General features: G+C 38.6%; 1 long non-coding RNA gene and 1 other non-coding gene across 2 annotated transcripts; both read left to right on the plus strand.

Moving 5' to 3' along the window:
• The first annotated feature begins 37,278 nt into the window (after positions 1–37,278).
• TRNAL-AAG (transfer RNA leucine (anticodon AAG)) lies at positions 37,279–37,359 on the plus strand. The gene has a single exon. It is a non-coding gene; the product is annotated as a tRNA-Leu (tRNA).
• A 9,763-nt stretch (positions 37,360–47,122) lies between these two features.
• Positions 47,123–96,072, plus strand: LOC149257913 (uncharacterized). The gene is made up of 3 exons (XR_016256764.1): positions 47,123–47,554; positions 90,130–90,245; positions 95,516–96,072. It is a non-coding gene; the product is annotated as an uncharacterized LOC149257913 (long non-coding RNA).
• Positions 96,073–144,179: the final 48,107 nt, after the last annotated feature.

Here is a 144,179-nt window from a genome sequence, read left to right on the forward strand (position 1 = left end):
GTAGTTGAGGACTATCAAAGAAGAGAGGGATCAAATCGAAGGATTAGCGCAAGACAGAGGTTGGTCTTTCTATTCCTCTCTATCTATAATTCGTAAAGGAAAAACAAAAGTAGTTTTTCTCTGTTTGTTTCTAAGGCAGTTGTCACACCTTAGTGGGATAGAGCAGTTCTAAATAGACACTTTTCCCTGTAAAAAAATGGCGACTCCGCGGGGGAACTAATTAGTTTGTTTGTTTATCATTCTTTGTTGTTTGTTTCATAAACTTACAAGTAGCATTCGAACTGCATTTTCCATAACAAATGCAAAGTAGACAACTGCTACTTCAATCCATCTACTGGATCTGTTTATGATTTAAACAACTGATTCACAAACTATCTGATTGCCCTTGTGATAGCTCTTAGATCCTCCTTAGATCTACCCCTGATTGTTGCATTACTAATTGCTTTTTACTCAGCCAAAACCCAAGAATTGAACTGCAAACTGTGACCCGAAACCCAAACAGAATCTCGTTTCTGGCCCAGCGCAGGTACTGTTCAGAGATTCTGAATTTCAGCGCACTTCCCGAGTGGACAACCTGTGCTGCATTTCAGATTCTCTGTGTTACAGGTGCGCTGATCAGACTAGCTCTGTGTAGTTGTGGCTTCTGTGATTCATTCTTTCCAGTTCTATTCCTGAATCTTGCTGCCTGTGATCAGTATATGTCTGTTTGAAACCCCTTTTCCTTGCTGTTATTCTGCCTCCTTTGTACAAAAGAACTGTAGATGTTTTTTTGTGTTTGTTGAGTCATTTACAGTTCTCCTTTGCAAAAGTAGAATAGTCGTACTGTCGTCCTTTGATTTGAATCTGTCACAAGTGTCGATTTCGATCGTAGGAAAAAGTTTGATTGTTGTTGATGGTCGATTATCCTGTTACTATTGCTTTTGGTCTGAATTTGTAATTTTCTACTACCAAGAACAAGTATTCAATTCAAAATCGTAAGGTGTTGTAATCGTCTCCATTTTTTGATTTCGAAAAGAAGCTTGTTGATATTTGTCGCTTGAAAAGAAATTCAGATTTGTGCATCAACTTTCTTTTTAGCATCCATGTACTGAGAAAGTCGAAAAAAAATACATGCATGTGCATTTGCATATAGACAGTCTGATTGGCTTGATTTAGGAAAGTGCATTTAGAGTGTGCTCTTTGCTCTTTGTGAAAAGATTATGTCTTTCTTTTCCCTAGTAGCTAGGATTTTCATTGCATAAAAGAGATAAAAAGTTTGTTTATCATCTTTAGATTGCATTTTAGGAATTACATCTACATGTCGTGGTGAACACAAAAGGCAAACTTCATAAACAAGATCAACTTAAAATAAATTCAATGAATCTAACAACGCTTTGGAACTTAACGCACAACATTTAGAAGTCTAGGCTAGAGACGTATTCCGGCGTCGTAAAGCCTGGTAACTGTTGTTCTCACTGATGGTTGGGTGATTCCTCCACTTTGAGACGATAAGTGCCAGTACGGACTTGTGCTCCCATGTACCGTCGAGTATATTTTGGGAGACCCCAATAGGCTTAATCCTTTATCCATAGGAAGCCATGTCTACCGCCCTATCGATCGCAATGCACTGAACACAGCATTCAAGAAGATTGACTGTCGTACCGTAAAAAGTATTCTGCAGTTTTGCAATTGGTTTGGTACTCCCTCTACCTAGACTTCCAGAGCAGTCCCTTTCGTTCCTTTTGAGACTCCTTAACGGAAAAGGTCCATCTGAGCACTTGTCACTTCAAGCTCATTAAAAATCGAAGGAGACTAGAGTCATCTTTTGTTTTTTCTCGACTCTTAAAAATTGAAAAACAAGTTGTGTCAAAGCGTCTAAAATTTATTTTAAACGGAATATTCATTACCCTTTCCTATGTTGATCTTGGGTTGAGAAAATGGAATCCACCAACCAAGGGATTCCCCTTGGAGGAAATCCTAGTCCCTTCTCCTCTTGGGGAGATGTTGGTGCACCCCATATGGCCACATTGTCGCTTCCAGGACTGACAATTGGTTTACCTGTATGGTTCTTCTCAACCTCTGTCATTCAGAACACCACAATTCCTGAACAATCGAATCAACAATTAGATGAGTCCAGAGTTACCCACCAACATTCTACTTCCTCTAATTCTTCCTCTCCTCCTTCCTCTTCGCTTGATGGGGCTGGTAAAGCCAAAAGTCAAGTACCTAAGGAGAAGAAGGAAAAGAAGAAGAAAGAGAAGAAGAAGAAGGAGCCAAAAGCAAATGGGGGCAAACGAGTGTCGTCTAGCGAAAATCCACACACTGCACCAACCAGGCCTAGATCGCCATGTGTCATTTGCAAAGGAGACCACTATCACAGAGATTGTCCTTGCATCCCTCGGATCTTAAGGGACTGGTCTCCTCATTTGCACAACCAGTGTCGTCAACCTCTGATGATCATGTTGAAAACACACCGTCAAATAGTGAAAGTGAAGCCCCAGGACAAAAAGGAAAATATAGATTTCCTTGTAAACTGTGCGAAGGCGATCATGCCGTCCACCGTTGTCCCTTCTTAGATGAAGCTAAAAGAGTTTTGGATGATCATCTGGTTTCACCGTTACGACTTCCTCCTGGATATAAAAAACTCTTGCCGAGTCCGTCACTAGTTGAAAATCTGGCTGGCCCGCTCAGGTGGTCGGCCGAAGCATCTATCATTGAAGATAAACCATCTGAACCCATACCAGACGAAAGTCAAAAGGTCGAGGCGGCAGTTGACCCGGTCTTGCCTTCAGAGGTTCCATCTTCAGATGATAAAGTCACTGAAGAGAACAAGGATGACACCGTCCAAATTCTTTTCATAAGCACAGACTCCAATGAACATGGGGGCAATTTACCCGTTCCTTTACCGCAGGAAGGAAGTTCGTCAGGTCGTACACGGCCGTCTATTCGGTCCCACCTCCAAGCAACCTAGTTGTCTCCTTCGACTGGAATCAACTAGGCAGACCCTGTTTACCAGCTAGTGTACCATTCCAAATCATTGTTCAAATATATAGAATGGTTATGGCTGGTACCATCATAGATGAGGGGGCTTCTGTGAGTATCCTTTCCTCAACTGCTTGGAAAGTGCTTGGTTCGCCATCGCTTTTGCCTGAGATGAGAAATCTAACAGGCTTTGATAAAGGAACCAGTCGACCGTTAGGGATCCTTCCCGATGTGCCCATAACATTGAGAGGGAAAACTGTTCACATGAACGTAATGGTAGTTCAAGGACCCCTAGATTACAATCTACTCCTTGGACGAGACTATATTTATTGCATGGGAGCAATTGTCTCCTCACTCTTTAGAGTAACGTGTTTTCTGCACGAAGGAAGAGTGGTCAAGCTCGTGGACCAGCTTTCATTTCCCGGATCATACAGAGCAAATAGTCATATACCATCCCTGAATGGTCTTTTCACGTAAGAAATGTCTCAATCTCCAGTCCGTCCTCCCGATGAGCGCGAGTGATTCGGGGGGACATGACTGAAACCCAGGGGGCATGCACCCTGGTCTACTTCGGCAGGAAAACTTCGGGTATAGGGTAGGTTTCCGCGAGAGAATATGACCTCCGTACTCCTGTCCGTGATTGGAAGGGGGAGTTGGACTGGAACAAGATTCTCTTGTCAAAGTTATGTGAGTTGGCGAGCACCGACGCTCACCTTTTTTTATCTCGGTAGACATCGCCGGAGAAGTGTTTTGTTTGCGCTGTGAATAGAACAATCTTTGGGTAACCTGTAAGAGGTAGGCCTCTCTCGGTAAAACAAATGTTTTAACGGACTAAAGAAGGGGTAACCTTGAAACTTTGTTTTATACCTGGGGGCATGCAAACCTTTTGGAGTGCAAGCGAAGAGCGACTATTTATTTTTTAAATTTTTAGGACCTCTAACCCTTTAAACTCGTAGGATTAGTTGTCCCCTAACTTGCATAAAGAAAGGATGTGGGGCAAAACTCTAAAAATTGCCGTTTCATATGAGACATTCTTATCACACGACTGGATTAATCGAGCAGTTTTAGCACATAGTTCAAGCTCGTTAAAAAATAAACATAAGACATGAGCAAATGTTTCCCCCCCCGCGTTTAAGCTCGTTAAAAAATGAACTATTCCCCGGTAAATAACCATCGTGAATGTAGTACTTCAGCCGTTAAAGCCTTGGTCGTGTTTGCACTGTCACCTTCACTTTTTCATTGGCCGATCATTCACCTCCATTTGATTGTTTACCCATTTTGAGGAACAGCTGCAAAGAGTGATTTCACTAGCCATCCTTGTGACACTGTCGTGATTGGAAAATTCCAAACCTTACCTGGAATCAGCTGCTACCCGTTTTATCACTTGTTCCTCAAAAGACGAGTCTCCTTTAAGCTCTTTTCAACTGACTCGTAAAATATGAAAAGATTGCCGAGCCATTGGCCTCTCCAGCTCGTTAAAGGGACAAGGAGTGCTATCCCTCCTCTAGATTTTAATCTTTTTGGACCTGAGGGATTATTACACAAAAAGATCGAGCGCTTGTTTTTTCGGCTCGTTAAAAGTATCGAAAATTCATCCCTTCTGTATTGTTTTATACTTTTTCGGACTTAAGGGATTAGATGACGAAAAATGAATTTTGGAGTTACCTTTACGTTCCTTTTCAGACTCTCTAAAATTGAAAAGGAACGAGTTATCTTTGTCGTTAAACTCGTTAAGAAGATTAATAGCGACAAACTTGTCTATAGACGAGAACGAGTTTCATTATCGCTAGGCTTGTTAAAACATAGCGATGGGTTTTCCCGAAGGGCAAATTATAGAACAAGCATATGTTATCCTCCTCAAGCTTGACAAAAATAAAGAGGTACTGGTCAGCAATGACTGGGGAAAAAATTGGGAAGAAAACTTGAAGAAACTTTTTTGGTAGCAAGTCGCTCTTGAACATGACACTTCCACTCCGTGTCCGAGTCGGGTTGGGTTGTTTCATTCACCAGTCACATCACCATGGTCACGCCATACCATCCACATTTGGGGTTAATGCTACCAATCCATCACATCAGTGTCGCCGATATGTTCAAGAGAAGTCATTCAGTGAATTCACCTGTGTCTCACCCACTACCATACATTATACTCCATTCTTTCATGACCGCCACCCTGAACCTTATATCACCAGATCGTTTTCACCTCCATTAAAATCATTTGCTCCGTTCCGTGTCATTGATGTGGGATTCATTAAGGCCCTCCTGTGACGGATCACTTCTTGTCGACATCAGCTCATTATCCAAGTTGATCTAGGAACACCCCATTCAGTACTTTGAAGCTTGCATGCCTCAATGGCAAGTTTCTCACTTCCGGCGACAGGTTTACATCAATGGCCTTCGACCAAAATATTTTGCGTGGTGTTCGACGCCAAGTCCTTTATTCACACCACGTGAATTGTACTGCAGTACCTTGAGGGTCATTATCATTATCAGTGATTCCTCTCGCGCTTGTTAACAGTTTACATCATTGACTGGTAATCAAGCGATGTCTTTCCATGTTCGACTTCAGAACATTTCTCACATGGATCGACTTGTACTTCGAGTGAAGATCGGACGAGATTGAAGACCCCGGATCTAGTTTCATCCATCCGGGCTGCGATATATATTCAGGGAAATAAAGACATTAAATGTACATCATTGCCGCACAGATAATCATCCACTCAAAAGGATGATGGCTCTATCAGAATCATCAGTCTACACTCAGACGATTGTTTGTCCTATGTACATGAAAATGAATTTATAAAGTTGAGCATGGGAATGCCCGCCTCAGCTAGATCATGAAAATATTATGAAAATAATGTATTGTATTGTATCTTATTACAGGTCTCCTCCCAGCATTGAAAGAACTTCGGATCCTCATAATAAAGCATTTCACCCGACACCAAAAGGTTAACGGCCTCATACTTTAGGGGGCAACTGTTATAGACATTTTTGTGCCCTACAACCCCAAGCATGAAATGTCCATAAACCAAGGGCTCCTAAGTCCCTAAAAGTGTTGTTCTAACCCCTAAAGGAACAAGGTCAACATATTACAGCTTCTCCCAGAAGTTCTCCATGAGAAACTACTCAGAATTGGCCAAAACAAGATCATTGCAGCTGCTCCACTGGCTAAGTGTGTTGCATCTCACCTAAATACACTGTGAGGGTGCGTTGCATTTCAAAAGTCCCTTCTGTGGGGTGCGATGGGTGAGAAATGACAAATGGCAGTGTCATTCCGCGAGGTGGAGAGGCAATGGAAGCTTCCAGAATCTTCTCCTGTGACACTTGCCTCACTGAATTCGACCAAGGATGAGTAAGAGGCCCTCAGTCTCCAAGTGGAAGCAAGAACTGACAGAGAGAAGACACTAATCAAATCACAAGCTGACTCATCCCCCTTACAAATATCTATATATGGATCCCTCATCCCAGAGATCCAGGGGCTGGAATTTTTCATATTGTAAGGAATTGATGTTGGTTTCTAGAGACAAACATCAAATTGTTGCATGATCTAAGCTTTGTTTGAGGTGAAGAGGGGCTTCTTTGCTGGGAGGTTGATGCTGGGTCGGAACAACTGGTTGTAACTCCTCCTGGATCTTTTCTTGTTTATCAATAAATGCTATTTGAGTTTTCCTCCATGCTTTTGTATCATTGATGCTTGTTACATTTGTATGGTCAATTTACATCTGATCCTAGATTGTTTATGATTATAGATCCATGTCTTTGTATAGTGCTATGCTTCTGTGATCTTACATGTACTTCGTGAAGCTGGGCGTGCAAGGGAGCAGGTAGCTGAGGACTATCAAAGAAGAGAGGGATCGAATCGAAGGATTAGCGCAAGACAGAGGTTGGTCTTTCTGTTCCTCTCTATCTATAATTCATAAAGGAAAAACAAAAGTAGTTTTTCTCTGTTTGTTTCTAAGGCAGCTGTCACACCTTAGTGGGATAGAGCAGTTCTAAATAGAAACTTTTCCCTGTAACAACGGTTCCTCTGCGACGAATTTTTGAAAAATTGTAGAGAGGCCCAGGAGCACTGTAAGACCTTCCACTATGTTTGGTTGCTCTTATCCATCCTGTTGGTTGCATGAGAGCTATCAGAGCACAACCAAGTTCCCATGGTCGAGGGCAACCTACCTAAAGCCACGAGGTATGCCTCGCTATGGGAAACAAGATATGCGACGAGAAGTCACGAAATAAAGGTGTTTTGGGTGTTTGTAGAGGCGAGTATATGAACATGGATCGACTGTAGATTGCGCTTGTCCCTGATAGTACATAACAGTTTGTAAAGCGTGGCAGAATTCAAGGCGGATATGCATAACTTGTATATCAGTGCCCGTAAGGATCCTGCTCACACATGGGTAAAGCTCTCGTTCATCGCAATGGACGATGCAATCTTTGTGGTAATGGAGTCATGGCCTCCAGAGTGGTGCACCCCAGACTTGGCCGTAATGGAGAAGATTATCGAGCAACAGCGGAAGAAGGATGCCAAGCTATGCATTGTGCGTCTGGCTTAAAAAAGGCGCTAGGAACTGGATAAGTCCACACAGTTGAAGGCGACCGAGGTAGCAGCGGCAGCACAGACAAAAGAGACCACAACCGTCCGATCAGGGAGCTCGATGAAGGCTAGGAAATGTCCATGGAACTGGACATATAGGGGGAGGATAAGCCAGAGGAACGCACGGACCATGGCCCAACTCAACTCAAGAGGCCGCACATCCAGGAGAAATCAGCGTCGTGAAAAAGGATAAATGTATCAGAGACAATGGATGCCTTGGAGGAATTAATAATGGAGTAGACAACTATGTTGGGGGTACTCAGAGATTAGTTACAGGCATTACAAGTGCGAACCCCGAGAATGATTCCACCACATGGCGTGGCAGGGCCATCCGACATCGATTAGCTGGTGCGTGCCCACATGGCACACACAGTTGGATTACCAGAAGGCATAGTTCTAGCAGCAACCGAGGGCGACGGGGCCACGATGAAGGGCTGGGGGTTGAATTTTGTCATCCTTCCCAGGGAAACCCTATACCAGCTGCAGGATGGGGTAACCGCTGAGCTCTGTGCCAGGGAAGGTCGTGCCCTCCAGGTCATAATGGAGCAAACGGGAAATCTTGAGCAGATCTGTCTACAGTGCAAAGACCTGGTTGTACACACCCAAGGATTGGAACAGGCCATGGAGGAGGCATGTAGCAGCGTACTAGAACTGGCTATGCCAGCAAAACTCCCAGCAGCCGAAAAGATTCACCACATGGTGGCAGGATTCCATAGGGCCCAAGAGGAGGCCACAAAAGCTCAGTTGGAGATGAAATTGTAGATCACTGAGCTGCGACTGAAGGCGCAGTCCTCTACACCCCCGAAAGTCAGAGAGCAATGCCATTGCACCATTTAATCAAGGTTGGAAGTGATAGAGCATGTTGTATAGGACTGCACAGGATCGTTGGATCAATCCATCCTCATGCTCACTTCATTACAGGAAGATCCAACCATACAACAACTAGAGGCAGAAGCATGGCAGCTGCAGCAGGCATACGACAATATCAGAGGGACTGCACAGACGGTCGCCCTTACTCACCACCTTGCCAGGATGAAGGAGGCCCAGGCTTTAAGGAACAAGTGGATGTTGCACACTAGAAAGAAGCAATGCTTAAATTGTGCTTTCAACCTTGGCTCGAGGAAGCCTTCCTGGTCACTGCCACAATCGAGGAAAAGTTGGCACAGATGCATAATGCATCTGCGCTAAGGTAAGAAGGTTCCCCTGACAATGATTCATCAGAGAGTCGTGTGCAACTAATATAGCGGACAGCGAAAGAGTGCATTGCCAACGTAAGCGAAGCACAGAAGTTGCTGGATGGACTCTGCACAAAGATCAACGCACCAACCGAGTGACTCGGGACGAGTCACATTGATTGTGTTGGGGGCCTATTGGACAGTGAAGCCCCCATAACAAATTTTTGGGTCTTAAAGCCCGAGTTTTGGTCCATGTAATGTAAAGACCCTGCAAAATGCAGGCGCAGAGCATGAAGCTTAGGGTTGTTCGCCTTAAGATAATGTAAATTTAAGATATAGAGTGTGTCGACCTACCCATGGTCTGCGGAACATGGGATTGTATAAATAGAGTGAGGCTATAAGTGTAAAGAGTAGTTTTTTGGGAAGTCTTATGAAGTTCTTAGATGATGAAACAGCTCTGAGTCTGTAAGTCTGAGTCTTGGGTTATAGTAGAGGGTAGAGGCTCTGCAGCTGAGTGCGCAAAGGCCTAGTAGAGTCTGTAGCTGAGTGCGCGGACCCCTGCAGTTGTGTGCGCAAGAAGGAGTCAAGTCTGTATTGGATCAAGCTTTGAAGATATTAATAATAAAGATCAGTTGATTGTTATATTGTGCATCTGATTCATAGATCTGCAATTGAATGTTATGTGTTGATGATACTTGTTTCTTTATCTGCGCGCACTTATATGTATGTCTATGATTAAATATCATCTTAGTAATTAACGAACAAACCTTAACTAAGGAAGAACTGGGTAATTAACCTAGATCGCACTGTGGGTGAGGCTGCACGGTTCCACAAAACACCAGAAACTGTTGAGTACGCATAATCCAGTGAGTGCGAAGGCTGGATCAGGCACCAATCTCCCACATCAAGACATCCCTAGGGTGCGGAAACCTGGTTCCAGCACCCTCCCATACTACCTCGGGTGAGACCTCAATCCGCACTCCGCGGACTATTGCGAAAAGGGCCGATAGTACTGATATTTGCTTGGCTAAACTCACTATTGAACCTGGGTCAGGCCCAAGTAGCCAACAGGAGTATATCAGAAAGATGTTGAATTTAGATGCATTAGGGAATTTTTGAGGTTTAAAATGGGCCTCCTAAGGAAATTATAAAACAATAGTGGAAATAATAAAATAATATTAGATTACGTCATCAAATTTTAGAGGGAAAAAGGAAAAAAAACTATTTTTTCAACTCGTATTTTCAACTTATGTATCTATGTGTTTACTCAAATTTCGAGTAGAAACACTTTTTGGATGCAAAATTTGATTCCTCATCCAAGGAGTACCAATGTTTCATAATTTTGATGGACCATACTACATGAAAAACAAGAAATACATGAAAAACATGATTGTAATCACGTTTTTTCATGTGCTTCTTATTTTTCTTGTAGCAGAGTTCATTGAAAGTATGCAATATGGGTACTCCTTGGATGAGGAATCAAATTTTGCATCCAAAGAGTAATATTGCTCGAAATTTGAGTAAAACCTTAGCGAGATAAGTTGAAAATACAAGTTGAAAAAATAGTTTTATTATTTTATAATTTTTTAATCTTTTTACTTATTTACTTCAAAAATGGTGAATCATCCCCCATGGTTGACATCATCATCTTGAATCCTATTGGTTCTTATAAAGTTTATTTTGGTTGTACATTTTTCTTAGGAGGCCCATTTTAGACCTCAAAATTCCCCTAATGACATCCACTTTGTAATGGCTAGAAGAAGTCACAGTTTGTTGAAATATGGCAACAAGAATATTCCAATTTGATTTTTCATTGAATTAATTGTGAATTAAAATCAAATTTAGTCTTAACAGCGACTTGGAAATAATTAATTAATTTATTTTAAATTAATTAGTTGGAGAAATTCCAAGTAGAAGTCTTTCTGAAGTCATGCAAGAGTTATCCCTTATTTTAAGGAGATAAGATTGAGTTATATTTGAGTTGTAATTAGTTAACTCAGTTTACTGAGTCAAGTCCAATTAAATTAGTTTCAAATTGTTTGAGGGACAAATAGTGAGTTAACAGTCAGTTGATGCATTAATGCACGCAACTAGTGCTACTCCAGTTAACTAAAGATTCCCTCATCAGAAACTCATGCATGTCTATTCTGAGAAAGACCCGGTTGAGATAAATGTCAAGGACAATGTACTATCAGTTTCATGTGTTTTCTCATGGAGAAAACTCATGCATGTAGTCAAGGATTTATCCTTGAGGATTGTGCAGTTTTGATGGATTGATCATGCACTTGGTGAAATATTGATCATCCTGAAGTAACAGCACAAGGAAATAGGAGCTTGGAGGGTAGAGAGGAAGGCTGGAGAGAAGCCAAGATTGCCTGTGAGCATCTGTGAGGATTGTACTGAGAGCTAGCTAGCTGTGAGAGCTAAGGCTTTGTATAATTCCTATATATTTCCACCATGTATGATAATACAATAGTATGGGGTTTTTAGCTGAGGCTTTCCCCAAAGTATTTTCATGTGTATTATGCCATTGATTCTTCTTCTTCTGGTTATATTGTTCAGCTCAATCTTTAAGCTTTCACAAATTGATAATAGAAGTAGGTTATAGTATTCTGCTTTGATTTATATTGCATTGTCGGGTTAACCTACCATCATATTTTCTACATGGTATCGGAGCTATGAATAGTATACTGAGAAGATAATTCGAAGTTTGAATTTCAGGGTTGCAGGTGCAAATCGAAATCATATCATACTTCAAGGTTGGCCAATGGCGTTCTATGGCTTGAGGCTCGAGTATGCCTTGGAAGGTAGCTCGAATTACATAGCATGGAAAGATAAAATGGAGTTCGTATTAGAAGAAAATGGATTGAAGGAATTCATTGATCAAGAAATCCCAAAGCCAGCTTCAACTAATGCACAAGAGTTGGCTAAGTGGAAGAAGTGTGTGGCAGAGGCGAGACAGATCATCCTTGAGGGAGTTAAAGACCATATTGTCTCGAGTCTCCATGGGAAGGATACTCCATTTTCAATGACATTGAAGGACCTCTACCACAAGAGTAACAACCAGAGGAAATTAGTGCTCAAGGATAAGCTTCAAAGAATCAAGATGGAGAAGGGCAATACTATTTCCACATATCTGAGAAAGCTCACCACCTGCAGAAATGAGCTTGGAAATGTGGGAATAACTACTGCCGATGATGATATGGTGAGCCTCGCTCTCCTTGGACTTCCAAAGAGTTGGAATAGCTACCAAGACTCTGTGAATGGAAGGGAGAAACTGTCAGATTGGGAACGACTATGGTTAGATCTTATGCAGGAGGAGATCAGGAGGAGCACACGAGATGGTTCTTCATCCAAGAATGATGATGAAGAAAATCTAGCCTTAGCAAGTAAGGCAAGGAAAGGGAAGGGGAAGGCTTCCCATATCAAATCGAATTCTTCTCATGGAGGGAAGAAGGGTGACATGTCTAAAGTAAGATTCTTTAATTTTCACAAGATGGGACATTATGCGACTAATTTCCCATCGAAGAGAACCAAGAAGGGATCCTCGGAAGGATCGGAAGGTGAGGCATTAGCCTCTCAGTTCGAAATGGACTTTAACCTCATTACATGCATGGTGTCATCGATGATGGGTTGTGTCTGGTATCTTGACAATGGAGGCTCATTCCACATGACCAGTGATAAAAATTTATTCAGTGCCTTGGAGGAGAGAGACCTCAAGATGGGCATAGAGATGTGTAACGACGGAAGGTATAGTGTTTCAGGAGTGGGCACGGTTGCTTTTTAGAGGGAGAATGGAGCTCCTCTTACCTTGAAAAATGTGATGTATGTGCCTGGACTGAAGAAGAACTTGGTATCAGTCGCGATGTTGGAGGGAAAAGGCTACGATTTTGTCTTCAGTAAAGGAAAGGTATTCCTAAGACACATAGACACAGGTTATACCAAGAGGATAGGGATTCGGGTGAAGAATCTATATAAACTAGAGGTAGATGATTGTGCAGCATTGAGTATGAAAGCATAATTGGTGCAAAGCCAAGACATTGGCAAGTTGTGGAACAGGCGGTTAGGCCATTTGCATCATGAGGCTTTGAATATAATGCAACAGATATCTACACGACTTCCCAAAGGTAAACTTGAGCAAGTTGACACATGCAAAGGTTGTACCTTAGGAAATTACACCAAGTCTTCCTTTCATGATCGAGACAGTCGAGTAGATGCTATGTTAGAGTGAGTTCATACTGATTTGTGTGGACCATTCTCGATGACATCCACAATAAAGAAAAGTTATTATGTGATTTTCATTGATGACTTTCTCGTAAATGTTGGATTTATTTCATGTAGAAGAAGGACCAAACCTTCACAAAGTTTTGTGAGTTCAAAGCTTTGGCCTAGAAAGACTCAGGGAAGAATATCAAGGCCTTGAGAAGCAAAAAAGGTGGAGAATATGTCTCTAAAGAGTTTAAGGACTTTTGTGCAAGGGAAGGAATTAAATGAGAGTTGACGGCACCTCATAACCCACAGCAGAATGGGGTGGCCGAGAGGAAGAAGAGAACTATTGTAAGGGTAGCACGTGAAATGCTGCATGACCAAGGCCTACCACTTCACTTGTGGCCTGAGGCATGCAACATAGTGGTCTATTTACAGAATAGAATCCCACATCGCAAACTTGGGATGAAGACACCAAAGGAAGCTTTCTACGGTAAGAGACCAAATGTTGGTCACTTCAGGATCTTTGGCTCATTGGTATATTGCCATGTGACAAAGGATGTATGAAAGAAGCTTGAGCTGACAACAAAGTTGGGGATATTTTTAGGGTGCACTGATACACCTCACAACTATCGAGTGTACTTGCCTACCAGTTAGATGACAGTGGTTCGCAGAGATCTTAATTTTTATGAGCATAAGGCCATGCGAGTTTCCCTTGATAGGGAGCTCCATCTACAGGCTGTGGAGGAATTGTTGGTTCCTAAGGAGGAGGAGCCTCAGACTGATGTGGAGCAACCACATGTAGAGGTTCCAGGAATGGAGACATCCAGTCAAGCGGAGTCTTCTAGAGATGGATGAAAGCGCACAAGAGAAGCTGATAGATTGTTGGAGGATGCGAGAGGGAATGTGGGAGCACCATCTTCTCAGTGCAGATAGAGGAGGTCACTTGAGAGGTACACTAGATACATGGCCCTTGCTGGGGAATTTGTTGACACCGAGACATCTTCCTTTGATGAAGCAGTGCAGCAGCTAATTTGGGTTGATGCTATGGTGGAGGAGTATGACTCCATAGTTCGTAATAGTGTTTGGGACGTGTTTTTGAGACCGGAGAAAATTTCAGTTGTGAGTTCTCGTTGGCTTTACAAGGTAAAGAAAGTTGTTGATGGTAGTGTGGAGAAGCATAAGGTAAGATTTGTTGCCCATGGCTTTTCACAGGTCGAGGGGATTGACTAAGATACTCATCTATTAGATCTATGTTGGCACTATTAGCACAAATGGGTTGGAAGATCCATCAGATAGATGTGAAGACTGCATTCCTCAATGGTCAGATTGAGGAAGAGGTGTACATAGAGTAGCCGAAAGGTTTTGAGACCTTCAATTTTGAGTAGCATGTGCTCTGACTCAAGAGAGCATTGTATAGGCTGAAGCAAGCACCTTTTGCTTGGTACACCAGGATAGACAACTACTTCACCAGGTTGGGCTTCAAAAAGAGTGAAGCGGATGCAAACCTGTACCACATGGTGGTGAAAGGTAAGCTGTTGATCATCATACTTTATGTTGATGATCTCATATTGACTGGTGATGATCAGTTGATCGTGTCTTGCAAGGAGGACCTTGCAATATAATTCGAGATGAAAGACATGGGTCTCATGCATTACTTACTTGGCATGGAAGTGTGGCAGAAGGATGGCGAGTTGTTTGTGTCTCAGAGCAAGTATGCCAACGAGATACTCAGGAGAACATGGAGAGGTGCAAGCCCATGCATACTCCTCTAGCAGGTAACTGTAGGAAGGAGGTTTCTACTTCAAGATAAGTCGTAGAGGTTACTGTGTATAGGCAACTTGTGGGTTCACTAATGTACTTAGTGAACACATGACCAAATTTGTGCTATGCGGTGAACCAACAAAGTCAAGCGATGGTTCAGCCTACCAAGATGTTTTGGAAGGTGGCAAAGCATGTATTGAGATACCTCAGAGGCATATCTCAATATGGATTATGGTACAAATGGATGGAGGGAGTGAAGCTACAAGGCTTCACTTATGCAAATTGGGCAAGGAGTCCATCAGATCGGAAGAGCACATCAGGAGGGACTTTCAACCTTGGGTTAAAGGAAATTTCTTGGTACATCAGGAAACAGAGGTTGGTTGCACTCAGCTCGACAGAGGCAAAATACATGGCTACAAGTCAGGCAGCATGTGTGGCCATTTAGATGTGGAAAATCCTAGTTTGTTTATATGATCAGAGGATGGATCCAACTATGATTTATTGTGATAATAAGAGTTGTATCAAACTCTCTGAAAATCTAGTATTTCATGATAGGTCCAAGCACATCAACATCCGATATCATCATCTCAGAGACTGTGTAGCGAGGAGGATCATGTTGTTGTAGTATATTTCGACAGAGGAGCAAGATGCTTACATTTTGACAAAGGTATTGTCAAAGTGTAAATTCGAGTTCCATAGAGACAGGATCGGGGTGGCAAATAATCCCTTTCTTGTTGAGAGGGAGTGTTGAAATATGGCAACAAGAATATTCCAATTTAATTTGTCCTTGAATTAAATTATGAATTAAAATCGAATTAGACTTAACAACTACTTGGAAATAATTAATTAATTTAATTTAAATTAATTAGTTGGAGAAATTCAAGTTAGAAGTCTTTCGAAGTCATGCAAGAGTTATCCCTTAAATTGAGGAGATAAGATTGAGTTATATTTGAGTTGTAATTAGTTAACTCAGTTCGCTGAGTTAAGTCCAATTAAATTAGTTTCAAACTGTTTGAGGAACTAATAGTGAGTTAACATTTAATTGATGCATTAATGCACTCAACTAGTGCTACTCCAGTTAACTGAAGATTCCCTCATCGACAACTCATGCATGTCTATTCTGAGAAAGACCCGGTTGAGATAAATGTCAAGGACAGTGTACTATCAGTTGCATGTGTTTTCTCATGCAGAAAACTCATGCATGTAGTCAAGGATTTATCCTTGAGGATTGTGTAGTTTTTAAGGCTTGTTTTTCCACTTGGTAAAAGGTTAATCATCCTGAAGGAACAACGCAAGGAAATAGGAGCTTGGAGGGCAGAGAGGAAGGCTAGAGAGAAGCCAAGATTTCCTATGAGCGTCTGTGAGGATTTTACTGAGAGCTGACTAGATGTGAGAGCTAAGGCTTTGTATAATTCCTATGTATTTCCACAATATATGATAATAAAATAGTATGGGGGTTTTAGCTGAGGCTTTCCCAAATTATATTCATGTGTATTGTGCCATTGATTCTTCTTCTTCTGGTTATATTATTTAGCTTGATCTTTAATATTCCGCAAATTGATAGTAGAAGTAGGTTATAGTATTTTTGCTTTGATTTATATTGCATTATTAGGTTAACCTGCCATCAGATTTTCTACACAGTTTAGAATAAAGACATAGGTGGGCCCGTTTGTGTGCAACACAAGGACAACAGGTGAAGAGGAATATAGAATGCTTAAAGAAATGAAGTTCAATATAAGATTTACATGGTCTTATGACCCTTGTGGCATCATTTTAAATATCATAGTAGAAAACAAAAATATTCCTTACATTAATACTTCAAGACTAGAAATAGAGTAGTATGCCAGTCATCTGGAGTGGACAGAAAATACCTTACAGGAAGCTGAAGAACAACTAGTTTCTACTTCTAGTTTGCAAACTCCCATTCCTCAAGAAAAAGACAGAGGGAGGAAGGATCATCATCAACAACTAGGAGTGAAGCTAAAGAATTCAGGATCAACTACACGAAGAGAGAAAAGGTAACTCCTAGAGTAGAATTGGAAAAAGAAACTAAAGAGAAGACAACCATCATCATCACAGATTCATCACCTGCAACTGGCAAATTCACAACATCTCCTACTGGACTTTCATCTTCAAAATTTCACAAGGAAACTCAGCTAGAGTCACAAAATGTCCAAACAGAAAAAGAGAAGATAGTTTTTTACATGTACAGGGAGATAAATCTCAAAAATGAAATTCTAAAAAATAGCACTTATAACTAGTTCTGGAAGCAGACCTCTAGCTCACAGAGTAGGTTGTTGTCAGTCTTTGACATAGAGCATGGAAAAATGAAGGTGGCCTTTCTTGAGGCCTAGATTCCACAGCCAAAATCAACTTCAGACTACAAAAGCACTACTTTTGAATTCAGCACAAAGGACATACATCCCATTGATCAAATGGAGATGCACAAGAAAACTAGTGAAATGATATCCTCCACTTTGACTAACACTGCTATGTCACTTTCTAAATTGCAGGTTTCTTTTACAAATGTTCAGTCACAGTTAAAATTGGAGAAAGTGTCCTCCTTAGCCAAATATAACAGGATCAAGTCTTTGGTAGAATTGGTGATTAAGATAGGGTATGACCCTAAAGATGTCAATTCCACTGAGGAAATTATTAAAAGGAATAACCTTGACATTGAAACCTTAAGAAAGTAGTTCAAGCTTCCAGCCACATAGGATCCAATGACTAAAGATATTGAAGAAGGTGAAGCACAGAAAGAAGATATGATGAAATTGACCATAGAAAAAAAATATACAGATTAGGCAGATGGAGGCAGAGATAGAGAAAATGATAAAGGAGAAGGAAGATAGTCTGAAGATGGCCATTGTCCCCTTGGATGCCATACCTATTTCTCAGCTTCCATCAACAGGGGCAACTACTACAACAACTTCTTCCACTCAAACTATGAGTGTTGAACAAGTAAAAAAGTCACTAGAGAACATGTCACTCAAGTCAAAGGAGATTGAGACTTTGCAGGGCCAACTCAAAGCTCTAGAAGTGCAAAAGGCCAAAGTAGAAGCAACTCGAGTTACTGAAATGCAGAAATCCTAAAGACTGTTGGAGAAGTTGCAGCAAGTTGAGAGACACTTAATTTGGCCAGACCTTAGCCCAAGCCAAGGAAACCATTTGGATGAATATCCTGGACTCTATGAATGAAATTTGGCCTTCTATCCAAATCATATTTGAGTAGAAAGAGCCGATAAAAAAGACTATAGAAACTATTGTGCAGGGAAGAAAAAAGTTGGGAGAGATGCCCACAGAAGCCTCTAACATAATCAAGTTCTTAAACTCAAAGTCCAAGTATGAGCTGGAGGAAGTAGGGATCAGTGATAGAACTACCACCATTCTGGAAGTCAAGAAAGTCTTGACAAAGAGAAATCTCATTGATCAATTGGAAGAAATGTGTGAAACCTTGGAGCTACAAGTAAACAGGTTCACAAACAGAATTGAAGCATTGATCCAAAAGGGATTGCCCAATATTTATGTTATAAATGAAAAATTGATCACTTAGGAAGACTATGTCATGAAGATGAAAGCAATGGCTAAAAGAAGCATCAAGGTGAGTGGGATTAAAGGCAGTATGATAGCAAAGGCATTTTTGGAAACCATGGCAAATGATTTCTATGTACAGAATGAAGTAAAACACATTTCCCTGTCAAGCGAACCTTCACCAAGTACACAAAGGTAGATGAAATCTACAGCAGGGTAACAAAATTGTTAATACCAGATGCAAGTAGATGGGAAGAATTAGTCGATTTACTGGATTGAAGGAGAATTCAACAACAGTAAAACAATTGTCAGCGAAGCAGCCAACAAGATGGTCAATTCAGTATTGCATCACTGTTTCAGGTTGACTCAACAACTAAAACCATCAAAAAGGGCCACCTTTCCTTTCAGTTGCCTACGTGGCCTATTTGTTTGCCATAGTTAGATCATATTGTTTGTAATTAGGCTTATAATACGCTGTTGGTTTGAAAACGATTTTTGTAAAGTATTTTTGTAATTTTCATTAAAAATACTTCATTGTTTGAAGTATTAAGGTTGATTTCTGATTGTAATTTACTTATGCATATTGTATTTTCAAAGCACTGGAGCATCAATAATACAAGGACCTTTCACATGATTCATGTGGTGTACTAATGGTGATTTGTCTCTTCTGTCTATTGTTTAAACATTTCTTTTTCTTTCTTTGTTATTCTAAATTTCTGAATTAATCAAGAGAAACTGTGATAAATAGGATTTGTTACTGAGAGCACCCTATTTTGGTTGTTGATAATTTTAATGTTTTCCACTAAAGTGAGATCAAGGAATTATTAATTTCTCCTTGGTTTCCTCTGAATCTTACATTTCTGTTGTTCCACAATTCATTTAATTTCTGAAAAGATCCAGTTAGTGCAACCTAGCTTGCCCCGTGAGAACTCCTCTTCAAATTGATGCAAAAATCCAGTTTATCTTATAGACTCCATAGCCCAATGGAATTATAACATTCAAATCAACCAAACCTTTCAAACAAAACAAGCAATTACAATCATAACTAGCCTAAAATTCACATAAAAGCAAACTAAATTAAACAGAGAGATCCATCTCTGAAGATGGCAAGGCTAGATTCGAGCTTCCAAAGCAGTTTTGATGTTGTCCTATGTGTTTACTCCCTCAACCTCAAAAATAAATAATGACAACAAGTCAAATGAATGGATAGAAGCAACAGGAAACTTGTGATACCATATTTTAACACGACCTTCAAACTTAAATTGGGATATGTTATGGATAAATTCCACAGGGATGGTAAGATTAAGCTCTTTAGAAAAAAATCTTGGGATTATGATTTGTGGAAGAGCCATTTTGAATAAAAGATTCAAAACAGACTCAACGGGCAACTTGAAACAGATGTTCACAAAGAGTTAATTATCCCTTGCCATCAAACTTAAATTGGGATAGCCTATGGATAAATTCCATAGGGATTGTAAGATTAGGCTCTTTAGAAAAACATCTCGGGATTATGATTTGGGGAAGAGCCATTTTGAATAAGAGATTCAAAATAGACTCAATGGGCATAACCTTTCTTCTGGACCTCCTTCTAGCACCATTTTATTGACGGTGTTGGAAATTTGTTAATGTACGACATCTCCCTAATGTGAAGTCCCAATTAGACCTCACACCATTTGGAATAGGATCCCCATTCGGAGTATTGGCCTATTTACCGTGTATTCTTATAGATTTTCCTTGGCTCTAACTGTCAGCAGGAGAGAGGAATGTGTGTGCCTTCAAAAAGAAATTAAGTGTGCTTTGTGAGTGTTTGGTTGTAGGTGTGTCAAGGTTCTTCTAATGTGGATGAAAAAGGAGGTGAGCCTCTAAAACAGAGGTAATAGTACCACTCTAGTAGAAACACATGCAAACAAGATGAATATATCTAGCATCTAGAAGAATAGTCCACAAATATGCCACGATCATTATAACCAATACAAACAAGAGGTATTTTTCTAACATCCAACGGATTAGTCCACAAAGACGTGACAATCATAACAACCATTACAACACATTCTCAATATGATAAGCACTAAAATAACCGAAATAGCTCAACTACTTTAGTATAGGTGAAAGTAAACATGAATTACAAACATTCACAGAACAATATTACAAATATTCATAATCCATGCATGAAGAACGTGTTGGCCATCAATCTTCATATATTAAGTAAAATTTCCAGGACACATGTATACAATGAAACCCACTAGCCCTAATAGTGAAGGGTTGGAGCCACTACTTTCTCCCCAAAAGAACTAGCTTGTCTCTCTAATGCCTTGCGAGAAGAGCCAAGGTGAAAAGTCATTTTCTCATACAATGAGGGTGTATATATAACCAATGGGGTGATGCTTCACCTCACTTGTGACTCTTTGACTACTCTCATGATTGTTTGACTTGTGACTCTTCATATTCTAAGTGGGTCCATTGGACTTCCACTTTAAAATACATTTTGCAAAAATAATTACATGATCCACAATAATGATGTGTCCTATGACAACTCATGGCATGATATGACATGACACTGCTGGCATGGACTACATGTTGACATGGAAATGTCAAGCTTTTCTTGCTTCTCCTTGCTATGTGTCTACTTGGGAATACTTCTCTATCCACATCCATATGGCTTAGAGGTAAGAAGTCTTCAATGATATTTAGTCTTGAGTTGCAGTCGCAAACTAATGTCCCTTTTCTTTCTATTGATTGATCAACTTGTGTAATCAACTACAAATATGTCTTTTAGCATGTTTCCCTCATTCAAATCCTTATTCATCATCTTGTCATGGACTAATAGAGTACCTCCATCGGCAATTCACTCATGACAAGACAAAATCAATCTGATAAACCCTTAGTCTAAGATGATGCATGTTGATCCACTAACTGAGATAGAACTGGGTTGCAGGTTGAGGGAGAGGCTCAGTGACTACGTAATTGCATAGCTCAAACAGTCAGGGGTGAATCTTGAGCCTTAAGAATACGTAATTCGTAGTCTCAACTGGACTGGCTGGTAGATTACATATTTTTGGGACTCATTGAGCTGAGCTGAGGGGTTTGGTACTATTTCAACCAACTGCGGAGTTCTAGGAGGCAAAGTAGATCTACCAATTGCGTAATTGTGCAACTCATGATCTCAAGGGCTAAGTTTGAGCTCAGAGACTGTGCAATGCATAGTCCAAGCTTGACTAAGGAAGAAAAATTTGCAGTTTGGGAGCTCAGTGAGCCAGGCTGAGGGTTGAACACTGATTCAGCCTACTGCGCAGTTCTGGAAGGTAGAGGAGGTTTTGTGACTATAAAATTGCATAGCTTAGGAGCTTAAGGGCTAGGCATGAGCTCTAAGACTGCACAATGCGCAGTTAAGGCTAGGATGGATGGATGGATTGTGTAGTTTGGAGGCTAAGGTTTGGATTTGAGCACTGAAAATACGTAGTGCGCAGTCCTAGGGGGTAGAAACTACACATTGTACAATTTCAAGAGGTAGGATTGCAACTAGAAGGTTGATAATGTGCAATGCGCAGTTCAAGAGAGCCATATGAGGCTAAGTTGCTAGAAAGTTTCCTGAATTTACATAAGTTTGGGACCGATAAAGCTACTATGAACAGTGATACTACTTGACTTTTATCACACACTTAGAACACTTAACAACACAACAACATATATCATCCAGGACATATTAACAACACATTTCCCTCAGTGCAACAACTTTTGCGATGACTTACGACAAGTGCGACAGTAAAGATACATTTTGCGACGACTATGACAACACTTGTGTGACATTGCTTAAAACTTTAGGAATGAGTGCAAAAGATGTTTATATATTAGTATCAACTCATTTTCACAAAGATTGTATAAAATCCTGTAGATTCACAAACTCATGCAATGTACTAAAGCAAAGGACAACAATCTACTTCTACTTTCAACCAGCGGAAGCCAATAGATCAATGAAAAAAATATGAACAAGAAGAAGATAAATCAATGGCACATAACACAATATGTATATGGGGAAGCCACTGCTCAAAACCCTGCTATATGTATTTCATATATCAGAAAAATAAGTGAATATACAAAGCTTTTTCTCGCTAGAACAATTTTGCACAAGTATGCTCAACTCTCTTAGCTCACAAGCTAGCTCTTGGCCAACACTTAGCCAGTTATGTAGCTCTCCAAGCTCATAATCTCTTGTGTAATTCCTAGGATGAATAGCTTGTATTTAAAGGGAATTCATGCTTCCAAAACTACACAATCCAAACATTGGATCAATCTCTGATGCATGCATGATATTTACACTCTAATAAATAATACCACTGATAGTACACTATCCTTGCTCTCTAGTCTCAACTGGGTCTTTCTCTAAACTGACATGTATGAGTTTCTCATGAGGGAATCTTCAGTTAACTAGAGTAGCACTAGTGAATGCATTAGTCCACCAATTGACTGTTAGTCCTCTATTAGTTCCAAAAAAAAAATAGAACTAATTTAACTGAAATCAACTCAGTAAACTGAGTGATCTAATTTCCAACTCAATTTAAACTCATACTGGACCCCTAAAATTTAGGGAGAACATATACATTACTACAGAAAGACTTACAACTCGAAATTCCCAAGCTAATTAAGTTAATTAAACTTAATTAACTATTTACAAATTGCTATGAGAATAGAATTTGATTTTAATTTTTAGTTTAATTCAAGGACAAATCAAACTGGAATTTCTTGTTGCCATTTCTCAACACTCCTGCTCAACAAGAAAGGGATTATCATCTACCTCAATCCTGTCTCTGTGAAACTTGAATTTACATCTTGATAATGCCTTTGTCAAAATGTCAGCATCTTGCTCCTCCATGGGAATGTACTCTAACAACATAATCTACCTCAACACACAATATATGAGATGATGATATCAGATATCAATATGCTTGGATCGATCATGAAAAACTGGATTTTCAGAGAGTTTGATACAACTATGATTATCGCAGTAAATCACAGTTGGATCCATCTATCGAGCAAACAAACCAACCAGGATCTTCCTCATCTAAATGGCCTCACATGCTACCTGACTTGTAGCCATGTACTCTACCTTTGCCAAACTAAGTGCAACTGATCTTTGTTTCCTGTTGTACTAAGAAATTGTCGTTGACCCAATACTGAAGATACCTCCTAATGTGCTCTTCTTGTCAGATGGACTCCATACCCAATCTGCATCAGTGAAGTGTTGAAGCTTCACTCCCTCTGTTCATTCGTACCATAATCCATACTGAGAATTTCCCTTGAGGTATCTCAACACATGATTTGTCACCTTCCAATATAGCTTGGTAGGCCTAACCATCACTTGATTAAGTTGGCTAAATGCATAGTACATATTCAGTCATGTGTTCACCAAGTACATGAGTAAACCCACAAGTTGTATGTAAATAGTAGCTTCCATTACTTCCCCTAAAGTAACATCCTCCTTCCTCTAATTACTTGCTAAAGTAGTCTCCATGGGTTTGCTACTCTATAAGTATCTCCTAAGTATATCATTGGCATACTTTCCCTGAGACACAAACAACTCCCCATCTCCCTACCATACCTCCATGCCAAGAAAGTAATGCATGAGCCCCATGTCCTTCATCTCAAACTCTCTTGTAAGGTCCTCCTTGCAAGACTTGATCAGTTGATCATCACCTATCAGTATGAGATCATCAACATAAAGTACAATGATCAATAATTTACCTTCCACCACTATGTGGTACAAGTTTACATCTGCTTCATGATTCGTGAAGCCCAACCTGGTGAAGTAGCTATCTATCCCAGTGTACCAAGCACGGGGTGCTTGCTTCAGCCCATACAATGCTCTTTTGAGTCAGCACACATGCGACTCACGGTCAAAGGTTTCAAAACCTTCAAGCTGCTCTATGTACACCTCTCCCTTAATCATGCCAGTAAGGAAGGTTGTCTTTACATCCATTTGATGTATCTTCAAACCCATATGTGCTAATAGTGCCAATATAGATATGATTGATGAATACCTTGCAATAGGAGCAAAGATCTCATCATAGTCAATCCACTCTACCTGTGAAAATCCATGGGCCAGAAATCTAGCCTTATGCTTCTCCACACTACCATCTGCAACTTTCTTTACCTTGTAAAGCCGACAATATCTCACCACTGAACTATCCTCTGGTCTCAGGACCACATCCCAGACACTGTTACGAACTATGGAGTCATACTCCTCCACCATGGCATCAACCCAAACCAGCTGATGAAATGCTTCCTTAAAGGAAGATGGCTCTGTCACAACACATTCACCCATAAGAGCTATGTATCCAGTGTACCTCTCAGGTGGCCTACTCTACCTTTGCTGAGAAGTGGGTTCTCCCACATTCTCCCATGCATCATCCAACAATATGTAAGCCTCTCTAGTGTGATTTCTTCCCTCTCTGAAAGACTCTGCCTGAGTGGATGTCTCCACTCCTGGATCCTCTGTATGTGGATGCTCCACATCAATTTGAGGTTCCTCAACCTTAGGAGCTAAAATCTCATCATCCTTATGTAGCTCAAACTCCCTCTCAAGGGAAACTTGCATGGCCTTCTCCTCCTCGAATCTAACATCCCTATGAACCACTATCATCTTGTTGGTCGGAAAGTACACCCTATAGTTTTGAGGTGTATCATTGTACCCCACAAATATCCCCATCTCTGTTGTAGGCTCAATATTTTTCTATGCATCTTTGGTCACATGAAAATATATCGATGACCCAAAAATCTTGAAGTCGCCGACATCTAGCCTCTTACCAGAATAAGCCTCCTTTGGTTTCTTCATCTCAAGTATCTGACGTTGGCTACGGTTCTGAACATAAATTGTTGTGTTGCATGCCTTAACCCACAAGTGTAGTGGTAGGTCATGATCATGCAACATCACCCTTGCTGCCCCTACTATGCTTCTATTCTTCCTCTCAACAACCCCATTCTGTTGAGGTTTATGGGGTGTCTTCAACTCCCGTTTAATTCCTTCCGTTGCACAAAAGTTCTTACACTCAATTGATACATACTCACCACCATTATCACTCCGTAAAGATTTAACCTTCTTTCCCGACTCCTTCTCCACCAATGATTTAAACTCACAAAACTTTGTGAAAGTTTGATCCTTTTTCTTCATGAAAAATATCTAGCATTTATGAGAATAGTCACCAACAAATATAACTTAATACCTATGTTTGGATGTGGATGCCATCAAGAATGTTCCACACACATCTGAATGGACTCTCTCTAGAATATCCTCTACTCGTTTGTCTTTGTCACGAAAGGAAGACATGGTGTATTTTCTCAAAGTACACCCCTTGCATGCATCAACTTTCTCAAGCATACCTTTGGGAAGACAGGTAGAGATCTGCTGCAATATCTTTAAAGACCCATGATGCAAGTGGCCCAATCACATGTGCCACAACTTGCCAACGTGTCGGCTATGCACCCTTTCTACTTTTCTGCTCAAAGAATCGCACTCCTCTACCTCCAGCTTATAGAGATTCTTCACCCAAATCCTTATCTTCTTTACTTAACCCGTGGCTATGTGTCGAAGGAATGCCTTTCCTTTCAAGAAGATCACATCATATCCTCTATCCTCATTCATGGCAATGGATACCAAGTTTTTTTTTGCCTGGACACATACATAACATTATTCAAGGTGAGTGGAGCCCCATGCTCACTCTGAAAAGTAATCGTTCCCAATCCAGTAACACTATACTTCCCGTCATCACCCATATCAATATGCATATGGAGATCTTTCTCCTCTAGGTCACTGAATAACTCTGTGTCGCCAATCATGTGGAATGAAGCTCCAATGTCTAAGTACCATACACTTCCCATCATTTATGACACCATGCATACAATGAGGGAAAAAACCAATTCGAATTTAGAGGCCAAAGCCTCACTTACCACTCCTCTTGAGGACTTCTTCTTGGACTTCTTGAGTGGAAAATTTATAGCAAAATGGCCCAGCTCATGACAATGAAAGCACTTAACTTTCGTCATGTATTTCTTCTTATCTCCATGATAAGAATCTGATTTGGAATGGAAATTTTTACATTTCCCCTTCTTCACCTTAATCTCTAAGGCACAACTCTCTTCATTGTCAATATTTAATGAAGAGTCATCCTTGGTGTTCCTTCTGATCTCCTCCTGCATCAAATCCGACCACAGTCGTTCCCAATCCAACAGCTTCTCCTGACCATTGACAAAGTCTTGATAACTATGCCAACTCTTTGGGAGTCCCAGAAGAGCAAGACTCACCATATCATCCTCAGCAACTGTGATTCCAACACTTCCAAGTTCATCATGACATTGAGTGAACTTGGTCAAGTATTTTGGAATAGTCTCGCCTTTCTCCATTTTTTTTTCAAAGTTTGTCCTTCAATGCCAATTTCCTTTGGTCACTATTGTTCTGATACAAGTCTGTCACTACTTTCCACATAACATACGGAGTTTCCTTGCCATGGAGACTCGAGAAAATGTGGTCTAGAACTCCCTCAAGGATTATTCACCTCACCTTTGCCACACACTTCTTCCATTCAACCAAATTCTATGCATCTGATGCTATTGGCTTAGGAATTTCTTGATCAACAAATTCCTTCAAGCCATTATCCTCTAACACAACCTCCATATTGTCCCTCCAGGCTATAAAAATCGAGTTTCCTTCCAAGGCGTACTCAAGCCGCAAACCATAGAACGTCATCTGCCGATCCTGAAGTATGTATTCCAAATTCGAATTTCACCTATAACCGAAAAATTAAAACTTCAAAATCTCTTCTATTATATTTTTTTTTAGCTCTGATACCATTAGAAAATCCTGTAGATTCATAAGCTCATGCAATGTACTAAATCACAAGACAAGAATCTACTTCAACTTTCAACTAGTGGAAGCTAATAGATCAATGAAAACAATATGAACAAGAAGAAGATAAATCAATGGCACAAAACACAAGATGTATCTGGGGAAAGCCATTGCCCAAAACACTGCTATCTGTGTTGCATATATCAGAAATATGAGTGAAGATACAAAGCTTTTTCTCACTAAACAATTTCTCACAAGAATGCTCAAATCTCTCAGCTCACAAGCTAGCTCTTGGCCAACACTTAGCCAATTCTGCAGCTTTCCAAGCCCCTAATCTCTTGCATAATTCCTAGGATGAATAGCCCATATTTAAAAGGAATTCATGCTTCCAAAACTGCACAATCCAAACATAGGATCAATCTCTAATGCATGCATCCAGTAAATAATACCATTGATAGGACATTGTCCCTGCACTCTAGTCTCAACTGGGTCTTTCTCTGAAATGGCATGCATGAGTTTCTCATGAGGGAATCTTCAGTTAACTGGATTAGCACTAATGAATGCATTAGTGAACCAACTAGCTATTAGTCCTCTATTAGTTCCAAAAACAATTTATAACTAATTTAACTGAACTTAACTCAGTAAACTGAGTGATCTAATTTACAACTCAATTTAAGCTCATATTAGACCCCTAATATTTAGGGAGAACATATACATGACTACAGAAAGACTTCCAACTCAAAATTACTAAGCTAATTAAGTTAATTAAACTTAATTAACTATTTACAAGTTTCTATGAGAATAGAATTTGATTTTAATTCTTAGTTTAATTCAAGGAAAAATTAAACTGGAATTTCTTGTTCCATTTCTCAACAAAGATAACCCCTTAAAACCACAAAAACATGATTAAATACATCGTGCGACTCTTATCATGCGAAAGGATGACAATTTTCTTTTCTTGAAAAAGTGACTAGAACACTTAGAGAAGAAACATGGAATGAATTTCAATGTTTGCGACGACAATATACAAGAGCAAGGTAGGATCTGAAATTTAGTGCAGGCCAAATTTTGGAGGGTGTTGTAGTAGTGACAACATGAATGTAGATCATTTGAAACTCTATGAGCCTTCCATGTTATATTAGGAAGAGGAACAGGTCCTACCTTCTGTGGAGGATTTAGCACTAGATTCTTAGGTAGAGTTGACATAAGATACAATTTTACAGAAGAGGTCCAGAACTACAAGACATGGGAAACATGGCCTTTGGCATATTGGATTGAAGGGACAAGTTTCTGGAAAAGTTAAATGGTACACAAGAGAGAAGGTGGGGAAAATGTTTCCTCACCTCATTCATGTATAATATTTTGAGGACCAAAATACTACCAGAATGGGGAGGTGTGATCCAGATTGGATCATTGTATTACTTTTCATCCATCTTGATGCATTTGGAGTGGAAAAAGTGGAGGAATAAGCTCATGGGACCATTTTTATCAACGGGACCCAGTTTGGAAAAATGAGGTCTAAAACCTTCTGGGAGAATTTTAAGGCATCAAACGATGTTTTTTAGGGTAAAACTTAGTCGCTTAGTGCCACACCATTTGTTAAACACACATGGACAGCAAGAGAAATATGAAAGATAAATCATGAGAGTGTAATTTTTATTAACGAGATATACATTTATAGTACAATATGTGACCGTTGGGTTTCACATCCCAAGGTCTCTTGGACTCCTTTTGTCCATTCGGCTTCCACACTAACCCATTGAGGATTAGGTGTCCAACATTCCCCCCCTAATTCGAAGGGTTATGTATGAGTCCAAGAAGAGAGTTGTAATACAAAATGTGCAAAAATGCATGGCAGCACTAGGTTGAATGTGCTCTATGAAATGTTGGTATAAAGGGCGGTGGTTTAAGGATGATCACCAACATTGGAATGCTTAGTGTAGTTCCCGGACTCCTCCAAAACTGGCAAGAAGCTGAAGTCTTCTGCTAGAGGAAGTGCTCCTATTGTTTTGAAGAGGGAAACCTTCAACCAATAAAGGGAGGTCTCACCCCGCATAAAAGGGAGAACTTCAACCTGCAAAGGGAAGTCTCAAGCTGTGATGGTTTAAGGATGACCAAGAACTCTAGAATGCTTAATGCAATTCTTGGAACTCTTCCAAAACTAGAAAGAAGCTGGAGTCTTCTGCTAGAGGAAGTGTTCTCAATTTTGTTCCTGGAATTCTTCCAAAACTGGCAAGAAACTGAAGTCTTCTGCTAGAGGAAGTGTCCCAGATTGCCAACTGAAGGCATGCTCAGGGGCATCTTTGTTTCTGGCTACAACTCTGGATCTGGTATGGTAGGTTGTGGCTCAGGCTCGCTTGATGTGGCTTTGAAGCTTGTAGATGACCATCATTTCCCCCCCTGTCAGATACAAGGTGAGATGACGGAGAAAACTCAACTGCAAGACTGTTTAATACTCTGGAACATGTTCTGACATGTGATTGGAATATCTTCTTGGTTGTTGATGCCCATTGCCAAGAAGCGATCCATCCAAGATGAATCTTTGTTCTTGCAGGATGTTTGTTTCTGAAGCATCTGTGTGAAGAATGGCTAGTTTTATGACAATGCTTACATGGATGAAGATCAAAATAGTGATCTTTCAGATGGCCAACTCAGTCAAAGTGTTGGCATTTTACAATATGTTGTTGTTGTTGTTGTTGTTGTTGCTGTGGAAGAGGGGCAGAGTCTGGAATAGCTGAAGCTGAACTATCATGAGGAGCAGGTGAACTGTCATGAATGAATCTAGCACTCTAAAACTGAATGGGCTTTGAGTAGTCTGGAATATGAAAGGACAAGTCCTTGTCATATCCAAGACCGGTTTTGTGCTTGTTGTGGACAAGCTTTTCCCAAGGTCTGATGATGGGCTTGGGAAGTGCAGACTGAGTTTCTGCATCTGCATGTACAACTGCTGCTTTATTGGGTATTAAATCTGAACCAACTGTAACATTATTGTCTCACTGTTTATGGGAGTCTGTTTCAATCTTCTGAACAAAAACAGGTTCAGAATGATGACTCCACTGTTGTAATTCTTCCTGTTGTAGCTTTGTCTCAAGCTGCAAAAACTCAATATTCTCATGTGCATTTTGGAGACAAATTTTAATATTGGAAAGAGAGGTTTTGTTGATCTTAACCATCTCATCAACAGTGGAAAGTATTAAATTATTCAGTAGTTTCAATACATCATCTATTCTATCCATTTCAGACCAATATAATCAGAGAAGTGATGTTATCTTCAGCTACAAATTGGTCTATAAAATGATAAATAATTGCAACTATTAGATGAGTAGCAGGATACCAGACAGCACAGTACCAATTTCAATGTAGCAAATGACTCGCTGCTTTAATGTACTTGAATACAATTTAGATGCAGATCACCTATGGATATAATGAGTATTTCAGCCTCCAATTTGACTCCTTAATTAATTTGGCATAGGCAATATATTTGGAACACAAACTCGCCCTTGACACCTTGAGATTTCAGAGCACAATTAAATCTGGTGTAATTTCTCCACAAAGATCTCAGCCTTTGACAGTCAGATGGAGCCAAGAATAAACAATTTTTTGTTTGCTATGTTCAGCCCTTTTTCGTTGGTGTAAACACTAGCAAGAAACCCAACCTCTTCACTGTTGTAGCAGCTCCCACACACTGATGCTCTGTGTGACTCGGCCTTCCTAATGGAAGAAATATATATCTGAAAAAATATGCAGAGCACTTGAGAAAGCAGACTTGACTTCCACACTCATTGAAGTTTTATGTTCAATGCTTTAAACACTGTGTATATAATGCAAACTGTTTCACCGAATCATATATATATATATATATATATATATATATATATATATATATATAAAAGGAGAGCACCAAGAGTACTGCATTATGGAGAACACCGAATTATACAGGCACACGTTCAAGGAAGTTGAGGCATATCAATGTAATCTTCAACGCTCATGTGCAGAATAAGAACAAGGAACCAATCCTTTGTGAGAAGACTTGGTCACAAAAGCTAGAATAAATACAAAACGTTAACTCTTTCCTTTTGGGATGAAATCTTCATCCTTCACTGAAGTCAGCTGGAAGTTAGTTTCCTCTTGCAAGACAAATAATGCAAGTCTGAGTGACTTCCAATAGCTACATAATGACACCAACGCACGAGGTTTAACTTAACTTATTGCTTCAACACATAAATTCCATATCGGGAGTCATTTAAGAGTCTGCATAAATTCTAGGGATGCAGAGAATCAACCATCGACACTTAATAATGAGCATATAAAACTTCAGCGTAAATGTAATTTGGCACGGAAATATATATGACAGGACGCATGTGCGTTTGGTAACCAGAAAGGATGGGTGTGATTGGTAGCCGAAATAGGAAATGTTAAAGCAAAAATGGCAGATCTGTCACGCTGAGCTCTGATCCAACATAGATTTATAACATCAACACATTCTTCCAACACGGGTTTCAGGGATTTCCAAGCGCAATTCTGAAGATTTCTTTTGCAGCTTCACAATAGAGACCATAGGCTTAATTCCAATGCTCATATATGCCATCACTTCCTTTACAAACTTTCAAAGACTTTTCAACACATGAATTTTTGCGTTCATGGTTTATCAACACATTGAACAACATGTTTATGTGACAAAACGAATTACATAGTTGTAGCTTGGAGATAGAAAGAGACTGCGGCTTGGAGCACCATTCAACATGATGGTTGCATTTCCAGTTCTGCTCTCAGTGTTACCACACCACGCTGAGATATCTCGCTTGCTATGATTTCAAAATAAAACAATCCTAGATCTCAATGGCGGGACAGGAGGAGCGAATTCAATGAGAGAAAACCTGATGACCAGACAGCCAAGGAGTCCACGATCCCTTCCAAAACACATCTCCACGCTTCCACTGCGCCACGCTCAACACATCTCCACGCATGAACAGCACATCTCCACGCATGAAAAGGTCACCACATCTATTTTAATACATCGGTTTTTTTTTTTTTTTGAATGAGACAGCGTAGTATTCCAAAAGTGTAGTATTCTGGCACAACGTAGTGGATAGGTGTGATGTCGCTGGAGGATGGCAGTATATGGGCAGTAGCGCAAGGGCGCATGGTCAAAAGGGAGCACCGTTAGGTTACAACATACCAGTCAACACAATATTGAATATAATGAGCCATCGCTCTCAGTTTATCAGCACACCGAGCAACGTGGAATTGAGCACAGTTAGCAGAACTGCGTGCCTACTACAGTATTAATGGAGCAGAACTAATATATCAATGGAACGCATATATATACCAGAACTGTATATCAATGGAGCAGAACTGTATATCAATGGAACGCTGGCCATCAGTGTTTGCGTGGAGACTGAGACAGTGAGACAACGTTGTATGGTGTATTCAATAGCGTAAGAAACCTAGAACCTGGAGAACTAAGGTTTGAATGATAGACATAGCATGAATATACGGTTTCAGTCATGCGTGCCAAGGCTCAGGAAGATGAAGGGTTTCACCTATTTGGTAAGCGACTATTCGAGTGGACGAAGAATGAATATAGTTACCCAAACCTAGCCATCTTTTGGTGAGCGTTATGTAAAAACAAACTCAACGGAGCAAAGAATAATACCATGTCAGAGAATAATGGTAAATCGCAGATGGAGCAGGTCTGGCAATGGAGCACTGTTATACTAGTGTGGAGACAGCAGCAAAAGCTCGAGCGTTACTGAGATTATCAAGCAGAGGGAAGACCCTGATTACCAAGTAGAGGGAAGACCCAGATTACTGAAAAATGGCAGAAGGGAGTTACAATGACAGTTAGAAGCCAAAAATGGCATTGGAGAAATGACAGAGATTGCAGCTAGAGTTTAGCTGAGGGCAGAAATGACCTGCACATAAAGGCCATAAAACAAATGGCTCAAATTAATTATGCAGGGCAGGAATACGCCTGCTTTGATACCATGTTAAACACACATGGACAGCAAGAGAAATATGAAAGATAAATCATGAGAGTGCAATTTTTATTAACAAGAGATATACATTTATAGTACAATATGTGACCGTTGGGTTTCACATCCCAAGGTCTCTTGGACTCCTTTTGTCCATTTGGCTTCCACACTAACCCATTGAGGATTAGGTGTCCAACACCATTTCATGTTATTTGAAACACAAAGATATTTCCAATGAAGAAAGAAACACGTCAATTATAGTTAGTATGCAAAAGTTATGCCACTCAGAAGTTGACCTTCTTGTTTTCACTCCTATAGTTTGGGAGGATGCCACGTCAACCCCCATTATTCTTGGAAAAAGGTCTAGCCATGTGATTATGATGTAAAAGAATCTAGAAGAGTCTATATTGTAACTCTAGTTAAGAGTTGATGTAGTCAAAATTAACTACTAGTAGGTTATCGGGTTGTGTTATAATCGGGCCACTAGGAGGAAGAGGCATTTCATTCTTTCGAGAGCATTATGTTCAATATTTGAGAAAATATAGCCAAGAGAGATAGGAGGTAGAGCACACAGAGCGTATTTGTGAATTATAGCATCCCACAAACCACATGTGTTACTTCTTTGTACCTGCAACCGCATTTCTAGACAGAGAAAGAGAGAGAAGCGACCTCAACTTCTAGTTGAGTTTTCTTCCAAAAGGGTTTCCCAGAGAGCATATATTATCTCTTATGTGTGTGTGTGTGAAATTATTTTATCGTTCTCTACTTTCCTGTATAATTTCCATTTGCATGCATGCACTAATTACATTTAAATCTACATATCTAGAATTTTAAAATTGTAATAGTGTAGAATCTCAAATTTTTAGTATAATATTATTGGATCAGTTGTGACAAATTGTCCAATGGAATATCCATGACATTTTACTGATCTTTCCTCCCCACTAGTAACAATAATTAAGAAATATCATAGAAGAAAGAACTCTAGTCCTAAATCTTGTAGGCCAAACAATGGGCCATCTTCTAGTAATTAATAGAAATGCTCTATTATTGCATTTTTTTGTGCAAGCAATTTGTTAACATATACTATATCTCTCATGAAGCAATAGGTGTAAAATATATAAGACTTAGTGATGGAACTTCACCATGCCTACTCTCATTGAGAGGAGGTTGTTTTCTTAGTTTTGTTTTTCTAAATCTCTCAAGAAGTTAGCAAGACTCGTCATCAACACAACAAATTGTGATGTATTTTGGCTATATGTTTTCTCCTAATCTCACACATCAAGGGGCAACTGTTATTATGAGAAAATGGTAAACTCATTTTCATGCAATAGAAGACACTCAGAGTTAGTGAACAACATGTACAGGGGTTACATTTTCAGTTGGAAACATCATGAAGAGAAAAAATCAAAATCCTTCCTAAGGTTGCATTAAAAAATCAACCCCCACAGGTGCACTAAAGCTGGAAATTAACCACATCACAAATTTTCCTTCAATAGCCATGAGGGTCACAAAGAAGTCCAGTCAACACCTTAGGACGTGAATTTGCCTGAAAAACACTTCACCGCTTGACATAATGGGCTAATTCAGCTCCAACCCCCAAGAATCCTTAATGGCAAGAGGATGGTAGCTCTCATCTCATTTATGAGGCAAACAACTACATTGATGAGCCAAAGGAAGGAAGGAGTGTTAAAAAATTCTATAAATACAAGTTCATGGAGAGCCAAAAATAAGAAGAAGTTGTGCATTGTTATGTTGTCAAAATTGCTCCAAAGCAATCTAGCATACCATTGTGAGGAGAATTCCACCATTGTAGAGAGTTTTTTATGCTTCTTTGAGAGAGAAAGAGCTTGCAAAAGAGATTGAAAAGGGGAAATCATTATTGAGAGCTATTGAGCACCATTGTTCAAGCAACTCTCTTCAAGTGTCTTCGATACTTTTATTGTAATTCTTCCACTACCAGCAATAAATAAAGAGGATCCTTCCCTATTCCTTTGTTGATTTATTTTGCTTCACAAGCTTGTTTGTGTTATTTACTTTAGTTTTAGTTTAGTTTTGTTCATACATTTTTTTCATTATATTCAATGCTTTATTAGTCCATCTTCACTCACTAACATCTCTCATTTGTTTGTATGCTCCTTGTAGGAAGAAACCAGCCACAAGGAAGGTTTTTTTGGGAGTCATAGGCAAACAAACACACCATACAACGACAACCTAGAAATACCACTAAACATTCCCTATCCAAGTCCTTAAAGACATTTTTGCCTCTATATGACAAAAAAATCAACACCACTTTGGAGCTCAATTCTCCCTCTTAATTTGGTGTATATATAATTTTTACTATTAATTTCACTTTAAGAGTGTTATAAACCACAACACTGGACACTTTGATTATATTTCAAAACATGTATATATATATATTTATAAGAGAATAAATTTTTACATAATTTTGTTTGAGCTTTTTAGAAATAAATTGTGTAATAAAATTGAAATGTGGAGAAATCAATCTATTGTATTTCACACTTTAAACATGTAAAATATAAACCCTTCCTATTCATGGATAGTGTCTTAAATTTATTTACATCAATATCTACTTTTATCACTTTTAGGACTCATTCTTCTACCTTTAATGTAATGGGGACTATTACTATTTGGTAGGGGTCTCTATCTTTATCCCAAGTAGTATGATTCTAGTTCAGAACATGCTTTTCTTAACTTCTGGATTGACCAAGATTATTTGCAATAGGTTAAATCATGACAAATCCATGATAGACTCTTTATCCTTATTACATTTATCACAAGCGTGACTTGCACCTGACCTTTTTTGTGTCATTGGATCTTCCTCAACGAATCTTCTATGTGGAATTTTTGATATATAAATATGCATACAAACATTTTTCATCAAGAATAGATTATGACGCCAAGTCAATAAAGTATGACTATAAATTTCTATAAATTTATAGTATTCATAGCTAATGATAAAACTTTGACGATGTTTACTTATAAGAAGACCACCATATAATAGAGACTATAATTGGTGGCCAAGATTTGACCATATCCATTTACGAGAAAACCATCACATTACATAATCGAGTGGCAAAAAGTATAAAATTTTATGTTTTTCACTTTCAAAAAACACCATTGCATTACAAGGACATCATGTAACAAGATTTGTTGCATTAAGTGTAGTGAAGCGCTCTACAATTAGAGGATGTTGTCATGTAATGTTATGTGACAACAAAATAAAATAATTAAAATTAAATAACTACCTATGTACATATGTACATGATGACATCGAGAAAATTAAACTAGTGTAAATCCATTTTAATTTCAGATTTATCAGTATTGAGAGGGATCAATGTCTTAAGGTGTAATTTTTTCATAATTTAATATGAAAGAATGAATATGTGACATGTAATTAAATGAAATTTGATCTCTCGTAGTGCTTGATAAAGAGATGTTTAACATGGATCTACATTAGTAATAATAACCATTGAACAAGTTGACGGTATTATGACCTAACAAACTACAATTACTCTCGTTACCTATAAATATAGGCTAACTAAAATTTTAGTTGTTGCTTTTATTTTTTTGAGTGTGGAGATCCATAGATGACTTGCCTCATATGTGCCTTGTGATAGTATAAAAGAAAAGTCTAAATCTCTACAACTCAATAGGAGTAAAATGTCATATAATATTTCATGAAAAATACAAAATAAATTATAATAATTTAATATTTTAAATATTGTTAGGTACCTATTTACTTATTTGACAATATCTCATTATATTAAATTATAAATTACCTCATTATTTTGAATGCAATAATATATATAAACATTTAAAATATTAAATTAATATAAATCCACTTTAAATTAGAATTTATTAAATATTGAAAACATCACACTTTCAAAAATACATATTTCAATTATTTAATATAAAAAATAATAACTAACCTAAAATCTCACCCTTAAATAATTAATAAATCTAAATTAAAATAAATTTATAATGTTGAAGAAAAACCAAACACCGCACTTAAAGAACACGCTATAGTGGCTATCCTCCTCCATAAGTATAGACTAACTAAAATTTTAATTGTCGCTTTTGTAATTCGGAAGTGTGGAGATTGATGGATGGTTTGGCTTGTATGTGTCTAATGTGAACATGAAAAAAGTGCCAGGCCTTGTTATAATAAAACCCGCTGCGAGACAACCACACAAATTTAATCATGTAAAAATTTGGTTGTATGTTGAGATGGCCGAGTTGGTCTAAGGCGCCAGATTAAGGTTCTGGTCCGAAAGGGCGTGGGTTCAAATCCCACTCTCAACAAAGCTAGATTTTGCCTTTTTCCGGCAAATTCCCACTCTCGACAAAATACGTTGGGCCGGAAAGGGTGTGGGTTCAAATCCCACTCTCGACATACGTTGCGATTTTCCGGACAAAATACCTTGTGATTTTCCGATCCCAAAGGGCGTGGGTTCAAATCCCAAAATACGTTGTGATTTTCCGGTCCGAAAGGGCGTGGGTTCAAATCCCACTCTCGATCATGTTTTTACACTCGAGACAAATTATGTTGCGGATTTCCGCTTTGTTTTCGGGGATCGCGGGTTCAAATCCCACTCACAAAGAACGCTGGTCATTTTAAAATTATTTTCTCCCAGCCGATAGTTGAGACAGAACTTGTGAGGACGCGAGTTCAAGTCCCACTCATAAATACAATGCTGGTCATTTTTTCGATTATTTTCTTGCAGTGGATGGATGAGGCTGAACTTCTAACGGCGCGAGTTCATATCCCACTCTCAACATAGAAGGCTGGTCGCTTTTCAATTATTTTCTTGCAGCCGAAGGTAAGGCCAAAGTTTGCTTATAGGCTAAGAAGAAACAAATTCCATTCTGGGAATGAATCATGTTATCCTGGGGTGAGAGGAGACCTTTTCTGGGAATGAATCCTGTTAGTAGCAGAGAGCTTAGTTTCTAACGGCACAGGTTCAAATCCCACTCTCAATATAGAGCGCTGGTCATTTTTCAATTATTTTCTTGCGGTGGAAGGATGACGCTGAAGCTTGCTCATTGGCAAAAAAGAAAAAACTCCATGGTCATTATTCTCAGGAGAGAGGAGAGCTTTTTTAGGAATGAATCCTGTTAATAGTGGAGAGCTTTTCAGGGAATGAATCTTGTTAGTGGCGCACATGGTCCAGGAACAACCCTTCCCAGCGAACTTGCGATAAGCAGTCTTAAGTAATAACGCTGGAGCATTGTTGTATGGGGGCCTCCACCCTTAGGGCGAGATAGAATTTGAACTAAAACTGCTATTGAAAGTAAATTAGGAAAACTATTTAAAAGCAAACTATTGCAATTAACCAATGGAAATGAAGGGCGAAGTAAATGGGCAGCAAACTGTAATTAAAGGAATCTGAACAGCAAACTCTAATTAATGGAAATCAACAGCAAAGCCAAATTAATAGCAATCTTTACTCTAAGAATAAACCGGACAGCACACGGAAATGGAATAGCAGATTAAACCTGAATGTACAACAACCCAAATCAAGCACGCAACACACTTATCATTAAAAGGAATAGTAATCTGAGCTTTGATACAATATGCATGAATCACAGCTATAAAGTAACAGCAATTGTAACGGAACAACAATCCCGAATAAACAACAGTCACAATTTAAGAATACATCATACAGTTGTACCGATGTAGGAACATACAGCGCGGTTAATCTGTAATCGAATGACAATCTGTAAGGAACAACAATGTTATATCAACTATAAAAAGGAACAGCAATGTGATACAAAGTTAAAATGATAACATAGCATTCTTGTTGTTGATAACGATAGTATCCAATCAAGTATATATAACAGCGCTGATATGTAAAACAGTAAAGGGCGTCAGATTACTAAACAGATTAAATGAAAGAAATCAAACCACACATGAATCGTAAAGATATAATACAGCAGCAACTTACTCCACCAGAGGTTGGGCCCTTAGCCGCCAGCGGATGCTGCTGGGCTACTTCAGATAAAAAGAATGAACAACTCCTCCCAAATCAGGTATTAATCATTAAATGGTAAAATCATTACAACAGCAGCAGCTTTGAAACTTACAGCCTAAAACAATCCTTTCTTCCTCCTATCCTATCATGAATTCTTAATTCTAAATCTCTAATTCTAAATCCTCAATTCCATCATTTTTCCATCCCCAAATCATCCTTCCATTCCCCTCTGTGATCTTTGTTTTCATTTAAATAGAGAGAGATCAGAGAGAATTTACAATAAAGATAAGTACAACATGATTCCTATTACAAAATTGGATTGTTTCCAACCAATTGATCAACAAGAAGATATATTTCCATCCATCGTTCAACAAGAGCAAGACGAATTTGGCTTTGCAGCTGAGATTTGGAGGACGGCCGCAACAACAAATCTGAGAAAATCGTGCTCAAAGAACCCTGGGTTTCTCTCAATACAAGCCGAATTTGGGCAAGCCGTTCTTTAATAAAGTTAATTGGGTCCGTTCTGGACAAAACCCATGTTTCGGATTTTCCATATTCTGCTTCATTTTCTCAGAATCTCAACCGCAAAATTGTCACTTCTTATTCCAACGCATTTCTGAGTTGGCACTTTTAATGATCAAATCTTCAATCTGGAAATGATCTTGAAGGCTAAAAATGGTGAATAATGTTATAACCAATTTATTAAACTTTCATTGATAAAATCATGCATAAACATCAATTTATTAGAAATAAAGGAGAATAAATAATATTTTTCCATAAGAGCATAAATCATTGTAAAATAGAATTATATGATAAATTATGATAAATGACGTGATGAAGAATGGTAGAAATGGGTGGAATAAGCGTTCAAAAGTGACAATAATAATGGTATATTAACGACCCAACAAACACCTATTGGTATCTTTTTGATATTCCTTTATCTCTTCTAAACTACTGGTGAAATAGAGAACAAATGAAAGCAAACTAATCAAATCTACACTACTTGCAGTGAAATAATTCTAAAGACAATTCAACCATTAATCTATGAAATAAATCTAAGCATAAAAATACAAGAAGAGGAGCCTTTGCTGCTAGGGTTGGGCCCTAACCCAAGAGCTTCAACCCTCTGAGTTAACTCAGTGTTGGATCAAGGAAATGTTCATTCTCATTATCAAAACATAAAATTACATAGCAATGTCTTCCACAAGTCTTGAACTCGAAAATGACTAGTGTTTTTACAACAAAAATTCGAATCCTAATGAGGCTCTAGACCTCTTTATTTATACAACTGAAGTCTCCAACGACTTCCTTAAATCTAGGGAAGCTCGACTCCCAAACTCGAGATAAACTATCTCTTTGACTGTCACTTGCTTGGCTGCCTTTTGATCTCCATGAGTTGGCTGCTTGTACTTTGAGCTATTGTGATCGATGGAGGAATATTCGAATGAGGGAGGACTAAATGAGGAGGATCTAGCTCCTACAATCTATCCTCCTTGTCTCATTCGAGTTTCAGCCCTTAATTATCCAAAAATCCAGGATATTCTCTCACAAACCTGCATTCAATGCACATTAGTCCACTAGGCATAATATATCACTTTGGATTATCTCATTAAACAAAATATAATCAAAATATGTAATAAATTGTGAGAAGAGTTTATTTGACTAAGCTAGGAGGTGAATTAAGGTCCATATAGTTACCCAATGATGAGGCTCATAAAAATATCTGGAGGAATGGTTACCAAAATCTCCATGAAGATGGAATTCAACATGTGAAATGCTCCCCTCCAGTTTCTCCATACACCCAACAAGTCTCCTTCGTCCCGTTAGAGTGATGTTAAGCCATCCAAAGTAATTATTACATTCAACCACCCCTATAGGGGTTTGAAACTGAATGTTTAAAAATATAACTTTAATTTATTTAATTTGAAATGTTCAAGTGTGTTGAATCCATTTATATATTGAAAAATTAATTTCAAATAATAAAACAATTACTATCTCACTCAAAATTATGGCCAAAAGTTAAAAACCATTTAATCTATTAATTATGGCTACATATAACAAATATTTATTAAAACATTACAAACCAGTGATTTTACGGTTCCTTGATTATCTTCTCATCTTGTCATTATTGCAAGGAGAAACAACAAATGACAAAGCATAAGAAAAATTTTAAATAATAAGAACATCTAGCGACATATAAGAAATATTTATTCAAATATTGAACATCCTAACAATATATATATATATATATATATATATATATATATATATATATATATATATATTTAAATGCGAGGGCCTTGGTCACATGAAGTGCACATTGTTGCGCTATGTGCAACATTGTAGAGTAGTTTCATCGCATGACCACCCATAATCCGTTGGGCAATTTGTACAGTCAGTCAGATGCACACACCAAGGTTGATGCTCAGCAGCTAACTGTCCGATGAGAAAGAGCATGATGGCAATCCATACAATGGAGACCAAAACTAGCTTACTCATTTTCTTCGTCATTTCTGCAATTTGAAAAAAGAAAAGAAAAACAAATTAGTTAGTGGCCAAAGGCCGACACTTCTCAAGGGTTTAAGAAAGCATTTGTATAAAACCATCTACCAAGGGTTCAAGAAAGAATTTGTATAAAACCATCCACCAATGTAAAAATCAGTGGGTCAAACAAAAATGCATCACATGGTTTCAAAGTAAATGCTTAACAACCCTAGAGCAAAAAAATGAATGTTCAAAAATTTAGTGCCAAGTTTAACCCAAAAACCCCTTGATAAGAATAACTCATAGGTATGACCATTCTCAAATCTGACCAAACATGATAACATAGGATTTGAAGTCAAAAACAATTCTGAGATTCCATTAACAAAAACAAAAATATTCAGGGCAAAAGGAAATTTATTGTGATACCATGCAAAAGTATTGGTATTTCTCACAATGTTTAAAAGTACATAAAAGAACTCCCTTATATAGAAACTGGAAAACAAAAATCCCTATGTGAGCTTGCAACTCATTATAGGTATCTTATTGAGAAAGGAATCTTTGGAAAAGAATGACTCTAACACTAGATAGGCACATACAATAAAGACAAACATGGAAGAAAAAATATTTCACTAAATAAAAAGGCATCATGGCCCACTAGAAATATTCTAAGCATAATTCACTAAAAAAAATGTCATCATGACCCACTAGAAATATTGTAATCTTATATACTTTTATCAAAAAAAGTAAGAGAGACTAGGACAAATTTATGTGGATTACAAAGTCTCATAATCATTTCATACTCATAGGAATAATGAGAAAGCTTAATTGCAATTTTATCATTTTCATTTTCCTAAAAAGCATTTAAAAAAGATAAAATGGAATATTTTAAGAAATTTTGCACTAAAAAAATGATCCATATTGCTTATATTTTTATTTGTTAAGTCAATAATTTGTTATTTATTTATATATTTATTTGTTAAATGAATATGTCCTGATTTTTCTTTTAGATATTCACATATTCTCAGCATATTCTCCCCTTGTCCTACATCAACCTAACTTATTGAGAAAGGAAGCTTTGGAAAAGGCCAACTATAACACTAGATATTCACATACAACAAAGACAAACAATGAAGAAAAATAAATTCACTAAATAAAAAGGCATCATGGCCCACTAGAAATATTCTAAGCTTATATGCTTTTCTTAGCAAAAACAAAAGAGAGAAGGAAAAATTTATGTGGATTACAAATTCTCATAATCATTGCATACCCATAGGAATAATGAGCAAGCTTAATTGTAATTTTCTCTTTTTTGTTTTCCTAAAAAACATTTAAAAAAGATAAAATAAATTATTTTAAGAAATTTTGAACTAAAATAATGATCCATATTCCTTATTTTTATTTGTTAAGTAAATATTTATTTATTTATTTATTAAATTAATATTTCCTAATTTTTCATTTAATTCCAATCTTTATTTGATTGTTATACATAAAAGATGTTAGCATATTCTCCCCTTGTCCTACATCAACCTAACTTATTAAGAAAGGAACCCTTGGAAAATGTCAACTATAACACTAGATAGGCACATACAACAAAGACAAACAATGAAGAAAAAATAATTCACTAAATAAAAAGGAATCATGGCCCACTGGAAATATTCTCAAAAAAATCACTAAATAAAAAGGCATCATGGCTCACTAGAAATATTCTAAGCTTATATATTTTTCTTAGCAAAATCAAAAGAGACTAGGGAAAAATTATATGGATTACAAATTCTCATAATCATTGCATACTCATAGGAATAATGAGCAAGATTGTTGGGAACGGGTTCCCCCAAGAGCAGTTTTAGGGCTAAAAGCCCATGTTTTGGGACAATCATGTAATAAAATTGTAAAGTCTCTACATTTTGTGGTCGCGGAGCGCAAAGGTGTCAAAAGTCATAAAGGGTTGTCCACCCTCATTTTGTAAAGTGTCAAGTCGGCTGTAAAGATCTACCCATGGTCCGTGGACCATGGAATTGTATAAAAAGGAGGTAAGTAAGTAAGCTCCAGAAGGAGTAGTTAGGAGAAGAAGGAAGCATTGGAGTTTTGGTAGAGAATTCTAAGAGTTTCAGGTTTTAGCGTAGATAGAGGCTCTGCAGCTAAGTGTGCAGAGACCTAGGGTGGAAGTCCACATTTGAGGGCGTGGATCCCTGCAGCTGTGTGCGCACGGCAGATAGAGTCTGTATTAAACTGGAAGATATCATTAACTAGCATTTGCATCAGATGTTGCAAAGTAAACGCCGTAAGGCATAAATTGAAAAATGCAAATATATTTTTTAAATAAATGAGAAATTTATATTTAAAAATATTAATTAAAATAACATTTTAATTTTAATAACATTTTAAAGCTTAATACAATTTAAGCCATGAGATGAAAAAGATAAAACATGGACCGTTGACAGTACTTGGTAGGTCGGGGGTGGAAATTTAAGTTTAAATGCACAGCAATGTAAATAAAGCTTCCATAAACAATCCTTTTTTAACTGAATGGCTAAAGAGAATCGAGTTTTACTGGCAACTTCAGAATGGCTTTTCTATCCAACACATAGGAAGATCACAAAATCCGCTAGCTGACAACCTTTCAAAAAAAGGCTTGTTCAAAGATATAGGTAAATGGTACATGGAAATCTTCTGGGAAAACAATATCTATATCATGGGGGACCTTCTTCTTCCTGTGATATAGTTTTGTTTTGGCAGTTTCTGATTTTTTGCTTTTTGTCTTATTTCCCTATTGTTGATTTTGGACTGGCTGGCCACTGGACATTAATCAGTGTCCTCTGCGAAATGGAACTTGTTTCTCCTTCGCAGATGGTGATGATGTTATTCCATAATAGAATGAACCTGCTCCAAAATTTTGTTTTGTCCAAATTTCTGTTTTCACATTGTGTACATGCTATTACATAGCCTGAAGCTGCCTTATGACTTTGGCAATATACCGCTTGAACATTGTTCTATTTATGTATGTTTTCACTGTATTATGAATATAAATGTTGCTTTTTTATAGTAATTTATAATGCAATGATTTGTCATAAATAATGTATTTTTTTTGTATCATATAGTATTGTTAAGGCTGCTCTTTATTTGGTTGTTTCCGGCAATGGATGAAGTTATATACACTAAAAGTCATTATATATGACAGGTTAGTGCAGTGAACGTCTTGAGTTGCATTAATGTTGACATTACTTAGTCTATCTTAGATCATGGTCATGATTGTTATGTTGCTATGCATCATATCTTAGCATCATGAGCAATCATTTATTGGATGCGCAAATAACCTTTTTTTATTTCAATGCTATACACGGTTCATTTGTTACGAATTCTTTATTTTTTAAAGGAAAAAAACTGTTGTTTTATTTTGATGAAAAATGTGTTACTTTTGTTTGAGATGAAAATTGAGTTACATTTCGTGTATTTTGAGTACACTGACAACAGAAGCCTGTTTGGAAACTCTTTTTGAAATACACTACACTCAATGAATTGCAAGCACATTCAGGTCAATATCCAGAGCAGATGAGAAGTAAATTCTATCTGGTAATGAATTACTGCAGGTTAGTGTAGTGAACGTCACCAGTTGCATTAATGTTGACACTAGTTAGTATATCTTACATCATGGTCATGATTGTTATGTGGTTATGGTTATGCATCATATCCTATCATTTTAGGCATTCATTTATTGTTTTCATGTCTTAAAGTAATAACTTGTTTTTATATTGTAATGATATACGATCCATTTGTTATGGAATCATTTATTTTTTAATTCAACGTAAACTCATCTTTTATTTTCAAGGATAAAACTGCTGCTTTCTTTGAGATGAAAAAAATTGTTACTCTAGTATGAGACGAAAATTGAGTTACATTTCATGTGTCTTGAGCATATTGACAACAGAATACTGTTGATCTTTTTGAAATATAGGCTATATAGGATTTCCTATTTCATACTTTCTAGCGCCGACAACTTTGTTTCTATGATCACAATCATAAAAGGGGGAGATTGACAGCCATTACCATAATTGTCCTTTAATGGGACAAAAATGAGTGTTGGATGATAGCAGTCCTTCAACTATAGGCTGGAAGTATAAATAAACAGCAAACTGTTGCTGGCTAAACTTCGGTAGCTATCTTGGATTGATAATACCGAACTTTGAGGTTGGATTTTGTGATTTTCCATGACACTTAAAACAAGATTTCTGTGATTTTCGTTGCACCTGGAGCAGATTTCAGCATCTTACTGACTCACATCATTTCAGCATCTTACTGACTCACATCACACAGCGATTATGGTTTTTCTGTATCTCACATTGTTCATAGAGATTATGGTTCTTCTGTAGCACGCCTTTTTCAGAGATTATGGTTCTTTGGTAGAGCACATTTTTCACTGAAATTATGGTTTTTCTGTAGCTCACATTCTTCAGAGAAGTAGTCTTTTAGGAAGCTCATATATCACATAAATATTCCTTGGAACTCTGAACTCTTTTTCTCTAGGTAAGCCTCTACAAAGCTTAATTCGCATCACACAGACATTATGGCTTTTCTTTTGCTCGGTTTTTTTCATTGAGATTATGGTTCTTTTGTAGCTCACATTTTTCACAGAGATTATGGGCCTTTTGTAGCTCACATTTTTCATTGAAATTATGGTTTTCCTGTAGCTCACATTCTTCAGAGAAGTAGTCTTTTAGGAAGCTCATATATCACATAAATATACCTATGACCTCTGAACTCTTTTTCTCTAGATAAGCCTGTATAGAGCTTGGAATAGAACCTATGCCAAGTCAGGAGCAGAATTGTTACCTAGTGCGAGTTCAGTTTTTTAATAGTACGAAGAATAGCCCTACCATAGTTCCTTGGAACAGACTACTGGAACCTTGATTTAGTCTCCTTTTTTAGCAGATTACCTGTGACAAATGAATTGTGGGTTGGACAATTGATGTGATGACAGATTGTTGTTTTTGGGGAGACACTTCATTGGGATGCTTTGCTATGGCTTGTTAGTTAATGTTTATAGTGATTGTGAATGCCTTATTTAGGGTTTAGAAAGTTTTTGTTGAAGTCCTTGCTTGGTATAAAGTGGAAGGATTTGTTGTACCAGCCTTGGCAAAATTGAGAAGTTTGGAACATGCCAATCTGAAGCAATCCTGGAAAGCAATTTCAAGAACCAAAATTCTCATTGTTTTTTAAGTTTTTGATATGTGTTTGTACATTATAAACATTTTTATAATACAAAATAACCATGAAAATAATCAGATGCTACCATACCTTGAACCTTAATTTTTCCAATAGTTTTCTTTGGCTTAGGAGCAGTTGCTTCCAGGGCAGCATCTGCAGAATAATTTCTCAACAGTTCTTCCTCTGGTTGCAACAGTATTTGTTGTAGTCTATAAAAGTTGCACACATTTCAATTTACACAATTACTTAATAATATGCAGAGTATTACCTTCATTGTGAAAGAATTTGCATTTTCCGAACTACATGACAATTAAAAGAAATTAACAAACACAATTTTGTTAATAACCTACATCCTTGTAACAGAGAGGTTCAAATTGTGCTATGTGACTGAATATTTTTTCTTAATAGCCAGACATGGACAAAGATGGTTATGGCAAGAGCTAACTAGCCTGCCATAGGGCATCAAATGCCCGTATGGAGGCCCCCCTTACCATCCATGCCCATGCCCTTCCATCCACCATCCATCGTTTCTATGGGAGCTCGACTGCCCATCGCATCAAACGTTTTCCGGGAACGGGAGACCCACCACCTCTGCGCTGGCACCCGCTGTGCTGGCGCATTTTCAAACGAACGCTCGCGACAAAGAGCCATTTGCTCCATTCGCGCTCCCGTCGAAGCTCCTCTGCAACCCCTCTCGAGCATACACTGCATCCCGCTCACGGTGCTGGCTCACCTCGCAGGTCTGCTCACGGTGCTAAATCTCGGCGGGCTCATTCTTGCATGTATAGACAAGTGAAGATATTGCTGATCAGGCAAGGTCGCTCTTCCATTTTTAATAGGTAAATTATACTCTGCGTTGTTCAACAGAATCAATACTGTTGCTGTTCTCTTCATATATTCGATGTAGAATTCCAACCATAATAGGGGCATCACTAAATCTGGTTAAAATAAAATATGGATCTCTGCAGTGCATTAACCATATTTTAAAGAGAAATCTGAGTCCACTGTCCAACCTAAGTCTACTCTACCTCCTCGAGACCTGCAAGTGTAAACGCTCAGGGTTAGGAAGCCTCAACAACTCTTAAGGTCACCCTTCTGCTCTTTCCACCTCCCATGAGCTAAAGGAACAAGATAATTTCATTACTTTTGTACAACATTTAGCATACATGTATACATTCATCATCTGCTACATTTTCAAGTTTATACAAATTACTAACCCTGATGCCTTAAACAACCCACCATTGCTAATTAGTAATCAGACATAAAGAATACTTTAGCATTAAAAAGAACCTACAGAACAGTATAGCTTTTATAGGTTCCAATGCATCCAACAAAACGGAAAGTTGTTTCCATGAGTTGAGTAAAATTCGCATTTTTATTTGATTCGCTTTGGCATTACTTCTCCTGTACACTTTTTCCTACAATCCTTGGCTAGGATTGAAAATCCTCCATCTTCATATTAAAATCCTTGTCTAGATGTTTTTTGCTTTTTTCATGCAAGAAAATAGAACTTCATGATCAGAGTAATTGACTCTAATTTTCTGAAAGATACAACTTTAATCTTTTAGCTTATACGGACACAGTAACTTTGGCAAAATGTTGGAAATATGGAACCTATAATAAGCAAATTGAGTGAGTGTATATTAATTTGCTTGCATACATTTAATTTATCTTTGTCCTGCTTTAACTGGCCGAAACATGAGTGCTTATTCGGGCCGTTGCTATTATAAATCGGGCCATAAAATTTGGATAATTTGACGGTTGAGGAGTATTTGGAGAAAAGCGGATCCCTTGCCTCTCTGTGTCTAATATAACAGCGTTTGGCTGGAATTTACTGGTATAGCAAGTTTGATGAAACCTTTAAAAACATTGAAGTAAATTATGCAAATTTTGAGTGAATGTTTATTAATTGGCTTGCCACGCTTAAATATTTAAAGTGCAACTTGTGTCAAGCAAATGAGTGATTAATGATAAATCTCTGGGCTGACAGTTCTGGATAATTTGACAGTTTACCTAAAAATTGACAGGCGAATCCTTGTTCTCATAGAAAGTTTTCAATCTTTCATATGCTTATTTTTCCCTTTTACTTGAGCTACAACCAGATTTTCAATATTCAATACAGTAGTTGCATGGGCTTTTCACTTCTTAACCTTTCAGTTTCTACAACATCTTGTGGTGGTATAGGCTTGGGCCTAGTACTACTTGCAATGCTCCATGACCCATTTTCCTTGAGCAACATTTACAGCTTGTAGCTTCATAAGCTGAAAGCATCACCTCCAAAAAGCTGCAACAGACTTGTATGAGTTGGACATACTTCCCACCATAGATGCTCACTCATCCAAAAAAAAGATAAAAGGAGAAATTGATGTTAATGTTGCTAATGTTGCTACCACCACTGTAGTGGAAGCATGGTCAACATGAAGACATGAAATACAATGTAAAAATGAAGACATGAAAAACAAAAACATGAATACTGAAGGACAGAGTTTAAAAATTGAGAACACTAAACACACACTCTCATTTTTTATTAATTCAGAATCACAGATTTATACATTAAATAAATGTAACTCATTCCATCTTAGATCTCATTGATTGATCACACTGACTCCTCAAATCAAATTGACTGTTGAGACCTTATTACTTAGATCCAATAGAGATCTTATTCTGATTAACTAGATGAAAGAAATAAGAAAATTCTTACAAATTCCATGAAAAGTGGAGGTTATAAGCAGGAGATTCCAACATACTAGAGGGCATTTTAAAAAACACAATCAACTAAACTCACTTGGGTTTAGGGCTGTTGCAAGAGATGTTGGTTCAGCACCCTGGAGCAGAAGGATTACGATTTTTCATCCATCATATAAGAGCATTAGCTAGCAGAAGGAGCACTGATAAGTTGGAATGGCTAGAATTAAAAAATATGGAGACCATCCATAGCTTGGAATGGCTAGAATCAAAAGGAAGAAGAGAAAGTTGTGTTAACTATTTGTGGAGACATTAGAATCACTTCAACCAAAAATGTTTGTTGAAATCACAAATGCAATCCTGTCAAATAAGTATACCAGTTGATGATTCACACTGTGTGGCCATAGGAGGAAACATTTAGCACACATGATTTGACTTCCTGGATATTGCCTCTTGTTGATGGAGATATGGATAAGCATAGGAGTGTTCTCTCTATTTGGAACCCTCCAACCAATGCAATCCCTCTTTCAAGATGTCAGCAGTAGCTCTGGAAAGCACTAACAGTCAACTGCAATCAGAATCGCTGGATATAGCAATGTTTTTGAAAATGTAACAGGAAAAACCATTTTCTAGGGTTTCTTTAGTCAATCTTACTAAAAGGTGATATTTTGAAATCCTTAGAATCCTTGCTAGCATGACAAGGTTTGTCTTAAATGGTTCATTTCTTCTTGTCATGCTACATCCTCATTTTCATGAGCATGCATGCATTATTAACATGTGCGCGCGTTATTAACTCTTTATTCTAATAGAAAAATAAAGATGCTCTCTTTATGCCCAAAGTCTTATCACTGATATTTGATTTTGTGTTATTTTTCAAGGATGTGCATTCAAACTTGAGGTAGAATAAAAATAATCAATTTCAATCAGGATATTATATCATATTAAAGTATTCTAACATGATCTATTTTGTTGTTGTCACTATGCAATGTTATATTTTCCTTCAGCTCTCTTCTATTAAAGTGCTCTTGAAAGCAATCTTCCAAGATCAATTTATCCCACAAACGCTGAAGTGAGGTCTAATGTTCAAATTCTTTCCACACCGGTATTGATTAAGGGCATAGTAAAAATAAACGTAGGGAAGTTCCTTCATTACTTCTACCAAGGATGCAAAAGCTCGAAGTACCTTTCATGATAATATCTTTCAAGTTAAATCAAAGTCGATTTGTGGCCACTTCAATCATGGACATTTGTGCCACATTCCTGCATGTTTCCCATTGTTTCCAGGGCAGATTTGCATAAGATAGGGCACTGCAGTAAAAGTATGTGGCTGTGGGTTATGTTCAGAAGTTCGAGTGTTCTTTTGAGGAGATATGTCAAGATATGGGGCACTCCTTTGAAGCCCAAACACAGTGTCTACAACAAGAAATTGGGCATGCTTGTGATGGGAGTTATAACCAGCAGCAGGGATAACTTAACAGCAGAGGAAAGGTGCTAATTTGATGCTACTTTTGGGCCTGTCCACATTCATTTATGACAGCAGAGGAAGGCACAGTACTTGAGATGGTTATTTCAATTATTTTTGGATCTGTAGTCCTGCTGGTATAAATAGTTACAACCAGCGTTAGAGGTTCATGAGGGAGTTAACTTTACTAATTACATGAAGGGCACCCTCAATGAGGAGTTACATTAGGGTGACCTGCTGGAAAGTCATTATTTACTTGAGTTATGCCAGCTAGGAGGGCACACTCCTTGGCTGTTACTTTAGATCTGATAGCATTTAACTATGAGCAATATTTTAATTGAGTGACAAAGGAATTTCTCAACTAGTTGTAAAAGAGGAACTTAAATGCATACTTAATAAAGCTTATGATAATATAGTTTTGTGCCAGTGTCATAAAGGAGTTTCTGTGATGTGGGAAACAACTTCAATTGCTGTAGCTTGGAAAACAACTATTGCAAGTTTTATCACTGCTTAATGATCACCAGAAAGTCCCCCAAGGCATGCTTAGTATTTGTATTGAGGGAATTAAAATATAAAACTCTTTTAATAAGAAAGTTCGATTCACTGTTTGAGAAAGGCATGGAGAATTTGTTTTTGTGTATTTACATGGGTCTGGAATGTGCATGGCAATAATCTTGGATATTTGATGAGGAGCTCTACTGATCTGTGGGTGTTGTAGTTCTACACATTGTAAGGGGTGTTTTTTTGTGGCCTCATGAGATTCTTGAATGTTAGTTTAATGGTCATATCATGTTTTTATTATAAAGTATTGATGTTTTGTATTAATTTAATAGCTGATTGGTTATAAATTAATTGTTAAATGCTTGTAAAATATTTTTTTTTTTAATTGAATATATATAAACAATTACCCTACGTAACAGCAGAAGTACATTGTTCTTTGAAATTCCAGATAAGCTAGGCATTCCAACTCCATGTCTAAAATTCCCAGCTTACAAAAGACTGCTAACAAAGATTTCCAACAGTTCACACAAGTATAAATCCTGTAAAAGCTTCCTAGTATTAGTAAAACCTTGAAATAAATCAGAATAATAAAAGATGTTACAGCTGTCAGCTTCTTCCATTCCTTGGGTAGAGTGCACTGGTTCCAAATCTCCTATTTCCATGGCTTCAAAGAGCTGCCACACAGTGTCTTCTTCCCTGATTTCTCCAATCTCTGCAGAGTCCAAGTTTATGTGATTGGAAGCACCTGAAATATCATTCTGACTTTACTGTGTGCTTCTTAGGAAAGCACATTCCATTTCCAACTGCATCACCCTTTGATTCAAATGGGGTAGAATCCCCATAATAGTATCATTTTGTGAAGAAATTTGGTGATCATGAGTCTGTGACTTCACCGTAATTGTGCCAAGGGCATCCCTGTTGTCCTTGATTAACTGCTTGTGCACCTGAAAGTCTTGCTTTACCTCTTGATTATAAATATGCATGACAGTCTCAGAATTGATGTGCTCAGACAAAGGAGAATAGGCCTGAAAATGCAGAAAACCTGACCCAACTTATATGAGGGTTTTCCACTACAAATTTATGTCTCCCAATGCAGGATGGGATTCCACAGATAATGCCAAGGGCCAAAGAATGGAAAAATTCCTCTAGTAGTCCAATAAATTAGAAAGAAAACCGAAAATCCGGAGGAACTTGTAGTCAAAATGAGTCAGAGGTGAAATGTACAGAGGTAACCAGAACTCTGAATAGAGCTTCAGATGAAAAGGGCAGAATCCCACTTGAAACCAAAGCCTGGTTGCAGACGATGATCAAGCAGAGTTATTTTTGTTGGTGAAGAAGGGGAAGGTAGATTATTCACGTTAGGGGGTATGTGATGACAAGTATGCAAAAGGGTAGATGCTCTAAAGAAGAGATTAAGGATTTTGAAGATGGAAGAGCAATTATTGCCTGCCAACACTCTGATTGAAGCACTTGATGCTTTAGAAGAGCTCATAGAAGCAATATTGAAACAACGAACCCAAATGAGGTGTGAAGTTTTACTTTCTTGAGGAGATTTAAACCTAGATGTAGTAATAGATTGGGTTCAAGAAGCAATAATTTGACATTGAGGACATAGTTGAAGATTGACCCAGAAGAGTAAAGTTTGTTGAGAAGAAGATTAAGTCCCAGACAACGAGTTGAGGGAATTATTAGGCCTTGTTTAGGTGATTTTATAATTTAAAACAAAAGGATATGTTAGTGCAAGAGTATAGAGAGTAGTTAATGAAATTGCAAATTTTAGGGGAGGATAGGTAACCTATACTGATTAGGGCCTTAAGAGATGAACTTGAAAGGGAATATAAAGTATGAAATCTCTTGTGAATGGATGGGACCAAAATCTTGTGACTTGAATCTTGGGAAATGGAATTAAGTGATAACTCTTATCGACGAGAAGTGGGTTCCTTTATGGGACTTGGATGTTGCACAACTCACATGAATAGAAAGGATGTCAATAAGTTTAGAAGGGAAGTAATGGTTGAAAGGGTTTAGATTCCTTCTTTACCATATATTGACTGTCTCCTAATGGCAGAATTGGATCTCTCTAAATAAGATGGAAGGGACAATACACTTACTATGTGGCCATGGACGACCAAGGAAAATGTTGGATGACGAAATTTGGTGAAGCAGGAATACCTCTATAACTAAGTTGCATGATATGGGGAAATGGAAACCTGAATTTGAAACGTAAATGTGACCCCTAAAATTAGGAAACAGGGAAATTTTGAGAAGATATGACATGGGAGTGATGATGTTGGGAGAGCTTTGTTTAATTAAAAGAATTAAACACTTACATATGATAGAGCTTGGCATGATCTTGTGTTATGTGACTTGTCTTGAATGGGACAAGACAGGCTTACTTTTCTAAAATTTTCAGTAAAATGCATAGGTTCTGCAAACCGTTAAATTATGTTTTTGTAGACAGTATACACGGTACTTGCCACAATATTTGGAGTGTATATATCTTTGGATCGATTTTTAGGCCCTTTGCGCAGTGTAGCTACCCCAGCTGCTAAATATAAAACCTTGGGTATTGGAGGTTTTCATTAGAAAGATAATATAGCCGCTAAATAGACAGCTACAATGTCGGTGGCACCAGGATGGGTTGTAGCAAGGGCGAAGGCACATCGATTTCTTATCAGTGCAAATAAGGTTTTTCACAAACCTCTTCCTGTATGAAAATGTCTTTGTCATAAATAAAGAGCTAACCAGCCTGCCATTAAATAGACCTGCTAAATAGGAATCTCCAAGTAGCAGCATTTATTGACATAAGACCAGAATGAGTACCTTGAAAATTTTCTCGAAGCAAACTGGAATCCCTAGGACAAATATGATTGTCCCACAGCCCTGACAGGTAACAACTGCAAGTAGCTTTTTTGTATGATGGATATTAGAGTCAACCAAGATGCTGCTTGAGCAGGTATTCTCAATAGAGAGCCTGAAGAAAGCCTGAAATGCAGAATCGCACTAGTGGAAAGCCAAACAGTCTGCAACTACCTGGCAAACAACCCTATATTTAGATGAACATAAAATATTGGGAGAGAGGACAAAATTAAACAAATTAGAAGTAAGATACTAAGATATATTTAGTAAACAGTTCTAAATATGACTGGACTCCATTACTTTGTTCATGGGTCATTTTCTTGACCCAGATAAGTGGAAATTCTAAATCGGAATATTCACTAAGAATCAAAACTTTGATTGAAATTTATCTAGCACGGTTAGCTGAAAGGCATTTACAAACATTATATCAAGCGATTCTTTCAGTCTTTCATGAATACGAAGAAACAGGGAATAATAGACACCGACGCAGAGATATGATATCGCCCTAAACTGTGAGATATGGCGATTCTGTTGCCAACATTAATCTGGATAGAAAACCCTTTGTAATGTGAACTCAATCTGGAAGTCGTGGATGTTACATACCTACTTGAAAGTCACTGGATTTATTTTTTCTTTCAATACCAAACTCGGCCTATAAATCTACAGACAGACTCCAGCATCTAATCTGCATAGTAGAATCTTTGCAATCAACAACAAGCCCATTTGTTGTTTCCCAATTAATTTCAAAAATCAAAGGGCTAATGGGCACTGACGGTATAGATCTTGGACCTACCAGAATCACAACTGGATTGGCTTTGGTCAATAAACTGAAGGGTTCAATGATGGACGCTCTGTCCATCCATAAACAATGACTAAAATTGGAAGGAACAAAATGAGATTTTATGATATTTAAATGCAAATTAGAATACAACAAGAATTGTCATTACCTTAATTCATAACCTAGCTGCATCAATGCCTTTGGCTTATCTGTCTCGTTGTGCCTTCTTTCACGGTAATGGCTTATCTTGTCCTGCTGTGCCTTCTTTCACAGTAATCAGATCAATGTTGGATCCATCTTCAAATCCACAAAACAATGAAGTATCTTACAGTACAGTAATAATGAAATTGCATGACTCTTTCCACAGATGTTTTCTGTAATTCAGATAAACATGTTTTGCTTGGGAATTTAAAGGAATTTACAATGCTCCTTGAGACTTTTTCAAATATTTCTTGAAGGTAAATCCAATTGTTTTCTATAATGATGTCGAACGATAGTGGGGTTCGTATTTCCACAGTTGAAGCCACCAACAAGGCGCGCACCGTAGTGAATATTCCAATGTAGCTGCGGGATGCAGTGTATGCTCGAGAGGGGTTGCAGAGGAGCTTCGACGGGAGAGCGAATGGAGCAAATGGCTCTTTGGCACGAGTGTTCGTTTGAAAATGTGCCAGCACAGTGGGTGCCAGCTCGGAGGTGGTGGGTCCCTCGTTCCCGGAAAACGTTTGATGCGATGGGCAGTTGAGCTCCCGGAGAAACGATGGATGGCAGATGGAAAGGCATGGGCATGGATGGTAAAGGGGGCCTCCATACGGGCATTTAATGCCCTATGGCAGGCTGGTTAGCTCTTGCCGTCTAAAACCTCTACAAAGTTATAGAAGATAAGTCACACCTTGTGTCATTTCATTTGATGTGCTGTTGCGAAGTGATGTCGCCCCTGCTTTTATAAGGGTAGACACCTCTCGTATGTATTCTGCACTAGCTTGCACATAAGCAAGACCACACTGAGAATATGTGGCACGCAGAGGAGGATGGGGTCTAACACGAATTTTTCTCACTGCTTCCCATCCAGCCAAAACTGTGGACTGTAAATTTGAAGATCGGGAGCGTAGGGACTCCATATTTAGAAAGGATGACCTACAAGACTGAAAACTGCATCTGGATGGCATATCTGGCATGATCTTGACTTTACGCACTGCATCAAAAACAATGTATTGAAAGCTCAATTTAAACTTTCTGAATCATGAGGTGTTTTACATTCACTTGCTTTATTTCAAGTGCAATCAAACAACCATAGACTCCCAAACCTACCTAATGGAAAAAATTTGATGGAAATTATAACAGCACAATAGATCTCTATTCTCTACATCCGTTTGTTTCTTTTTCACTACCTCTCAATAAGAACGAGATATGTGCCATTTAGAAAATAAGGAATAAAAACAAATCAACTGTACTTATTATTGATGCATCCATATCAAGTCAATACAAAATAACCATGAAAAGAATCAGATGCTACTATACCTTGTAGCTCACATTTTTCACTAAAATTATGGTTTTCCTGTAGCTCACATTTTTCACTGAAATTATGGTTTTCCTGTAGCTCACATTCTTCAGAGAAGTAGTCTTTTAGGAAGCTCATATATCACATAAATATACCTCTGACCTCTGAACTCTTTTTCTCTAGATAAGCTTGTACAGAGCTTGGAACAGAGCCTCTGCCAAGTCAGGAGCAGATTTGTTACCTAGTGTGAGTTCAGTTTTTTAATAGTACAAAGAATAGTCCTACCATAGTTCCTTGGAACAGACTACTGGAACCTTGATTCAGTCTCCTTTTTGAGCAGATTACTTGTGACAGATGAATTGTGGGTTGGACAAGTGATGTGATGACATATTGTTGTTTTTTGGGGTGATACTTCATTGGGATGATTTTTTATGGCTTGTTAGTTAATGTTTATAGTGATTGTGAATGCCTTATTTAGGGTTTGGAAAGTTTTTGTTGAAGTCCTTGCTTGGTATAAAGTGGAAGGATTTGTTGTACCAGCCTTGGCAAAATTGAGAAGTTTGGAACATGCCAATCTGAAGCAATCCTGGAAAGCAATTTCAAGAACCATTCTCATTGTTTTTTAAGTTTTTGATATGTGTTTGTACATTATAAACATTTTTATAATACAAAATAACCATGAAAAGAATCAGATGCTACTATACCTTGAACCTTAATTTTTCCAATAGTTTTCTTTGGCTTAGGAGCAGTTCCTTCCAGGGCAGCATCTGCAGAACCATTTCTCAACAGTTCTTCCTCTAGTTGCAACAGTATTTGCTGTAGTCTATACAAGTTGCACACATTTCAATTTACACAATTACTTAATAATATGCAGAGTATTACCTTCATTGTGAAAGAATTTGCATTTTCCGAACTACATGACAATTAAAAGAAATCAACAAACACAATTTTGTTAATAACCTACATCCCTGTAACAGAGAGGTTCAAATTGTGCTATGTGACTGAATATTTTTTCTTAATAGCGAGACATGGACAAAGATGGTCTAAAACCTCTACAAAGTTATAGAAGATAAGTCACACCTTGTGTCATTTCATTTGATGTGCTGTTGCGAAGTGATGTCGCCCCTGCTTTTATAAGGGTAGACACCTCTCATATGTATTCTGCACTAGCTTGCACATAAGCAAGACCACGCTGAGAATATGTGGCACACAGAGGAGGATGGGGTCTAACACAAATTTTTCTCACTGCTTCCCATCGAGCCAAAACTGTGGACTGTAAATTTGAAGATCAGGAGCGTAGGGACTCCATGTTTAGAAAGGATGACCTACAAGACTGAAAACTTCATCTGGATGGCATATCTGGCATGATCTTGACTTTACGCACTGCATCAAAAACAATGCATTGAAAGCTCAGTTTAAACTTTCTGAATCATGAGGTGTTTTACATTCACTTGCTTTATTTCAAGTGCAATCAAACAACCATAGACTCCCAAACCTACCTAATGGAAAACATTTTATGGAAATTATAACATCACAATAGATCTCTATTCTCTACATCTATTTGTTTCTTTTTCACTGCCTTTCAAGAAGAACGAGATATGTGCCATTTAGAAAATAAGGAATAAAAACAAATCAACTGTACTTATTATTGATGCATCCATATCAAGTCAATACAAAATAACCATGAAAAGAATCAGATGCTACTATACCTTGTAGCTCACATTTTTCATTGAAATTATGGTTTTCCTGTAGCTCACATTTTTCACTGAAATTATGGTTTTCCTGTAGCTCACATTCTTCAGAGAAGTAGTCTTTTAGGAAGCTCATATATCACATAAATATACGTCTGACCTCTGAACTCTTTTTCTCTAGATAGCCTTGTACAAAGCTTGGAACAGAGCCTCTGCCAAGTCAGGAGCAGATTTTTTACCTAGTGTGAGTTCAGTTTTTTTATAGTACGAAGAATAGTCCTACCATAGTTCCTTGGAACAGACTACTGGAACCTTGATTCAGTCTCCTTTTTGAGCAGATTACTTGTGACAGATGAATTGTGGGTTGGACAATTGATGTGATGACAGATTGTTGTTTTTTGGGGAGACACTTCATTGGGATGCTTTGCTATGCCTTGTTAGTTAATGTTTATAGTGATTGTGAATGCCTTATTTAGGGTTTGGAAAGTTTTTGTTGAAGTCCTTGCTTGGTATAAAGTGGAAGGATTTGTTGTACCAGCCTTGGCAAAATTGAGAAGTTTGGAACATGCCAATCTGAAGCAATCCTGGAAAGCAATTTCAAGAACCAAAATTCTCATTGTTTTTTAAGTTTTTGATATGTGTTTGTACATTATAAACATTTTTATAATACAAAATAACCATGAAAAGAATCAGATGCTACTATACCTTGAACCTTAATTTTTCCAATAGTTTTCTTTGGCTTAGGAGCAGTTCCTTCCAGGGCAGCATCTGCAGAATCATTTCTTAACAGTTCTTCCTCTGGTTGCAACAGTATTTGTTGTAGTCTATACAAGTTGCACACATTTCAATTTACACAATTAATTAATAATATGCAGAGTATTACCTTCATTGTGAAAGAATTTGCATTTTCCAAACTACATGACAATTAAAAGAAATCAACAAACACAATTTTGTTAATAACCTACATCCCTGTAACAGAGAGGTTCAAATTGTGCTATATGACTGAATATTTTTTCTTAATAGCCAGACATGGACAAAGATGGTTTAAAACCTCTACAAAGTTATAGAAGATAAGTCACACCTTGTGTCATTTCATTTGATGTGCAGTTGCGAAGTGATGTTGCCCCTACTTTTATAAGGGTAGACACCTCTCGTATGTATTCTGCAATAGCTTGCACATAAGCAAGAGCACGCTGAGAATATGTGGCACACAGAGGAGGATGGGGTCTAACACAAATTTTTCTCACTGCTTCCCATCCAGCCAAAACTGTGGACTGTAAATTTGAAGATCGGGAGCGTAGAGACTCCATATTTAGAAAGGATGACCTACAAGACTGAAAACTGCATCTGGATGGCATATCTGGCATGATCTTGACTTTATGCACTGCATCAAAAACAATGTATTGAAAGCTCAGTTTAAACTTTCTGAATCATGAGGTGTTTTACATTCACTTGCTTTATTTCAAGTGCAATCAAACAACCATAGACTCCCAAACCTACCTAATGGATAAATTTTGATGGAAATTATAACAGCACAACAAATCTCTATTCTCTACATCTATTTGTTTCTTTTTCACCACCTTTCAAGAAGAACGAGATATGTGCCATTTAGAAAATAATGAATAAAAACAAATCAACTGTACTTATTATTGATACATCCATATCAAGTGAATACAAAATAACCATGAAAAGAACCAGATGCTACTATACCTTGAACCTTAATTTTTCCAATAGTTTTCTTTGGCTTAGGAGCAGTTCCTTCCAGGGCAGCATCTGCAAAATCATTTCTCAACTATTCTTCCTTTGGTTGCAAAAGTATTTGTTGTAGTCTATACAAGTTGCAGACATTTCAATTTACACAATTACTTAATAATATGCAAAGTATTACCTTGATTGTGAAAGAATTTGCATTTCCGAACTACATGACAATTAAAATAAATCAACAAAGACAATTTTGTTAATAACCTACCCAAAGGAATTACGCAAAACAATGCACTCATTATGAAGGAATTTAGGAGCTTCCATGCGACCACTGGTCCATGCCCGGAGACAAAGACGCACACAGGCCTCATAGGCAATGAGGGCTTGCCAGGCTCCCTGCCCACTACACTCAATAATTGCAAGCGCATTATTGTCAAAATGCATAGCAGATGAGAAATAAAATCTATCTGATAAATAATTATTGATCCACATTAACATGAAAAACAAATCTTAAGACATCTTGGGCACAGACCAACCACAATCATGACAGCTGGCTCATGCCCAGGAACAAAGGTGCACACATCCCCCATAGACAATTAGGGCTTGCCCACTACACTCAATAGGGGTGATTTTAGGGGCGAATGTTCGCCCTTTGGCGAAATTAAGGGGTTTTAAATTTTTAGTGGGCGATTATTTTGTATCATAGTACACTTTTACAAATCACCTCAAATAGCCCACCTTCTTTTAAGGGAGAGGGTAAAAAAGGTAAATTTAGCCCTTGAAATTAGGAGTTACAACCTTCCATTCGCCCATTTTCAAGAATAGGTTTTATTTAAGTGAATCCTATGGGCCAAAGGCTGAAATACCATATTTATAAAAGAGGTATGGTAAATTAATAAAAATATAAACAAATGAGAAGTATGGTAAATAAATTAAAAAAAGAAGTATATTTACTCCATAAGTCACCTTATATACATGCAAGGGTGTAAACAAATAAAAATATAAGTAAAGTGGAGGTATGGTAAATAAATAAAACGTTTTTTTATACTTACTCAAAAGGTATGGTAAATAAATAAAAATATAAATAAACTAGACGCATGGTAAATAAATAAAACCTCTTTTTATATTTAGTCCATAACCCTCGTTCTATTTATGAAGGCTCAAGAGGTTTTATTTAAGTGAATCCTATGGGCCAAATACCATATTTGTAAAAGAGGTATGGTAAATTAATAAAAATATAAATAAACTAGAGGTATGGTAAACAAATAAAACATTTTTTTTATATTTACTCCATAAGTCACCTTATATTTATGAACACTAAAAAAATGCGTTATATTTAGGTGAAACCTATGGGAAAAATACTATGGGACAAATACCATGGACTAGATTGTTATTAATACCACGCAAAAAACATTATTAACCATAATATTAGTATTAATAAAAATAAAAATGGCACATGGTATTGACCCATGGTATTCACCAAAATGGCACATGGTATTGACCCATGGTATTCACCTGGAATGTAGCCTATTTAAATGGGGGAATTAAACCAGCATAGATCCATCTTTACTCTGGATCTACTAACCCCCGAAAGGTATCAAATATCGGTAATTTTGATTTCAAAAGATATTTTAAAGAAATGCAATGATTTCATTTGTGTATTCAATAAACACAAGATTTTATAATTGAGTAAAATATTCGCCATGCCTGGTGAGAGATTCGCCAAAAAATTATATATACATATCATATTATTGATAAAATCGCCTTCCATTTTTCCTATATACCATGGAGATTCGCCCATTTATTATACATGTAAATTTAGGGGGGCTTCTTAAAATTTTCCCTCACTCAATGAATTGCAAGCACATTCAGGTCAAGATCCAGAGCAGATGAGAAGTACATTCTATCTGGTAATGAATTACTTATCCACATTAACATGAAAAATAAATCTTAAGGCATCCTGATTGTTTCTTTTTATATATCAACACACACAAGACCTTAGGTAGGAAGAAACAGTCAAACCTGAGGTGAAAAGTGGGTGGCTGGCTTGCTGAAGCTGTTGATTGCCGGCAAGAACCTGCTGCCTCTCTAACATTCACAGAAGCAGGCCTGTAAAAGCAAAATCAGAGCCAATCTCTCCAATGGGACTTGCAAACTTGTAATGAATCCAATCCCTGCAAAAGATATGGATATTTTAATAAAACTGTCTATGCCAACAGCTAGATCACTTCTTTTGAATGGAAAATGAAAGCCTTCAATGACAAATGCAGTCTTTTGGAGAATATCCTTCCTTTTCATGGGCTAGATTCGGCCTTTGAGATAAAACAAATCCCAAAAGATAAACCATCATTAGTTTGCACCTGATTTAATTTGCTTCATTTAAGCCCATCCATAAAAGATAAATAACCTTAGCATTAATCAATTCTCCTCCTTCAATGTTACTTTCTCAATGAACTCACAACTAATAACAACTGAACTACACAAAAATTAAAATTCGTAATCAGTGTAATGTCAACTGACAAAATACTGCAATTTATAACACAAAAATAAAAAATTGTAATCAGTGTATTGACAACTAACAAAATACTACAATTAATAACATGAAACATACAATAAATATTGATAGTTTAATAACACGGTCTATGCCAGCAGTTAGATCATTGATTTTGGTATTACACATCTCCCTCATACAGGGCTGTAGAACACCCCTCACTTATCTTAGTGCAATGACAAAGAAGATGCAACACTACATAGGAAGAAGAAGCACATACTACTATAGCCTTAGGTTTACGATGGATCAACCAATAATGCAAAAGCTCAGAATTTTTCAATACCAATTGGGTGGTGTCTCCTTACAAAGAAAACAGAGGTGTTGTACAAGCCCAACATTGTGGAAGATAAAAGGTAATGTGACCTATCTGATCGTAATTTGATAATAGATAAAGGACAAGACTAGAGCACTTTTGAAGCATCTAATATAAATGAAAATTTAAGTGCTAAAGGAACTTCAACAAAAATGAACTGCTAGCGAAGGAGACTAAAATTGCAATCAAGGGAAACATGAAGCATTGTGCGTAGAACAGGAAAATTTGATGGAACTAAAACATATTGAACATTGTTGGACCTGCCAAAATATCCTAGATAGAAGAGGATATAGCATGTAATTGTGTACATGTTAAATGGTCAGAAAATATATCTCTGGATATATCAATGCCTCTCTTTTGGCCAATTGGGCCAATTTATTCCCTGGGGAATAATGTTACTAATCAAAGGAAATAACTATAAACTAATCAATGAAAATAAACGTCTATCTACAACAAATTAATCATAAGCATCTACATTGGGTAGCATACCTCTTCCACTGATGGTCCTTCCTTGCGTCTCCTCTGCACATGATCTCCCATAGAAACCAAGATAAAAGAAATACAGTTTAAAGGTTCAAGGTTCAAGCCAACCTTTATCACATTCATCAATTGTAAAATAGATAACCTATTTCAAATAGTAATCTTTTGTGTCAAACCTCCAACAAAAAAGTAAAATAATGGCTGAAACAAATTGAGACTCAAGCTTACCAACCTCTACCAATTTTCAAAAATGGTATGCTATAAGAATCCTAATCTCTTGGAATTGAAAGAAACCCTCTTATGAATGGCCATTTTGAACTGCCTGGAACATTGCAAAAACCAAATTGGCATCCACAATATACAATTAAAGAAATTTACCTCTTTCAAAAGATTCTCAGCTAATTTTTTTAATTTTTTTCACGAGGAAGTTGCATTATGCATTTCCTGTTATGGGCATGTATAATCCACGAAGCAACAGAACAATGTAGAAAAATGAATCATACTAATAAACAATGCAACCTTACTTCAACCTGCCATAGCGTAGAGCTCAAGTCATTCAAGAAATAGACAGAACTCGTAAACTCAGAATATGGTTAGAATGAAATGACATGTTAGGCTTGCACTGAGGAACATGAGGAAATGGAGATTCTCCACTCAAAATATGCAGTACCTGCATCATTGTCGGTCTAGCTCCAGGATCGGGATGTGAACAGAGAAGTCCAACCAACGGCATTCTTCTCATTTCGTTCTCATCAAAATGAATTGACTGAACTCTAAAAGATTATCAATCACATTCAAGTATAGTCCTTGATGCTCATGGAGGAACTGGAAACCTGGCTCTGATCACAATCAGAGACAACCTCTTGAAGACTCAGAAGAAGGTTAGAATGAAATGACTTGTTAGGCTTGCCCCGAGGAACATGAGGAACTAGAGCTTCTCCACTCAAAATATGCAATACCTACATCATTTTCGGTCTAATAACATTCTTCTCATTTCGTTCTCATCAAAGTTTCCTATCAATATTAGTCTGAGGCCTCAAGAAGCTTCCCATCTCTATGCAAACCCCAAACCCAATCAACCAAATTGCTCTGTCCAGGTCGCATATCCACCTCAATAGCTCTTCTTCTGTAAGAAACTTACAAAACGACTGCCCCAAAGCTGAAGACATTCATTTTGTCTGAGGCCTTTCCCGTGAATAAATACTCAGGAGCAAGGTACCCCATTGTTCATATTGTTAAAGTTGGATCACGGCTCTTATTGTGCTCTATAAGCCGAGCAAGCCCAAAATCTCCTAACCTTGCATTACATTTTTAGTAACAGATAGAACCGACTTCCCAATAATATTGTAAATTTCTGATCACATATAGGAACGTGGGAAATATTTTTGTGATTACTGTTCTTGCAATCTTTAAAATTCCTCTGAAGACCAATGATCGCAAAACAAATGGGACAACGTTTCCTCAGCAGCATAATTTCCATTGCGTACAGGATTTATACCCACAAAATGGAATGTATACCATTATTTACATGTGAAATTGGAAGGGTAGTTAATCCTAAACAAAATTTACTTATAGGAAGAATATTTTGTTCCAGTCGAATCCTTTTCCTCCAAGCCGGAACAATCCTTTCACAGAACTTAGAAATTTTGGGCATCACAAAAATTTTTCAAGTAATAATTTGCTGCGAAAAAAATGCAAATATGGTCTTAGCTATGAATAATTTTCAGTTTCACTCAAGTATTAATGGAAAGAAGCACAATCCAGTAGGCAGAGTCTCTGTAGTTTTTGACATCATGTTCCGAAGCACATGTGAATAATATTTTCAGGATCAGACATATTAAAATATAATGTACTTTGCTTGTAGGTGGCATTCAAATCCTCTAATAAAATTATAAGTTCAAAAATTTGTGCATGAAATTGCGTAGCTAATTCCTGAGAAGTTAAAGGCATCCACTGCTGTTGGTGTGATACATACTCAAAATATACATGCATGCAGATAGGTTTTGTTTTTATTTTTGTTGTACTGTCCTATTAAAAATGCAACTGGATGTCATTACAAACCTTTTTCAAAAATTCAACCATTTTTTTCATACATAAAATCAAATTTTATTTGTCAAAATGGGAAATAGATATGTTAAAAAAAATTTCATAGCACACATATCCGAGAGTCAGTGATTATGGAGACTTTACATCTCTCTTTGGAATCATCAAATGAAGGTGGAATTAGCTTCCCTTAATAAGTCAATAGGTGAGACTGTATTGAATGGAGAATATCCATGCAGTAATATCATCAAGCTTTGAGAAACTGGCTTCTTAATGCAATTGGTGACCCAGTTTCTTGTAATACATGCACTTCTGTATTCCAAAGAAAGCAAGAAGAGATGACAAATTAGGGGAATGAAAAATGAACTAACTAAACTCTGAAATATTATCAATCACATTCAAGAATAGTCCTTGATGCTCGTAGAGGAACTGGAAACCTGGCTCTGATCACAATCAAAGACAAACTCCTGAAGACTCAGAAGAATGTTAGAATGAAATGGCATGCTAGGCTTGCGTCGAGGAACATGAGGAACTGGAGCTTCTCCAATCAAAATCTGCAATACATGCATCATTGTCGGTCTAGCTCCAGGAAGGGGATGTGAACATAGAATTCCAATCTCATCAAAATTTCCTTTCAATCTTAAGTCTGAGGCCTCAAGAAGCTTCCCATCTCTATGCAAACCCCAAACCCAATCAACCAAATTACTCTGTCCAGGTCGCGTGTCTGCCTCAATAGCTCTTCTTCCACAAGAAACTTCCAAAACAACTACCTCAAAGCTGAAGACGTTTGTTTTGTCTAAGTCCTTTCCCGAGAATAAATACTTAGGAGCAAGGTACCCCATTGTTCCTACTATTAAAGTTGCGTCAGGGTTCTTATTGTTCTCTATAAGACGAGCAAGCACAAAATATCCCAGCATTGAAAGTTCCATCTAACATTATATTACTGGACTTAACATCTCCGTGAACCACCTGTTTCTCCCATATTCCATGTAAATATGTCAATGCAGATGCAACCCCCATCACTATCTTGCATCTATTTTCCATGACAGCACCGGTCCTCCACCTTCTCGAAAAATGATCTTATCCAAGCTACTATTCGACATATAATCATAGACTAAAAGAATCTCTCCTTTCTCATGACACCATCCTTGCAGATGGAATAGGTTTCGATGACTAAGGCATCCTATAACTGAGAGCTCTGCAAGAAATTTGTATTTCCCTTTATTGTTGCAGGTAGATCTCTTCACTGCCACCAAAGCTCCACCATTAGACAGGATCCCTTTATAAATTGTCCCAAATGCACAATGACCCGCAACTCTAGCCATGTTGAATCCTTTGGTAGCGTCGTTGAGCTCTTTGTTGTGGAAAGGGTTTACCTCGCCCCCTGCTGCTTGCAATCGATGAGGGAAATCGAAACTGTTCCTGATGACGCGAAGTTGAAACTATTTGGGAGGAATGGAAGATCCCCTGTGAGCCTCAGTTGCCTGCGATCGAAGACGCGAAGTTGAAATCGTTCAGGAGTGATGGGTTAGGGTTTAACAATGGCTTTCCAAACTACCTTTGCATGATCGAACGTCTAAATGCCTTCCAATCGTCTAACATATAATCTAACGGCGCATGGTTATGATAGATGGACAAAAGTGGAGTTGATTTTAGAGGGGAACGCCTTACGGCGTAAAGATAAGTATTCTACAATTAGTGTGTAGTTTGTCTCTGTTAATGCATCTGATTATATTACATTTTGGGTTTATTTCGCAATGTTTATTTGATGCATGAACGTATGTGATTATATCTATTAATTGAAGGCAAGTAAAGTTGTTAGTTTACGTGACGGTAACTGTGATTGATTAGTAAGATAAGTAAAACACTTGAGATAACTTGGGAACCTATACCATACATTGTCATAGTTGTGCGAAAGTACCTGAACCAAGGGTTAGGGCTGCGTGAAGGCCAATTGTACACCTTCGCGAAGGTACTTAAGGGTGGAATAAAGGGTAGATTGATAGAACCCGAAGGCTTAGCGACTTGTGCGAAAGGAGGAGTAGGGGGTATAAACCGACATCATGACCATCTCAGGGTGCAGAAACTTGGTTCCAGCATCCCCCAATACTGCTTCGGGTGAGACTTTGGTTTGCGCTTTATGGGTTGATGCTAAAATGGCCATTAGTGTAGGGATTTGTTTGGCTGACTAACGTTGAACTTGGGTGAGGGCCCACAAAGCCAAAAAATGGTTCCGTTGTTGGGACCAGAATCTGCATGAGAGATGTATGGTGTCCTATCACTGGAATCCAACTAAGAAGTAGGTCGAAGACTGGTTGGATAGGAAGATCAGTGAATTCGCGACGCATGAGAATAGAAATCCACAACTGACAAAGGAACAGTGGCTAGATAGGTTCCTATATACAGAAATCCATGAGATCCTTTTTTGTTCCTTTCCAGTTGAGTTATACGAGTGGATCGCAAAGTTAGCGGATAGCCAAGGAAGGTGTAGGCTTGACGGCCCTATTGTTTGGACCCCGGAGTTAGTACAAAGACAGGAATCCTCTGAGGATAAGATCGCTTGCACTGTCGATCATCGGTTTGATCGTATCGTAGCGGGGTTTGTGACAGAATTCGTGGTCGATACTTCAATCAGTTAGAGGGAGGTGGAGCGGCTTCTTTTCAAACGTCTGCGAGGTAAGTATTTGAAGTATTTAAACACTTGGATTAAGATGCTATTGTGTGAAAAATGGGTTATGCAGCTACCTTGATGGTCGGAGCTATGCAAAGTGGAAATACTTACAGGAATGAAGGATGAAAGGGTCCTGAATATAGCCCACTAATTTCACCTCTTGTGAGTGACAAAGAGGGAGTAGCGTAGGCTTCTTCGCAAAGTGCAGTTCAGTTGATAAAACGAGGGCTCCCGCGACTACCACCTCCATCCACACCACCTCCCCCTTCACCACCATCACCACCTACGGCTTCGCCCACACCACCACCACCTCCACCCCAGTTCAACATGACGAATTCAATGAATCTGCCTTTGTTTAAGGGCTTGGGAAATGAGGACCGAGACTAGTTTTGGTTCATTGTAAAAGCTGTATGGGAAGCTTAGGGCATCACAGATGATCACATGAAGAAGGCAATGCTGGTTAGTGCTTTATAGGATCACGCGCTAACTTGGTACATCAGGTACTCTAATGATAACCCGAACGCTGGGGTGGCAGAGATCCAGACCGTGCTGAATAAAGAGTTCAGTTGGCCTAAAGCTGAGGGGCAGTCGATGTGGGGTTCAAGGAAATCATGATGAAACTAAGTGAGACACCTTGGGAATTGGATCAGAGATTGAAGTGTAAAATCTGCAAAGCTAATATGAACCTAATAGATGGACAACACCTCAAGTGGGTTTTGGCTTCGCTCCTGCCTCACCTAATGGTTTCACTATCACAACAGAAGGTTACGAATCAGGCAGAGACCTTGGAGATTGCAATAAGACTGCATGAAACACTAATGCAAGATATGAATCTCGGGGTTCAGTAGATCCATGCACAGTTGAAAAATATTTGCCTTGGAATGCAAATTTTGAAGCAGGACAGAACAGTTCGGCTGGAGCTGCGTGAACAAATATGGTGCCTGAAATGTAAATGTCAGGGGCATGACAAAGACCACTGCCTGGTCTTTGCGGACTATATTACAGGAGGATGACCGATGCCTTTGAGGCTGGAAGCCCAAGAAGGACCAAGAGAGGGGCCTACGTTGTGGTGCGCTATATGTCAGATAGTAAGGAAACATATGACTGATAACTGTCATTTGCTGCAGAAATTTGTACAAACACCGCAACAACTGTTCGGAAAATTCTGCAGGTTAGTAGGGCATGATGAGCGCAACTGCCGAAGTTATGAATTAATGATGGATAGATCACCCCCCTATAGAGTTCAGGATGAAACACGACCTCCTGATCAGAACGCTGGGATGGTACGAACGATCTTTAGGATACCACAAGATCCTTTGGATCTGATTCAACCTGATTGGACTACTCAGCTGAGCCACGCACTGGAGTGCTATAACGTGGTTGTTGAAGAAGAATACGAGGACCCATGAAATATTGATATCCCTGAAACCGAGGGTCACCGCGAGGTCGAGGGACCGCAGATAGAGAATCTGAATATAACCGCACCACTAAAAATGAAATAGGTAAATATTCGTATGGAGGCGGAGCCCAAATTCGCAAAGATTGGAGATTACTGGGATGGCACGATGGTAGATAAGGTCGCCGAATTACTCCGCAAATACCAGGATTTGTTCCCGACCAAGTTTACGAAGTTAACGGGGATAATAGGGGACCTTCGCATATCTGAAGTACAATGGGCCTATTGAACGACATGCAAAAAGTTGACTAGATAGACACCCTTTAGGATTGTATATGGTGTTGAAGCAGTGATGCCCATGGAATACATTTTGCCTAGTCTGCGCATAGTGAAACTCACGGGTATGACGGATCATGGAGCCCTGAAAGAGAGGCTCACGCAGCTTGCTGGGCTTGAGGAAGAAATATTTCTGGCTGGATTTCACCAACAAGTCCAAAAGTAGTGCAAAAAAGCATGGCATGATCGGCACATTATACTGTGCACCTTTAAGGTAAATGATCTGGTTTTGTTATATCACAGAAAGTTTGATAAATTTCTAGGGAAATTCAAAATGCACTGACTAGGGCCCTATGTTGACACCTAATCCTCTGCGGTTGGGTGAATCTGGAATGTGAACAGTCATCAGAAGATGAACTGAGCAGTCACATTCTTGTATATAACAATAGCTACCTAATGTAATAAATCGAATCATCTTTTCTGCCTAACGGAGTTACTACCTGGCCTGACATGGTATTAGAGCTAGCTCCTTGTTTTAGCTATTATGCTCCTTGTAACTCCTCTGTCCTGACCTTTGCCTGTGCCTCTACTTTATTCCCTTCTATTCTGAAATAATCTGCCTCTGCCACTGCGCTCTGTCCATAACGCTTGTCTCTGACCTGCATAGGCCTGACCGCATCTGAAATTGAACAGTCAAGGTTCGAATCTCCATTATGGCGCCCATTCACACCATTCCATTGAAACGTTGTTCAATTGGAACGCTATTGAATTGACTGTGTATGGTGGTATTGAACGCTGTCCCTCACATTGACGTTGACGCCCAATTCCAGCAGATACCTGAGGCGCTCCACATCAAGCCTCGAACACGTCCCCTGTCGGTACCTTATTCAATGGCAATGAAGGTTCCTCCTCGTGGGGTTTGTAATAGAGATTGTCCAAGTCGTTGTCATCCATAATCGCAGGACGTGGCCCCGTTGTTTGGGTACGCTGTCACGCTGTAGCACAGAATGTTGAGAAATTTCGGGCTGCCTGCGCTATATCTCTATTGGTAATGGTATCGAATGCCTGTTTCAAATAAATGTTGCCTGTCCTGTCATATTGTATGAACATTGTCATATATCGAATGATATCGAATGGTAGTGAAAGCATTGATGAGCCCAGGTCTCTTCCCTTGTTCGTGGTGCTTTCAAACAAATGTTGTTGTTTTCAAATAAGTGTTGCCGCTGTGGCTCAATGGTGTAGCACTGTACTGGCTTAAGGTTGGTGGAATGATGCTGTTGTTTTCAAATAAGTGCTGCCTGCGCGTTTTTTAAATTACTGCTGTGAAACTCTCATAAGTTTTGAACGCGGTTTTGAATGCTGCTGACATATATTTTGAATTTTTCAAATAAATATGCTTGCTGCCTGTTTCAAATAAGTTCGAATGGTATTTTTGACATGCCTGAATGTTATACGATCAAAAGGTGTGGTGAATGGTTTCAATACATTTTGAATAGTTTGAATTTCAAAAAAGTTTTGAGCGTTGGCCTCCATAACTTGGTTCACCCATAACTTGGTTTAATGCTTTGCTGAAGTTGACCGCTGTAAATTACAGTTCAAAGAATGCGCATGACCATGATATTTTAGGTGAAGTTTTATGAGGTTTATATAAGATTTATAAGGTGCAGTTTTATGAGGGTTATAGGATGGACTTATATGAGACTTATATGAGGTTTATGTAAGGTGAATTTATACAATGATGGATTTATAGGGGTCACATTGTGGATTTGAAATCTTTTGAGTTTCCCTTTTGAGTACAAATTCATTGTATATCAGAAGAAAGTTTTTTTTTATCAGCAGAAGTTTTTTATCAGCGAAAGTTTTTTTTATCAGCAGAAGTTTTTTTATCAGCAGAAGTTTTTTATCAGCAGAAGTTTTTAATCAGCAGAAGTTCTTTTTATCAGCAGAAGTATTTTTTACAGATGGTATCAGAGCAGAAAAATAATGATCCTCTTGCTCTTGCATCTGAAGTAAAGTCTATAATGCATGATATTAAATCCACTAAGGTTGAGCTGGATATCCCTCTTATTTCTTTTCTCAAGGCACTCTATCCTACCTACTCCAATTATCTTGAGTCTTTACAAGCAAATGGAAATCTTAAAGATATAACCTTTGACTCTCTTGTGAAAAAGTTTGTTGAAAGAGAGAAAGCCTTTGGAAAGAAGACAGCTCCAGAATCTTCTGAAGAGATTGTGTGCCTTGCTCATAACGAAAAGCATCCTGCTCAAGATTCTACAAGAGGAAGAGGTGGATGAAGAGGAAGAGGAAGATACTTCAGAGGCAGGGGGGGCAGACATTCTCAAGGAGAAAAGGCAGATCTGCATTGCATTCGCTGCAAACGAAATGGATCACATGATGCTTCTACATGCAAGCTACCATGGGACAAAATTGAGCAGAAAAGAAACCAGCAGAAAGGTAAACTGATGATACAGACAAAGGTAAAGCACCTGAATCTGCTCACTATATTGAGGCACAATGTAACATTGGAGTAAATGAAGATTTGTTTAATGCTTCACTTGCTTCTTCGAAAAATTATTGGTTGCTTGATTCAGGAGCAACCTGTCATATGACTCATAGAAAAGACTTTTTTGAAGATTTCACTGACAATGTTGATGTAGCAGTATACTTTGCAGATCAGTCAAAAATCAAGCCATCAGGGCTTGGCACAATCAGGCTTAAACTGCCTGGTCTTCCAGACTTTCTTCTGGATCATGTTCTATATCTCCCACAGCTCAAGAGAAACTTGTTGTCCTTGGTCCACATCCGCCAGTAAGGTCACTCCATTCGTATGTTTGATGGCAAACTTGAGGTAAGAAAGGCATCTGACCACTCACTTTTCATGAGGGGAATAGAAGAATAAAGACTTCTCAAACTGCAAGGAACCTCTGCTCATGCACAACATTTCTCATATATTACTCATCATGAAGAAGGTACACTTCCATCAATTTTATTATGGCATGCTAGATTTGGACATTTAAACTATGACAGTCTCCGCTTATTGAAGAAAAATGGTGTTGCTGGTTTGCCTACAATTCCTAGGAAACATAAGCAATGTGATGCTTGCATTCTAGGAAAGCATAGCAAACAGTCTTTTCATGATTCACATTCAAGAGCACATAGGAAGCTTGAACTCATTCATTCAGATTTATGTGGTCCAATGCCTGTTCCTTCTGCAAATGGAAATAAATATATCATGACATTTATTGATGATTACACCAGAATGTGTTGGGTTTATTTATTGAAGAACAAATCTGATGCTTTTCAAACATTCAAGAATTTTCATAAATGGATTGAAAATGATGCACAATCTCATATTGGGTCTATTCGCACTGATAATGGAAAAGAATATACATCAAATGAATTTGAACACTATCTTCGCCAACATGGGATCAAACATCAAACAACTGTGCCTTATAATCCCCAACAGAATGGTGTAGCTGAAAGAATGAATAGAACAATATTGAATATGGTACGGTCCATGCTTTTCTTCAAACATGTAAAGATAATGTTTTGGGCCAATGCTGTTCTATGTGCTGCATATATAAAGAATAGATGTCCATCTAATGCTATAAGAAACAAGACTCCTTATGAATTGTGGTATGGACATGTCCCTTCGGTAAAACATCTCAAGATCTTTGGTTCCACCTGTTATGCTTTGATACCAAAGGTACATAGAAACAAACTTGGTGCTAGAAGTCGTAAGTGTATCTTCCTGGGGTATTCAAACACCTCTAAAGCATACCGCCTCTATGATGAAGTAAATAAAAAGTTTGTTGTATCTAGAGATGTCATTTTTCTTGAATCATCCAAATCTGACAATGTTGTTGAGCGGCAACTTGATCGCTTGGACAGATTCGCAAAAACGAAATCATTTCAAGAATTTGATAATCAGATTCCACATCTTGAAGGGGGGATTCCTATACTAGATCAACATGTGGAATCTTCTTCTGAAGAACAATCTCCCCTGCATGAAACTCCAACAACGGATGATGCTTTAAGTGATGTAATTGATAGAATTGGGAGACTCAATCTTGATTCAGTCCCAACTCAATCAACAGAGTAGCCTGGACCATCTCAGAAAGGTCCCCCGAAGTGGCTGACAAAGACACTTAAAAGTGTTCATCCTGATGAAATTGGAAAAACAGGAACCAGAAACTCAAACCAACAAAATGGAGGTGATGTAGATGACTCTAATTCCCTGTTGATATGGATGTTACTTATGATTGTGAATTGAACTTGTCTATAGATTTTGAACCAACTTCCTTCAAAGAAGCTGCTTCTCATGATGAATGGAAAGAAGCGATGCAAAAGGAGTATGATGCCCTCATAAAGAACGACACTTGGAAGCTGGTTGATCCTCCATTTGGAACCAAACCAATTGGCTGCAAGTGGGTCTACAAGAGCAAATACAAAGCTGATGGCTCACTTGACAAGCACAAAGCTAGGCTTGTGGCAAAAGGTTTTGCACAGAAGGAAGGGGTCGATTATGAGGAAACTTTTTCCCCCACAGCAAAATGGGCCACCATCCGGACACTCTTTGCACTAGCAGCTCAGAACGGTTGGAAAGTCCATCAAATGGATGTAAAAACTGCATTCTTGAATGGAGATCTAAAAGAGAATGTTTTTATGTCCCAGCCTGAAGGATTTGCTGGGAAAGGACATGAACATAAAGTATGCAAACTTGTGAAGTCCTTGTATGGCCTCAAACGAGCACCGCGAGCCTGGTATGAAAAACTAACTGAGCATATTCTGAAACTCAACTTCAATCATTTTGATCTTGATGATGCAACTTTATTTGTCAAGAAAGTTGGCAAAACAGTTGTGTATCTTGTGGTATATGTAGATGATCTTTTAATGACAGGGAACAATGAAAGTTACATTGCATCCATAAAGAAGGAATTGGGGAAAAGTTTTGAAATGACTGATTTGGGCTATGTCCATTACTATCTTGGCATTGAAGTAACCCAACATCCAAAATCCATATTTCTTTCTCAAAAGAAATACATTGGAGATTTGTTAAACAGATTTGGCATGACAAAGTGCAATCCTCTTTCTACTCCAATCGAACAAAACTTAAAGCTCACATCTGTTGAAGGAAACGAATTTGAGGATGCAACAAAGTATAGACAACTTGTAGGAAGTCTCATCTACCTCACTACTACCAGACCAGACATTTCATTTACTATTGGAATCCTCTCCAGGTTCATGCAAAAGCCTTGTGAGGGACATTGGTCTGCTGCAAAAAGAGTTCTAAGGTACTTGAAGGGAACTCAAGACCTTGGAATCAAGTATACATAGGTGGACGACTTCAGCTTGATTGGATACTCTGATTCAAACTTCAATGGAGACAAAGAAATTGGGGTATCTACTTCAGGATATGCTATGAGTCTTGGATCAGGAGCTGTCTCTTGGAGATCACGCAAACAATCAGTTCCAGCAGATTCCACAACAGAAGCAGAATACGTGGCAGTAGCTGAAGCAACGAAAGAAATTGTGTGGCTCAGGAAAATTCTTGAAGATTTGCAGGTAAAACAAGTACAATCAACTCCACTCATGATTGATAACACCTATGCAATAAAGTTGGCCAAGAACCCAAAGTTCCATGATCGAACAAAGCATATCAATACTAAATATCATCTGATTCGACATCATGTTGAGGCCAAAATAATCCATCTCCGTCATTGTTCCACAAATGAGAAAATTGCAGACATCTTCACCAAAGCACTTGGAAAGGAAAAGCTTGAACGATTCAGAATGATGCTTGGACTCACCAACATCCCTTCAGATTAAGGGAGGGAATGTTGACACCTAATCCTCTGCGGTTGGGTGAATCTGGAATGTGAACAGTCATCAAAACATGAACTGAGCAGTCACATTCTTGTATATAACAATAGCTACCTAATGTAATCAATCGAATCATCTTTTCTGCCTAACGGAGTTACTACCTGGCCTAACAAAATTGAATGGAGATCCCTTCCCAGGCAAGGTGAATGGCAGCTGATTGAAGCCATAGCAACTAGTCAAAATTGAACGGAGATCCCTTCCCAGGCAAGGTGAATGGCAGCTGAGTGAATGGATAAATAAAAACATGAGCTGGATATGTCCCTTTTGATTCTCTTTTGTTGCTTTGACCATCCTCTTGTTGACCAGCAAATAATATTTTCATAATTTTTTCTTTTCTTCCTTTTATTTATTTATTTCTTTATTTATTGAAAACAACTAGTCTTCCTCCAAGAGGTTTTCATCCTAGCTACTTTCCCTAGGCGCCTCAAGAAAGGTTTTCAACTAGAGATCTTTTTATTTCTCTCTTGTTTATTTTTTACACCATCAGGTCACCTCAAGAGGTCTTCAACCCAACAGTGGGACTCAAGCGCCTCATGGAGGTTTTCACCCGAGTCTCCTTATTTTTCTCTTTTCTCTTTTCTTTTCTCTTTTCCCATTGACTTGATGAGGTAGGAGCTGAGACTTGCTCCACCACCATCATTGTTTTTCTAACACCATCAATGAAATATTGCTTTAATAATGGCCTCTTGTAAACCTTCAATCTGTGCCCATTAACAAGTAAAGGAATGACCTCTGCATCTATGGTTCTAATCTACACTGAACCATTATCGTCACATTTCTCTATGACATAAGGCCCTGACCATCTAGTCCTTAAATTTCCCTTAAAGTATTTATATCTGGAATCATATAACAAAGTCCAATCACCTTCTTGAGATTGCTTTTCCTTGATGTTCTTGACATGCCAGATCTTCCTCTAAATTTGAGTCACCTCTGTGTGTACAAGGGCCTGCATTTTGAACTCATCTAACCCATTCAACTGGAGAAATCTCTCTTTTTGTGCATTGCAGAGATCTAGATCTAGTTGGGTTGCCATCCTCAATGTATCATTCTCAAATTTAATGGAAATCAGGTTCTTCTTCCCATAGACCACCTCATAGGGTGTGAATCCAATGGTGGTCTTCCAGGTGGTATTGTAGGCCCAGGTGACCTCAACTAATCTATCTACCCAATCTTTTCTGCTGCTGCTAAACACTGTGGTCAGAATGTGCTCCAATGCTCTGTTGGTCACCTCCACTTTCCCATTAGCTTGTGGATGATAGTGAATGGAGTTTCTATGCTTGAGCTTGTGCTGGCGTAACAAGTCTTCAATCATGTTGGATGTAAACTGGCTACCTTGATCAATGACCAGTTCTATAGGGTACCCAAATTTGTAAAATACATTTTCCCTTAGGAACTCAACCACCTTCTCCTTTGTTGTTGCCTTGATTTCCTTGGTTTCATCCCACTTAATCACATATTCAGTGCCCACAATGATGTACTACTTTTTCTTAGAAGGAGGGTCAATAGGTCCAATGAAATCCATGCCCCACTTGTAAAATGGCTTGAAAGTCACTTGAGGTTGCATAGGCATTTCATCCCTTGGAGTAGGATTTACCATCCTTTGGCACCATTCACACTGACCATTATACCTTCTCACATCCTGATGAAGAGTGGGTCAATAATAACCAGCTTGTAATACCTTGAATTTTGTCCTCTTGGCTGCAAAGTGATCACCACAAGGCCCATCATGACAGGTTAGAAGGATGTCAAAGACTTCCTCCTCCCTGACACATCTTCTCAGAATTTCATCTGGGACTAGTTTGAAGAGGTTGCCCCCAATCCAAGTTAATGGGGTGATCTTCCTCACAATCTTGCTTTTCTCTTTGGAGGAGAAATTCGATGGTAATAGTGCAGGCACCAAAAAGTTTTCTATGTCAGCAAACCATATAGAGAGAATTGAAATGGCGAATAAGTGTTCATCTGGTAACTGATCATCAACCATTCCTTCCTCCCTTGCAAGAAAAGTTAATCTGGACAAAAAATATGCAACAACATTTTCCTTGCTAGGCTTATCAACAATAGTTAGATCAAACTGTTGTAATAAAAGTAACCATCTAATAATCTGGGCATTCACATCAGGTTTATTCATTAAATATTTAATTGCAGCATGGTCAGTATGTACAAATGTTTAATAACCTGTAATGTAATGCCTAAATTTGTTCAATGAATGCACAACAGCCAGGAGCTCCTTGTTGGTCACTGTGTAGTTTAGTTCGACTTTTGACAGATTCTTACTGACAAAGTAAATGGCATAAGGAAATTTTTCATCTACTTGGCCTAAAGCTTCTCCTATGGCTATGTGTGAGGCATAAGCATGTATATGAAAAGGAAGTGCTCAATTTGGCCCTCAGAGAAAAGGTGCAGTGGTCAACTTGTCCTTCAGGGTGTCCAGGGCCTCTTAACAGCTCTTTGACCATACAAACTCAGAGTTTTTGGCCAATAACCCAAATAAAGGAGAAGCCTACTTTCTAAAGTATTTTATAAAACTCCAATAGTATCCAGATAACCCTAGAAAACTTCTGGCATCTCTCTGCTTTTGCAGAGTTGGGACCCTTTGGATGATGGCTATTTTGTTTGGGTCCACCTGTAGTCCTTGCTGGGATATTGAATGACCTAGCATAGTCCCTGCAGTCATCAAGAACTCACATTTTTCGGGACTAAGGGACAGGTTCATTTTAATGCATTTCTTCACCACCTTACCTAAGTTGGACAGAGCCTCCTGGAAATTACACCCATAGGGTGTATAATCATCCATATAAATCTCTACTGCATCATGGACTAGCTCGAAAAAGATACTTAGGACTTCTCTCTGGAAAGTGGAAGGGGCATTGCATAGTCCAAAAGGAAGGACCCTATAGGCGAAAGTACCCCAAGGACAAGTGAAGGTGGTTTTATCCTTGTCTTCCGGGCTGATCTCGATTTGATTGTACCCACTAAATCCATCTAGGAAAGAGAAAAATGTTTTCCCTGCCAGGCCATCTAGCACTTGGTCAATGAAAGGTAGAGGGAAATGGTACTTCTTTGTGGCTTTGTTTAACTCTATGTAATCGACACAATTCCTCCACTTTCCATTTTTCTTTGGAACCAACACCAAAGGAGAGACCCACTCACTATCTCAGATAGGGTAAATGAATCCTGCATCTAGCAGCTTTTGCATTTCTTCTTTGACTATATCCTTGAGTGATGGATTCATTCTTCTTTGGGGTTGTCATACTGGTTTGCAACCTTCTTTGATACAAATGTGGTGAGTACACACCAAGGGGTGCACTCTCTTCATTTCTTTGTAACTCCAAGCAAAGTCATCCAGATGTTCCTTTAGCATGTTGCACAACTTTTCTTCTTGGTGAATAGAAACAGATGGGTTGATTTTCAAAGTTCTCTCGGGGCCAAATTATATGGTTTTGACATGGGTAGAGTTTGGATAATCTAAGCATAGATAATTCTGATGGCTTTTATGGGTTTCCTTCACTACTTCTTCTAAGGACAATGTGTTAGGAGTTGGACTTTGGAGTATGTGTTCAATCAAATCATCTTCATCCGGTTGTCCTCCTCCCATGGTTGTTTCTAAGGTATAGAGTTGGGTTGAATAAAGTTCATCTTCTTCCTCCTCTTCCAGTCATAAAGGTAATTCATGTCCTAGAGATGAATGAGCAGGAGGGAACAGGACTAATGGCTTGGACTTATGCCCATTTTTATAGCCATATTTCCAACCTTGTAGATAATGTAGGCATCGACAGTGGATAACTAGGGCCTCCCAAGCATGAGAGGGTAACCAATAAGATTGGGCTTAGGATAGAGAACTAGGAAATATGCAGGGTACTCCCAAGAGTTAATGGAGACCATCAAATCCTCTACAATCCCCTCAGGGTCACTGTGGAGCGGTCTGCAAGTTGCAGGACTATTGTGGTTTTTCTCAATGAGCCCTGGAGGTTGAGCTTAAGCATGGTGTCCTTGGTCATCACATTATGGCAGCCCCAAGATCAATCAAAGTGTGTGGGACAATGGTGCCATTGATGTGCACATCTACTACTTGGCTTCCAAGGTCCAAATATTTTAGAAAAATTACCTACCCCAACATTAAGTCGGATAGTTGTCCAATGACATTAATGGTAGGGGAATCTTTTTTCTGCCTCCATGGATGTTTGAAGCACTTCTCCTTAATCAAATTTTTGTAGATAGGTACATATTTTATGGCTTGGAGAAGTGGAAATTTGACACATATTTTTCAATTCTCACAGAAGTTCAGTCTCTTTCGGGGTAGGTTGGATTGGTTGGGTTAATATCTCAGCAAAGGGTGGTGGATTTACTTTAGGCATGCTTTCCTATCTTTCTTCCCCAACCTCCCTAGGTGGAGGTAGAGGTTGGTTGTCTGGGAGTACTCTCCCAGATCTCAGGTTGATGTCCTGAATCTCCACAGCATAAGCAGGATAGGATGTCTCTCCATTGTATACTTACTGTGCCTGTTTATTGTTCGAGTTTGGATTTGGCTGGGCAGGCATCTATGGTTTTTTAGGCGGAGCAATGCGTAAAAAATGTGGCTGAGAAGGTGGTGAAGGAAATAAAGCTGGAGCATTGTTGTATGGGGGCCTCCACCCTTAGGGCGGTGCATTCCATTGAGGGTTTGGCGGAGCATATGGTTGAAATGATTGGCTTATCGGCTGGGAATGATACTGAGGTGCAAAGAACAAAGGAGGAGTTGTAGACAAGGAAGGATGAGCAGGGGACCCCCAAGAGGGAATAGATGTGGTCTAATTGGGGTTGTAATATGCATGGGATGACCCTTGCATTCCCTACTGGTATGGTCGAGGCCCATGAGATCTCGTTTGATTTATGTAGCAGAGTTGTTTAGTCACCCCTTGAGCTCCCTGATATACAACTTTTAGTCTAGGTAGAGAAGGGCACTTGTCTATGGAGTTGTTTTCTTCAGAGACTTAGCAGACTTCAATCAGGTTTAATGGGCATTCATTCCTAGGGTCCCTCCTTGTGAATCTAAGATAGAAAACGGATAAGGTTCTCTCTACTTCCTCCTATTTTCTCTTAATGTTCATAGTGTCCACATGTAGGGCAAGGGTTTGCAACATCTCACTCTTGAAACATTCCAGCATTTTTCCAATTTCCGCATTCATGGATGGACTGGAAGAGGATGGATTAACCATGGGTTGACTACCCCTACCCCTTTTCCTACCTGCCCTAGAATGGTTTCTAAATACAGTCTTGATATCCTCATAGGGTAACTGGTAGATGTCCCCTCCTGCTAGCAAGTTTAGGGTATCCAGAAGATCTTCCCTCACCCCTCTAAGAAGGACTAGCTTCAGTGACTCCCGGCCCTTTTGTAGCTAAGCTAGAATCTTTCTTCATAATCCTCTAGGGATTCATCATGCCCTAAGGTCATCCTAAAAATTTCCTCTTTAGTGTCTTTAGACCAACAATAGTCTCGATACTTGTTTTTGAAGGCTTGTTGCATCTGAGCCGAAGTTGTGATGCTATCCCTAGGTAAACCCATGAAGTAGCACAAAGTTGCATCCTTGAGAGTGGATGGGAATAGTTTCAATTTCTTCTCATCATTGGTGTAATCATAGGTTCTACATATGACAATAAACTCAAAAAAGAAATTGTCTGGATATTCTGAGGTCAGGCCATGGAAATGAGGAAGGGCAGAGGGGATTATATTCTTAATCCTGGTATCCCCATTAGTTTCTCTGATGGGGAAGGCACCCTCAACACTTTCTCTATTTCATCTATCATTTCCATTCTCGTCGATTGGGTCAGTAGGAATGGGTTCTTCTTCTTCTTCTCCCCCTTTAGGCTCTTCAAATATCTCTGGTTTCTCACCTAAGGTTTCCTCCAATTCACAACCACCGAAGAAGAGGGAAGGTTGGCTATTTGAAGCGGTGGGGGTATTTCCAAAAACTTTCCCTAAGTTATCCCTATTCCTATGAGGCATGAAAGAAGTGTTTATGTTTTGTTTTGTGTTTTTTCTTCATGATTTGAAAATAATTTGCAGAATTAAAATTGCAGACTGAATAGAAACTAACTCACTGAATGAAAACTAACTGCTTGAATGAAATCGTACTTATAGAATGGAAAGGAAATCAAAGAATGCATAATGGAAAAGAAAGCAAACTAAATTACTTTTGCAAAAATGAAACTAATAGCATAATATCAAAGAAAAGAAATGGAAGAAAGAAAGAAGTAAGCACTTATTACTCAGACACCTCCCTGACAACGGTGCCAAAAAGTGATGAGCATGAGTATTGCAGCAAGAATGTTGCAACTCCTGGGGCTACCAACTTTCCTTTATCAACCCAAGGTTCGTACAAACTTGGAGGTGACAATGATGTATACACAAGTAAAATTGGTGGGTCTTCTCTTTGTCATTGCTTAGCTGGCGATAGACCACTAGGGTTTTTTAAGCCAGACTTCTATGGATTCAAAAGAATCTTGATACCTAATGAGGGAAGGAGACATCTAGTCTATGAGAAAGCTTGTCTACTGTAGTAAGGAAAAAGACTGAAATCAAATGCTAAAAACACACCATTTTCTAACTAACTCCTAAGAGGCTATGCTTCAGAAGAATGCTAAGTTAACATGTATTCCATCCTACTATCCTAAGCATGCAAATTCAAAACATCAAACATTCTACTGCTGTGCATGTAAATGACTAAAATAATTTTGTTTTTCTTTTTGTATTTTTTATGTGAAAGTGTGAAAGCTGATCTCTTTTGGTGATGTGGTAGGTGGCTTAGTGATGATGGTGAATGGTTAGAAGGTTGGGGAGACCAGTAGGCGACCTTTTCTAGATTCCTAGAGGATTTTACCTCAATTCGGCCTCAACACAGGCCACTACAGGAAAACCTACAGAATGTCCTAAAAAACCTACAGGATGTCCTGAAAACCTACATGATCCCCTGTATTTCTAAAGGATACAACCGAGAGCAAAAGGATGGGTGTTGAAGGTGATGGAAGGCTTAGGGAAGGTGGTTGGTGGATGGAATGAGGCAAGGGAGTGCCTAGGACCACTTCAGAACTCAAAACCAAGGTTGGGAGATGGTTGGATTTGCTCAACAAGCTCGAAGAAGTTTCCTTGTGAAATGATGAAATTCGTGAGGGTTTTAGTTAAAGAAAATGAATATCATGGGTGGATGAATTTGTAATAAGGTTGTTGTCTATGAAATCTCTCTGTACTTCTGAAACACATGCACTGCATCAAACATTGACATTTACCCAAAAGTCATGTAAAGAAGAAGAATTTCAATGATTTAAAAAAAAAAAATCATGAGCTAGCTATCTACTTCATGCAGGAGGAAGACTTGCAGAATAAGATGGAATCCTTGATGAGATCTAATGTAAGACCAAAGATGTAAGAAATGATGACTAAATCCTACTCTTGCAAATTGATAAAATGTTGGCCTAAGTACAGAAAACCCTAAATTCCATGAGAAACTAGAATTCTGTCTTTTTGGGGCTGCATAGGAGTTCTTTCCTCAAACCATGATCCCTGAAGGAAGGAGTGAGGCCAAAAACACTGTCGAGCGATAAAAAGGTGTCTATTTAACTCCTAATTACCTTCACATTAATTATCAACTCAGGGACGACTTTTTATTTCAAGAGTGTACTCAGTCTGAGGCAGCTATTTACTCAAGAGTAATGTTTTGCAGTATAGTGCTTAAAATCCAAAAGTAAATGAATGCTTGAAAAAGAAATCTAACAATAACATAAACTCAAATGCTCTGAAATCCAACTATTCACTCAGCAAACATCAATTGAGGATACAGTAGCAATAACTCATTCCTCTAGAGATTGATGCAATTGAAATCAAACTAGAACAAGACAATCAATCTGGGAGCGAGGAAGCAATAACCAATGTTCTCTACAGTTGACAGTTCTGCTTTAAAGCAATTAAAAGGAGATAGAATTTGAACTAAAACTGTTATTGAAAGTAAATTAGGAAAACTATTTAAAAGCAAACTATTGCAATTAACCAATGGAAATGAAGGGCGAAGTAAATGGGCAGCAAACTGTAATTAAAGGAATCTGAACACCAAACTCTAATTAATGGAAATCAACAGCAAAGCCAAATTAATAGCAATATTTACTCTAAGAATAAACCGGACAGCACACGGAAATGGAATAGCAGATTAAACTTGAATGTACAACAACCCAAATCAAGCACGCAACACACTTATCATTAAAAGGAATAGTAATCTGAGCTTTGATACAATATGCATGAATCACAGCTATAAAGTAACAGCAATTGTAACGGAACAACAATCTCGAATAAACAACAGTCACAATTTCAGAATACATCATACAGTTGTACCGATGTAGGAACATGCAGCGCGGTTAATCTGTAATCGAATGAAAATCTGTAAGGAACAACAATGTTATATCAACTATAAAAAGGAACAGCAATGTGATACAAAGTTAAAATGATAACATAGCATTCCTGTTGTTGATAACGATAGTATCCAATCAAGTATATATAACAGCGCTGATATGTAAAACAGTAAAGGGCGTCAGATTACTAAACAGATTAAATGAAAGAAATCAAACCACACATGAATCGTAAAGATATAATACAGCAGTAGCGTACTCCACCAGAGGTTGGGCCCTTAGCCGCCAGCGGATGCTGCTGGGCTACTTCAGATGAAAAGAATGAACAACTCCTCCCAAATCAGGTATTAATCATTAAATGGTAAAATCATTACAACAGCAACAGCTTTGAGACTTACAGCCTAAAACAATCCTTTCTTCCTCCTATCCTATCATGAATTCTTAATTCTAAATCTCTAATTCTAAATCCTCAATTCCATCATTTTTCCATCCCCAAATCATCCTTCCATTCCCCTCTGTGATCTTTGTTTTCATTTAAATAGAGAGAGATCAGAGAGAAGTTACAATAAAGATAAGTACAACATGATTCCTACTACAAAATTGGATTGTTTCCAACCAATTGATCAACAAGAAGATATATTTCCATCCATCTTTCAACAAGAGCAAGACGAATTTGGCTTTGCAGCTGAGATTTGGAGGACGGCCGCAACAACAAATCTGAGAAAATCGTGCTCAAAGAACCCTGCGTTTCTCTCAGTACAAGCCGAATTTGGGCAAGTCGTTCTTTGTTAAAGTTAATTGGGTCCGTTCTGGATAAAACCCATGTTTCGGATTTTCCATATTCTGCTTCATTTTCTCAGAATCTCAACCGCAAAACTGTCACTTCTTATTCCAGCGCATTTCTGAGTTGGCACTTTTAATGATCAAATCTTCAATCTGGAAATTATCTTGAAGGCTAAAAATGGTGAATAATGTTATAACCAATTTATTAAACTTTCATTGATAAAATCATGCATAAACATCAATTTATTAGAAATAAAGGAGAATAAATAATATTTTTGCATAAGAGCATAAATCATTGTAAAATAGAATTATATGATAAATTATGATAAATGACGTGATGAAGAATGGTAGAAATGGGTGGAATAAGCGTTCAAAAGTGACAATAATAATGGTATATTAACGACCCAACAAACACCTATTGGTATCTTTTTGATATTCCTTTATCTCTTCTAAACTACTGGTGAAATAGAGAACAAATGAAAGCAAACTAATCAAATCTACACTACTTGCAGTGAAATAATTCTAAAGACAATTCAACCATTAATCTATGAAATAAATCTAAGCATAAAAATACAAGAAGAGGAGCCTTTGCTGCTAGGGTTGGGCCCTAACCCAAGAGCTTCAACCCTCTGAGTTAACTCAGTGTTGGATCAAGGAAATGCTCATTCTCATTATGAAAACATAAAATTACATAGCAATGTCTTCCACAAGTCTTGAACTCGAAAATGACTAGTGTTTTTACAACAAAAATTCGAATCCTAATGAGGCTCTAGGCCTCTTTATTTATACAACTGAAGTCTCCAACGACTTCCTTAAATCTAGGGAGGCTCGACTCCCAAACTCGAGATAAACTAGCTCTTTGACTGTCACTTGCTTGGCTGCCTTTTGATCTCCATGAGTTGGCTGCTTGTACTTTGAGCTATTGTGATCGATGGAGGAATATTCGAATGAGGGAGGACTAAATGAGGAGGATCTAGCTCCTACAATCTATCCTCCTTGTCTCATTCGAGTTTCAGCCCTTAATTATCCAAAAATCCAGGATATTCTCTCACAAACCTGCATTCAATGCACATTAGTCCACTAGGCATAATATATCACTTTGGATTATCTCATTAAACAAAATATGTAATAAATTGTGAGAAGAGTTTATTTGACTAAGCTAGGAGGTGAATTAAGGTCCATATAGTTACCCAATGATGAGGCTCATAAAAATATCTGGAGGAATGGTTACCAAAATCTCCATGAAGATGGAATTCAACATGTGAAATGCTCCCCTCCAGTTTCTCCATACACCCAACAAGTCTCCTTCGTCCCGTTAGAGTGATGTTAAGCCATCCAACGTAATTATTACATTCAACCACCCCTATAGGGGTTTGAAACTGAATGTTTAAAAATATAACTTTAATTTATTTAATTTGAAATGTTCAAGTGTGTTTAATCCATTTATATATTGAAAAATTAATTTCAAATAATAAAACAATTACTATCTCACTCAAAATTATGGCCAAAAGTTAAAAACCATTTAATCTATTAATTATGGCTACATATAACAAATATTTATTAAAACATTACAAACTAGTGATTTTACGGTTCCTTGATTATCTTGTCATCTTGTCATTATTGCAAGGAGAAACAAAAAATGACAAAGCATAAGAAAAATTTTAAATAATAAGAACATCTAGCGACATATAAGAAATATTTATTCAAATATTGAAAATCCTAACAATATATATATATATATATATATATATATATATATATATATATATATATATTTAAATGCGAGGGCCTTGGTCACATGAAGTGCACATTGTTGCTCTATGTGCAGCATTGTAGAGTAGTTTCATCGCATGACCACCCATAATCCGTTGGGCAATTTGTACAGTCAGTCAGATGCACACACCAAGGTTGATGCTCAGCAGCTAACTGTCCGATGAGAAAGAGCATGATGGCAATCCATACAATGGAGACCAAAACTAGCTGACTCATTTTCTTCGTCATTTCTGCAATTTGAAAAAAGAAAAGAAAAACAAATTAGTTAGTGGCCAAAGGCCGACACTTCTCAAGGGTTTAAGAAAGCATTTGTATAAAACCATCTACCAAGGGTTCAAGAAAGAATTTGTATAAAACCATCCACCAATGTAAAAATCAGTGGGTCAAACAAAAATGCATCACATGGTTTCAAAGTAAATGCTTAACAACCCTAGAGCAAAAAAATGAATGTTCAAAAATTTAGTGCCAAGTTTAACCCAAAAACCCCTTGATAAGAATAACTCATAGGTATGACCATTCTCAAATCTGACCAAACATGATAACATAGGATTTGAAGTCAGAAACAATTCTGAGATTCCATTAACAAAAACAAAAATATTTAGGGCAAAAGGAATTTTATTGTGATACCATGCAAAAGTATTGGTATTTCTCACAATGTTTAAAAGTACATAAAAGAACTCCCTTATATAGAAACTGGAAAACAAAAATCCCTATGTGAGCTTGCAACTCATTATAGGTATCTTATTGAGAAAGGAATCTATGGAAAAGAATGACTCTAACACTAGATAGGCACATACAATAAAGACAAACATGGAAGAAAAAATATTTCACTAAATAAAAAGGCATCATGGCCCACTAGAAATATTCTAAGCATAATTCACTAAATAAAATGTCATCATGACCCACTAGAAATATTCTAATCTTATATACTTTTATCAAAAAAGTAAGAGAGACTAGGACAAATTTATGTGGATTACAAAGTCTCATAATCATTTCATACTCATAGGAATAATGAGAAAGCTTAATTGCAATTTTATCATTTTCATTTTCCTAAAAAGCATTTAAAAAAGATTAAATGGAATATTTTAAGAAATTTTGCACTAAAAAAATGATCCATATTGCTTATATTTTTATTTGTTGAGTCAATAATTTGTTATTTATTTATATATTTATTTGTTAAATGAATATGTCCTGATTTTTCTTTTAGATATTCACATATTCTCCCCTTGTCCTACATCATCCTAACTTATTGAGAAAGGAAGCTTTGGAAAAGGCCAACTATAACACTAGATATTCACATACAACAAAGACAAACAATGAAGAAAAATAAATTCACTAAATAAAAAGGCATCATGGCCCACTAGAAATATTCTAAGCTTATATGCTTTTCTTAGCAAAAACAAAAGAGACAAGGAAAAATTTATGTGGATTACAAATTCTCATAATCATTGCATACCCATAGGAATAATGAGCAAGCTTAATTGTGATTTTCTCTTTTTTGTTTTCCTAAAAAACATTTAAAAAAGATAAAATAAATTATTTTAAGAAATTTTGAACTAAAATAATGATCCATATTCCTTATATTTTTATTTGTTAAGTAAATAATTATTTATTTATTTGTTAAATTAATATTTCCTAATTTTTCATTTAATTCCAATCTTTATTTGATTGTTATACATAAAAGATGTTAGCATATTCTCCCCTTGTCCTACATCAACCTAACTTATTAAGAAAGGAACCCTTGGAAAATGTCAACTATAACACTAGATAGGCACATACAACAAAGACAAACAATGAAGAAAAAATAATTCACTAAATAAAAAGGAATCATGGCCCACTGGAAATATTCTCAAAAAAATCACTAAATAAAAAGGCATCATGGCCCACTAGAAATATTCTAAGCTTATATATTTTTCTTAGCAAAATCAAAAGAGACTAGGGAAAAATTATATGGATTACAAATTCTCATAATCATTGCATACTCATAGGAATAATGAGCAAGATTGTTGGGAACGGGTTCCCCCAAGAGCAGTTTTAGGGCTAAAAGCCCATGTTTTGGGACAATCATGTAATAAAATTGTAAAGTCTCTACATTTTGTGGTCGCGGAGCGCAAAGGTGTCAAAAGTCATAAAGGGTTGTCCACCCTCATTTTGTAAAGTGTCAAGTCGGCTATAAAGATCTACCCATGGTCCGTGGACCATGGAATTGTATAAAAAGGAGGTAAGTAAGTAAGCTCCAGAAGGAGTAGTTAGGAGAAGAAGGAAGCATTGGAGTTTTGGTAGAGAATTCTAAGAGTTTCAGGTTTTAGCATAGATAGAGGCTCTGCAGCTAAGTGTGCAGAGACCTAGGGTGGAAGTCCACATTTGAGGGTGTGGATCCCTGCAGCTGTGTGCGCACGACAGATAGAGTCTGTATTAAACTGGAAGATATCATTAACTAGCATTTGCATCAGATGTTGCAAAGTAAACGCCGTAAGGCATAAATTGAAAAATGCAAATATTTTATTTTTTAAATAAATGAGAAATTTATATTTAAAAATATTAATTAAAATAACATTTTAATTTTAATAACATTTTAAAGCTAAATACAATTTAAGCCATGAGATGAAAAAGATAAAACATGGACCGTTGACAGTACTTGGTAGGTCAGGGGTGGAAATTTAAGTTTAAATGCACAGCAATGTAAGTAAAGCTTCCATAAACAATCCTTTTTTAACTGAATGGCTAAAGAGAATCGCGTTTTACTGGCAACTTCAGAATGGCTTTTCTATCCAACACATAGGAAGATCACAAAATCCGCTAGCTGACAACCTTTCAAAAAAAGGATTGTTCAAAGATATAGGTATATGGTACATGGAAATCTTCTGGGAAAACAATATCTATATCATGGGGGACCTTCTTCTTCCTGTGATATAGTTTTGTTTTGGCAATTTTTGATTTTTTGCTTTTTGTCTTATTTCCCTATTGTTGATTTTGGACTGGCTGGCCACCGGACATTAATCAGTGTCCTCTGCGAAATGGAACTTGTTTCTCCTTCACAGATGGTGATGATGTTATTCCATAATAGAATGAACCTGCTCCAAAATTTTGTTTTTTCCAAATTCCTGTTTTCACATTGTGTACATGCTATTACATAGCCTGAAGCTGCCTTATGACTTTGGCAATATACCACTTGAACATTGTTCTATTTATGTATGTTTTCACTGTATTATGAATATAAATGTTGCTTTTTTATAGTAATTTATAATGCAATGATTTGTCATAAATAATGTATATTTTTTGTATCATATAGTATTGTTAAGGCTACTCTTTATTTGGTTGTTTCCGGCAATGGATGAAGTTATATACACTAAAAGTCATTATATATGACAGGTTAGTGCAGTGAACGTCTTGAGTTGCATTAATGTTGACATTACTTAGTCTATCTTAGATCATGGTCATGATTTTTATGTTGCTATGCATCATATCTTAGCATCATGAGCAATCATTTATTGGATGCGCAAATAACCTTTTTTTATTTCAATGCTATACACGGTTCATTTGTTACGAATTCTTTATTTTTTAAAGGAAAAAAACTGTTGTTTTATTTTGAGGAAAAATGTGTTACTTTTGTTTGAGATGAAAATTGAGTTACATTTCGTGTATTTTGAGTACACTGACAACAGAAGACTGTTTGGAAACTCTTTTTGAAATACAGACTATATAGGTTTCTTATTATCATGATCCCACTACACTCAATGAATTGCAAGCACATTCAGGTCAATATCCAGAGCAGATGAGAAGTACATTCTATCTGGTAATGAATTACTGCAGGTTAGTGTAGTGAACGTCACCAGTTGCATTAATGTTGACACTAGTTAGTATATCTTACATCATGGTCATGATTGTTATGTGGTTATGGTTATGCATCATATCCTATCATTTTAGGCATTCATTTATTGTTTTCATGTCTTAAAGTAATAACTTGTTTTTATATTGTAATGATATACGATCCATTTGTTATGGAATCATTTATTTTTTAATTCAACGTAAACTCATCTTTTATTTTCAAGGATAAAACTGTTGCTTTCTTTGAGATGAAAAAAATTGTTACTCTAGTATGAGACAAAAATTGAGTTACATTTCATGTGTCTTGAGCATATTGACAACAGAATACTGTTGATCTTTTTGAAATATAGGCTATATAGGATTTCCTATTTCATACTTTCTAGCACCGACAACTTTGTTTCTATGATCACAATCATAAAAGGGGGAGATTGACAGCCATTACCATAATTGTCCTTTAATGGGACAAAAATGAGTGTTGGATGACAGCAGTCCTTCAACTATAGGCTGGAAGTATAAATAAACAGCAAACTGTTGCTGGCTAAACTTCGGTAGCTATCTTGGGATTGATAATACAGAACTTTGAGCTTGGATTTTGTGATTTTCCATGACACTTAAAACAAGATTTCTGTGATTTTCGTTGCACCTGGAGCAGATTTCAGCATCTTACTAACTCACATCACACAGCGATTATGGTTTTTCTGTAGCTCACATTGTTCATAGAGATTATGGTTCTTCTGTAGCACGCCTTTTTCAGAGATTATGGTTCTTTGGTAGCGCACATTTTTCACTGAAATTATGGTTTTTCTGTAGCTCACATTCTTCAGAGAAGTAGTCTTTTAGGAAGCTCATATATCACATAAATATACCTTGGACCTCTGAACTCTTTTTCTCTAGGTAAGCCTCTACAAAGCTTAATTCGCATCACACAGACATTATGGCTTTTCTTTTGCTCGGTTTTTTTCATTGAGATTATGGTTCTTTTGTAGTTCACATTTTTCATAGAGATTATGGGCCTAGCTCACATTTTTCATTGAAATTATGGTTTTCCTGTAGCTCACATTCTTCAGAGAAGTAGTCTTTTAGGAAGCTCATATATCACATAAATATACCTATGACCTCTGAACTCTTTTTCTCTAGATAACCTGTACAGAGCTTGGAATAGAACCTATGCCAAGTCAGGAGCAGAATTGTTACCTAGTGCGAGTTCAGTTTTTTTATAGTACGAAGAATAGCCCTACCATAGTTCCTTGGAACAAACTACTGGAACCTTGATTCAGTCTCTTTTTTAGCAGATTACCTGTGACAAATGAATTGTGGGTTGGACAATTGATGTGATGACAGATTGTTGTTTTTGGGGAGACACTTCATTGGGATGCTTTGCTATGGCTTGTTAGTTAATGTTTATAGTGATTGTGAATGCCTTATTTAGGGTTTAGAAAGTTTTTGTTGAAGTCCTTGCTTGGTATAAAGTGGAAGGATTTGTTGTACCAGCCTTGGCAAAATTGAGAAGTTTGGAACATGCCAATCTGAAGCAATCCTGGAAAGCAATTTCAAGAACCAAAATTCTCATTTTTTTTTAAGTTTTTGATATGTGTTTGTACATTATAAACATTTTTATAATACAAAATAACCATGAAAATAATCAGATGCTACCATACCTTGAACCTTAATTTTTCCAATAGTTTTCTTTGGCTTAGGAGCAGTTGCTTCTAGGGCAGCATCTGCAGAATCATTTCTCAACAGTTCTTCCTCTGGTTGCAACAGTATTTGCTGTAGTCTATAAAAGTTGCACACATTTCAATTTACACAATTACTTAATAATATGCAGAGTATTATCTTCATTGTGAAAGAATTTGCATTTTCCGAACTACATGACAATTAAAAGAAATCAACAAACACAATTTTGTTAATAACCTACATCCTTGTAACAGAGAGGTTCAAATTGTGCTATGTGACTGAATATTTTTTCTTAATAGCTAGACATGGACAAAGATGGTTATGGTAAGAGCTAACTAGCCTGCCATAGGGCGTCAAATGCCCGTATGGAGGCCCCCCTTACCATCCATGCCCATGCCCTTCCATCCGCCATCCATCGTTTCTATGGGAGCTTGACTGCCCATCGCATCAAACGTTTTCCGGGAACGGGAGACCCACCACCTCTGAGCTGGCACCCGCTGTGCTGGCGCATTTTCAAACGAACGCTCGCGCCAAAGAGCCATTTGCTCCATTCGCGCTCCTGTCGAAGCTCCTCTGCAACCCCTCTTGAGCATACACTGCATCCCGCTCACGGTGCTGGCTCACCTCGCAGGTCTGCTCACGGTGCTGAATCTCGGCGGGCTCATTCTTGCATCTATAGACAAGTGAAGATATTGCTGATCAGGCAAGGTCACTCTTCCATTTTTAATAGGTAAATTATACTCTGCGCTGTTCAACATAATCAATACTGTTGTTGTTCTCTTCATATATTCGATGTAGAATTCCAACCATAATAGGGGCATCACTAAATCTGGTTAAAATAAAATATGGATCTCTACAGTGCATTAACCATATTTTAAAGAGAAATCTGAGTCCATTGTCCAACCTAAGTCTACTCAACCTCCTCGGGACCTGCAAGTGTAAACGCTCAGGGTTAGGAAGCCTCAACAACTCTTAAGGTCACCCTTCTGCTCTTTCCACCTCCCATGAGCTAAAGGAACAGGATAATTTCCTTACTTTTGTACAACATTTAGCATACATGTATACATTCATCATCTGCTACATTTTCAAGTTTATACAAATTACTAACCCTGATGCCTTAAACAACCCACCATTGCTAATTAGTAATCAGACATAAAGAATACTTTAGCATTAAAAAGAACCTACAGAACAGTATAGCTTTTATAGGTTCCAATGCATCCAGCAAAACGGAAAGTTGTTTCCATGAGTTGAGTAAAATTCGCATTTTTATTTGATTCGCTTTGGCATTACTTCTCCTGTACACTTTTTCCTACAATCCTTGGCTAGGATTGAAAATCCTCCATCTTCATATTAAAATCCTTGTCTAGATGTTTTTTGCTTTTATCATACAAGAAAATAGAACTTCATGATCAGAGTAATTGACTCTAATTTTCTGAAAGATACAACTTTAATCTTTTAGCTTATACGGACACAGTAACTTTGGCAAAATGTTGGAAATATGGAACCTATAATAAGCAAATTGAGTGTGTATATTAATTTGCTTGCATACATTTAATTTATCTTTGTCCTGCTTTAACTGGCCGAAACATGAGTGCTTATTCAGGCCGTTGCTATTATAAATCGGGCCAGAAAATTTGGATAATTTGATGGTTGAGGAGTATTTGGAGAAAAGCGGATCCCTTTCCTCTCTGTGTCTAATATAACAGCGTTTGGCTGGAATTTACTGGTATAGCAAGTTTGATGAAACCTTTAAAAACATTGAAGTAAATTATGCAAATTTTGAGTGAATGTTTATTAATTGGCTTGCCACGCTTAAATATTTAAAGTGCAACTTGTGTCAAGCAAATGAGTGATTAATGATAAATCTCTGGGCTGACAGTTCTGGATAATTTGACAGTTTACCTAAAAATTGACAAGCGAATCCTTGTTCTCATAGAAAGTTTTCAATCTTTCATATGCTTATTTTTCCCTTTTACTTGAGCTACAACCAAATTTTCAATATTCAATACAGTAGTTGCATGGGCTTTTCACTTCTTAACCTTTCAGTTTCTACAACATCTTGTGGTGGTATAGGCTTGGGCCTAGTACTACTTGCAATGCTCCATGACCCATTTTCCTTGAGCAACATTTACAACTTGTAGCTTCATAAGCTGAAAGCATCACCTCCAAAAAGCTGCAACAGACTTGTATGAGTTGGACATACTTCCCACCATAGATGCTCACTCATCCAAAAAAAAGATAAAAGGAGAAATTGATTTTAATGTTGCTAATGTTGCTACCACCATTGTAGTGGAAGCATGGTCAACATATGCACTGATACAATGTAAAAATGAAGACATGAAAAACAAAAACATGAATACTGAAGGACATAGTTTAAAAATTGAGAACAGTAAACACACACTCTCATTTTTTATTAATTCAGAATCACAGATTTATACATTAAATAAATGTAACTCATTCCATCTTAGATCTCATTGATTGATCACACTGACTCCTCAAATAAAATTGACTGTTGAGACCTTATTACTTAGATCCAATAGAGATCTTATTCTGATTAACTAGATGAAAGAAATAAGAAAATTCTTACAAATTCCATGTGAAAAGTGGAGGTTATAAGCAGGAGATTCCAACATACTAGAGGGCATTTTAAAAAACACAATCAACTAAACTCACTTGGGTTTAGGGCTGTTGCAAGAGATGTTGGTTCAGCACCCTGGAGCAGAAGGATTACGATTTTTCATCCATCATATACGAGCATTAGCTAGCAGAAGGAGCACTGATAAGTTGGAATGGCTAGAATTAAAAAATATGGAGACCATCCATAGCTTGGAATGGATAGAATCAAAAGGAAGAAGAGAAAGTTGTGTTAACTATTTGTGGAGACATTAGAATCACTTCAACCAAAAATGTTTGTTGAAATCACAAATGCAATCCTGTCAAATAAGTATACCAGTTGATGATTCACACTGTGTGGCCATAGGAGGAAACATTTAGCACACATGATTTGACTTCCTGGATATTGCCTCTTGTTGATGGAGATCTGGATAAGCATAGGAGTGTTCTCTCTATTTGGAACCCTCCAACCAATGCAATCCCTCTTTCAAGATGTCAGCAGTAGCTCTGGAAAACACTAACAGTCAACTGCAATCAGAATCGCTGGATATAGCAATGTTTTTGAAAATGTAACAGGAAAAACCATTTTCTAGGGTTTCTTTAGTCAATCTTACTAAAAGGTGATATTTTGAAATCCTTAGAATCCTTGCTAGCATGACAAGGTTTGTCTTAAATGGTTCATTTCTTCTTGTCATGCTACATCCTCATTTTCATGAGCATGCATGCATTATTAACATGTGCGTGCATTATTAACTCTTTATGCTAATAGAAAAATAAAGATGCTCTCTTTATGCCCAAAGTCTTATCACTGATATTTGATTTTGTGTTATTTTTCAAGGATGTGCATTCAAACTTGAGGTAGAATAAAAATAATCAATTTCAATCAGGATATTTTATCATATTAAAGTATTCTAACATGAATCTATTTTGTTGTTGTCACTATGCATTGTTATATTTTCCTTCAGCTCTCTTCTATTAAAGTGCTCTTGAAAGCAATCTTCCAAGATCAATTTATCCCACAAACGCTGAAGTGAGGTCTAATGTTCAACTTCTTTCCACACCGGTATTGATTAAGGGCATAGTAAAAATAAACGTAGGGAAGTTCCTTCATTACTTCTACCAAGGATGCAAAAGCTCGAAGTACCTTTCATGATAATATCTTTCAAGTTAAATCAAAGTCGATTTGTGGCCACTTCAATCATGGACATTTGTGCCACATTCCTGCATGTTTCCCATTGTTTCCAGGGCAGATTTGCATAAGATAGGGCACTGCAGTAAAAGTATGTGGCTGTGGGTTATGTTCAGAAGTTCGAGTGTTCTTTTGAGGAGATATATCAAGATATGGGGCACTCCTTTGAAGCCCAAACACAGTGTCTACAACAAGAAATTGGGCATGCTTGTGATGGGAGTTATAACCAGCAGCAGGGATAACTTAACAGCAGAGGAAAGGTGCTGATTTGATGCTACTTTTGGGCCTGTCCACATTCATTTATGACAGCAGAGGAAGGCACAGTACTTGAGATGGTTATTTCAATTATTTTTGGATCTGCAGTCCTGCTGGTATAAATAGTTACAACCAGCGTTAGAGGTTCATGAGGGAGTTAACTTTACTAATTACATGAAGGGCACCCTCAATGAGGAGTTACATTAGGGTGACCTGCTGGAAAGTCATTATTTACTTGAGTTATGCCAGCTAGGAGGGCACACTCCTTGGCTGTTACTTTAGATCTGATAGCATTTAACTATGAGCAATATTTTAATTGAGTGACAAAGGCATTTCTCAACTAGTTGTAAAAGAGGAACTTAAATGCATACTTAATAAAGCTTATGATAATATAGTTTTGTGCCAGTGTCATAAAGGAGTTTCTGTGATGTGGGAAACAACTTCAATTGATGTAGCTTGGAAAACAAATATTGCAAGTTTTATCACTGCTTAATGATCACCAGAAAGTCCCCCAAGGCATGCTTAGTATTTGTATTGAGGGAATTAAAATAAAAACTCTTTTAATAAGAAAGTTCGATTCACTGTTTGAGAAAGGCATGGAGAATTTGTTTTTGTGTATTTACATGGGTCTGGAATGTGCATGGCAATAATCTTGGATATTTGATTAGGAGCTCTACTGATCTGTGGGTGTTGTAGTTCTACACATTGTAAGGGGTGTTTTTTTGTGGCCTCATGAGATTCTTGAATGTTAGTTTAATGGTCATATCATGTTTTTATTATAAAGTATCGATGTTTTGTATTAATTTAATAGTTGATTGGTTATAAATTAATTGTTAAATGATTGTAAAATAATTTTTTTTTAATTGAATATATATAAACAATTACCCTACGTAACAGCAGAAGTACATTGTTCTTTGAAATTCCAGATAAGCTAGGCATTCCAACTCCATGTCTAAAATTCCCAGCTTACAAAAGACTGCTAACAAAGATTTCCAACAGTTCACACAAGTATAAATCCTGTAAAAGCTTCCTAGTATTAGTAAAACCTTGAAATAAATCAGAATAATAAAAGATGTTACAGCTGTCAGCTTCTTCCATTCCTTGGGTAGAGTGCACTGGTTCCAAATCTCCTATTTCCATGGCTTCAAAGAGCTGCCACACAGTGTCTTCTTCCCTGATTTCTCCAATCTCTGCAGAGTCCAAGTTTATGTGATTGGAAGCACCTGAAATATCATTCTGACTTTACTGTGTGCTTCTTAGGAAAGCACATTCCATTTCCAACTGCATCACCCTTTGATTCAAATGGGGCAGAATCCCCATAATAGTATCATTTTGTGAGGAAATTTGGTGATCATGAGTCTGTGACTTCACCGTAATTGTGCCAAGGGCATCCCTGTTGTCCTTGATTAACTGCTTGTGCCCCTGAAAGTCTTGCTTTACCTCTTGATTATAAATATACATGACAGTCTCAGAATTGATGTGCTCAGACAAAGGAGAATAGGCCTGAAAATGCAAAAAACCTGACCCAACTTATATGAGGGTTTGCCACTACAAATTTATGTCTCCCAATGCAGGATGGGATTCCACAGATAATGCCAAGGGCCAAAGAATGGAAAAATTCCTCTAGTAGTCCAATAAATTAGAAAGAAAACCCGAAAATCCGGAGGAACTTGTAGTCAAAATGAGTCAGAGGTGAAATGTACAGAGGTAACCAGAACTCTGAATAGAGCTTCAGATGAAAAGGGCAGAATCCCACTTGAAACCAAAGCCTGGTTGCAGACGATGATCAAGCAGAGTTATTTTTGTTGGTGAAGAAGGGGAAGGTAGATTATTCACGTTAGGGGGTATGTGATGACAAGTATGCAAAAGGGTAGAGGCTATAAAGAAGAGATTAAGGATTTTGAAGATGGAAGAGCAATTATTGCCTGCCAACACTCTGATTGAAGCACTTGATGCTTTAGAAGAGCTCATAGAAGCAATATTGAAACAATGAACCCAAATGAGGTGTGAAGTTTTACTTTCTTGAGGAGATTTAAAACCTAGATGTAGTAATAGATTGGGTTCAAGAAGCAATAATTTGACATTGAGGACATAGTTGAAGATTGACCCAGAAGAGTAAAGTTTGTTGAGAAGAAGATTAAGTCCCAGACAACGAGTTGAGGGAATTATTAGGCCTTGTTTAGGTGATTTTATAATTTAAAACAAAAGGATATGTTAGTGCAAGAGTATAGAGAGTAGTTAATGAAATTGCAAATTTTAGGGGAGGATAGGTAACCTATACTGATTAGGGCCTTAAGAGATGAACTTGAAAGGGAATATAAAGTATGAAATCTCTTGTGAATGGATGGGACCAAAATCTTGTGACTTGAATCTTGGGAAATGGAATTAAGTGATAACTCTTATCGACGAGAAGTGGGTTCCTTTATGGGACTTGGATGTTGCACAACTCACATGAATAGAAAGGATGTCAATAAGTTTAGAAGGGAAGTAATGGTTGAAAGGGTTTAGATTCCTTCTTCACCATATATGGACTGTCTCCTAATGGCAGAATTGGATCTCTCTAAATAAGATGGAAGGGACAATACACCTACTATGTGGCCATGGACGACCAAGGAAAATGTTGGATGACGAAATTTGGTGAAGCAGGAATACCTCTATAACTAAGTTGCATGATATGGGGAAATGGAAACCTGAATTTGAAATGTAAATGTGATGGAAATGTGACCCCTAAAATTAGGAAACAGGGAAATTTTGAGAAGATATGACATGGGAGTGATGATGCTGGGAGAGCTTTGTTTAATTAAAAGAATTAAACACTTACATATGATAGAGCTTGGCATGATCTTGTGTTATGTGACTTGTCTTGAATGGGACAAGACAGGCTTACTTTTCTAAAATTTTCAGTAAAATGCATAGGTTCTGCAAACCGTTAAATTTAAAAATTGAAATGTTTTTGTAGACAGTATACACGGTACTTGCCACAATATTTGGAGTGTATATATCTTTGGATCGATTTTCAGGCCCTTTGCGCAGTGCAGCTACCCCAGCTGCTAAATATAAAACCTTGGGCATTGGAGGTTTTCATTAGAAAGATAATATAGCCGCTAAATAGACAGCTACAACGTCGGTGGCACCAGGATGGGTTGTAGCAAGGGCGAAGGCACATCGATTTCTTATCAGTGCAAATAAGGTTTTTCACAAACCTCTTCCTGTATGAAAATGTCTTTGTCATAAATAAAGAGCTAACCAGCCTGCCATTAAATAGACCTGCTAAATAGGAATCTCCAAGTAGCAGCATTTATTGACATAAGACCAGAATGAGTACCTTGAAAATTTTCTCGAAGCAAACTGGAATCCCTAGGACAAATATGATTGTCCCATAGCCCTGACAGGTAACAACTGCAAGTAGCTTTTTTTTATGATGGATATTAGAGTCAACCAAGATGCTGCTTGAGCAGGTATTCTCAATAGAGAGCCTGAAGAAAGCCTGAAATGCAGAATCGCACTAGTGGAAAGCCAAACAGTCTGCAACTACCTGGCAAACAACCCTATATTTAGATGAACATAAAATATTGGGAGAGAGGACAAAATTAAACAAATTAGAAGTAAGATACTAAGAAATATTTAGTAAATAGTTCTAAATAGGACTGGACTCCATTACTTTGGCCATTGGTCATTTTCTTGACCCAGATAAGTGGAAATTCTAAATCGGAATATTCACTAAGAATCAAAACTTTGATTGAAATTTATCTAGCACGGTTAGCTGAAAGGCATTTACAAACATTATATCAAGCGATTCTTTCAGTCTTTCATGAATACGAAGAAACAGGGAATAATAGACACCGACGCAGAGATATGATATCGCCCTAAACTGTGAGATATGGCGATTCTGTTGCCAACATTAATCTGGATAGAAAACCCTTTGTAATGTGAACTCAATCTGGAAGTCGTGGATGTTACATACCTACTTGAAAGTCACTGGGTTTATTTTTTCTTTCAATACCAAACTCGGCCTATAAATCTACAGACAGACTCCAGCATCTAATTTGCATAGTAGAATCTTTGCAATCAACAACAAGCCCATTTTTTGTTTCCCAATTAATTTCAAACATCAAAGGGCTAATGGGCACTGACAGTATAAATCTTGGACCTACCAGAATCACAACTGGATTGGCTTTGGTCAATAAACTGATGGGTTCAATGATGGACGCTCTGTCCATCCATAAACAATGACTAAAATTGGAAGGAACAAAATGAGATTTTATGATATTGAAATGCAAATTAGAATACAACAAGAATTGTCAGTACCTTAATTCATAACCTAGCTGCATCAATGCCTTTGGCTTATCTGTCTCGTTGTGCCTTCTTTCACGGTAATGGCTTATCTTGTCCTGCTGTGCCTTCTTTCAAAGTAATCAGATCAATGCTGGATCCATCTTCAAATCCACAAAACAATGAAGTATCTTACAGTACAGTAATAATGAAATTGCATGACTCTTTCCACAGATGTTTTCTGTAATTCAGATAAACATGTTTTGCTTGGGAATTTAAAGGAATTTACAATGCTCCTTGAGACTTTTTCAAATATTTCTTGAAGGTAAATCCAATTGTTTTCTATAATGATGTCGAACGATAGTGGGGTTCGTATTTCCACAGTTGAAGCCACCAACAAGGCGCGCACCGTAGTGAATATTCCAATGTAGCTGCGGGATGCAGTGTATGCTCGAGAGGGGTTGCAGAGGAGCTTCGACGGGAGAGCGAATGGAGCAAATGGCTCTTTGGCGCGAGTGTTCGTTTGAAAATGTGCCAGCACAGTGGGTGCCAGCTCGGGGGTGGTGGGTCCCTCGTTCCCGGAAAACGTTTGATGCGATGGGCAGTTGAGCTCTCGGAGAAACGACGGATGGCGGATGGAAAGGCATGGGCATGGATGGTAAAGGGGGCCTCCATACGGGCATTTAATGCCCTATGGCAGGCTGGTTAGCTCTTGTCGTCTAAAACCTCTACAAAGTTATAGAAGATAAGTCACACCTTGTATCATTTCATGTGATGTGCTGTTGCGAAGTGATGTCGCCCCTGCTTTTATAAGGGTAGACACCTCTCGTATGTATTCTGCACTAGCTTGCACATAAGCAAGACCATGCTGAGAATATGTGGCACGCAGAGGAGGATGGGGTCTAACACGAATTTTTCTCACTGCTTCCCATCCAGCCAAAACTGTGGACTGTAAATTTGAAGATCGGGAGCGTAGGGACTCCATATTTAGAAAGGATGACCTACAAGACGTAAAACTGCATCTGGATGGCATATCTGGCATGATCTTGACTTTACGCACTGCATCAAAAACAATGTATTGAAAGCTCAATTTAAACTTTCTGAATCATGAGGTGTTTTACATTCACTTGCTTTATTTCAAGTGCAATCAAACAACCATAGACTCCCAAACCTACCTAATGGAAAAAATTTGATGGAAATTATAACAGCACAATAGATCTCTATTCTCTACATCCGTTTGTTTCTTTTTCACTACCTCTCAAGAAGAACGAGATATGTGCCATTTAGAAAACAAGGAATAAAAACAAATCAACTGTACTTATTATTGATGCATCCATATCAAGTCAATACAAAATAACCATGAAAAGAATCAGATACTACTATACCTTGTAGCTCACATTTTTCACTAAAATTATGGTTTTCCTGTAGCTCACATTTTTCACTGAAATTATGGTTTTCCTGTAGCTCACATTCTTCAAAGAAGTAGTCTTTTAGGAAGCTCATATATCACATAAATATACCTCTGACCTCTGAACTCTTTTTCTCTAGATAAGCTTGTACAGAGCTTGGAACAGAGCCTCTGCCAAGTGAGGAGCAGATTTGTTACCTAGTGTGAGTTCAGTTTTTTAATAGTACAAAGAATAGTCCTACCATAGTTCCTTGGAACAGACTACTGGAACCTTGATTCAGTCTCCTTTTTGAGCAGATTACTTGTGACAGATGAATTGTGGGTTGGACAAGTGATGTGATGACATATTTTTGGTTTTTGGGGAGATACTTCATTGGGATGCTTTGCTATGGCTTGTTAGTTAATGTTTATAGTGATTGTGAATGCCTTATTTAGGGTTTGGAAAGTTTTTGTTGAAGTCCTTTCTTGGTATAAAGTGGAAGGATTTGTTGTACCAGCCTTGGCAAAATTGAGAAGTTTGGAACATGCCAATCTGAAGCAATCCTGGAAAGCAATTTCAAGAACCATTCTCATTGTTTTTTAAGTTTTTGATATGTGTTTGTACATTATAAACATTTTTATAATACAAAATAACCATGAAAAGAATCAGATGCTACTATACCTTGAACCTTAATTTTTCCAATAGTTTTCTTTGGCTTAGGAGCAGTTCCTTCCAGGGCAGCATCTGCAGAATCATTTCTTAACAGTTCTTCCTCTGGTTGCAACAGTATTTGCTGTAGTCTATACAAGTTGCACACATTTCAATTTACACAATTACTTAATAATATGCAGAGTATTACCTTCATTGTGAAAGAATTTGCATTTTCCAAACTACATGACAATTAAAAGAAATCAACAAACACAATTTTGTTAATAACCTACATCCCTGTAACAGAGAGGTTCAAATTGTGTTATGTGACTGAATATTTTTTCTTAATAGCCAGACATGGACAAAGATGGTTTAAAACCTCTACAAAGTTATAGAAGATAAGTCACACCTTGTGTCATTTCATTTGATGTGCAGTTGCGAAGTGATGTCGCCCCTACTTTTATAAGGGTAGACACCTCTCGTATGTATTCTGCAATAGCTTGCACATAAGCAAGAGCACGCTGAGAATATGTGGCACGCAGAGGAGGATGGGGTCTAACACAAATTTTTCTCACTGCTTCCCATCCAGCCAAAACTGTGGACTGTAAATTTGAAGATCGGGAGCGTAGAGACTCCATATTTAGAAAGGATGACCTACAAGACTGAAAACTGCATCTGGATGGCATATCTGGCATGATCTTGACTTTATGCACTGCATCAAAAACAATGTATTGAAAGCTCAGTTTAAACTTTCTGAATCATGAGGTGTTTTACATTCACTTGCTTTATTTCAAGTGCAATCAAACAACCATAGACTCCCAAACCTATCTAATGGATAAATTTTGATGGAAATTATAACAACACAACAGATCTCTATTCTCTACATCTATTTGTTTCTTTTTCGCTACCTTTCAAGAAGAACGAGATATGTGCCATTTAGAAAATAATGAATAAAAACAAATCAACTGTACTTATTATTGATGCATCCATATCAAGTGAATACAAAATAACCATGAAAAGAACCAGATGCTACTATACCTTGAACCTTAATTTTTCCAATAGTTTTCTTTGGCTTAGGAGCAGTTCCTTCCAGGGCAGCATCTGCAAAATCATTTCTCAACTGTTCTTCCTTTGGTTGCAAAAGTATTTGCTGTAGTCTATACAAGTTGCAGACATTTCAATTTACACAATTACTTAATAATATGCAAAGTATTACCTTGATTGTGAAAGAATTTACATTTCCGAACTACATGACAATTAAAATAAATCAACAAAGGCTTAAGGTCGTGGAGGCGGCGTAGTGGTAAAGTCGGCCTCGTCATGACGGACCGGTCTTGTGTTCAATCCCGAGCAAGGTCGTAGCTCGTCGTGCGAGTAGTTAGTCTAAACCGGGCCAAGCCCACTACCTTTTACATAAAGGTCGTGGAGGCGGCGTAGTGGTAAAGTCGGCCTCGTCATGACGGACCGGTCTTGTGTTCAATCCCGAGCAAGGTCGTAGCTCGTCGTGCGAGTAGTTAGTCTAAACCGGGCCAAGCCCACTACCTTTTAAGGTCGTGGAGGCGGCGTAGTGGTAAAGTCGGCCTCGTCATGACGGACCGGTCTTGTGTTCAATCCCGAGCAAGGTCGTAGCTCGTCGTGCGAGTAGTTAGTCTAAACCGGGCCAAGCCCACTACCTTTTGCCCACGGGTTTTGGATTGACGGTGAATGGGTGCGCTGTTAAGGCACTCCTTGCGATAGGTCACCGGTTCAAATCCCCGTGGGTACTTAGGTTAGTCTTAAACTAGAAAAAAAAAAAAATAAATCAACAAAGACAATTTTGTTATTAACCTACCCAAAGGCATTACGCAAAACAATGCACTCATTATGAAGGAATTTAGGAGCTTCCATGCGACCACTGGCCCATGCCCAGAGACAAAGATGCACACAGGCCTCATAGGAAATGAGGGCTTGCCAGGCTCCCTGCCCACTACACTCAATAATTGCAAGTGCATTATTGTCAAAATGCATAGCAGATGAGAAATAAAATCTATCTGATAAATAATTATTGATCCACATTAACATGAAAAACAAATCTTAAGACATCCTGGGCATGGACCAACCACAATCATGAGAGCTGGCTCATGCCCAGAAACAAAGGTGCACAAATCCCCCGTAGACAATTAGGGCTTGCCCACTACACTCAATGAATTGCAAGCACATTCAGGTCAAGATCCAGAGCAGATGAGAAGTACATTCTATCTGGTAATGAATTACTTATCCACATTAACATGAAAAATAAATCTTAAGGCATCCTGATTGTTTCTTTTTATATATCAACACACACAAGACCTTAGGTAGGAAGAAACAGTCAAACCTGAGGTGAAAAGTGGGTGGCTGGCTTGCTGAAGCTGTTGATTGCCGGCAAGAACCTGCTGCCTCTCTAACATTCACAAAAGCAGGCCTGTAAAAGCAAAATCAGAGCCAATCTCTCCAATGGGACTTGCAAACTTGTAATGAATCCAATCCCTGCAAAAGATATGGATATTTTAATAAAACTGTCTATGCCAGCAGCTAGATCACTTCTTTTGAATGGAAAATGAAAGCCTTCAATGACAAATGCAGTCTTTCAGAGAATATCCTTCCTTTTCATGGGCTAGATTCGGCCTTTGAGATAAAACAAACCCCAAAAGATAAACCATCATTAGTTTGCACCTGATTTAATTTGCTTCATTTAATCCCATCCATAAAAGATAAATAACCTTAGCATTAATCAATTCTCCTCCTTCAATGTTACTTTCTCAATGAACTCACAACTAATAACAACTGAACTACACAAAAATTAAAACTCGTAATCAGTGTAATGTCAAATGACAAAATAGTGCAATTTATAACACAAAAATAAAAAATTGTAATCAATGTATTGACAACTAACAAAATACTACAATTAATAACATGAAACATACAATAAATATTCATAGTTTAATAACACGGTCTATGCCAGCAGTTAGATCATTGATTTTGGTATTACACATCTCCCTCATACAGGGCTGTAGAACACCCCTCACTTATCTTAGTGCAATGACAAAGAAGATGCAACACTACATAGGAAGAAGAAGCACATACTACTATAGCCTTAGGTTTACGATGCATCAACCAATAATGCAAAAGGTCAGAATTTTTCAATACCAATTGGGTGGTGTCTCCTTACAAAGAAAACAGAGGTGTTGTACAAGCCCAACATTGTGGAAGATAAAAGGTAATGTGACCTATCTGATCGTAATATGATAATAGATAAAGGACAAGACTAGAGCACTTTTGAAGCATATAATATAAATGAAAATTTAAGTGCTGGAGGAACTTCAACAAAAATGAACTGCTAGCGAAGGAGACTAAAATTGCAATCAAGGGAAACATGAAGCATTGTGCGTAGAACAGGAAAATTTGATGGAACTAAAACATATTGAACACTGTTGGACCTGCCAAAATATCCTAGATAGAAGAGGATATAGCATGTAGTTGTGTACATGTTAAATGGTCAAAAAATATATCTCTGGATATATCAATGCCTCTCTTTTGGGCAATTGGGCCAATTTATTCCCTGGGGAATAATGTTACTAATCAAAGGAAATAACTATAAACTAATCAATGAAAATAAATGTCTATCTACAACAAATTAATCATAAGCATATACATTGGGTAGCATACCTCTTCCACTGATGGTCCTTCCTTGTGTCTCCTCTGCACATGATCTCCCATAGAAACCAAGATAAAAGAAATAAAGTTTAAAGGTTCAAGGTTCAAGCCAACCTTTATCACATTCATCAATTGTAAAATAGATAACCTATTTCAAATAGTAATCTTTTGTGTCAAACCTCCAACAAAAATTTAAAATAATGGGTGAAACAATTTGAGACTCAAGCTTACCAACCTCTACCAATTTTCAAAAATGGTATGCTATAAGAATCCTAATCTCTTGGAATTGAAAGAAACCCTCTTATGAATGGCCATTTTGAACTGTCTGGAACATTGCAAAAACCAAATTGGCATCCACAATATACAATTAAAGAAATCTACCTCTTTCAAAAGATTCTCAGCTAATTTTTTTTAATTTTTTTCACGAGGAAGTTGCATTATGAATTTCCTATTATGGGCATGTATAATCCACGAAGCAACAAAACAATGTAGAAAAATGAATCATACTAATAAATAATGCAACCTTACTTCAAACTGCCATAGCATAGAGCTCAAGTCATTCAAGAAATAGACAGAACTCGTAAACTCAGAATATGGTTAGAATGAAATGACATGTTAGGCTTGCACCGAGGAACATGAGGAAATGGACTTTTCTCCCCTTGTTGACTTGCTGATGTAGTGAGGGGAGTTTCTTGTTGTCTATCCCTCTTCCTGGTTCTCTCTTCATTCAACGGGGTTTGGAGCACCGAGGTATCCACTACTGTTTCTTGCCTTGGAGGTACACTCTCTTGAGCCTGTTGCTCTGTAGATACAGGGACCTCAGCCATTTCTTCTTGCTGTTTGGTCTGCTCTTTCTGTTGTTCTGCTGTTGGGAGCGGCTGATCCTGCTCCATTTCTTTCCCTTTATCTGTGCTGGCTGCCTGAGGAGTAGTTTGAGCTGCTTGCTGAGGAGCTGTAGAAGATGAGGCAGCTGCTCCAAGTTGAGTATGAGAAAGAGAAAAAACCTGCCCACAATATTCCAGGTCAGCTTCCTTCTCAAGATTCTTGGCTTCTTTTAATGCTATTTCTTCTTTAGTACTTGCCTCTTCTAGAGTGCCCTCTTTCCATCTTAACAGATTTGCATATTTTTCAATATGAGGCAACCTGACATGATCATAGCTAGCCAACTTATATTTGACCCTTCTAAGACTAATGAAATGATTGGGATCATAAGGTATCCAGAGGAAACTGGTTTGCAACTCGAGGCACTTTAGGATCTTGTCTGCTTCTTGCCATGCCTCTTCTCTTTTATTATAAATAAATGGGCCTAGCTGGTTCCTGATTTTGAGTTGTACCTTCTTATTTTTGCTATGGAAATGGACCATGTTTTCATTTCCAAATTGTCTGAAATACTCTAAAGCAAAAAGTCTCATAGGGACATATCTTGGTAGCCTATATGGAGCCAACTCACAGCCATATATTCTGATTACTGTATTGTGTTGGTAAAAGTACCAATCCCCAATTCTATAGGCCTTTGAGAGCTGGAGGATTCTCTGCATCTCATCTGTCAATCTTGGAGGAGGGGCACTCAACAGCAAGGACATGGCTGGATGTATAAAAAGGTCTATGAATTCACAGTAGTTGTATGGTGAATAAGATGTGTGATGAAATATTGAATACCAAAATACCACAGATCTTGGGTTTCCCTGAGCATCAAACTTTTTGAGAGTAATAGGGAAGCTATCAGGCTGGTAAAACGGGAACAAGTGATAGATGTAGGAAGTGTATCTAAATATCCTTTCCCTCTCTAAATTCATCAATTGCTCATGAATTTTATTGGCAATGTATGCAACATAATCATAGTGAATAGAAGGAGGCTTTCCAGGGGAGAAGATGGACAACATTGCCAGAATGGTTTCATCAGCATCCTCGGTTGACCTGTAACCCAGGACATAACTGATCATATCCACAAGCACCCTGCCCAACTCATTGAAATATACATTTCCTATAGGAGGGGTCCTCACAGTTTGAGAGTCTGATTCAATGAATAACTGATTAATCTTTATGATTTGGGCACTGGACAGCTTGCCTCCTTGGTCTATTAAGTGCATCACGGACAGAGGAGTCAATGGCTTTGTAGTGTGAAAGTGCAGCATTTGATTTATAGCCCCAGGGGTGACATGGAACAAAACTGAACCTGAGGGATTGAGGACCGCTCTTTGACATGGATCATAGTTGGCACTGCATCTATGAATCAAATCTGGGAGGACATTGACTTGAGGAAGATTGAAAATGGGCAAATTGGAGTCCCAAATCCCTAGAATATCAGCTCCACTGAGATGTTTGGCTTTCAGCTCATTGAGTACATGAATATGATACTTGCTGTACATTGGGATTACTTCTGCCATCTGGTAGTCTCTGTCAGCCAGGGCCTGCCATTCTAGCTCTCTTTGTGGGGCATTTAAAGGTGCAATGTTCAATGCCACTGGAGTTTCCATGGTTTTTGTGTGTTTTAAGCAGAATTTTAGCGAATTGCGGGCAAATGCAACGCTTGCGCAGTAGGTTGATATAAACTTGGAGGATTTGCAGTGACAACAGGGTAACTGAGGTACAACTGGGCACAATTGGCTGATATGAGGGCCATTGACTTAGTTGCAGGGCAATGCAGCTTAAATTCTTGGTGAAATTGGCAGTTTTAGGGTGTTTTAACAGTGCAGAACGGAATAGACCAGGCGCAGGAAGAATGTAGTAAATACCTGGTCACAGCGCAATGGCGGAGGCTTGGTTTGAGTTGACTTGTAGGCGGCCACGGCTCTGGAGTGAGTTTCAGCAGGTTGGTGGCGAAATGGTCGTGAAAATGCATGCAGGGAGCACAGTGGTCTTTTGTCGAAAAGTGCGAAAAAAACGTGATTTTTGGCCAAATATGGATATTTTGGGCTTTGGCGCGTTTTTTGGATGACGTTAGCATGATGTCATCGGGTGGGGTCGGGTATGGAAAGGTGACGTGGCAGTCCGTGAGTGGTCCATGTGGATGGGGGACGTGGCGGATAGCTCAGGGCGATGGCGAATGGAGCGGTGATGCGACACTAAGGTGGCAGTGACGTAGGCGTGACATGGTGGGTGGTAAACAAAGGCGGTAAGCGGTAATATCAGACCGCTTGTTGTACGGGAACGGTTTTGGTAGGCGGCCTCCTGATACAATTTGGGAACGACGCGTGGCCGAGCCCTGACGTCATGCTCTGACATTTTTCAGGAGCTATCGTCCGGGCATCGGAGGGGGTCTGAAATCAATGTGAGCCGTCGGATGGGAGGGCCCAGATCCGACGGACGATGGGATGGAAAATTGCCAACACGATACGGCGGGACCCGGCGCATTATTTTAATAATTTCCTTTTGTTTTTTGTGAAATGCGCATTGTAACAAGAACTTTGAATAAGCGGCAAAAGTGGGTTTAGCGATGGTTTATAAGCCAAATGGAGTTAGGGCTGTAAATCAAGCGGATCTTAATTTAATCCCGAGGCATAATGTAGGAGCTATTATGCCTTTAGCGCTTTGATTTCTTTGCACTTCAATCCTTTAGGACTATAAGGCTATATTGCCTAGGGGAAGGGGGAATATATACTTTGGGGCTTTTTATATACAATAGTAATATGATGATAGGGAAAAGGGGAATTAGGGAGTTAAGTATAAATAGAGTTAGTAGTTAGTATTGGATGGGAGATATGGAAGGGAGGATGCAAAGACTAAGTTTTTTAGGAAACAAACTTAGTTTAGGGGAGTAGATCAAAATGAAAAGATTTTCACACAAGGAATGTGCCTCTTTATGAAACAAGAATCAACAAAAGAGTTTGACTTCTGCAATGAACAAAGGTGGTATTGGGATGTTAGCAAGGAGTTTGATGGGGGATGATTGGGAAGTTAGACATGCTTCACTTTGTTGCTACAAAACTGCTGAATAGGAAGATCTGCACTGGCCACCATGTGTTTCCTTTGCTTAGGCCAGTGATATGAAAGAAATCATGCTTATGCAACCCCATCTACCTACCCATTCTATCGCCTAGCATTTTTTGTTACTTCAAGGAGGGTGCACTTAGACTTGCAAACCCTCATGTGCCCTTTTCTTTTCCTTTGGCATTTTCTTTTGATTTTCTATCTAAGGCTAGCCTTATTACTTCCAAGGCCCCGGATTAAGTAGTTGGGAACCTTCATTCTCTACCTAACTACTTATCTGCCAAGATTGAACAGTTTGGACAGATTTCTTTCTCTAGTCTACAACAAAAATTGAAATATGGAATGACCCAACTTAGACTGTTGGATCACCCATTCAGAAGTAGGACAGCATCAAACAACTGCAGATAGGTGTTTTCCACACAAATATGAGATCTTTGCACCATCAAAGTAGAACATATTGGCACTTCCCCTATCAATCATGAAAAATGAAACCTATTGGTATAGGTAGCTAATAGTAAACAGAACGAATTAGAGATCTAAAAGATGAAAAACTTAAAATTCAAAACACTGAAAATAAGGTTGATGAATCAAAAACCAAAGAACTTTTATGTTTGAGAAACCATAATCAAAGTCTGCTCAATCAAACTAAGAAACTTAAGGAGGATAAGAAAGCATTAAAAGATAAGTTGGAACAAGTCACTCAAGTAGAAGTATCAAAATCTCCAGTCGCAACCGTTCAAATTGAAAATAAGGGAACGAATACTGATCCCGTGAATATGATAGCTCAAGAAGACAAGTCAGTTGAAGAAACGACACATGTAGATGTTGCAGTTCAGATAATAGACATCCCAAGTGAATGTTCCATAACCAATTCAACAACATCTTTGCCAGAAGAAAATCTAAAAACTTTATATCTACATTCGAATCATGAGAGTAGACAACTCAACCATGCTACGTATCGGGACCATTTAGACTAGAAACAACAAATTGATGTTTCAGAGAATAATGACGTAAAATCAATCCAGTCTTATGCTAACAAGTCGTTACAAAATTCCAGTGATCAGAGTACTATACAGAAGATTAATCTGGGATGGTCTGATCCCTTCTCAGTGCGACAATTTTGTTTGTCACTAAGAAGATCATATCAACTTGTATCAACGAGGATGACTATTCCGAGAGAAAAAGACGTTCAAAGCTGAAAAAGAGATCAAGCCTTTTTCATCAAAAAGCTTTGAGGACAAAACTTTTTGAGGAAGAAGGCAATGTAACGAATAAAATATATAAATAATACAAATATAATGTAAAAGATAATAATCATAAATAATAGTTAATTAAGCTAGTAATTAGGTTGAAGAGGCATGTCTTATAGGACATGACTCTTCATGAAGAGACACTGCTTGGGATATAAGCAAGCCTCTCGTTCTCATTTGTAAATCATCGTTCATTATCATTCTTATTCATTTATTTAATATATAATATTTGTATCCTTATGGATATCTTTATATTCCAAGTCTTTTGGAGTAATTAATTTGTAGAAGGAAATTTGTTCGCTTCAGCAGCAAGGGCCATCCATGCAGCAGCAAGGCCAGATGTTGTCGCAGCAGGGACAGCTGCAACAACCGCAGGGGAAACACTCACAACAGTTGCAGCAAACCATGCAGCTACAAATTTTGTATGCATTGCAATCCTCCTAGCCTATGCCTTTACATCCGCAAGGTCAACCCTTGCAGCAACAAGGTCAACACGGGCAACAACAACCCTTATACTCATATCAACAGGGTCAACCCTTGTAAGGGAAAGGCCAGGGTCAAGTCCTGCAGCAGTAGGTGCAAAATCTTTATGTCCAAGGGCAACAGGTTCAACCTCCTTTTGTCCAAGGACACCAAGTCAAAAATCCTTATGTCCAAGGACAGCGAGTGCAGAATCCTTACGACCAAGGGCAGCAGGTCCAAAACCCTTTCGTCCAAGGGCAACAGGTCCAAAACCCTTATGCTCAGAGACATCACGTGAAAAATCCATATGTCCAAGGTCAACAGGCTTAACAACCTTTTAACTAGTATGTTGTTTATCAACAGCCTCTGGCTGGGCAGTTCTAAGGTTTTCAAGGTCAGAATCCTCCCTACGGGAAAGGTAACCTATAGTGGGAGAAAAATCAAATTCCTTATGGACAAAATCCTCCACTTTGGGTACAATATCCTTACCAGCAGGGAGGAGCCCCGCTAGTTGGGACCCCTTATCGACCTCAAATGCCTTTCAATACCCAATTGTCGTTCTTGGCTACGAAGGAGCTATCAGATGTGTCTAGACTCACGAATGACCTGATTCTTCATTCGTCATACTGGCCTCCAATTCCGTCCAAGATTCTGAGTGATTTTCCAAAGTTTGAAGGAAAAACGAAGAGGATCCTCAATCCCATGTGATGACATATCAACTCTGGTGCTCCTCGAATTCCTACGTTGATGATTCCATTCATCTTCATATTTTCCAACGAACTCTTACAATTGCTACCGCCAAATGGTATATCGAGCTACCTCAAAATACCTATCATGACTTTAACACTCTCGCCATGGCCTTTCTCACACATTTCTAGTTGTTGGTTCGCTATGAAACTGGAACCCATCTGTTAACATCACTCAAGCAAGACACTTCAACTCACATCTCTGATCACATCCATGAATGGAGATGGAGGTGTCGTATGATTAAGTTTGAAATTGTTGACCAGTTGTTGACCAAGTGGTTCACCAAATCATTCGTCAACAAAATTTCTGAGGACATTGCTATGGGTGGATGCATCACTAAGGAACAAGCCATCACGCATGCCCAGTATCTAGACCTTGTCTATTCACAGTCCAACACATTTATGATGTGTTACTCGATGCACCTGGACCATCATCTGATCTGATGACATCTAAGTCTCCGGCTAACCCTCCTGTTTATGGAGTAATTGGTTCAGTGACTCAGACCCCTGCAAAATCTTCTTCCAAACAAAAGTCGATCTCCAACACTGCTCCCAATGATTCCTCTCGTAATCCATCTAGCCCTGGTAAAACCTTGAAGGTTCACGTTGTCCAATCTACCGCAGTGGAGAAATCCTATAAAGGTAAGAAGAAAGGCAAAGGAAAGGGTGACGTCGATGCCCCAAAATAGGGTCCTCCTAAGTCGTTGGTTGGTGATGCTTCCCAACGAAAACCAAAGTATCCATGCCTCATCTGTGAGGAGGATAACTATACTAAGGATTGTCCCAGACGGTCCAAAGTTAGTCGTTTTCTCAAAGGGACCCCAGTTGTCTTGAAAGATCCCTTTTTGTCCCAGCAGACTCAAATGGTAGACCAGCCTCAATCATCTTCTTCCTCGAGTTCGCAAGTGTTCATGATGATTACCCCGATCAACGTGGCTACTAGGTCAAAATATTATCACACTCCTACCCCGTCGGCAAGGAAAGAGAAAGAAGGTACCCCTTCTTCCTCTACCCCATCTAGTTCTGGTCCTCTCCATATAGAGCAACCTAATCATGATTCTGCCATTCGACCACCTTCTCGAGGTGTGCTTCAAAAGTCATCATACAATCCTAACGCTCGAGCCACTCTACATTATAACATTGTTGAAGATTTGGCTCAAGCTCCATCGGCTATGTTTGCTCTAGAGGTCCTTAAAATTTGTCCTTCTCAGCGGAAATCGTTACTATCGGCTATTGGGGGTATTGATCTAGCTAACTCTAATCTCATCTCTTTTGACCTAGAAAACCATGTTTTGTGTTTACCTCATCAAATTTCCTTTCTCATTCAGGTAATCATAAATGAGAAAACCATTCATAGGACCGTCATCGATGAAGGTGCTTCCACCTGCATCATGTCTTTCGCTTGTTGGAAGGCAATTGGTTCTCCTACTCTGAACCAAACCCTTAACACTCTAGAAGCTTTCGACGGGCATGATTCATGACCATTCATTGTCCTTCCCAACCTTTCCATTTCTTTGGAGGGCAAGACGATACACATTGAAGTAGAGATCATTGATGCTAATCTTAACTACAATCTTCTACTCGGACGGAGCTGGACCCATGCCATGCATGATGTAGACTCCTCCCTTTTCCGTGTGATTCGTTTACCCCATCAAGGGAAGATAGTCACGGTCAACCAAATATCCTTCTTTGCCTCTTCTTCCTCGGATGGAAATGTTCCATGTGTCAAGCAAAATGGTGCTCCTTATGAGAGTTTGGGGGCAGGACTCTCTAAAGATTCTGCCTTGTTGGGCATCTTTCCACTCCCACCTCCTCATGTTGCCTCTGTCAACATGATTTCGGTCAATTCTGATCTGTGGTTCATTCCTTTGCTAGATCTTTTTGATACATGGGGTGAGGTTATGTCATTAATTCCCACCGAAATTGATTACGTGGAAATTGTTCTATCTTCACCTTCGGTATCCTCTGATCATCCTATTTCGAGAAAATCTCTCGATGTGTATTCTCAATCCCCGTGGCTTGGTTCTTCGAAATCTCCCGATCCCTTAGCCGAGACTTTTCTTTTTGATGAGAGTATCATGGAAGTAATGTCTCTGGAGGAAGTACCTTGGAACAACACTCATCATCGTTCCTCGTTCTTGCTTGGCCCAACGGTCATGTCTACTTGTCTCGAGGAGTTCTCTTCTCAGTTCCCATCCCTACCACTTCAAACGCCGATCATGACTCATGAAGTTTGGTCGGAAGGGAACATGGGTAACATTACCCAAACGATGCCAATTTATATTTCTGTCAAACTTGGTGTCGTTGAAAATGTCCATATTGGGGTAACTTGTTCTCCATAAGAGATCAAGATCTATACTCATCTATTCCAAGAGTTCCAGGATGTTTTTGTGTGGTCATATGAAGAAATTCCCAGCATCGACCCAAGTATAGTCGTGCACGAGATCCCAACTTATCCTCATGAAAATCCTGTTCGCCAACGGCTTCGTCCCGTGCACCCTAGAAAAGCGGCCGCCATTAAGGGTGAAGTTGAAAAACTTTTGAAAGTTGGATTTATTTATCTGATCCCTCTTACAGATTGGGTGTCAAATATTGTACTGATGACAAAGAAACAAGGCACTATTTTCATTTGCGTAGATTACCGTGATCTCAATCGTGCCTGTCCTAAGGATAATTACCCCACTCCCTTCATTAACTAGATCATTGATGAATGTGATGGGATTGAATTATTTTCCTTTATGGACGGTTTTTATGGCTACAACCAGATAAACATTGCGCCGGCTGATCAAGATAAGATAGCCTTTATTTGTCTGTGGGGGACCTTTGTGTATAAAAATCTCCCTTTTGGCCTTAAAAATGTTGGGGCCACATTTCAGAGAGCAATGTCTTATGCATTCCACAACATTCGAAACATCATTCAACCTTACTTGGATGATCTCCCCGCTCATTCTCGTAAATGCCATGATCACCCTGATCATCTCCGGCAAATTTTTCTTCGTTGTAGACACTACAACATTTGGTTGAATCCACATAAATGTGTCTTCTACATCGAATCCAGACGACTCCTTGGATTTATCGTTTCGAAGGAAGGCATTCGCCTTGATCCTCTTAAAGTCAAGGCCATAGTTAATTTACCCCCTCCATCTTCATTGCATCAACTGCAGAGTCTGTAGGGAAAAGGAAACTCCCTCCATAATTTCGTACCAAACTACGTTGAGCTAGCTTTAGGGTTCACCTGGTTGCTCAAGCAAGGAACCCCGTTTGTTTGGGATGAGGTTGCTGAAAATTCTTTCGATGACCTAAAGACTATCCTCATAAATGCTCCTTTGCTGCATCCCCTGAACTATCATCGTGATTACTTCCTTTATCTAGCTGCAGCCTCTAGTACCATCGCTATGGTGCTGGTACAAGACAACGATAAAGGAAATGAATATGTTATTTACTACTTCAGTCACAATCTCCTCAACACCGAAACATGTTATGCTCATGTCAAGGAGTTGGATTTGGCCACCGTGCAGGTTGTTCAGTGCTTTCGGCATTACATTCTACTCTTCACTACTAATGTGATTTCAGAATGCAACCCCATGACCTACATCCTGACTCGTCAGTTGCTGGGGGGAAAGTATTTGAAGTGGATTTTTATCCTCCAAGAATTTGATTTGGTGTTTACTACTGCCAAATTTAAGAAATCACTTGTCTTCGTTGAGTTGATTTGCTCCCTTCCCTCTGATTCTCTCCCTGGTGGTGCCAACGAGTAGCTCCTAGACAAGACTCTTTTCTTAATTATCACTCTCGACCCCTGGTATGGTGATATCATCGTATATCTCCAGACATCCACCTTCCAATTTGTGTTGACCAAGGATGATTTCTGACGCATTCGGCATCAATCTCAACCTTACCATATCATTGGAGATGCTTTATACCGCATCAGTGTCGATTCAATTCTTCGCTGATGTTTCACTCTCGAGGAGGCTGAGAGAGTCTTGAATGACTTCCATTCTGGCGCATGTGGCGGTCACCTATCTGGATAGGCTACTGCTCAAAAAATCCTTCACGTTGGTTATTTTTGGCCCTCTATCTTCAAAGATTTCATCCTTTCTGTCCACAAGTGCCATGAGTGCCAAATTTATCAGCGTAAGATGCGCGCCCCACCCACTCACCTACACCCCATTATTACCATCGGTCCTTTTTCCAAATGGGGCATCGACTATATGACCTATAACCCTCGTTCGGCTGAGGGGCATGGGTATATTATCGTTGTTGTGGACTATTTCACCAAATGGGCCGAAGCAATGCCTGCATACTTTACGGATGGTAAAACGACCGCTCAATTTCTATTCAATCAAGTTATTTCTAGGTTTGGAGTGCCTCAAGCCATTGTTACTGACCATGGCTCCCATTTTCGAGATTACATGATGGTTGAGCTAACTTCTACGCTGGGCTTGAACCACGATGGCTCAACCTCCTACTACCCTCAGGCCAATGGCCAAGTTGAAGCTGTGAACAAAGTTTTGGTTACGATGCTTTAGTGCATCATTGGGATGCACAAGTCAAATTGGCATCTCATTCTCTTTTCAGCTCTGTGGGCTTACCAGACCTCGACCAAGGATGCAACTAGATTCACACTGTTCCGGCTAGTCTATGGTTTGGAAGCGACTTTACCGATTGAGTGCGAAATTCCATCCCTCAAGCTGGTTGTCGAACTTCTCCTGAGATCTCACCTCAAGAAGAGTGTCTCTTGTACCTTTAACAACTTGATGAGACTTTCTGTCTTACTGCTTTGGTCATTGAAGCACAAAAAAATGGGTCAAGTCCCATTTTGATCAGTATGTCTCCCCTCGATCTTTTTCGGAGGGCGATTTGGTTCTTCTGTATGATCAGGCTAATGATAAGCTAGGGGCAGGCAAGTTCTAACCCATATGGCATGGGCCCTACATTGTTAAACGTGTGTCACAGAAAGGGGCCTATGAGCTTATTGACTATGAGGTCAATCCCTTAGACAAGCCCCGGAATGGGCTTTATGTCAAAAATTACTATGCTTAGGTCATCCTGCATGGTTACTTTTGTACAATAGTGAGTTATTCATTTTTTGTACAATGTAGTTTGGTGTGTTATTTTGCAAGCAGCTTTCCTGCTTATTATGTTGTTGCCTACTTTGCAGATGTCGGTATCTCCTCACATCGGTTTTGTTGATGGTGCTTTCCGTAGTACCCACAATCTCTCATCTACAGCATGGGCCATTTATGACCCCCATGGTGAGTTGAGTGATCTTCAAGGTATATGTCTAGGTAGAACAACCAATAACATCGTTGAGTATAGCACAGTTATTGAATTGTTGTCAGAAACCATTGCTCTTGGCATCTGGTAATTGGTTGTCAACCTGGATTCACAACTTGTCATCCTTCAACTCAACGGGCAATATTCCATCAAAAACCCTCAAATATTGAGAATGTATCTATGTATTTTTCGACTAGACAGAAATTTTGATTACATTACATATCATCATATTCCTAGACACATGAATACATTAACAGATGCATTAGCTAATTATGTGTTGGATAGACATTTATGAAACATGTAAAAACTCAAAAAAATAATGTGTGTTCAAAATAGATTGGTGGCTCACAGGCCTTATACATCTGTGACTCCCAAGCCTAAAAAATGTGGAATGCTAGACCTATGCACTAAACAACATGATGCTCATGATAGCATGTAACTGCTCAAACTACGCGAGACATCAGCCAGGGGATCCGATCTAACACCCCCACCATATGCCTTTGGTACTGGCATGGGACATCACCCATCCGGGCATACTCTGGGATCCCATGGGTCAAACCCTAGAGATTTCGCAAAATCTCCTCCTCGTTGTTGCTTCCCTCCTGATAAGGAGCGACCTCGAATTGCCAAGCAACGTGCCTGGGGATCGGGGACATCTCGGCAGGGCATTCTGGTCCAACATCTGTATTCATAAAATCAAAATTTCTTGAACACATATATCTCAAAAAAGACAAAAAACATAAAAAATTAAAATTGTTTGTTTTTTACCTCCATCATCATAATCCTTCCCCTCTAGGAGTGGCATATCCGAATCTCTGCGGAAGTCGGTACCGCTATAAGGCCAATCCTCCACTATGATCAGATGTCATCGTACCCATGAGGAAAAGGCGGGCTTATAGGACATCCGTTGGCCCTGGGTAATCCTAGGAATCAAATCAGTCCAACGGACCATCCGTGGGTGTCGTGGCATCGGCGATTCCACCTCAGCCAGCTAGTAGTGGAGCAGTGGAACCCGCTCTAGGAAGAAGGTCACTAGCACAAGCCCGTAGCAAAATTGCTTCAGGTTTCCTGCCTTAGCTTTTGATAGTTGGCGCTTCATGTTGACTTTCATAGCTTCCACCCAATTGAAGATAGTGGGTGCCGTGTAGTCGATAGCATACTAAAACTTCCACTTGTTGGTCTCATGCGGCGCTTGGAACCTAGCCACTCTACTGATGGTCAACGGTAACACTCTCAACACAAGGTCCTGAACAGTCATAATCTCGATCTTGTCACTTTTTGATTTGAGTGCTTCTGGGAAATGTTCTACAAGTAGCATGGTCACACTTGCCCCAATCGGCCTTGACCCATATAGATTGATTGGCTCCCCTCTCTAGGACAATCCTGTGATGAAATAAATGTCTGAAGTTTCCAACTCCAGCTCTTGGTCACCAATGATGAAAATTTCCCAATTCACGTCCCAGCCACTTATCAGATACTGCAGCAATTTGGGTTGAGCCCATAAACCTGGTGTAAGAAATAATTTGAGCACACAGTTCCTCAAAGCATCCAAGTAATTTGGGTCAGCCATTTCTTGAGTGTCAAAATCCTGATGCTCACGTTCCTTCCAATCCACCATTTTTCACGATTTTTTCCTTACAAAAACCATACAATCAAGTCAATAATCATCTTTGGCCAGAGAAATTTGGATTCAAACGATCAAATTGAGCAAAAATATGAAATATTTTTTGTTAACAGCGTCGATGCGACTGCTTTAAAAATAGTAGCGCTGATGGTGAAGTTGACAGTTTTAGCAACCCCCGGTCAGCGCAATTCCGTGTCCGAAAATCACGCTGACCGAGGGCAAATTTGTTTTTTCCAAAACCTCCTCATCAAATCCAAAAAATGGATAAAAACAAGTGAAATAAGTATGAAAATGGAGCTTAAGGTCTTGGATCTTACCTATAACTGACGGCTTGAAGAATGACCTCCCAGACCTCCCGCAATCTGCTCTAAAAAAATTAGGACACAAATGGTAAAAATCTCTTCACACAAAGGTAAAATGGTAAATGGTAAAAAATAATTACTTTTGCCTCATTTTATCCATTTTTTCATGAAATATTAGGGTTTTTGAGTATTTTTTACCTATTTTTCCTCAAAACTGGATAATCCATTTACCATTTTATGCATCGACATGTGACGGATTATCGATGATGGTACTGGAGTCGCGTTTCAGCTCTTTTCTCAACACATAAAACTCAAATGGAAAGATCGTCGAGTATTTTTCCCTTTTTGACTCGTAAAAGAGAATAAAGTGGGGGGTCTACTTTCAAGCTCTTTTCCGACTCTTTAAAAATGAAAATATTGCTGAGCTCTTGTCGTTTTGAACTCATTAAAGGCTACAAAACGTCGTTCACCCAATATACATTTACCCCTTTTTCGGGCTGGGATGCACCATTTACGAGAAAGGTACTCCTTGACTGAAATGGTCATCGTTTTCTACCTTTTCGAGCTTGAGAGATACAAATATATGAAAAGGGACCATGTGGAGTTTTCTTTTCCATGTCTTTTTCAAACTCTCTAAAAATGAAAAAGATACTGAGTTACACCTTTGTCGGACTCGATAAAACATTAAATGATATTGGATTCGTCGCCATGATGATCGTGAGCTTCTCCTTCCTAGGGCTCATTAAATTTACTAGGTCAGATTCGTCCAAAGGATGAACTTACAGTGCAAGCACATGTTATCCCCTTCAAGCTTGAGATAAAAAATAATTAGGGTACCTACCAGAAATGGTGGGGGAAAATTGGAAATTCTATCAATCGTGTCGGCAACTCGCTCTTGAACATGACACTTTCTGCTTTGTGTCAGGTTGGGATATCTTCCTTTTCATCATTGACCTTCCTGGGTTGGTCCATTCATTTTTTCCTTCCATTTGATCTCTGCCACGTCATCATGACCACCGATCCTATGGATCCAAAAGCTTCCAAACTCTGGAATCGTGTCGCTGATATGTTCAAGAGTCAATCCCTCTACAGTTACACTTACTCCTGATTCTTTGTATCATTTGAAATCATTTGCAGCCCTTTTGATCATGTTGATGATATGGGATACATCATGGCCCTCCTTCGACACGATCGCTTCCTGTCGACTTCAGCTCATTATCCGGAAAGTTGACCAAGAGACTCCCTTCCAGTACCTTAGAGCTTGCATGCCCTAATGGCAAGTTCTTCACACTCGACGACAAGCTCACATCATTGGCTTGCGATCAGGTGATTTCACGGGTGTTCGACATCAGTTCCTTTATTCACATTCCGTGAACTGTGCTTGCAGTACCTTAAGAGCCATTTTCATTATTGGTGGTTTCTCTCACGCTTGTTAACGATTCATGTCATTGACTGGTAATTAAGTGACTTCTTAGCATGTTTGACTTCAACACATTCATTCACATGTTAGGATTTGTACTTTGATCGGGTCATTTGAAGCGCAAGACCCTGGGGTCAGATTACACAATTCTAAGTTGTGAGGCGATGTGACATGATCATGTTGATATACATGTCTCTTTTGGATGGATGGCTGTGACCATACCATGAGTTGTTATATGTGATCCTTCTCAGTATTAGATGGTTATGACCATACCTTAGTTTCATTATGATCCTTTCTACTGGATGGTTGTGCCCATGCCTTCGATCCATTTACATGATCATTCTCTGGATGAATGCATCCATACCATGATTCATGTATCATTATTTAGAGTTTTTAGTGATGTATATGTATCTATGCTTGCTTGCAAGTTTTTCGATGGCAAACTCTGGTTCCCCGCTTCCACTTGTAAGGCATTTCACCCCTCACTCTAGTTCGGCCTTCACGCTTTAGGGGGCATCTATTACACATCATTTTGTCATTGTCCTTGTACTCCCCATCTACAATATTGGAGGACCTCTACAGTGTACCCAATATGCTTTCCCATCATGAAGAAACTCCCAATATGTCCCTCTTCATGAGCAGAATAATTCCCCTTTGCATAATTTCCCAAGAATCTTCCTTTTATCCCAGTTTACAAGATCGGCGCTATTGACCAGTTTCCTCCTCGTGCTGATTTGTAGGGATTAAAACTAGCCCTTTCACCGTACGAAGTGACTAAGCCATTTTCCAGTTGCACAAATCCTCTTTTGGAAGGTTTTTTAAATAAGGAGTTGAAGCTTCCATGTCTAGAAGCTTTGTAACAGAATTCTAGTAGATGGTTGGGCCGGATAGAGCCGAGGAAGTCAGTTTGGGCTCCTTTCCCCTATTAGGATGGAACAAACTTAAGAGATAGTACCTTCTCCCATGATGAGAGGAACCATCTCCCATCCATCCAAGCTATATAAACCTCTCTTTTTCCCAAGAAAAAGCTAGTTGGAGTTTTGGAGCAAGTTTGAATAATCAACAAGTCATCTATAGCTTGTAGCATTCTAGTGTATGTTTGATGGAGAATAGTGTGATTTTGGTTTGGTTTGAGACTAGAGGGAAGGTGACCTTAAAAATTTCATTGTTAAGGCTATCCATGAAGTGCTAGCAGAAGTGTGGGAACCCGGATACATTAGAGGAGACCAGCAATGTCAAGGCACCGGTTGTAATATCTTTTGTAGAATTTTCTCCACAAATCAGCTAGCTCAGTGATATCATGTAGAAATTTCACCTGCAGATCAAATTGATATATGCAATGTACTAAAGCATAATACTAGATCTACATCTACCATAAAATTTGTGGAAGCTTAATTGAACATGAGCAACATCAAGCATGAACACATATAACTGATAAAACCCCAACATTGTATTATCAATCAAGTGGAAAACCTCAACAACATACAAAAAGAATTAGCTTAAAATCTATCATGCTCTCTCTGTACTCTGATGATGTAGATCATAGACTCCCTAGGTCTCAATATATAGGCCACAAGTCCTCCAATCCCCTATTTCATTGCGCAATTTTTATTGGGGTCCAATTACAAAACATATGTGAATTGGCCCCAAATCATACCTACTGTCAACCTCAGGGCCAACTACGCAATCCTTGAGGAAACTAGTTCCTTCTGCATGCAAGGAATACTCACTAGAAATATCCTAGCATCTGATAGTACATTGTCCCTCATCTAATCTCAACTGGGTCTCTGTCTGAACTGCCATGCATCAGTTATCCATGAGAAAATACTCAGTTATCTGAAAATAATAGTTGTCACATGCATGCAAGCATCAACAAACTATATCTCATTATTTTAACCACTTGTTAAAATAATCTAACTAGACTTGACTAAGTTAAACTAAGTCAACTGATTCTCTCATTATAGAAATCATACTTAATTCCTCAATCAGTGGAGAGAATCAAGGATAAATTCCTCAATCAGTGGGACAACTAATTGCATGTTCTCACAAAGACTTCAAGTTTAATTTTACATAACTAATTAACTCATGGAGATTAATTAATTAATATTTTAAACTGCTGGTAAGACCAAATTCGATTTTACTTCCTATAGTTAAACCAGGGACTGCTAAAAATAGGAAGGGACCTAGAAATGCTATTTTTAGAAGATTCTATTTTTAGCAGTTTCACCTCTCACCCAAGGTGGCCAAAATGCTCATTAGCCAAACTGCTATTTTTGGAAGTGTTATTTTTAGTAGTTCTATTTTTAGCACTTTCTAAATTTATCATTTACTATAGCACACTTTTCAACACTCCCTCTCAACAAGAAAGGCTTCCTCTTGAACCCAATCCTGTAACTCTGGAATGTTCTGCATGTAACACATCTACCAAGTGTGGTTGCTCCAGCAACACTCGGAACAAAAAAACTCTCAGCTGACCACTCTATTGGGCTAAAAACTACTCTGATGTTGAAGCTCTACCTGCTGCTGACAAGTGCTCCCTCTCTGACCTTTTCGCTATTGCAACATCTCCATGCATCTCGCACCATTGCACCCTTCTCTGTGCTACCCTGCACCGTGCAACACACTTGTGCCTCTTGCATTGCTGCAACCTGCATGCTCTACACTGTCCTGGGATTCCCTGCACTATAGCTCTCTATGCGGCTCCATCCTCATTTGTCTCTACCCAATCAGTCAGTTCCTACTACTCCACATTGGGGCTCCCATAGCAAGGTCTCATCCAAGAGGTTGGGTACCTCAAGGTTCCTGGCCCTCCTCCTTGGGACAATCACTCCACATCACCCCACCTCCTACCTAGAGGTATGGCTGCATGTGATCCCTTAGCCCACTTGGCTCGAAGTTTCCCCCTACTGGAGGTCTCTGCATGAGTAGATGTCTCTACTCGATCTCCACTCAGCTTCCCCTGTTGTGGCTGCTCCACAACCTCTTGAAGCTACTGCATCAATCGTGGCCCCTCCACAATTGTCTGAGACTTCTTCTGGCATTGCATGTTGAGAGGTAATTTACTCTCCCTTGTTGGTCGCTCTAATTGTTTTCACAATTCGAGCTCCACATAAATTGTCAACCCGAGAAGGTCTTTTTATTCCAAAGGTAATAGCGCACTGGATATGCTCAATTTCAAAAGCAGCTCAATGTTGTAGTAAAAGAAAGACACACATTCATCAATCTATCAATTCACATTCTACTTAATTAAAGCCGAAGTCAATTAAATTACAGCAGAAACGATTCCTCTGTTACAGCAAAAGGGAAATCAATTTATAAGGAAGGAAATCATTCAACCATAGCAGGAACAGGACCCTATTCCTTGGTAGGAACTTCAACACCTGCTGCCTGGCACTAATCACACTGTAAAAGAAGTAACCTCAAGAGGTCAAGACCCTATTCCCAGGAACAGGAACCTTCAGCACTTGGCCTCTTGTTTCTAATCACACTGCAGGTAAGAGAAAGCAATCAATGGGAGCAAGACCCTATCCCTCTGTGCAAGGATCTTCAGCACATGCTCTCATCATCCACTCGTGCATTCAATACATGTAGCGCTAAGAAACAGAGTATCGCAAACCATGTAACTAGTGTTCAGCAACAGAATTAAAGAAAATGCAAATACATAAGAAATAAACAACTACAGGAACAAAGGGGTGAATCTTGTGAGGAAGGCGGGCCCTTTCCTTCTCACAAGATTACCCGGGAGAAAGAATTAAACTGGAACGCTCAAAACAAGTCTTTATTCATCTGTCAAGAAACTGATACATTACAAAAAGGAGACTAGCTCCTGTCTCACACAATGCTGTTCTATGAATTACAGTTCGATCCCCTCTAATGATGATGTCTCCTCTTTTTAAAGAGGAGACATCATTTACAATTTTACACAAAAGCGAAGATCTCGATTCTGTTCGAAACAAAACTATTCTGTTCTTTCTTAAAAAGAGATACTGTTACAACTGAGACAACAGAAATGCTATCTTCAAGATAATCCAGGTAACCGTATCTTCGGGCTGCTGCTATTATCCACAAAAAGTTCTTCCAGAATCGCAAATTACGCATAACGGGATTTGCGTGCTTGACGGCTGTTTCAGCAACTGAGTTAGCTGTTTCAGCATCGGGACCAGCTGTTTCAGCAACGGGACCAGCTGTTTCAGCAACGGAGTCGGCTGTTTCAGCAACGAAGTCAGCTGTTTCAGCAACGGCCGCTCGTTCACAACAAGACATATAACTTATCTGCGATCTTTGACTTGTGTTAGCAACAATGCACTTCAATAATTGATAAAATATAAGAGTATTATGGAATTAAATGTAAGACAGATTAACCATATAATAAAGAAGAGGTTTCTATATACCTTGGGATAAAGTGAATGATAAAGACATTGAGGTTCATGGTTTTAAGAGTAAAGTGATGTCAAAATATATAGCAAAAATGGTACATAGTGGAGTCCTAACATCCCCTCCAGCTAAAAATGTTGCATGTCCTCAGGCAACCTCTTCATCCGAATCAGAGTCTGAGTACTGGGACTGGCAATGCAAATTACTCAAGCAGTAGCTGGAGAAGGTGGCGTCTGTAGGAGCTCGGAATCCGCTGTTGGTCTGCAACTGTCGCCATGCCGAGGCTTCCTCTCTGTTAGTCAACTGATAATGACTTTGATATTTTTCTGAAGGCAGCCATAAGATTGGAAAACGGAAATGATACCCAATCCAGTTGACTCCACAATGTTGAATGCAATCAATATACTTAGGGACCCTGGATAATGCAGCTTGAAGATTGAGAGGGTTAAAAGGATGATAATCCTGTCTTTCCTTGCATGACTGCTGCCGAAAGATATCATTGGCCTCCAATGCAGCAGGACCCTTCAATCTAATGTGCTCTTGACACTTAAAAAGGATTGAAGCCTGTAATTGCTCTATGTGCTCGTTCATTCCCGGCTTCTGCAAGAATTCATAATACTGTGCTATAAACATGGCTGGGCTTACAGGCTCTGGTCTAATCCACAGGAGTTTATTCTCCTCGTTATGACTGCTTGCATTGAACGCAGTCTGCCAAGTGAGCTGATTAGACAAAAATGAAGCAAATGCCCTAATTTGTATATCGCCTGCAATTGGAATAAGATTAACTCTCCTTTCTTCAGGAATGGCCTCATTATGAAGGTAGAGTTCGCACAGCAGATGCTGGTCACTTTCAGGGGCCTCCTTAAAGGTCTCAACAAATTTCTCTGAAGTCAGTAATTCATGTGGTTTGCCATGTGCTATTGATTTTATTTGAAAATAAACTAGTCGTTCAGTGAGAAAGAGAGAGTAATTTACAGAGGGTTTACGTGTAACCATCAACTTTCGCACCAATGAAAACATCAAGGCTATCCGTTCCTTAGACTGTCTGGCTTCCTTCTTATATTCCCTATGCTCTTGCAGTATTTGTTCCCAGCTATCCCAGTTAGTATATACATAGCTCTGCCATTGCAACTTATGCTGTTGTAATACTATATTCTGTTCTTCAGCATGTTTCTTTTTCCATCTGTTCAGTTGTTCCAATGGGTCCCATGGCCGAGTCTGTGTCTGTTTAACAGAAGTAGTGGGTTGGGCCACTATTTCCTCTGTCTGTATGGCTGCCTCAGAGGTAATGCGTGGGGCATTGTTTCTTCTGTTGGGATAGCTGCATCAGTAGTAGTGTGCAGGGGCAGTGCTTCTTCTGTCGGGATGGCTACATCAGTAGTGTGCTGAGGCAGTGTCTCTTCTGCCGGAATAGCTGCATCAGTAGTCATTTGCTCTGGCAATGTTTCTTCTGTCGGAATATCTGAATCAATAGTCATGTGTTCTGGCAATGTTTCTTCTGTCGGAATATCTGAATCAATAGTAGTGTGCTCTGGCAGTGTTTCTTCTGCCGGAATATCTGAATCAATAGTAGTGTGCTCTGGCAGTGTTTCTTCTGCCGGAATAGCTGCATCAGTCCACAAGGGATGAGATATCTCTGGTTTGATTTCTTCTTCTTCTTGCACCATAGGGGGTCCCACTGGTTCTTGTGGAGCAGTAGGGCATTCCTCTTGTATTCCCTCTGTCATGATTGTTTCAGGGAGTGGAATTTCAACTACTTTATAGCCTGCATTCTGATAAATGGTGCCACACTCCTTGCACATATATTCCATACATGGCTCCCTGTTTTGCATTGAGGCTACATGTGCTAATGTATGGAGATTGAGTTCTTTTTCAAAGGCTTCTTGTGCCATGGCTAATTCAGCTCTGTAAGCTTCTAATTCAGACTTCAGGAACTCATTTTCCTGCAGTAGAGATGTCATAGTGTGTGGACCTTGTATGCTGATTATTTCTGTTGGAATATTTTGTTGATGCACGGTGGTAGCTGATTGTTGCACCACAATGGGTGGTTCCTGTGTTTCATCCACCGTGCCAGGAATGGATTCCTGTTCTCCAGTGACTAGATCCGATACCATACTGGGTAGTCCTTGTGTTTCATCAGGAATGAATTCTTGTTCCACAGCAACTAGTTCTGATACCATAGTAGGTAGTCCTTGTGTTTCATCCATCGGGCCAGACATGGACTCTTGTGCCTCAGTGACTAGTTCTGTTACCGCAGTGGGTGGTTCTTGTGTTTCATCCACTGGGTTAGGAATGGATTCCTGTGTCTCAATCTCCAGCTCCGGTACCACAGTGGGTGGTTCTTGTGTTTCATCCACCGGGTTAGGAATGAATTCCTGTGTCTTAATATCCAGTTCTGGTACCACAGTGGGTGGTTCTTGTGTTTCATCCACCGGGTTAGGAATGAATTCCTGTGTCTCAATCTCCAGTTCTGGTATTTCAGTCACTGGGCATTTCCCATTATCATCCTGCTTGTTGTATTCTTGTGCCTCAGTGACTGGTTCTTGTGGAACAGTCACTGGGCCTTTCTCACTGTCAGACAACTTGGTAGATTCCTCTGCCTCAGTGACTGGTTCTTGTGGAGCAGTCACTGGGCATTCCCCACTGTCAGTCAACTTGGTAGATTCCTCTGCCTCAGTGACTGGTTCTTGTGGAGCAGTCACTGGGCATTTCCCACTGTTATCCTGCTTGGTGTATTCTTGTGCCTCAGTGGCTGGTTCTTGTGTTTCAGTCACTGGGCAAGTGACTGGTTCTTGTGGAGCAGTCACTTCTTGACCCATAAACAATGTCAGATTATCCCGAGGCACTGGTTTTTGTGTGACCATGCCCTCGGACGAGCCAGGTTGGGAGGTTTGTGATGGGGATAAGGGTTTTAATAGAATAGTCGCAGGGTTAGGGGAAATGGAAGTGGATTTTATCTCAACAGTCTTTGTCCTCTTCCTTTTTGATAGGAAGGCAGTAAAATCACTGCCTTTCCTCTTTTTCGAAAGGGAGGGCTTTTTCTTGGGGACAGGGTTTTCCGGGGGGGTAAGAATTTGGGATGTAGACCTTGTCCGTGGTCTGGAGCTTGTGACTGCTGGGGTTTTCCTCTTTTTCTTAACAGGTGAAGAAGGGGGTGTTAGAGAGTCGTCACTAGGGACAGGAATAGTAGAGGGTGTTAGCTCTGCTAACCGAGGCGAGCTCGGGGTTGGGTTGACTGGGGAATGCGGGGTTTCCTCCTGAGGAATTTCGGGAATATCATGAGGACTTCCAGACGGTTGGGACGTTTGGTCCTGCTGAGAAATTTCGGCCGGCTGGGGAATTTCGGGTGTTTGTAGGGGAATTTCGGCCGGCTGGGGAACTTCAGGTGGGGCTTGCAGAGGGACTTCAGGTAGGGCCTGCAGAGGGACTTCAGGTAGGGCCTGCAGAGGGGGATTTTGCTGAGCAAAACCCCTCTGTATTAGCAGCTGGCATAAGCGGTGATGGGTAAGGGATGACATTGGGGATTTGGCTCGTTTACAATAATACGACATGTTTTTAATACAACCAAGCAGATAATAAGGGATATTGATGAGCCTTCCATTCCTCAAATGATTCAGCAAAACAAAGTCATGATTGTACACTACCTGATAACGCCCCTCACATGTTAGGTAGTGTTTGACGAATTCTGCTACTGATGGCCATGGTTGAGGAAGTGAGTGCAGACTGACCCCGCGGCCTCTGGGTTCCACTTGCTCGTCCGGGCGCAGGAATTCTTGCTGCGCGTTAAGAACGACCTGCTTCCTGCTAAACCAGCGAATGCCCTCGGCTGGCAACCCTGATACCTGAACTATGTCATCCTCTGTCACTGAAATGCGAACCCCTCGGACCACTGAGAAATTGTCTTCAAGGTTTTGTGCAAACTCTAATACTTCTTCTGCGTTAAATTCTCCCAACCTCTCAAAATATGCTGTCCACCCTGCTTGTTGGAAGATCTGATACACTTCCGGAAAGAACTGTAGAAGGCTTATGGAGCCGGGCTCGTTTCTAATGGCCGTCCCTCCCATGGCTGAAGCTTTGAGTTTTCGGCAGATGCACAATACAGTATTCTCAGACCCTGATCGGACTAGTTGTTGCAACAAAGGCTGCGCAGTCTAAATGACGGCAAAAATGGATATGATAACCGGCGGCAGGTTGGTTCATGCGAAATGATTTTTTTCCATTTTCGGAATTCCCCCCCCTACGGATGGTGTAATAATGATTGGACGTGGAAAGATATGCAATCATTATGAAATGAAATCCTCTCTTTTCATATGATTTAACCGAATTACATTAAAACCATATACCTTATACTTTACCTTTAATTAATAATTCGAAGTGTCGGTTGCAATAGCTTTAATGATCATAGAAGGGTCTGTGGATTGAAGGTGTAACCGAGTCTGGTATATGCCAAATAATTTTCACCAAAAGTATCGTGAAGAACCAGAAAGCTTTTGTAAGAGCAAGGAGGGATACTGCTTTGATGATAACCAATTGCTGAAACTGTTGTTTAAGCAACTGAAAATGAACGATACATTGCTGAGGTAGGTGTTTCAGCAATCGGAGAAATCGATAATGCATTGCTAAAACAGGTGTTTTAGCAACGGGTGGAATCAATGATATGTTGCTGAAACAGGTGTTTCAGCAACGGAAAAAAACTGGTGTTACGTTGCTGAAACAGGTGTTTCAGCAACGGGAAAAATCAGAGAATTGGGATAACTGACTTAGGTCTGTGAATGGTAAGGGATTATTTCAGCAGTAAGGGGTGGAAAATACTGACTGAAGGAGGATATTTCAGGAGTGGTGGGAGTGATAGAAATAATGTGGGTATGGGGGGATATTGCTTTTAGGAAAAAGGGGGTAAAATGATGGGAAGAAGCTTCTTGATTTAAAGCTTCAGATCTTCTCATGATGAATCTGTCCTCCTTATTGCTTTTCTAGAATCTGCAAAATTCAATTGTAATATGCCAATCCTTGACAGGGATTATTAGTGCTAAATCTAATCTAATAAAAAATATAGTGCAGAAATTTAAGTGCTGTGAGGAGCAGAAGACTCCCCTGGAAAAAGATAATGAATATCAGTCATGCAAGCAGTCTTGAAATCCTCTTTAGAAACAGGGCGCTCATACAAACGGAGCCTATGGCCATTGACTAGTAGAGGTGTTTTAGCATCATCAATTGTTACAAGTCTTACCGTTCCGTTTGGAAAGACATCATCTACTTCATATGGTCCAAGCCACCGTGTACGTAGCTTTCCCTGAAAATTTTCAAACCGAGAATCATACAGCAAGGCCCAATTACCTTTTTGGAACTGCTTGTGTTTGATAATTTTGTCATGCCACTTCATCCTTTGTTGCTGAATCATGTTTGTTTGGTGAATGGCATCCAATCTCTTTTCATCCAACTCCAAAAGCTGCTGCAATCTAGCTGTCTGCACATCATTCAAATCAAGATTAACAGCTAAGGCAGTTTTTAAAGTTTTAATTTCAAATTCCACAGGAAAAATAGCATTTTTACCATAAACCAATTCATAGGGGGAAAAACCTGTAGTGTTTCTCCAAGTAGTCCTGTAAGCCCATAATGCCTCTGGGAGCCTTTGGGACCAATCCTTTCGGTTGTCCTTCACTGTTTTAGTTAGAATGGCCTCTAAAACTTTATTTGTGCTTTCCACCTGCCCATTGGCCTGGGGGTGGTATGGTGTGGTCATTCTATGTTGAATATGATATTTGTGAAGAGTAGATTTAAAACCATGAGAATTGAATGGAGGTCCTCCATCAGTAACTAGCTCTCTGGGGATTCCAAATCTAGTGAAAATATCTTCAAACAAGAAGGACAGAACAGCCTCTTCATTGGCTCTAATAAGTGCTTTGGCCTCCACCCACTTAGTCATATAGTCTGTGCAGACTAATATATAAGTTCTTTGATTGGATGGAGGGTTAATGGGTCCTATGAAGTCCAAGGCCCATCTTTCAAATGGTTCAGAAACTACCTGGGGGTTTAATGGCATTTGGTCTCTATGATTGGGTTGACCCATTCTCTGGCAACTGTCACAAGCCCTTACATATTTCTTTGCATCCTTAAATAATGAGGGCCAATAGTAACCCATCCTCAGAATTTTATGCGCTGTTCTTTTATCAGCAAAATGGCCTCCACAAGGGCCATCATGACAAGCTTTCAATATGTCGTACACTTCATCTTCTCTAATGCATCTTCGGATCTCCTGATCAAGCCCAGTATAGAAGAGACATCCGCTTATCCAGCTATACCTGGCACTTTGTTGAACAATTCTTCTCTTTTCTCTATATGACAGGTGTGCTGGTAGTTTTCCTGCGACCAAGTAATTAGCAATATCTGCATACCATGGAGAATGAGCAGAAACTGCAAACAAATATTCGTCAGGAAAACTATCATCTACTGGAATATCATTATCAGTTTTTAACCGTGAAAGAAAATCAGCCACCACATTTTCCTTACCAGGCCGATCTACAATTGTGATATCAAATTCCTGCAATAGTAACAGCCATCTGGTAACTCTAGCATTTGTGACAGATTTGTTCATTAAGTATTTAATAGCTGAATGATCAGTGTGCACAAAAGTAGGATACCCAGTAATATAGTGTCTGAATTTATTAATGGCATAGATTACTGCAAGGAACTCTTTCTCGGTAACTGTATAGTTAAGCTCAGCAGAGGTCATATTCTTACTGATAAAGTATATAGCATAAGGAAGATGATTTTCCTCTTGTCCCAGGACTGCTCCAATAGCAACATCTGAAGCATCAGAGGATATGTGAAACGGAAGATTCCAGTCAGGCCCCCTCAAAATAGGAGCAGTAGACAGCTGATGCTTCAATTCTTCAAAAGCTTTTTGACAAGAATTAGTCCACTTGAATTCAGCATTTTTCATAAGCAATACAAACAATGGAGAAGCTATTTTAGAGAAATCTTTAATAAATCTCCTATAATAACCAGCATGTCCTAAAAAACTTCTCACATCAGTTTGAGTTTTAGGAACAGAAAGATTCTGAATGACTAATATTTTAGATGGATCTACCTGAATACCTAGAGATGAAATAAAATGTCCAAGCACTATTCCCTCACTCATCATCATGTGGCATTTTTCGGTACTTAAGGAAAGGTGGGCTTGAATACATCTTTTAAGTACTTTCTCAAGGTTTTGTAATCCCTCTTCAAAAGACACACCATAGGGGGTAAAATCATCCATAAATATTTCCATACAATCATTCAGCATATCGGAAAAAATTCCTATAACAGCTCTTTGAAAGGTTGCTGGTGCATTGCATAATCCAAATGGGAGAACTCTATAGGCGAAAGTTCCCCAAGGGCTGGTGAAAGTGGTCTTGTCTTGATCCTGGGGTGCAATTTTTATCTGATTATACCCACTGAATCCATCTAGAAAAGAAAAGAATTTCTTCCCTGCAAGACTGTCCAACACCTGATCAATGAAAGGTAAGGGAAAATGATCCTTTTGGGTAGCTTTGTTTAAAGCTCTATAGTCAACACATACCCTCCATTTCCCGTTTTTCTTAGGAACAATTACTAACGGGGAAACCCATTCACTGTCAGATATGGGGTATATAAACCCTGCATTAAGCAATTTTTGAAGTTCTTCTTTAACAATTTCTCGTAAATTAGGATTCATTCGTCTTTGGGGTTGACAAACAGGTCGGCATCCCTCTTTAATGTAAATTCTGTGAGTACATAATTCAGAAGAAATACCTTTCATGTCCGTGTAATCCCAGGCAAATGCCTCCTTATATTCGTGTAATAACTTCATTAACTGCTGTGTTTCAGCATCTGTTAGATCAGGATTTATGTTTAATGTCTTACCGGGTTCAATTTCAACTGTTATGCTCTTAGATGGGATCGTGGTTAAAGTTTGAGATGAATCTTCAGGTTCAATCTTTTCTTGTATATCAGTTTCAAAAATTGCAGTTAATTGATTGTGTGTTTCAGCAATAACAGAAGAAGGTTCACAAATAAAATTATTGATTATTTCATCCTCTGTATTGTCTTTAAGAGTTAAAGCTTGTCCTATAGTTAGAATCGGCTGAACAACATTATCATCATAATCCATCCATATAGAATCTTCATTATTAACTACTGGCGTAGCGTGAGGATAAAGAGTTAATTGTTTTGTTTCATAACCATTAGAAATTGTCATTGAACCAGATCTGCAACTAATAAATGCATCAGCTGTGGCCAACCATGGCCTTCCTAGAATTAAGGGATGTCCCCCCAGCTTTGTTTTAGTTTGCAATACAACAAAATCAGCTGGATATTTCCAGGATTCAACTGAAATGAGCAGGTCTTCAACAACCCCTTCTGGCTTGATTGTGGAACGGTCAGCTAACTCTAAAATGGTGGGTGTATCTCTGATTGTGTTATTCAGCTGTAACAATTGTGAAGTTTCCAGAGTCATTATATTAATTGCTGCACCTAAGTCTACCAAAACTCGGGGAATTACTGCTTTACCAATCTGAACTGTGACAGTAGGATGGCTAGGATCACCATATTTTACAGGAGGGGCTTTTCCAGACATTAATGCAGACAAGTCTCCCATCACATGTACTGTAAGGGGGTCCTTGGTTTTCCTACCAGGTTTCTTAACACAAATATCCCTTAATGTTTTGGCATAAATTGGTACATCTCTTAATGCTTGTAAAAGTGGAATTTTAATATACAAATTTTGCAATTCCCCCATAAAATTAAAAGCAGGTGTTTCAGCTGTTTTGGTTAAAACCAAACGCTCGGGGAATGGTGGTTCTGTTAATTCAATATTTTTGTTAGGAGGTGGTTGAGCTTCTTTTTGTTTCTCAGTTTCATTTTTATCTGAATCAGTTATGTCATCTATGATAGGCTCTACTACTCTTCCAGATCTCAAGTGAATATCATTACATTGCATAGTAGGAAGTATAGACTGATTCTGAATATCAATGACTTGCACAGCTTTATTATTGGGGTTAGGATTTGGTTGCGCAGGTAGTTGGGGTCTCATTTGGTTGTTTGGTGGGGCATTTGATGGCAGAGAGAGTGATTGTTGGAATTGAGGCATTTGATTTGGGTATGGGAGTGATTGACTATTCCAACTTGGGTTCCAAGGATTGAAAGGAGGTGGTTGCTGTGGAGGCCAAGGAGTCCACATTGAAGGGTCAACAAAGGGAGGGTTTTGCATTTGCATGGGTGGGAAATTCATTTGACTGAAAAGTGGATATTGCATTTGGTTGAAGGGGGGGTAGCTTGTTTGGCCAAAAGCAGAATAATTGTTCCAACGATTAAATGGCATACCAGAGTTCGTACCTTGCCCTTTAGGTTGCCATTGTCTTCTTTGAGTTAGCAGGTAGACTGCTTCAGCTTCTTCCTCTGTTGGCTGCATCGCTGCTTTTATCCCTGGTAGAGATGGACACTGTTTTGTCTCATGATCTTTCTCACAAAGGGTGCAAACTGGTACTTTATCTCTTGGACACTCCCTTAGTGGATGTTTATCTCTACATTTCGGGCAATAGACAGCCAGAGTTGCTTCTGCCTCAGCCTGCTTCTTCTTAACCTGCAAAGTGTCAATCTGCGAAGCAAAAGAACTTAGCATTTCGGTTTTAAATTCTTCAAGCAAATTACCTATCTCTGCTCTTGTTGCTCCTCCATTGGCTGATTTCTGTACCCTTGAATAGGTGGAATCTCTTATTCTGTTTCTTGCAGCTCCCCTAGAACACCTTTTAGCAAGTTCACAAATCTCATCATATGATTCCTTAGATATATCTCCCTTAGCAAGCATATTTAACATATTTAAACAATCATCCCTTAAACCTCTAAGTAAGATTGTTTTACGAATTTCCTTACTTATATCTGGATGATCGGATCTCTGTATGTTGTATTGCAATCTTTCGATGTAGTCCTCCAGGCTTTCATCCGATTTTTGTGCCATATTAAATAATTCATCCTTCTTCTCTCTCGTCCGGCAGTAGTCTTGATATTTAAGCAGAAATTTTTGTTTCATTTGTTCCCATGTTGTGATTACCTGACTTCCAAGGCTCATGAACCATCTCAAGGCATTCCCTTTCAAGGTGGCTGGAAACAGTTTCAACTTTTGAGCATTAGTAACATAATCATAACTTCTGCATAAAATATCAAATTCAAAAAGAAACTCATCAGGATCCTCAGTAGATAAACCATGAAAGTTGGGTAGGGCAGACAGTGGGATGTTTTTCATTGTTCCTGCAGGAAGATCACTGATGGGAAATCCCAAGGTAGAAAGGGAATTTTCATCCCTTCTTTCTTCTTCAGGACCTGCACGTCCTCCTCCAAAGAGGAATGCATCATTATTATCTTCCATTGTTGGCCCTCCTACTGCGCTTTCTCGATCGTCAGAATCCTCTATTGGTTCTTCAATGTTTTCTACCGGTTGTCCAGCACTTTCTACTATTTCCTCAATGTGTTCTATTGATCTGTTAATACTTCCTTCTGACTCTTCAGCGCTGACTGCTGGTTCTTCTGTATTTTCAGGTCCCACAACTTCCTCTGTTCTATAATCTGACTGAGGGGAACGCTGAAATTTTGATTTCCGAGAACTCAACCTTTGTGATGATTCAGCCCTTGATACAATCTCGTCAATAAACGTTTTTCGTCCTCCCCAGCCTTTGCCACCTGCGCGGTTATTTTTCTTCTGGTTTCCTCATCCTCTCATGCAATCTGCACATTAAAAGAAAACAGGTGAATGCTTGTTGAAATCTATAATTACCTTCCCCGGCAACGGCGCCAAAATGTTGGTCGCTCTAATTGTTTTCACAATTCGAGCTCCACATAAATTGTCAACCCGAGAAGGTCTTTTTATTCCAAAGGTAATAGCGCACTGGATATGCTCAATTTCAAAAGCAGCTCAATGTTGTAGTAAAAGAAAGACACACATTCATCAATCTATCAATTCACATTCTACTTAATTAAAGCCGAAGTCAATTAAATTACAGCAGAAACGATTCCTCTGTTACAGCAAAAGGGAAATCAATTTATAAGGAAGGAAATCATTCAACCATAGCAGGAACAGGACCCTATTCCTTGGTAGGAACTTCAGCACCTGCTGCCTGGCACTAATCACACTGTAAAAGAAGTAACCTCAAGAGGTCAAGACCCTATTCCCAGGAACAGGAACCTTCAGCACTTGGCCTCTTGTTTCTAATCACACTGCAGGTAAGAGAAAGCAATCAATGGGAGCAAGACCCTATCCCTCGGTGCAGGGATCTTCAGCACATGCTCTCATCATCCACTCGTGCATTCAATACATGTAGCGCTAAGAAACAGAGTATCGCAAACCATGTAACTAGTGTTCAGCAACAGAATTAAAGAAAATGCAAATACATAAGAAATAAACAACTACAGGAACAAAGGGGTGAATCTTGTGAGGAAGGCGGGCCCTTTCCTTCTCACAAGATTACCCGGGAGAAAGAATTAAACTGGAACGCTCAAAACAAGTCTTTATTCATCTGTCAAGAAACTGATACATTACAAAAAGGAGACTAGCTCCTGTCTCACACAATGCTGTTCTATGAATTACAGTTCGATCCCCTCTAATGATGATGTCTCCTCTTTTTAAAGAGGAGACATCATTTACAATTTTACACAAAAGCGAAGATCTCGATTCTGTTCGAAACAAAACTATTATGTTCTTTCTTAAAAAGAGATACTGTTACAACCGAGACAACAGAAATGCTATCTTCAAGATAATCCAGGTAACCGTATCTTCGGGCTGCTGCTATTATCCACAAAAAGTTCTTCCAGAATCGCAAATTACGCATAACGGGATTTGCGTGCTTGACGGCTGTTTCAGCAACTGAGTTAGCTGTTTCAGCATCGGGACCAGCTGTTTCAGCAACGGGACCAGCTGTTTCAGCAACGGAGTCGGCTGTTTCAGCAACGAAGTCAGCTGTTTCAGCAACGGCCGCTCGTTCACAACAAGACATATAACTTATCTGCGATCTTTGACTTGTGTTAGCAACAATGCACTTCAATAATTGATAAAATATAAGAGTATTATGGAATTAAATGTAAGACAGATTAACCATATAATAAAGAAGAGGTTTCTATATACCTTGGGATAAAGTGAATGATAAAGACATTGAGGTTCATGGTTTTAAGAGTAAAGTGATGTCAAAATATATAGCAAAAATGGTACATAGTGGAGTCCTAACATCCCTCTCAACCACCAAGTCTCCATCAGTGACCTAGTTGCTCAAGGCTTTTCATGCATCTTGAGCCTCAAGTGCATACAGGTTCTTGATCCGTGAACCAATCTGTTTCACCTGTCTAGTGATGATGTGTCTAAAGAAAACCTTTCTCTTACTAAAGACTACATCATAGCCTCTGTCTTCCAGCATCACGATCAAAACTAAGTTTCTCTTCAGTCCTGGTACATTCCTGACATCGGTCAAGGTAAGGCGAGCTCCATGCTCCCTTTAAAAAATAACTGTGCCTACACCTGAGACACTGCTATGAGTATCTGGAGATCTTTCTCCTCCAAAGTACTAAACAAACTCTTGTTGCCGGTCATGTGGAAAGAAGTTCCACTGTCAAGAAACCAACCCTTCCCACCATGGATGAAACCATGCATGCAAAGAGTGTGAAATCCAACTCAAACTGTGAAGCAAGTGCCTCACCTTCAGATCCTTCCCCGGATCCCTTCTTGGATTTCCTCCGTGGACAATTTGCAGCATAATGGCCCACCTCATGACAACGAAAGCATTTCACTTTCGGTTTGTCAACCTTCTTCCCACCATTGGAAGAGCTGGATTCGGAAAGAGAAACCTTCTCCTTCCCCTTCTTTGCCTTACTCGCTAAGGAACAATTCTCCTCATCCTTCATGGATGAAGAACCACCTCTGGTGCTCCGTCTGATCTCCTCCTGCATCAAATCCGACCATAGTTGTTCCCAATCTAGCAGTTTATCCCTTCCATTAACCGAGTCCTGGTAGCTATGCCAGCTCTTAGGAAGGCTAAGGAGTGCTAGACTCACCATGTCATCAGCAACTGTCATGACCCCTACACTTGCAAGCTCATCCCTGCATGTGATGAGCTTGGTCAGATACATAGAGATCGTCTCATCCTTTTCACACTTGATCTTTCAAGGTTTGTCCTTCAGTGCTAGCTTCTTCTAATCACTGCTATTCTAATATAAATCTTTCAGTGTTTTCAACATTGCAAATGGAGTCTCCTTCCCATGGAGGCTCGAGACAATGTGATCTCGCACTCCCTCCAAGAGAATTCTCCTAGCTCTATCCACACACTTCTTCCATTCCGCCAGTTGAGTAGCATTAGTAGGCTTAAGTACTTCTTGATCAATGAAGTCCTTAATGCTTTTATCTTCCAATACTGCCTCCATGCGATCCTTCCAAGCTATATAGTTTGAGCTGCCATCAAGGGCATACTCAAGCCTCAAACCATAGAATGCCATCAGTGAAATAGATGTGATAAGAACTTGAGATCTATATCTCGAATAATAAACTTCGAATTCCTTCTTATATATTGTTCTTCCTTGATCACCTGTGCTCCGGTACCATGTAGAATTTTCTCTACAAATTAGCTAGCTCACTGATATCATGTAGAAATTTCACCTGCAGATCAAACTAATATATGCAATGTACTAAAGCATAATACTAGATCTACATCTATCATAAACTTTGTGGAAGCTTAATTGAACATGAGCAACATCAAGCATGAACACATATAACTGATAAGAAGGAATCAATCACACATAACACAGAATATATCACTGGAGAAAGCACTTGCATAAAACCCCAACACTGTATTATCAATCAAGTGGAAATCCTCAACAACATACAAAAAGAATAAGCTCAAAAGATATCCTGCTCTCTTTGTACTCTGATGATGTAGATCATAGACTCCCTAAGCCTCAATGTATAGGCCACAAGTCCTCCAATCCCCTATTTCCTTGCGCAATTTTGATTGGGGTCCAATTATAAAACATATGTGAATTGGGCCCAGATCATACCTGCTATCAACCTCAGGTCCAACTACGCAATCCTTTAGGACACTAGTTCCTCATGCATGTAAGGAATACTCACTAGAAATATCCTAGCATATGATAGTACATTGTCCCTCATCTGATCTCAACTGGGTCTCTGTCTGAACTGCCATGCATCAGTTATCCATGAGAAAATACTCAGTTATCTGAAAATAATAGTTGTCACATGCATGCAAGCATCAACAAACTATATCTCATTATTTTAACAACTTGTTAAAATAATATAACTAGACTTGACTAAGTTAAACTAAGTCAACTTATTCTCTCATTATAGAACTCATACTTAATTCCTCAATCAGTGGAGAGAATCAAGGATAAATTCCTCAATCAGTGGGACAACTAATTGCATGTTCTCACAAAGACTTCAAGTTTAATTTTCCATAACTAATTAACTCATGGAGATTAATTAATTAATATTTTAAACTGCTAGTAAGACCAAATTTGATTTTACTTCCTATAGTTAGACCAGGGATTGCTAAAAATAGGAAGGGACCCAGAAATGCTATTTTTAGAAAATTCTATTTTTAGCAGTTTCACCTCTCACCCAAGGTGGCCAAAATGCTCATTGGCCAAACTGTTATTTTTAGAAGTGCTATTTTTAGCAGTTCTATTGTTAGCACTTTCTAAATTTAGCATTTCTTGTTGCACACTTTTCAACATCTTTTTGATTTATATAAATGCAACTATTGATTGATTTCCTACATGAAGTGTCATTTTACATCTCTATGGCTTAATGTTCATTGACCTATTAAGTAGGTTGAATACAATATTGTATGCTATCACGTTTTTTTGTTGTTGTTTGCTTGTTTTAGGTATTCGAAGGAAGGAAATGGGAGATAGCTGGAGTGAGGAAGCAGGATCATCATGAAGCGGAATAACGTTCTAAGAGGTAGGCCCTCTTAATTGATTCTAGCTTAAGGAGATTTTCCATAGATTGTTTGTTTGTGGCTATACCCGCTCTCTCGGGCTAGAGAAATTGTTTGTGTCTACACTGAGAATTTACCTGTACCACAACACCATATCCAATAAAGGTACATTTCTTTGATTTTTCCTCGAATTTGTTATAATTTCTTTATTGATGTGGACAAAGGTTTAACAACCAAAAGTCTTTAAAAATGAGTAGTCTACCTTTTTACCTATCCATGCCTCCTATGGAATACCACCATCCAAGGAACTTGAAGGCCCTCTATTTATTAGATAAACAACAGTATCTACAACATCTGAACAAAATTGTAAAGGCAATCCTGCATGCAATCTCATGCACCTTGCATGCTCCATGATTGTCCCGTTCATCCTTTCTGACACACCATTTTCTTGTGGTGTTCCTGGAACTGTTTTCTCTCTGCAAATTCCATTCTCTTAATAGTACCTATCAAAATCTTTGCTGCAATATTCACCTCCATTGTCTGATCTGAGACACTTCAACATTTTTCCTGTCTCATTTTCAAAAAAAGATTTCCATTTCTTGAAAGTATCAAATACATTAGATTTATTTAAAATACAATAAATCTAGGTTTTTTTGGTTGCATCATCAATAAAAGTAACATAATAACGAGAGCCACCGAGCGATGATACCTGAGAAAGTCCCCATACATCTGTATGCACAAGATCTAGTTTTTTGCTCTTCTTTTCTTTCCCAACTCTAAGGAATCTGACTCTCTTTTGTTTTCCATAAACACAATTCTCACATAATTTTAAATCAAAATGCTTCAAACCCGGCAAAAAATTTATGGAGTGAAGAATATGCATCCCCTTCCCACTCATGTGCCTGAGCCTATGATGCCACAATGTCGTATCTTCTCCTGTAGAGGTTAAAGCATTAACAAAATTAGAAATACTATTGCATAAATACATTGTACCAACATTTTCTCCTTCTGTTATTACCAGGGCTCCTTTAGTGACCTTCCAGGTTTTATTTGTAAAAGTAGTCACACAACCTTCACCTCCCAACTACCCTATTGAAATAATATTGTTCTTCAGATCTGGAATGTGCCTTACCTCCTTCAATATCCATTGATTTCCATTCTGCTACTTTATGAAAACTATACCCATTCCAATGATTTTACAGGGTTTATCATCATCCAATCGAACCTGTCCAAAATCTTCTTGAACATAATCATGAAAATGTTTCCTATCAGGTGTGGCATGGAATGAAGCCCCTGAATCTATCACCAAAGAATCAATAATATTTTCTAATGAAAGAATCAAAGCATCTTGTAACACATCACCTGTCACATTCGCTTCATGATTGTTTTCTTGTTGTGCATCTCCTTCTTTTGCCTTCCAAGACTTGCAGTCTTTCTTCTAGTGTCCTTTCTTCCTGCATTTCCAGCACACTATCCCCGATCTAGACTTGGATCTGCCTTTTTTTTACTTAGTGCGATATCTTGGGCTCTTTCCTCTTTCCATTTTTCTTCCCCTAGTCTCTACAGTCAAAGAATTACCTGATGTCTCATCGGATCTTTTCCGTCGAATTTCCTCGCTAAGGATTGCACCGACAACATCATCAAAATTTAAAGTACTAGATCCAAAGACAGAGTTACTAATGTCCATAACTAAACCATTCCAAATTTCTAGTAATGAGCATAGAAATAACAAAGCCCTAACTTCATCATCAGAATTTACCCCTACAGAACTTAATTGACTGGTAATTGTATTAAATTCATTTAAATGATCAACAACAGAACCACTTTCTGACATCTTCATATTAAATAAACGCTTCATATGAAATACCTTATTTGAGGTCAAGGGTGTTATCACTTATATTTTCCTTAGAAGTTATCCAAAAGAAGGAAAGGATCCAAGGTAACTACAAACCAATCTTTTAAGTACAGATCCTAGCCAATCTATACTCAGAGAGGGCTCTCTCTTTATGATTTATTGTTGTTTTGAGGTGATGTTAGGCTAGTTATTAATGTTCAAGGGATTTGTTTTGATTTGTTTGGTGGAATTAAAGGAAATAGATGGACATAGTAGATATTCAGGCCATTGGGCTATGGATTCGAGTAGGAAAGGCTTATCAGGATCAGATTAATCACTAAGGTAAGAGTTCACAAGGCAATATAGAATAGCACAGACAAATGTGAAGGTTTCAATGGATGGAGAACTCAACCAGGGCCAAGGGCAATGAATAATCCTTAGTAGGGATCAAGCTGAAGAAGGGAGGTTTGGAAAATAGCAAGGGAAATTAAGAACCCTATACCAAGGGCCAATAAAGGGAATGAATCACAGAAATAAGGGAGCAACTAAGAATTTCCAAACTTAAGCAATTTCGTAGAAAACATTAAATGAGCAAACAGTTAAAATAGAGAGAATTTAAGCTAATTCTGATAGTATTTTTCCTTGTTTGCTTTTAAGAATTTATAAGAAAACACATATGATATTTCGTAACATGAAGGAAAAAAATATTCAAACTTAGAGAAATGATACTTATTTGTTTCCCACGGTGCACATGAATTGATTGAAATGTCCTCAGCTTTATTCAATCTAGTAAACCAGTCCAGCCTTGATTACAGTAGCTCCTTTAGCTCAAAACAAAAGTCTACAGAAATGCTTTTTCAATCCACCCTAATTACTTCAATTATGAAGTATTTATACAAAAAATGTTACAAAATATCTCATAACTATATGAGATTCATTATAGGAAATAAAAGTTATTTTTCCAAGAAGGTAGAGACAGATGGAAAACAGATTTTTTGTTGTCCCTCTTTTTTGGTGAATGTGCTGGATGCTAGAACTCGAATTTGTCTCATGCAGTTGTCTTGGTAATTCTGTGCTAGATTTCACTCTTATATTTTACCTAGTGATACTCTTTAGCTGTGCTGATACTCTTTACCTGTATTTACTAGGCTTTACTGTAGTAAATATTTTTACTCCATAGATTTACTTTAGTAACTTTATAGTATATCGGTCATATTGATCCACCATTCATCATTCAGTATCTTCATTTTGATCATTTTCCTGTACACTTCATCAGCTTCTGTATATTTAACAAAATTGGGCCTGTTGGTGAAAAGGTATTTCACTTCATGTTCTATGTAAAAGAGGTTTTCCAAGCCATCATAAAGCACATTTCCTGTAGGTAGTGCTTTTACTGCTGAAGAGCTAGCTTGGATCCTAGCTTGTTTATTTAGTCTCTCGATGTAGTCATCTTGTGTCATCAACTTTTAATTTATGACCAATGGGCTTGGAAGACCTCTTTCTCTCAAGATTCCATACTTCAACATGAATTCATCTATATATGCTTGAATACTTTGACATCTTTTCTCCAAGTTGAACATCAAGTTCCTCGTAGTAAGAACTTTCTTAATTTCAAGAATGGTGGTTGTTCTATCTTCAATTTCTAATGCATCCAATTGGTACCTATTCCTGTTGTTCAAGAAATCAATCAACTGATTTGCTTCTTTAGGCTTGTCTCCTGATTCTTCTTTGGTATTTTGTATAACTTCCATAGCTATCTTGACTAGCTCAGTATATTCAAAAATTATCTGGATAGAAGGCCAAATATCATTGATGGAATCAATGATATTGGCCCACAATATATTTGTCATATCTCCCAGTGACTTTTCTAGTGTTAAGTCCTTTTCCAAGACTTTGATTCTCTCCTCCATTCTTTTGTTCTTCCTTTCTTCTTCTTTGTTTTGAATTTGTGCCAGCTCGTACTCTGTTTCCATACTTGATATTTTTTCTTTGAGCTTCTTTAATTCAGTAACCTAGATACTCATCTGTTCCATGG

The sequence above is a fragment of the Pinus tabuliformis genome, chromosome 6 (assembly GCF_031772625.1).
Source record: "Pinus tabuliformis cultivar Carrire ecotype Pingquan chromosome 6, CPIR1, whole genome shotgun sequence".
Taxonomy (NCBI): domain Eukaryota; kingdom Viridiplantae; phylum Streptophyta; class Pinopsida; order Pinales; family Pinaceae; genus Pinus; species Pinus tabuliformis.